This window comes from Eleutherodactylus coqui, chromosome 1 (genome assembly GCF_035609145.1).
Source record: "Eleutherodactylus coqui strain aEleCoq1 chromosome 1, aEleCoq1.hap1, whole genome shotgun sequence".
Lineage (NCBI taxonomy): Eukaryota > Metazoa > Chordata > Amphibia > Anura > Eleutherodactylidae > Eleutherodactylus > Eleutherodactylus coqui.
In genome coordinates, this window is record NC_089837.1 from 288999442 (window position 1) to 289121337 (window position 121896).

Sequence of the window (121896 nt, forward strand, 5' to 3'; positions counted from 1 at the left end):
CCCCTCTGCACTATTTTCAATGAGAGGAGGCGGGACGGGGGCAGGGCTAAGGGCCGTGAATTAGCCCCGCCCCCGCCCCGCCTCTCTCCATTGAAAATAGTGCAGAGAGATGGAGAGGAGGCAGAGAGGGGGCGGGAGCTCAGTTCCTGCTCCTGGCTCTTCCAGCCTCCCCCCCTGCACATGAGGACAACGTATATCGGCTCGGCGTGAAAACCGAGCCGATATACGTTCGTGTGAATGCACCCTGAGGGAACCCCAGACTGGGACATGGTCTGACCATATAAAGGATCCTATGGAGCTGGAGGGGCCTCGGTCTAACAACTCCTGAGACACAAACAGATAAGCTAATCTATGGTAGCTATTATGGGCAGGGGAGAAAAAGCTGTAGTCCCTCTTCCCTGGTTGTAGTGTCCTCCACAAATCTACCAATCAGAGATTTGCTAATTCTGACTTCAGTCTACGTATAGTGGTGGGGGAAATCCCTGACTTACCCCCCGAAGAGTCGCGTGTCGGGTTCCATGCTGACATTAAAGTCCCCTCCAAGTATGATCTTAGACCCATCAGCAAAGGCCGCCAAAGCCCCCAGCATCCGGACCCCAAAACGCTTTTTATCCTGGTTCAGAAAGTAGACATTGGCAACAGTTAAAGTCTCATTAGATATTTGAATTTTTAAGAAAAGATACCATCCCTCGGCATCCTTTTCTGTCGATATTAATTTATGAGGAAGCTGTTTATGTATTGCAATTGATGTACCTCCTGCTTTACTCGTGGCGTGTAGATTATGGTGCCACGTTGTATAATATCTGGACTTACAACTTGGAGGTGCGTTTCTTGGATGAGAGCAATCATGATCTATTGCGATTTAGATGATCCAGTATTTGGCCCCTTTTAGCAGGTTGGTTCAACCCCCTCACGTTAAATGTACCAAACGTCATGTTAGCCATCTGATTTTTGGGGTAAAAAGGCATAGCTGCTGGCCGGTGTGTATGAGGAGAGGGAGATGCGAAGGGAGAGGGAGGCTTGGTGACAGAATAGTAGGAAAGAGAAAGAAAGGATGTAAAGGAAAAGGTTTTGTAAAAAAAAACCTTTAGCAACATTAAGTAGCTGCTTTTATCATCAGAGTGAACTGCTGGCCTGGTTACTGCCAGCGTCTGCATCAAAGTACAGTTGGTCACCCTGCGTGGGGGGAGAAGGGTTCAGACGGAAACCAGTGTAGCCCCTTGCACCCCCTCCCCAGGGTATAAAAAAGTGAACAAAATAGAAATTTACAATAGACCCCCATCCAGGGTCTCATAAAAACTCTTGAGGCACCTATGAATTGAGCTCCCCCGTCTTGGGACTCCTGTCTCCTCATGTCCTGCCGTGGCTGCCTTTGTGGGTCTCTCAGGGGGTACTCGCCTGCTCCCAGCTGCTGAACCGTCCCCTTTCTGCTCAGCTATGCTCTCTGACAGCAGGAAGCCGGAATCAGTATCAGAGCGCTCCTGCTCCCAAACTCTTGCAAGATCGGGCGCCATCTTGGATCCCACAGCTGTCTCTCTGTCAGCTCCGAGAAATCCTTCCAGTGTGCCTTTTACTCTGCGCGGAGCTGGCATTTGTGGTCTCTGGGGCTTCCCCTTCCCTATACCGACTGCAGTGTGTGGTCTCTACGTCTTTCCAGTGCCTCAGAGCTGCTTCATGGGTGAGTGATGCAGGAGCTCCTTCAGCGTGCGACCTGTCCTGCCATCAGCATGGCAATTTTTTTTAACCCTTTCCAATCCTATTTTGGATTCAAGGTTTTCTAAAAGGCTTTCTCTTTTTGCTGTTATACAACAGTGCCATCTGCTGGCTAAAGCCAATGTGTTTGCGCCAGAGAGGCTCCGACAGTGGAGTGGTTAGCAATAGACGGTAAGAATACCCTGTCAGACGTCTTCTGACATTGTAAATGTACAAGCTTGAATCAGAATGTAAGAAGATGTCAGACAGTGGATTGGAAAGGGTTCAAACGCACCATTACCTATTTTTGCGTTTTTGCCTCTGTATTGCTATTTGTTTCTTTTGGGCAAATACGAATTATTATTCGCTCAGTAGAAAATAAAAACAATAACAGCAAATACGAAGGCAAATATAGATCAAACAATGATCAAATATTGATGACATATGGTTGTAATGTCACCTGTAACATGTCTGTAATATGGATCCGTATCATGAACGTGTTAAAATACACTTGCCTGAAAGTAACCCTAACCCCTTCCAATCCACTTTCCCTGCCTCCTGCATCCTCCCCAGCTTTTATTTATTTTGGGTGGGAAAGCGCATTGCGGATTTCTTGGAATTATTCAACAGAAACACATAAAAATGATGTCATGATGACAATTTTTTTTAACTTAAGTGAGTTAATATGTATATTACACAATCTATATATGACAACTTTATCTTCCAAAAGGGAGAAGAGAAAACAAGGGGATCTGCTATCTTGGACCTAATTCTTGCCAACAGGGAGGAAATGGTTGAGGAAGTAAGGGTGGCTGGGACCTTAGGAAGCAGTGATCATGCTATCCTTGAATTTTGGATAATAAGGGTAGGAAGACCTGAGAAAACTCAGACCTCAAGGTTGGATTTTAGAAAGGCAGATTTTATTGGACGGTAGGAAGAATCCAATGGCTGGCTGTTCTTAAGGATAAAAATATTCAAGGAGGTTGGGAAATATTTTGAAATAAGATTTTCAAAGCACAATCATTAACAATTCCTTAAGCAGGAAAAATGGGAAGCATTTAGAAAGACCAGGATGGATGAACACAGAACTTGCACACATGTTAAAGGAAGAAAAATATGTTTAGCAAATGGAAAGAAGGGGGATATCTAAGGAAAAATATCATGCAGTCTGCTGAAACTGTAGGGCAAGTGTCAGGAAAGCTAACGCTTGCAAGAATGACCAAAAGCAATAAAAAAGCAAAAGAAAAGTCAAAGATGCTATAGGACAGTGATGGCGAACCTTTTAGAGACTGAGTGCCCAAACTGCAATCCAAAACCCACTTATTTATCGCAAAGTGCCAACACGTCAGGGTTTGGGGCTTATCACGATGTATGATTTTTACCTCCGTCGTTCTTAATAGCGGTAATAGTGACCCCCCCAGAGTGGCCCCAGCGTTAATAGTGACCCCCCAGAGCGGCCTCAGCAGTAATAGTGATCCCCCCCAGAGCAGCGCCAGCGGTAATAGTGATTCCCCCCCCAGAGCAGCCCCAGTGGTAATAGTGACACCCCCCAGCGGCTTCAGCGGTAATAGTGACCCCCCCCCAGTGGCTTCAGCGGTAATAGTGCCCCCCCACAGTGGCTTCAGCGGTAATAGTGACACCCCCCACAGCGGCTTTAGCGGTAATAGTGACCCCCACAGCAGCTTCAAAGGTAATAGTGACCCCCACAGCGGCCTCAGCAGTAATAGTGACCCTCCAGAGTGGCTCCAGCGGCAGGAGTGCCCCTCATTGCGGCTTCAGCGGTAATAGTGACCTTCCAGAGCGGCTTCAGCAGTATTAGTGGGTATTATTGTATCTTGATGCCACCGGAAGCTATGGATTTGACAGGGGTTCTACAAGCTGCTGGAATGGATGTAGTGCTGAAGTGGAGGGCAATATAAGTAAGCCGTGCTCCCTCTCTCTTACCCAGCGCTCTGCTGCACCCCTGTTAGCCGCCTTGGTGTCACAGTCATGATGCTGTTGGCTTCCTGCTTCAGGCAGTCCCCTGCCGCTGTTGTCATTCCCTGCTGTGCTCCTGGAGTGTGTAGCTGGCGGCTGGGAGTGTCTCTCCCACTGCCCTGCTGTCATCCAACTGGCCAATGGCGCAATCTCATTCCCTGGTGTGTTCCTGGAGTGTGCCGCCGGTGGCTGGGAGTGGCTCTCCCCCTGTCCCTGTGGCCTCCCTGCTAGTGTGGGGCACAATGTATGAGTGAAGGGGGGTGGGGGCAGTGGGCCGCCACTGCCGGAGCAAACTTTTGCCTCTGTGGTTTTCAGCCCGCACTGCGGTACATAGCAGGGAGTGGGGTTCTGCCTTCTGGACCGCTGGCGAGGAAGACCCTTTCAGCTGGAGCTGCGTGCCCTGCAGCGGGGTCCGCTGTATGCCTTTTAATAAATTTTTATTGACCTTCCAGGACCTGCACATCAGGCTGCTGTGCAACCAATCGTGTTCAGGGGCGTCACCCCCTGCAAATATTGGCTCTACCAGGACATCCTGATGGCTTTAAGATACAATAATACCGTATTAGTGACCACCCAGAGTGGCTTTAACGGTATTACTGATCCTCCCGAGCGGCTTCAGCAGTAATAGTGACACCGCACAGCAGCCCCAGCGGTAATAGTGACACCCCACAGTGGCCCCAGTGGTAATAGTGACATCTCACAGTGGCCCAAGTAGTAATAGTGACACCCCACTGCAGCCCCCAATAGTAATAGTGACATCCCACAGTGGCCCCAGTAGTAATAGCACCCTCCCTGAAACCCCTATAATTACCCCTCCTCCTCTGCTCGGTGCTGCTGCTGGCACTGATCCCGCTGGCACTGTGACGTCACAGTGTGTGCTGCCGGATGCCTCCTCAACCTGCTCTTGCGGAATCAAGTAAGAGACGTCAGGGAAGGGGGGAGGAGGATCCCGGCTGCACAATGACATCACAGTGAGTGAATGCTGGCAGAGAAGCCGCGGCCCCTGCCGGTATTCACTAACGTAGTGAGCGCCCGATGACGGCATGTGACAGCACGGAGGGCCCTCCGTGCTGCCTCTGGCACGTGTGCCATAGGTTCACCACCACTGCTATTGGATGCTTACTGAAAATTTGGAATTGGTTAAAAACGATGTTGAGAAGGCTGAACTTTTAAATTTCTATTTTGTATCTGTTTTCTCTCAGAAAGTAAATGGAACATCAGCTAATCTTCCCCATGCTATTGTTGGAATAAAAGAATGCATAATCTATAAGGACAGAGATGGTGTGGGAACACTTAGCTAACTTAAATGAATTCAAGTCTCAAGGTCCAGATGAATTACATTCTAGGATACTAAAGGAAGCAGCGGAGGTAATTACTGAGCCACTCGCCATAATCTTTGAAAATTCCTGGAGAACAGAAGTCCCAGAAGAATGGAGATGGGCAAATGTTGTCATTATTTTCAAAAATCGGAAGGAGGTGGATCAAGAAAATTACAGGCCTGTGATCAGGTAAGATCTTTGAACAAATTATTATTAAACAGCATGTATGCAAGTACTTGGATGAGAATGGAGCAATTAACCAGAGCAAGCATGGGTTTGCCATAAACAAATCATGCCAGACTAATCTAATTTCCTTCTATGACAGAATAACTGACTGGGTTGATCAGGAAAATGCGGTAGATATAGTATGTTTTGACTTTAGTAAAGCATTTGACAAAGTATCTCAAAGCATCTATTGCTCTCCCTGTATCATGTGGCCTTACTTGCACTTTCCTTCAGCACTGTGGGAGTTAATCTTCCCCAGTGCCCCTAACCCAGTTGCAAATTAATGAGCCATAATGCTCCTATTTAACTGGGCCAGAGATGCTCTGCCTTGCCAGAGCTTAAGTGTTCATTTGTGTCTTGCTCCTAGCAAAGACATCCTGTGTTTGATTCCTATGCACCGACCCTTGGATTTGTTATTTGGACTTGCCTGAACTCTGCCTACCTGGACCCTCGGAGTTGTGACCTGGATCTTGTTTAAAAGCCACCAGCCCTGCCATTGGTCCATATCCTGACTGTGCGCTTTGGCCTATCTCATAGTGCATTGCACCAGTGTCGCCAACCCCTGTGGGTCAGCCACCAACTACACTGGGACAATTCTAGGAGGTAGCGGTCTGGTCGGTTCCCAGCAGCGATGGCCAGATGCCTGTACAGGGGTTAAAGGGTGAATACCGGGGAGCTGCCAGGATAACGCTCTCAGGTTTAGCCCAAAGCCAAATAGGTTAGTTGGCACAGTGGGTCCACACCCACTGGTCATAACACCATCCTTATTGAAAAAATGACCAAATATGGTATTGACAAGGTGACTGTTAGGTGGATTCACAACTGGCTGAGTGATCGCACTCAAAGAGTAATTATAAATGGTTGCACATCACAGTACTGTATTTCACTCGTTGATACGCTACTTCTATACGAGGTCCTGCAAGAGTTGTTTGCTTACTTGTTTATTCTTGGAAAATTCTAATAAAAGAAAGATTGAACATAAATGGCTACACATCCAAGTGGAAGAATGTATCAAGTGGGGTACCACAAGGCTCTGTCCTAGGCCCAGTGTTGTTCAACATTTTTATAAATGATCTGGAGGGGGAAATTGAGGGGAAACTGAACAAATTTGCAGATGACACAAAGCTAGTATAGATAGCTGACACAAAGCTAGTATAGATAGCTAACACTAGGGAAGAGAGAGAGAGAGAATTCAAAAAGATCTGTACAAGCTTGAACAGTGGGTGGCGACTAACAGAATAGTACTTAAATGCAAGGTCTTCATCTGGGCAAAAAAAAATGAAAAAGCACATACAGAATGGGAGAAATTAAGCTAAGCAGCATCACATAGACGTGGGTATAGTAAAAGATCACAGACTGAACATGAGTCAACAGTGTGATGCAGCAGCAAAAGAGGCAAACACAATTCTGGGATTTTTTAAGAGAAGCATAGAGTCTGGATCACATCAGGTAATTATTCCCCTCTACTCTTTGTTAGTCAGACCTCATCTGAAATAATATGAGCAGTTCTGGGCACCCCCATTTAAAGACATTGAAAAACTGGAGTAAGTTTAGAGAAGAGCTACAAGGATGGTGAGCAGTCTGCAAATCATGTCCTATGAAGAACTGTTGAAGGCTGAGAGAAGACTTAATAGCTGTCTGCAAATATCGGAAGGGCTGTCACAGTGCAGAAGGATCAGCCCTATTCTCATTTGCACAAGGAAAGACTAACAGCACTGGGATGAAACGGAAAGGGAGGAGACACAGATTAGATATTAGAAAAAACTTTTTGGCAGTGAGGGTGATCAATGAGTGGAACAGGTTGCCACGAGAGGTGGTGAGTTCTCCTTCAATAGAAGTCTTTAAACAAAGGTTGAACAGACACCTGTCTTGGATTATTTAGTGAATCCTGTATTGAACAGGGGATTGGACCCGATGACACTGAAGTCCCTTCCAACTCTACTATTCTATAGTTCTATGATACATATACTACTAGGTAGTAAATCCATGCGTTGCACAGCAATTTTTTAGATAGCAGTCTTGGAATATACAAACCAGAACTGTGGGTTTGTGTACAACACAAACAAACAGATTTTGCATTTTATATATAAAAAGAGGAGGAGGGGCGGTATACAGAAAGTAATATATATACCGCGCCTCCTTCCCTTTATTATCTAGCATTGTCATTATACAACCACCTCCTCTTCTCTATTATATATTGCTATCATTATACCACACCCTCCTATCTCAGAAAGATAGTAATCTTATATATAAGCTCAGCTTTCATTTTTTTTACATAGCTGAGATAAAATGAAAGCTGCGCTGTGATTGGTTGCTACGGGGATCATAGATTTTTTTGGGACAGCTTTCATAACAGTGTGGTGCTGGGCTCATTTCTGTGGCTCACTTTGTATATTCTAGGACTGCTACTCATTAAATTGCCGTGCAATGCACGGATATACTACTTAGTATATAATAATCATTATGCTGCTTCTCCTCTCCATTATATAGTACAGGGTGGGCTACAAATAAGTAGCCCACCTCCGATCCTGGCACCACAGTCGTTTGAAAGCAGTCCAAAAGAAAATGTGCTTTGTTATCCATAGCAACCAATCAGAGCACAGAATTAATTTTACCTTGCAGTATAAGATAAAAGCTGCACTCTGATTGGTTGTTATGGCCAACAAAGACCTATTTTTTTTTTAGACAACTTTCATAAATCTGCCTCATGGTGTTATTTCTGCAGCAGCAAATATTTATTGTGGAAAGCTATGTGCAAAGCGGTTCAATTAGGGAGATCTTCGCCAAGAAATAGCTAGGTACAAAATCACCTGTGTAGTGGGCCAGACCTATAGGCCACTTCAGAATGTCTTTCATGTTTGTCTTGTGCATTTGTATTGTCAGCAACTTCTGTGTGCATGAAGTATGTATGATGCACCTCTGCAGTACTGAAAGGCATGAGCTTTCTCTGTCTGGAAAATGTATCATTTTGTGTTGTGAGTCTGCGGTCACCTGACCATGCTATATATAATTATTTGCACAGTGTGCGTAAGTGTGGTGAGGAGATTAAGGCTGCCTGTCCACGGCCGTGACAGAATATCACTAGCGATATTCTGCCGCAGGGGAGGAGGGGGGAGCACTGACAGGTCTGTGCGATGAGCCTATCTATTTTATTTTTCTGAGGCTTGCTCGCAAAAGCCTTGTCTGCGTCAGCCATCCACCAGAGACACTTTCTGACCCATCTGCTAAGGACACTGCTTTCATTCTGGACTCAAAAACTGCCTGTGAGGACTTTCTACACATGGTGAGAGATCCTGATAGCTCCTTTTCTAATGCTTCTCTTGGCATACAGTCATGGAGTAACATGCCTAACCTTTCTGGCTTCACTACGGAGTCTGAGTCCGAAGAACCTCAGGGTCCGCTCAAAGTTGTCTAGTGCTAACTGAGACTTTTTTGTTTTGCCCTTGTTGGACGTTTGTTTTTTTTTTCGCTTGTTCAAAAGGCCTATAAAGTTATTTTGTTCCCCCAAAATGTTTACTATGCTTAAAGTTTTAGTTCAAGTAAAAATGTTCAAGTTTTGGACAGGAGGGTAAAGTGTTTGTGTTACAGTAAAGCAAGTATTTAAATTGCATTGCCATGGAGTGTCTGTGTTTGCACGTATGAATGAAAGCATTATAGGAGTGATTGGCTATTCAGTTCCATGTGTTCACTTGAGCCGTGTACTAGTGCCTGCCTGTAATTTCACTTGTCCCAGGGAATACTGCCTCATTGCCATTTTTTCTCTCTTTTACTCGGATGGGGGTATAGACGTAAAGCTACCACCCTTCACGAGGTGTCTTGGGAAAGTGATGGTCATTCCACTTATCCCTTAATTTCCTCAAATCCTGCCAGTCGCCCTTCTCTATCTTTTTGTGCTTCACAGTGTGTTTTCTCTAACTTAGTCTTTGGGGATAAATGTTATGTACAGGCCCCATAGCAAATGCTAGTGAAACCTGGATTCCTTCCAGCTTAGCAACTCTTCTTCAAATAGGTATGGCCATTCCACACACACAGTTCCTACATGCAGTCATAAAATAAATGTATTACAGGGGAAGTGACATCTTAGGTAAGTTCTATATGCCAGGATGGGTAAACTCTGAGAAGTAACCGGAGGGGGGAGAAAGTGTTAACGTTTCGCCTTACACGCTCCATGACTGAGTAGATGGTTCTTTACAAATGGTTTAGCGAGTAGTGCACTAGAAGGTGATCAAACGGTAACTCTGTTTTAAGAGATGCCAGGGTCGGCTTATTCTAAGTAGGGGGGACTGTAGTGGCCCAGACCTATAGGCCACTTCAGAATGTCTTTCCTGTTTGTCTTGTGCATTTGTACTATCAGCAATTTCTGTGTGCATGAAGTGTGTATGATGCACCTCTGCAGTACTAAAAGAGTTAAAGTCTGCATGAGCTGTCTGTCTGGAAAATGTATCTTTTTGTGTTGTGAATCTGTGGTCACCTGACCATCCTATGTATTAATGTTTGCACAGTGTGAGTAAAGGTGTATTTGCACTGCAAAGATGATGGCTTTTGAGGGATCATTTTGCATAAACTACGACTTGGTACTAATGCCTGTTAGTACCAAGTAGCAGCATGTGAGCCACTGGGAGCTGTTATCAGGGAACACACCACCCGCTGTTCCCTGAATACTTTCACTTTGTTCTGCGTCAGGGATGACAGCTGAGACAAAGCAATCAGCTGTTATTAGCTCTCCCCAGACAGAACACCTTGTGTGGTCCTGCTAATCAGCTGTTCTGCCAAACAATGGTTTTCAGCCAGAACTGAATTCCATCGTTTGGTCGAAAGGTGAAAGATGAGCACATTTACACAAAACAGCTATCGCTCAAAAGATGGCTTTTGAGCAAATTTTGAGCGATAATTGTTGTGTCTAAATGGGCATTAAGTGTGGTGAGAAGATTAGAGAGATTAGCCTTGAGACAGTCACAGCCTGGTCTAGCAGCAGTCTAGTCTAGCCAGTCTGTCTGCAAATAGTCTGGTCTAAGCTACTAGGAATATCTGTTGGCATGCCTTTGAAACTTGTGGAAGTAAGAATGGAGGAGGCTGAAAGGTATCACCCGTCTCCCTTGGACTTATCTGATCTCAGGAGATTGCAGGATAACTTCCAGCCCCTGTGAGTGAGAGGGGTTTCTAATGCAGCATTGAGAGGCATCTGACAAGTGAGTGTTGACAGGTTGAGAGTCCAGAGAGGAAATAGTGTGCGATTTTCCAGGAGCGGAGCTGCACAGATAACTAGGACTGTGGGTCCGATATTCATCCTGTGTTCTGCCTCCCTGTCTAACTACCAGTTCCACCTATACCCATGCTGTATTGAACTTATGTACTGTTGAACTGTTTTGCTACTGAAATTTAAGTAAAGCAACATTGCTGTCCATTTCCAGCTTTGTTTTCAACTACGCTGTGTGTGGACTATACCTCCATCCTTCAGCTTCACTGCATGCAAAAAAGCAGTGCATTCTTTCTTCTGGTGTTAGTTGCTCATATAGCTGTTCAAGCGTATTCCTGACACTGCGCACCGCCAGTGGCGTTTCCTGTGGCCCCTGGGGCTATGTAACACATACCATCAAAACTATTTTTATGAATAAATAATAAAGTTTTGTTTTTAATGAGGTGCTGGAATTGTCTGCAGCATTTTGGTGGATTTTCAGTAGACTAGTACATCTTATTCTGTGAATTCACGTGACCTGATAAATAAAACCACACTTCATCCCACAGAAATACATCGACGGGTCCAAAAATTCTTTAGCAATCAGTCAGCAACTATGGACAGTAATTCACAGGTTTATCTTTATTGAGCTCTTTCAGTTCCTGCACACAAGTTATTCGGTGTGGTTTTAGGTTTAGAGATTTCAGTATTCGCTGACAGGTTGTTCATTCGCTGATTCTCCAGTATGAGGTTGTGCACAGCATCGACGATCTCCGGAACAACAAGCTCTCTCAGATGTCCAGGACGTTCCTCATCATTGGTGCTGAAGTAACCCGTTTTAAATTTGGCAACCCAGTTCTTAACTGTAGAATATGAAGTGCATTGATCCCCCAATGTCTGCGACATATCACCATGAATATCCTTCGCGGACTTTCCTTGCAGAAACAAGAATTTTATCACTCCTCTGCTCTCATTTGCTGTGAATATTGCCTTAGACCCCGCCATTTTGTTTTCCCACGTGCCGAGATCACTGTTGCCATAAGCTACAAACACAAAATTTTGAAAACATATATTAGACACATAAGGCTTTCATGTGATTTAACATTTATTACCACAGAAACAAAAAAAGAACGCAAAGCCAAAGACTTATCAGCACCCCCTCGTATGTATGTATGTATATATAAATGACTGCGTATCAGAACTGTCCCATTTAAAACTGAGGTTGCTCACAAATGGAACTCAAAGAACAATTCAGACAAATTGTATATATTATGATATATCTGTGCATACAGTTCACTTTTGTAAGTTAATTGTCTATGTATAGATTTTTTACAATTTCCTTTGCAGAAGAAAAAAATCGAGTATCATCTATAAATTGAAAAAAAAAATCAGAATTTATTTTTAGGCCAAATTCCCTACACATAGGAAACATCATATCTATAAAACAAGTTTTTTTTTTTTACACTGCGGGTTCAGCTTTAGTATACTACTAAATAATTCAGTCAGATACCAGCTCTACACAGTGATATTGATTACACTGTATTTACCTCCAGTGATCACAGGTGGCATGTTACTTAAATGAAGTCATTCTTTTTCCCTTTTCTTCTGTATCTTGGCCTATACTACCACAAACACTTCTTTAAGCCATAAGTCATTTCTGAACACTCTCCTCATCTTGTTATTACCATAGTGGTCCCTCTGTGCCTTAACAAAATAATAGAGCCTCTTTGTGCCCAACAAAGTAGTAATGGTCCCTGTAGTAGTGCTTCCTCTGCTCCCTTCAAAATAATAGTGGTGCCTCTGTGCCCTGACAAGGTAATCAAGCCTCCTTTATGCCTCCAAAGTACCTCTGTACCCTAGCACAGAGAGACCACTAAAAAGCTATGTAATAAAACCCCTTCTGTGCCCCCACAAAATAAAAATGCCCCTTTGTGTTCCCATAAAGTAATAATGGTCCATCTGTTCCCCAACAAAGTAAAAGAGCACCTATATCCCTTCACCAAAATAATTGTTCTCTCTTTGTGTCCCCAAATAACAACATAACCTCAGGAACCATTCAAATTAACAGAGATGCCTTAGTGATCCCTCAAAGTAATAGACTATGCCCTATTAATCTCTTAGTGACTAGCCTATTTTTTGCCTTACAGAACAAGCAAATTTCATAATCACATTGCAAGAGCCATAACTCATTGACATAGCTATATGAGGGCTTAGTTTTTTTTGGGACAACTTGTATTTTTTTAATGGCAGTACTCAAGGGTGCATATAATATGTTGTATAGCTTTAGTTAATTTCTTTTTTTTGTATGCTGTGCAGTTCTACAGTCAGCCAATATATGTATATATATGTCATATAAAGAGATTGAGAAAGTGTCCCCCCAGCTGTCCAGTATCAATGAGCTGCCGTTTGGGACAATAGAAAGTTGACATCCTGACATTTTTTCCCCCTTGAATCTACTGTGATGATAGATATATAGGTATTAACTGCTAGATAGATATTGTATATAGAGGTGTTAGTCTGTCAGGCATTTTGTGTGCAAGGCCGTGGGCCTACTTCAGCTTCCATTTTATGTTTGTAAAGCCTCATTTAGACACAACGATTATCGCTCAAAAGCCGTCTTTTGAGCAGTTATCTTTGTGTCTAAATGTGCCCATCTTTCAGTTTTCTGCCGAACAATAGTTTTTAGTTCTGCTTGAAAACCGTCCTTCAGCAGAACAGCTGATAAGCAGGACACATGCTGTGCTCTGCCAGTGGAGATCTGATAACAGCAGATAACATTGGTATAGCTGTTCTCAGTTCTCAGCCCCGCCAGCAGAACAGCTGATTAGCAGGATCGCAAGCTGTGTCGGCTGCCCATGGTGCTGAATTCTCCAAGGGGAGACCATGGGTGAACAATACAGCTAATTACAGACCACTGGCTATTGACAGGTAGATACTAATTCGCTCCCCCTGGTCCGCTGGATGTTGCCTTTAGAGAGATAATTGTATTACCTCACCTTAGCTGTGATGTAAATCAGCCCCATTCTCTTCAGGCCTCCAGACTCCAAAAATCTGCTTAGCAAGAGGAAGTTACATTGTTTGAATCATTTTCCTGTTAATGTAAGTCTCAGGAAATTCGTTAACTGAGACTAAGGCCGGCTGCACACGGCCGTGACGGGCTCCGCTGCGGAATTCCGCGGCGGAGCCCGTCACGGCGCCCCCCAGAGACCCCCAAACTTACCTGCGGATCCGGCATCCTCGCTCCCGCATGACGCCTTGGCGTGACGCGCCGTAGCGTCATGTGACACGCCGGCCGCGTCACATGAAACGCCCACAGCGTCACATGAAGTGCCCATCCCCGTCATATGACGCTGCGGCGATAGACGGGGAAGCGGTTTCACGCTCTCTTCCGCTGTGCTACAGCGGAAGATAGCGTGACGGACGGGCTTCCATTGACTGCAATGGAAGCCGTCCGCACGTACACCCGTGGCAAATAGAGCATGCCGTGGGTGAGGACGGATGATTTCACGGTGCGGAATTCCACGATGGAATTCTGCACCATGAGCATTGAGCTATTAGGTTCAATAGCTGTGGGCAACGCGGCGGATTTTCGCCGCGTATTATGTGGCGGAAATCCATCCGTTTGCAGCCGGCCTAAAGGCCCACTTAGAAACAACGATTATCCCTCAAAATTCGCTCAAAAGCAGTCTTTTGACCGATAATCATTGTGTGTAAATGTTCGCCCATCGTGCAGATTTCATTATGCCGTCGCTCATCGTTGTCTTTCAGCGTGCTGAAAGACGACAATGAGCCTTATCAGGGATTCACAGCGGGATACAGCTGATACTATTGTGTTTAGCTGTATCCTGTCCCTGATAACAGGCTGGGCGTGAAGAACAGAGCGGTCGAGCTGCGTTCTCCATACCTGGCATGGAGCGCTTGGCGCTCCGTGCAGAAAACATCTGGATGCAGAAGACAAGCGGTATCCCGCAGTGGATCTCCGCAGGACACCGCAACGCCCTTGGACAGGCAGACTAAATGATTTCAGCTTGTTTTTCAAAGGAATTGTACAGATAATGGGTCACATTGAACGTGGAAATAAATCTGAAATGATTCATCATTGTTGGAATTTTTAACATGACAAAAACTTGGCATTTTAACAGAGTGTGTAGACTTTTTATACCCAATGTATATGTCATAGATAATTGCAGTTTCTAAATATTCAACTTCCTTTTATTAAAGAGGAACCCAAGAAATGGGGAAGTTTCAGAGAAACATTTTTTAGCGTGTGAAATAGACATGGAGACAGAAATTTACATCTGAAAAGAAGATTAATAAGAAAGCAGGAGAGTTAAAAGTGAAAGGACGGTCCAATATAATAAAGTACTGCAGAAGGAAGCCTATTCTATGAAAGCCATCACACATTAGAAGGTAAGCTGGCACTTGCCATATATGTATGTGCTATAAAATATCAGAGTGACATATGATAGATACTGTTCTAGTGTATGTAGGGGACTGGCACAGCTTTTCCAAGTTGTGGCAGGAGATAATAGAAATACAGAAGATTGAGGGCAGATTCAAACCAGAGAAAAAAAAAATAAAGCAATTTTGAAAGGTAAATAAATCGCTTCACTTCAATTACCATAGCGTAAAAAGTTATCCAAAAATGCAGTGATGACTATGAGTATGATGTGATATCACTGTAAGTTCATTCAATTCTTAAAGAACAGAGCTAAAACAGAGAGCTTCTCTGGTGGACCTGGTCCATCCACACATTACATAGGTGACCATTCATCTAAAATGCATGGGTGGCTGCACCGTCCTCTGGTGATAACAGACACTGGCTCCTTTGAAAAGAGGTTTTCTTAATGACTACCTCTTATAAATCTAAAGCTTAACTCCACTCAAAATCATAAAATGCAAGCATTACACACGTGTTGTGTGTAAGTGGGAAATCTCCAAGCAAACAGAGCTTTGTTAAAAGCCACATGTACAGTACAATAAAGTTAAAGCTGGCATTTATGCTTGTTTTTATTTGTGTCAAATGTACTGCTTATCAAAGCTCAATTTCCTTCTAAGGCTGCTTTCATACGGTAGAGAAAATCGCACGAGATTTGTACTTTGCAGGATGCATTAATAAGAACCCCATTCTGTTGGATGGAGTCATATAAAATCACATAAATTATATAATGAGAGCAGCGCCTCCAGAGGAGGGGATAATAATTCTATGTTCACTAGATAGTGTTTGCAAATAGTGCAGTGGGACACTCACCTGGTGCTAGGCGGATACTCCTGGGTAGGAGGTCCGCTTGCACCCGAAGTCCAAGATTACTTGTAGTAAATGTATCCCAAACCCTGCAATCTGTTCATATAAAGTCACGACATGTCGTATATTTTTGTTGTCCTCGGAACGCATTGCCCATTGTTTTCAATGGGACCAAAAAAACATATTACATGGCTTGCGATGTGCACGTGAGTGCTATGCGGGGTTTGCCATTGGAAATGGGAAACACCTGCCGATCCTCCGACACAGCTGAAAGCAGCGCTGGAGGATCGCTACTTTGTGTTTTTGACAGAAAAACGCCTGCATTCACGGGTAAATTGCACATTGACGAGCGCGATATCGGGCTGTGTTCACAGGCTAATATTGTGCTCACCTGAGTGTTGGAAGTCTTATATGAGTGTAATTTAGTATAGGAACTCCCTGCTGCTTCCATTAAATAAATGAGTGCCTCTTATGAAACTTGACCCACTTTTTCTAAGATCCATCTATTTTGATGATGTGGTTCACATCATTTTTAAGCCCTGCCCCTTTGGTCATGGCCAGCATTATCAGTGACATCATTGAAGGGAGAGGCCAACTCATGTGGTGCATGGCAGTAAAGTATCAGCGTGTGGGAGGAGAGGGGGGCTCCCTTCCTGCAGGGATTGGGTACATTGTGAGACAGCAGGTAATGTCAGGTGAGATATGGTGACTTGTGAGTGACAGCGCAGCAAACCAACAGCAACATTTAACAGTGTCTGCATAGTCCATGGGGAAAGTGCTGCTGCCGCCACACTCTGCCTGCTGTTGGAGGTTCCATATCCTGGCGACTATGACGATAATGTAATGTCAATAACTGCATACATAATAGACACATAATTTGTGGCAACAATGATATACACTTTTAATTTGACACATAAAACTGCAAGAGAAATGATACATAAGAATTCAACTTCTTTTTATAACAGCTCCATAATCTATAAAGTAACCATATGTGAAACTACAAATCTCAATACATTCATTCTGGAAAAAGCATGCTGGTATTGATAGTTGTACAAAATCTGGAACTTCTCTGCTTGTTTAACAGTCAAACTGCAGCACTGAAACAGTTGCGACAACAGGAAGTTACCCCAATTTTCTGGTCGCATGACTTTTCTGAGACTTTATGTTACACGTCACGTGTTACGTGTAGCCCTAGCCTTTAAAAGTGTCCTTCTGCACTCCCTGTCTCCCCTGAGTCAAACAAGAGAATGACTTGAAGACTTGAATGAATCAGAGCGGGATTTGCCCTTCTGAGATTGCGCCTGGCTGAGATTGTGACCATTTGCTGATAGGGTTGACACTTCTGTCATGAAAAAATACCGGCCATGATAAAAATGGGCGTGTCTTGGGGGCGTGGCTTATCACGGGGCCAAAATTTGGATCTGCGCATGCGTGAGACTAGAAACTGTCCATACCCTGAAAATAAGACATAGCATGATTTTACAGAATTTTTGAGGATGCTTCAAATATAAGCCCTACTCCAAAATTAAGCCCTGCTAACAGTTAAAGGAGATGTCCCGCGCCGAAACGGTTTTTTTTTTTTTTAAACCCCCCCCCCCGTTCGGCGCGAGACAACCCCGATGCAGGGGTTAAAAAAACCACCCGCACAGCGCTTACCTGAATCCCGGCGGTCCGGTGACTTCAATACTTACCGCTGAAGATGGCCGCCGGGATCTTCTACCTTCGTGGACCGCAGCTCTTCTGTGCGGTCCACTGCCGATTCCAGCCTCCTGATTGGCTGGAATCGGCACGTGACGGGGCGGAGCTACACGGAGCCGCTCTCTGGCACGAGCGGCTCCATAGAAGACTGCTGAAGACCCGGACTGCGCAAGCGCGGCTAATTTGGCCATCGGAGGCCAAAAATTAGTCGGCTCCATGGGAACGAGGACGCCAGCAACGGAGCAGGTAAGTAAAAAACTTTTTATAACTTCTGTATGGCTCATAATTAATGCACAATGTATATTACAAAGTGCATTATTATGGCCATACAGAAGTGTATAGACCCACTTGCTGCCTCGGGACATCTCCTTTAATTTAAAAAGTCAATTTAAATAATGTCCAGGCAGCTGTACATGTAAAAAAGTTAAACCTTTTTGAACATATAAACACTGTCTTATTTTCGGGGAAGCACAGTAGCACATGCTGGGTTTTTAAAACATGGGCGTGAAAAATACATCCCCCTAAATAGATACATAGATATACATTAGCTTCGTACTATGGTCTGCAAAGCACATACTAAGTGCAGGCTAAATATACACTCGTCTGAAAGTGGCCTAATGCAGAATAAATGGTGTGGTTTTCCAGGCATAAATACTATTGATGACCTATCATCAGGACAGGTCATCAATACTTGATCGGCTGGGGTCCGCCGCGTGGGACGCCGACCGATCAGCTGTGCGGGCACATGCTGTCAGCGCTGCAATAACAGAGGTCGGAGTGGAATCCTCTGTGCCGACCTCCGCATAGTGGCCGGCGCTTGTTATTGCAGGCACGGCTCTCATTGAAATCAATAGCAGTCGTGCCTGCAGTGACAAACGCCGGCCACTACATGGGAGGTCGGGTTAGAGACTTCCGTTCCAATTACTCAGAGGTTGGAGCGGAAACTTCTGCGCCGACCTCCCTTGTAGTGGCCGGCGCTTGTCGCTGCAGGCACAGCTCCCATTGATTTCAATGAGATCTGTACCTGTACTTATAAGCACTGGCTACTACACAAAGGTCGGCGCGGAGGCTTCCCCTCCAACCTCTGTTATTGCAGCGCTGCCAGCATGTCTCCGCACAGCTGATCGGTCGACGTCCCAAGCGGCGAACGCCGGACGATCAACTATTGATGAAAGGTCAGCAATAGTATTTATGCCGGAAAAAACCCTTTAATGGTTGCATATAAAGCGTATGTTATCAGCTGTTCAAACATTAAAACTGCATCTGTCAAGGGGCGAGATATATTAGGCAGCAGGTGAACAGTCAGTTCTTGATGTTGATGTGTTGAAAGCTGAATAAATGGATAAGTGAGCAATTATGACAAGGGCAAAATTCTGATGGGCAAACAATTTGGTCAGAGTATCTCCAAAACGGCAGTCTTGTGAGGAGTTTCTGGTGTGCAGTGCTTTAGTACCTACAAAAAATGGTCAAAGAAAGGACAACCGTTGAACTGGTTTCAGGATCATAAGTGTTTAAGGGTCACTGATGTGCATATAAAGAAGGAAGACTAGCTAGACTGGTCGTCTTCCACAGAAGAGTTATGGCCCTTTGGGCTCATGTCCATGAACGTATGAATAAAAGGCTGCGGGTGTCCCACAGCGAACCCATCTGTGTGATGCCGGCACAGATTATGTATGGGCAGCGTATCTCACGTACGCAGTCATGCACAGCCCACAGTCATTCCCCTCACTATCTCATAGTGGGATTACGTATGAATCGCCGCTCATAAGCAATGTATTGCATATAGACCGCATTACATACGCTGTCCATAGAAAATAATAGGGCTCACGCTGCATGGTACGCCGAGAAATAGAGCATTTTCTTTCACTGACTATGCTCAGCGCGTGTCATGTGGCCGTACATCACATGCGTAATATGAAATGAAAACACGCCCATGGACATGAGTTTTTTACATGGGCTGAGAAGCGCATGATTCTCATTTGTCGATGGAACAAGCCGATGACGTCATCACCAGCTCGTTCGCGCTCAGGCAGCCTATTTAGACTGGAGGATTCTCGTTGACCATCTTGCAGTCTTCGAGCACTTATTCTTCAGTGTGTCACATTCCTATGTTGAATGTTGAACTAGCAGTGCTTAAACGGCACGATAAGTGTCCAAGCCGGCGATGGTTTTTATACCAGTTGAAACTGAATGACAAGCCAGTACCTGACGATGCCTGTGTTTAAACTGAACGACTGTTGTTTAGTTTTGTTTGTTTGAACGATTTTCTGAACAATAATCGCTATGTCTAAATGGGGCAATACTGTAGCACAAATTATTGACAGTTGATGCTGGTTATGATAGAAAGGTGCTTGTTCTATGTGTGGCTGCATAGTCACAGACCTGTCAGACGTCCATAGATCACACCATTCTCTCATTACAACAAATGTGTGACAAACTATGTGGATGAATGCTCTCTTGTGGTCAGCATAAGACCAATTTCACACAAGCATAACATGAGCCCATATATTTGCCCATAATACAGAAGACTGTCCTAGCTGTGGTAGCTTGGCGGTTACTCACTTCTGAACCACCGCCTTTCTCCACAAGAAGGGTAGCAATACATTAAGAACTTCACTTCAAGACCATACCTATAGAAAATATTGTAACAGGCTAGTCATGGGGCCAACTTGTTACATATAAATCCTGTTCGTGACTGCCAGAAACTGCAACGAGCAACCTTCCCGGAGGGAGTTGCTGCAGCAAAGGGAATAGGGCCTGTAGTTCTCAGGATGAGGGGGGTAGTAGTTGTCAGTTCGTGACGCCACCATTCCAAACACCGGCATTCATACAAGGCTGATAAATAACACTGGACAAGTGTATAGTACCTCGGGTCCTCCAGAACGGTGGAGGCCCAGCAAAAACTTTACTAGTGACTCTTCAAACATGATACAACAAAACTTCAGCAGGCAGAGTTTGCAGTGCAGGAAAACTTAGTACGTATTCAGAAATACTTAACATGAAAGTCAATGCCCACAGAATGGCAGTAATGATCACCCCGCTCTCATAGACTTAAGCACGCGTGGGTAAAAATTAAAGGTCTACCATTATACGGGGATCCAGACTTCAGACGGCCGCATAGGAATCATAAAACATACTTAGAATTATCTTCAAAGATTTGGTAGACTTCTGCACCGATCTTGTTGTAGAGAAATATATTGTCACTAGCCGGGGTAGTTACTTACAAAAAGGCTCTCTTGTGATGGGACTTTTGGGGATGGGAATTTAGGCTCACTCTCATGCGCCCCTGTGGTAACAAACTCTCAGATGGTAGATGGGTGCTCCTCAGCCGAGAAGATGGATCTCTCTGGACTCCTATTCCATCCAAACCCTGTGCACTACGGGATGCCGTTCCTCCTCTTCCATTTTTGCCAACATGGGAGCTGATGATTCTCCCATGCGGCTCTGTGTTAGCATTCTGTATTAAGTAAAATGGAACCCTGCTCTAACACAGAAAAAAGAAGACTCTTTCATGCTCTCAAACACTCACATTTATAACCTCACTTGTACCACATGACAGGAAAGATAGATAAATTCAACATGCAGCAAGGCTCACGGACAATGATTTTAATGTAGTTAACCCTTCAAACGCTGCAGCTGTGCAACACACATACAGAAAATAGACATGACAGTTTTGCACAGTGCATATGCATAAGACAGACATGTATGACAATAATGGAGGGGTCCAGAATGTTGTTCTGGGACACTACAATATCTAGATTCACCAGCGTTTTATTTCAGTTTCACACTGGTCACACCAGGCCTCAGGCCTGCAGCCCTTTCGGCTCTATCGAGCTATCCGTTTGCCTTTCCCCCCTTTTTAGTAGTGTGTCTGGAGGTTTTATCTCCTCCAACCACACCCCTACAGCTGTCCCAGCTAATTTAGCATACAGAATGCTTAATTTCATGCCCTCTGCAGGCCATTCTGTGTACTGCCATACCACACAGCCCAACCATAGGTTTACTGACTCAAACTCGTAGCATTATAGGGTCCTATGATCCTATGACTTCAGTTTAGTAGACCCATAGTTAAGACGGGACACTCATCTGTATTATGGACACGTAAATGTGCTCGTAATACACTTGTGTAATACTGGCATCATATGCACTCTCTCAGTATAGAGATCTGGAAATGGTTGGCAGCAATAAATGAAATCATTTTACAATGTATAAACTGAGAGTGTTTCAAATCTATAGCTATGGAAAATCAGAGCAGCCGTACATAGATACATTTATATATTTACTTTGTCGGAAACACTGAGCTCAAAATATGTCCACAGGAAGTGACCATTTCCTGTAAATGCATAATGAGAATGGAGCACATTACACAGGACATACTTAATGTAATATATTTTTCTTCATGTCATTATAAGGCTCTTTGACTTCTCAAAGAAAAATGCTGTGTTTAGAAACTGATATAATACCCTAAATACACTCATTATAAAAAAAACAAGCACCTAGAAGCAGTTGTCGGAACCAAATGAAAACGTTCTCTGTGTGATTGTAACGTTGCTAGAAGTAAGTGATTACAATATCAGAGCAAAAGGATGATTTTTTTGCGGAAAACCGAACACTTGAAGGCAGGCTGTAGCACCCTGTTGGGCTGCCTCTAGCTTACGTGCAAGATATAATAGGGACGAGCATGGATGCATACAGGTTCTGTATTGTATCCTACGGCATGTTGGTCACAGTTGCTGTAATTGAGACTCTAGATTGTGCAAACTTGTTGGGCTGTCGAATTTGGTGTCCTAGACGGTCCCATACATGTTCTTTGGTAATAAATTTGGTGACTGGGCAGGCCAAGAAAGTGTGACAATGTTGTGCAGACATTCCTGTGACCCCCTTGTGTGCGGCTGAGTATTATCCTGCTGGGAAATGCCTCTTGAAAGCTGCCATGAGAGGAACACATGTGGCTGCAGGATGTCATGTACATATCGCTAAGCTGTCATTGTCCCTTGTACCGCGGGTGAATACTGTCACACGTAGTGGCCCCCCAGACCATCACACCAGCAGTGAGGGCAGTGTGATGCTCCACAGCAAAGGCAGGAATTGAGGTGCTCACGCCTAATTCTCCAGACGCAAACATAGCCCAAACTAAACCTGGGTTCTTTACTGAAGACTTCGGGCTCCACTTCGTCATTCACAACACCACTGCAAATGGAGGCAATAGTGCATGTCAAAGACAGTATGGATGCCTCGAGACCAAATGTCCTTCAGCCAAGTGCTTGGAAATGGGTCTGACAGACACAGCAGCCTGTAATGATGATCCCACCTGTCACTGGATGGCAGACAATAAAATAGTTGAAGCTGCTTGTTCTTGTCAGACAATCAGACGATCCTCTCCACTGGTGGTCTGTCGAGGCGGTCGTGAGTCCAGTCGCTTTGTGTGCATGCTCTCTGGTCCCAACACCTCCTAACAGTGTGGTCAGAATAGCCCAGCTAGTGGACAATTTGTCAGTACAACCATCCAGATTCTTGCATTCCAATAATGCGTCCTTCTCAAGCTCTGGTAACTGTGTGAAATCTCTTTGAATGCATCGTAGAGGCGTCTAGTAGCAAACAAGCTCTACACATGCGGAAAAAGAGAACCATTACTCGCAAGTAGCCTCTGAGAGCTTTTTATAGGCCAAAGGTGAAGCAAATTTTAGGGCCTCAGGTGGTAAGACTGTTCATCTAATCATGCCACAGCTCTAATCAATTGCATATATCTGCCTGAGATGTAACTGCATGCTGAGTTTTACAGCAAAAGGACAACTTTTAGCTGCTTGATTTTTTTTGACAATGAGTGTACAAGTATATAATGTCCATGGCTGTATACATTATGTTTTGTAGTTCTCAAATAAATTTGTATGTGCACTATTCTGGTGTGACAGCTTCTATTCGATTATTTGTGACACTTGTAATGATATTTCAGCATTCGTCAGGCAAAACCCTGAACAAAACCATAAATTTCCAAAAAAACCCAAACAATAAGGTTCTGTTTGAACAGCTTTGTGCCAAGCAGAATAATGTGGTTGATCAGTGCTAAAAGCTGGCTGTAGTGACCCAGAACACCATCCTGGTCCCCTCCATAAATGTCATACATGTTTGTCCTATGTAGATGCACTGTGCAAAGCGGGTCCTGTCATATCCAGTGTGTGTGTTGTACAGCTGCAGCGCTTGAGAGGTTAACTGTAATAAAATCATTGCATGCATGTAGATGTATCCGTTTTGCCATGTCATGTGGTACAAGTGAGGTGATAAATGTGAGTGCTTGAGAGCAGGAGAAGAGTTCCATTTTGCTGGCTACAGAGTGCTAACACAGAGCCACATGGAAGCACCTTCAGCTTCCATGTAGGTAAAGATGAAAGAAGAGGAGCGACATCCTGTAGTGTGTGAAATGCAGATGTGAATGGATTGAGTCCCACTATCAGAGAAAGAGAGAGAAAGTACCCTACATTACAGGTACCAGTTCACCCTACAGGCTTTTCCTTGTTTGAACCGGGTTATGAAATTGGGGCCAAAATCTATTGCTAGCAGCACATCCCATAGGAATACCTATTCCACGCTATCAAATTTTTTAGCTGCATCCAGTGAGTGCAATATTCTGTCCCCGCCATTATTTTCAGTTAAGATACAGGCGAGGAATGTTCATTGCTGTGGATCTGGAGGGTATGAAACTAGTTTGATCAGGGTGGACCAGTGCAGAGATTACCGAGGACAACCTGGTAGCCAGCACCTTTGCTATAATTTTAACATTTATTATTAAAAGAGATAACAGCCATAAAGCCATCTTTCCCTGGTTTAATTAAAACTATTATTACTGCTTCTTTCATAGATGTAGGGAGCTCTAGTCTACTGATCGCTGCCTTAAATACCGCTAACAATTTAAAGAGTATAATCTTACAAATTTTATATAATTTTACTGGTAGGCCATCCCTGCCTAGAGCCTTATTATGCAAATAAGAAAGATGGAACAATACCTCTACAGCACAACCTATTTGATGGCAATATTCATGCAAATCAATGTCTGATGCTTTAGATGGGTCTTTATGACCATGACTGGCAATTGAAAACCAAACCAGAATCCATACACAGACTGCTGTTTTGGGCCTTTTGCCCCTTATCAGTGGGGAGTAGGTTTCTGGCTTGGGAGAGTCTTATGATGTGGGACGGGAAGGTTATCTTTTATGCTCAAGGAGAGGAGCTAGAAGGTGTGTGAGGAGACACCTAGTAGATGAGTGAGGAGACTTATAAGGCCATGCATGCTCCTCTGGGAAATATGCAAATAAGGAAGACAGAACAATACCTCTGCAGCGCCACCTATTGGATGGCAGCATTCCTGCAAATCAATGCCTAACCCTTTATACAGGTCTTTATAGCAATGATTGGGCATTGAAAACCAAGTCAGAATTCATACACATAGCTGTTTCGGGGGTTTTGCCCCTCATCAGTGTGCAGTAGGTTTCTGGCTTAGCTAGTGAGAGATAATACCCCTCCCAACCCATGCCAAAGGCCCATGTCGAAGGATCACACCTGTACTGCAGTAATGGGAAGTGTTTTTGACACAAAAACACCTCGGATCCGTGAGTACATCGCATGAGTGCAATATAGGGCTGTGTTTCATGCCCGATATTGAGCTCAGCCGTGTGAAACTAGTCTAAAGGCTGGTTTAGACACAATGATTATCGCTCAAAAGATGGCTTTGAGCAATTTTTGAGCGAAAATCGTTGTGTCTAAAAGCGCCTTAACACAGCAACTGCTGCCACATTATTACACAATAAGTCATTACCCACTGCTAGGTCTATTTGAGATAAAGAATGGTAGGTATTTGAGCGGCAAGTATATTGCCGGACTCCTATGTTTCTAGCTCGCCACAGGTCTTTAAATAACATTTCCTGAAGTAAACGTCCCAAAGGGGTCAGGGAGTTTTCTTATACCATCGGTCCTATGAAAGGTCCATAACAGCGTTAAAGTCTCCCATCATAGGAACAGGAGTATCTGGAACCATCACTACATTATTAAAATGTTAACCTTATGACTACATTATTATAGGGTAGTGGGTTATATAAAGAGATTAGAAGTCAGTCATAATTATAAAGCTTGCAGTGCAGACAAATAAAACATCCCTCCAAATCGAATTTACTGGAGTAGCACTGGAATGGGATTATTTTGTGGATCAAGATACTAACTCCTCGCGAATAGCCTATATGTGTAGCATGATAACTATGGCCCATCCAGGACCTACTACCGTGTTTCCCCGAAAATAGGACCTACTAATACTATGTAAAGTGTCTTGTACAAGACACAGAATCAGATGTTGATATTGTTGGACCGCTTGAAATATTGCATACTGTTAAACAGTATCCTGCATAACACGTACATTCCAGAAAATAATCGTTCTATTACGAGCCATAATCTAGGAACTGAAAATTATAACTTGCAATATACATATACGAGATAGTATATGATCGATTAGCCTCTCTTATAATGCGGAGGACCCACAGGTAGATGTATCACTGCATATTCTTACCTCAGAAATATGACCTTTCCAGGAGCATTCAGGGAGAGAGAACTGACCCTTTAAACCAAACAATAAAACCTGTATCGCTACAAACAGGTTGGAGCACCAGTCCTCTATGTAGCCGAGAAAGGTAGCAAACAAATAATTCAACATGCAAATCATGATGTGTGCGAGACTTCCAAGTTAGCAGTCCAGCTGGCCAGATACCATCGCAGCCAGACCAGTGATAATGTTGTGATCCTGGGCTAGGAAAAAGGCTGATTCAGAGCCCCATCTGAACCATTGCCTATGTTTCATTGACGACCACAGCTTTAGTTCTCTTTGCCTCGCAGATGTCCCTCATTTTGGTCCAGCCACCTGGATGTTTCTTGTGCATTTTCAAAGGAATTTACTGCTTTGCTCTATTTTCCACTACATGCAGTTTGGCAGGTTATAGAACTGAATAGGAAGTATGCAGATCACGTAGTCTGCGTTTCACTGCCTGAAAAGCTGCGCGTTGTTTCTGCACCTCTGCTGAGAAATCTGAAAGAAAAGAAACTGGCACCATCCACTGTCATGTCTTTCATCTCACGAACCCTGCATAATATAATGTCACGGTCTTTAAAGTGCAGAAGTTTGATTAAAATTGGGAGTGATGGAGCCCCAGGTGAACGAGGACGCTTCGGCACCCAGTGCACTTGTTCTACCACATAGCGCTATCATTGCCAAAAAGATTTAGTAACCATGTTTCAAGATAAGCCGAAGGGTTAGAGCCCTGCACTCGCTCAGGAGTCCCACCTCACACATAGTCTTGGTCCATGAGCCATTCTCTAAGTCATCAAGTTTGTTAAATAGATTTGCAGTAGTTTGGTCATAGTGATGCACATCTCTCTGCAAAGGCACCATTTGATCTTCTATCTCACTTATTCGCCCATTCACTTCAGTGGTGCACTCTGAGATTTATGCCTAATGAGGCCAATATCTTCTTTCAAGGAGCCAACTTGTAAATGCAAAGAAGTCAGGGCTGAGTTACATTTATTGACAGCCAAAAATATGTCCTTTAATGTGCGTTGTGGGTGCCATCCTGGATGTCCCAGCTGCATCCCTCACCAGTTTTAGACTGCTCCTTTCTGCCTGTCATGGCAGAAACCGGCAGACCCAGTCCCAACAGCGCCAGAGAGCTCATCCACTCATGTGGTAAGTCTGGAGCAAGTGAAAAATACCCAGGATCAGTATTTCCTCTTGATTTTAGTTTCCTTTAAAAGCAGATCATATATGAGATTTGTTTTCACAGACACTGTCTCTCTCTTTGATTATATCCCCTGAGGCTGGCCATACCTAGAGCGGTCAGATGGCTTATTAATGTACTGAATGACTTGTTTACAGTTGGGGTATATTTATACTGGTATATGTGAACACCCTAAGAGTTTTTGTTCTGGATGACATCACGTGACATAAAATTACAAATTACAGATTTGTCTCTAGCTTGATCTATAACCTGATGTACACTTCTATTGATGGCATGCATATCTGTGGTTTGGCACAAATCTTTTTCCAAAATATTGCCAACAATTGCAGTTGAGAATGAAATGTAGATTGAATTTTACACAGATATCTATATTTGTTTGGTGTGTCACGTGATCTTCTATATGTTGGGAAAAAAAACAGTGACCCATGGCAATAAGTTGTTGAAATCTGTAGTTTCAGATTTGTTACATTTTCCACTGGAAAAGTGGATTGTCAAAGCCATAGTCATTTTAGTGCTCTCTAGACTGGGCTGCAAAGTCTAAAGAATATTCCCATTCTCACTGTTAACTGCTGCAAAGAGGTATTATCTTTTATTAGATCACAGTCCCCAAAATAGTTACTGATTGGCGGCAGATACGTAGCAGAAAAAACTTGTAACATTGTCAGTAATGTAGTCAAACATCATCAAGAGGATTGTGGTCAAGACGCAAGTTGCTACATCCATGCAGAACACAATCCAAATTAGGGCTAGACAGGAAAGAAGAGAGTAATGACAAGAAATGAAAAGATTATGCACTGAATGGACAACAAACATAAACCAAACATGTATATAAACAACCACAAAGAAAACAGATGCCAAAACACTTACCAATAAACAAATACATATAGGCAGATAGCATTGCTAATAAATACGAATGAGGAATTGCTTTGTATTGTGGCCAGAATACATAAGCTTTCAAATCCACATCAAGGGTCCTCATTGTCTTGTAAGTCCCTATTCTAACAAGACAACTAAAACCACAAAAAGGGAACCCTGTCTACAAGCTTGGCGATCATCCCAATATGGACAGCCCTACGATGGAACTTAGGAGCCTGGCTAACCCTAGATGGTAACAGGCAGGAACACCAGACAGGGGAATAAACACAACAGGCGTCTGCTCATCTATAGACACAGACCAAGACGTTGTTCACACCTAATGTCTGAAAACCACTAAACAGACACTGAACAAGTCACTGATCAAATCAACAAACAGAAACAAGGGAATCCCACCCAGAACCTCATGAATGCAAGTTACACTGAAACAGAACATGCATACCTCAAAGCACCAGAGTTCTGAGAGATAAATGGCAAAATGACCAGTAGCCTCTAGTGAGGGGGTCTAGTATTTATGTGCACAAGACAAATGGTGATTGGCTGGCAAAAAGGATGAGACAAAACATAATTCTGAAACAAGGTCAGGATCAAAGTCAATACCAAAGTTAACAAGGTAACAGGAACTGTAGCAAATGTGGGTTGTACCACATCTGCAAGTTATACTGTTTCCACATCTACAATTACAGCGATATTAAATTGAAGTTTATTTTATATAGTAATGCTTAACCCCTGTGTCACTTTAACATAGAATAACTCCGTAAAGATTTTACATATCTAACTGATTCTGACCTCGTTTTTTCGCCACATATTGTACTTCATTTAGGTGGTAAAAATAGACTGATAGAATTTGTGAATGTTTATTAAAAGTGCCAAAATTGGGAAAATATTGGAAAAAAATGTCTTTTTCACATTTTCAACTGTAGTATCTCAAATTTGTGTAAACATATTGTACAAATTTTTGCTAAGATATATATTTCCATCTGTTTACTTTATTCTGCATGCACATTTGATTTTTTTTAGGAGACCATTTAGGGGATGTACAAATTTAACATTACTTATGTTTAATATATCTTTATTGAAATTTAAACATATTTATACATATAGACAAAGAAAAAAAAACAACCTATGGCCGCCTGCAGATGGGCGGGTCGGATCCGTCGGCGAGGATTCTCGCCGCGGGACCCGACCCGAGCGCCTGAAGGGACCAGCGCGTACTCGCCCGCGGCATGCGCAGACCGGAGCCGTCGGCGGGTGAGTGACGTTTCTGTGCATAGAAATAGAACATGCCGCAAATTGTTTGCCACATGGCCAAACCGCGGCCGTCTGCATAGGATTGCGTTTGTTAACGCAATCCTTTGCAGGCTTCCAGCTGCAGAAATTTCGCGGGAAATCCCGCCGTGGAATTTCCGCTCGTGTGCAGGCGCCCTTAGTCAGATCACGCAGGACAGCAACATTGACTCAAAAATTTAGGAAGGACAAATATCTTACTAGGCAGAACAGCTGGAGCCTCTGTCAAGAAATCTTACCACTACATTCTTAACGGCTGTTTGTATAGAATACTATAACACGACTCTAGCACCTCCGAACCCACACTTCCTCCTACTTTCATTTGATTCCACAATTGCAAATAACTGAGATCATAAAGCATAAGCTAAAACTAGAGCCTTCAAAGGAAACTAGGAAAGAGAGAAAAAACACAGACACACCAGAATCCAGCTAAGAAATCTAGGCCCCAGACCTAAATGCGTTAGAGCAAAGCTAACACGGTCAAATGCCTTTTTTGCGTCCATCGAGAGGAGGTAAAACGGCTGCGACAAATGTTGAGTCTGACTAGTTAGCAGGGGGGTCTTATTGGTATTGTCTCTAGCTTCTCTCCCCTTTAAAAATTCAACTTGGTCGTTGTGTATATGGGCCGGCAGAATTGGAGCCAACCTGCCTGCTAGGACAGCTTGACATCCAGATTGAGAAGCGAAATAGGATGATAACTGGCGCACACGCCCGGGTCTTTCCAAGGTTTAAGAAGCACTGTAATGTGGGCCATAAGCGACTGAGGGGGAAGAGGAGCTGTGGGTGATATTTGATTAAACGTCTCCTGCAGGATTGGAGTGAGGATTTCCTGAAATTGTTTAAAAAACCAGGGTGTGAACCCGTCAGGGCCGGGAGCTTTCCCCGACGGTGAGGATTTAATAGCCTCTGCCGTAAACTCCAAGGACTCTCTAGTCTCCCCTGAAATACTCGGGAGGGCCGTCCTCTGTACATAGTCATCAATCCTATCCTTCCGGCTGATAGGCGTCATATCGTCTAATTGCCCATTTATATTATAGAGGCCATGATAGTATACTCTGAATGCTTCTGTGATCTCCCTGGGGTCGTGTCTTATTGGCCTGTACTATCCGCAATGTGAGGTACATATGTTAGGTTAGTCTTATTGCTGAGAAAGCGCGCACGCGTGGGTCGCATTAGTTGGCATGCTCGTATGAGTAGAGTTTCAAGCCATCTCTGAACCGCAGGGACTTTTGTCCAGGAGATGTCTCAATTCCTCCCTAGCATTCAGTAATTCATTTTCAGTGGATGGGGCCACGGTTACAGCATGGTGGAGTCCACCCAAAATGTCAGACAGAGAGGAAAGGACCATAGGGCAGGGCAGACAAACCAGCAAACAAAAGAGGGGAGAGAAAAAAAAAGGGAGAGCAGGATGGACAGGCAACAGCAAGAGTAGGAATAGACCGCTAGATGGGAGGAGCAGGGGCCGCCTTAGAATGTCGTCCACCACCCAGACTCTGCTCTGTACCGAGTAGGCGATGAGAAAAAAACAATAGGCAAACCATGAGAAAAACAGTAGGCAGAACCTAAAATGAGGTTCACTCAACCAATTAAACAATGAGCACACAGAACCAAAATTCGAACAACCATCCCCACAAAGTGGGGGCTGTTATATAGCTGGAGCCCCCCACCCCTCCACCCCACCCTGCAAATGAGGGGGACGCCTGCGCACCAAAAAATGTAAGAAGTTGGGGGATGAAAAAAAAGGTCTAGCAATTGCCCATAGGTCAACCTAAAAGTCAGTCTCGGGCCTCCCGGTCTGGAATACACTTTCCACTAGTGAGAGAGACTGCCCCGAAAGGCGCCTCCCAACCCACCACACGGTAACAACGGCCATTATGTAAACATATGAAAAAACATTTTCAAATAAACATCAGCAACAATACGTTGGCAGCATATGCAATTTGCAATAATAATAATAATGCAGGTGCAACGGCCCATCCATCTGATCTGATCAGCGTGGAGAGCCAGGAGGGTTGCAGGTGCCGCCTTGTCCTTCTCAGCATTGTTGCCTTCTCTGGGGCCTCTGTACGGTTGCTGAAGGTGCTCGTTCAGGGGAAGTGAAAGCAGAGTTGGCCAACCCACAATGTCTGGCATCAGGAGGTCAAGCATCTCGCAAAAGGCAAGGCATCGGGAGGTCAAGCATCTCGCAATTCAATTGCAGACGGGCTGCAGATTCCTCTGGAAAGCAGGAGTTTTTAAAAAAAGAAAACTGCACTGCACATGTGTGGCGGCGCATCGGATTCCACTGCTGGCTCCCGCATGTGGAATCTGATTCGCCGGTGGACATTGGGCCTTAGTCTCTATGTTTTGATTTGCATATTTTTGAAACCTTTTAAGATTGAACAGTAATATTAATACATAGTTTGTCCAGTTCTCTCTAATAATCAGGATAATCTTCAAATTGGGGGTGTAGCTAAAGGGTCATGGGCCCGGGTGAAAACATTTATCTTGGGGCCCCCTAATTTCTCTTAACCCATTAACACAGAGGCGTAATTTGAAGCTCCTGGATCCCAATGCAAAACCTGTAACAGGGCCCCCAACTATAATGTTTTATTCCTAGTACTGGGCTCCCTATGTGTATAAGGCTCCTGAGCCCGGGTGCAACCACGTCCCCTATAGTTATGCCAGTGCTTCAAATATACAATAGAGTTCTCAGAGGCTGGATGCCTGGTCTAAGCTGTTATGCCTGGATGCCTAGTCTAAGCTGTTATGTTGGCCATAACATTTTATGGAAGAAGCAGGGAAAGATTGCTCTTTTTGATCCAGGGCCATAAGGAAATCTAGGTTGCTCTTTCACACCCATGAGAGGTTGATCTCTCCATGCTGGAGAGAGAGATGAAGGGACTCCCTGGGGCTTTCCTTCATCTTCCCTTAATTGTCGGGGAATCTCTTCATCTCAGCGCGGCTGGAGGGGTTGCTCTGCAGGGGAGATGAAGGTATTCCCCAGCCACACTGCTGCGGAATCCTTTCATCTCCCCTACACTGGAACCCCTCCAGCCACACCCCTGGGGAATCACTTTATCTCCCCTGCAGGGGAACACCTCTAGCTGTGCTACAGGGAAATCCCTTCATCTCCCTTTGCCAGCCGGCTTGCATAGTCTCTCATAGGAGTCTATGAAGACTTCTGTGCTTTGCGCACCAAAGATAGGTCAGGAGCAATATTTTCACGCAGCAGGGAATTTCAGTTGCTCAATTTCAGTCGCTGACATCTTATCTTTTTAGATGCGATTTTCTTTTAATTTTTTTTGTACGGCTAAAATTCCTTCATCTGAATGCTTCCATAGGAAACAATTGGTTCTAATAGTCGCATTTTTTGCTCATGTAAGTTAGCTGTGCAAATTCCCTTGTGTGAATGAGCTCTCAATCCCACAAAAGTGAACAAAGCAGTTGAGCATGCACTACTTCATTCACATGGAACATTTGGATTTCACCAATCTTGCGATCGCTGGAGGTCTCAGCTGTCGGATCATGAGCATAGGGATAGGGGATAAATGTTTTTCATGGTAAAACCCCTTTAATATATTGTAAATAGCTATACTATAGATAGAAATCTTGCACAATTAGCCTCAGTTGCCAGTTAGCTCGTGGTCAACATCGTGCTGCTTAGTGTTTTCATTATAAGGTCACTGAGGTTTGTCTGTTGCTAAATACACACAGAAGAGTTTTTCTCTTACTCACTCCCACTCTTCCTTCCTTCACACAGATAGAAGTAGACATAAGAAAGTAGACGTAAGGGCTTAACCCCTTAGTGACGGCCCCATTGCCTTTTTACATCCTAGCTAAGTGGGCTTTAATCCTAGAGGAAATAAAAACATGCATTCTCTTAGAATTAAAGCACTGTTGGCTGAGGACGTGGCAGCCCCATGCTGTTTGTGTCCAGAGGTAGCCGACAGCCTGGGGCTGTCATCCCAGGCTGCGGGAGACCCCCCGGCAATGCGATCAGCGCTATCTGCCCGATCGCAATAAAGTGAAAAAAAAAGGTTAAAAATTCAGCTGCCCTGATGGATCGGATACATCAGGGCAACTAAGCATACTCATCCGCCTTCTCTGTGGTGTCCAACGGTGAACTGGTTCTCCGGGACCTGTCGCCGCTCTTCTGCGCATACGCGCCAGACGTATGACGTCACACGCATGTGCAGAAGGCCAAGAGCCCCAGCAAATTTCAAATCTCCAATGGATAGCTTGAAAAAGTTTGGTTAGTTTGATAGTTTGAAAAAGTAAAAAAAAAGTTTAAAAAGCTTACGTTTCCCTGGATTTATTCGCGGACCTTACCCCAGCTTCTCGCCAAAATGGCGGACGCATGCGCAAAAGCCAAGGATTGCCAGGGTAATTTAAAATCTCCCTGCTCCTGGATACAAAACTTAGCCGAGAGCAGGGGGGCCACGGTGAGTGGTTCCTGGTCATGTGTTCACCGTTATCCAATGGATAATAGCAATCACGTAAAAGTTTTAAAAAAATTTGAAGTTTTATCTCCCCTCACCAATGCGATCGGTGAGAGGAGATAAAACTTTTTACCGGAGGCCTCCGTATTTGAACCTGACGCGATTCTCCTCCGTGAACCTTCCCCCATTCTGCACATGCGACCACCGGCAAAATGCCAGACACATGCGCAGGAGCCGGGGAGCCCAGGAAATTTAAAATCTCCTTGCTCCTGGTGACCAACGGTCGCTGAGAGCCTGAAGCAGTGACCTCGCTAAGTGGTCCCCAGTCACGTGATAAAAAGGTAGCGATCTACCTTACGCCAGTCTCGCATGCGTCTAATCCGCAGTAATACGCAGATCAATCGCATTGGATTACACAATTCCTTTCACATTAGCGGGGCGGAATCACGTAAGCCACCAGCAGAAAATAGAACGCAGCATGTTCTATTTTACTGCGGATATCGGCAACATAGAGCCCATTGTGCTCCATGGTCGCGGATATACCCGCAGCCCATACGTAACAACATTGTGTACGGGCTGCGGGTACCCGGGTCATCGCTAAGCGACTGTGCGGGAAATACAAACAAAAAAAGGTGTACTGGATATGACCGCCTGTGTGAGTACACAGTTATGCGCAGTACATTATGCGGCTGTACGCAGGGCCACGGCTGGGATCACAGCTGGGATCCACTGCGGGCCTCCACAAGCGGATTCCGCATCCGGATGTGTGAACCCGGCATTATTCAGACCGCTACCTGTAATACGTAATTTACAAGAAGCCCCAGGAACGCTGGCCTTTCTGCAGTTCCAGGAGCAGCTTGTTGAGCGCCTTCTGTTTGAGACTGCCGCACCTCAGCAAGATTACGAAGCCTTACAGAGCGCCACTTTTTACACCCCATTCCTGCCGCTGAGGTCATGAAATACCCCCCAAAAAGCATGAGAGGAGGGGGGATACCCGATTTTATTGCCCAATGTACCCATCCCGACCAGCCTCCGTAATTACCCCTGTCTTTGGAAATACTACACAGTTAACATTATAGCTTTTATCTAAGATTTGGGGAACGCCGAAAAGGGCATGGAGGGGGGAGGGGGAGGGGAATTATTTTAAGGAAGTCAATTTTTTTCCGCACAAGTCAGCAATGGGGCCTTTAATTTATTTAGTTGTGCCCTGAAATCCAACGGGTGTTCCCTCCATTATAGGCCTAACCATGTTTCCTCTAAGTAGATTAGGGCTACAATGGGTATATTTCTGAACACGGGACAAACAGTGGTATCCATTTTGGGGTGAACGTCATTTCTATGTACACTGTACAAAAAAAAACTGTTTTAAATTGACACAATTTAAAATGAAAATCGTAATTTTTTCCTTTTGCTTTGCTTACATTCATTCAAATACTGTGGGGTCAAAATACGTAGTACATCCCTAGAGGAATTTTTTAAAGGGTCTAGTTTTCAAAATGGGGTCATTTGTGGGGGTTCTTTATTGTTTTGGCCGCTCAATGGCTTTACAAGTGTGCTATGGGGCCTAGAATTTATTCAGTTGTACCCTGAAATACACCTACACCTACGGGTGTTCCATTATAGGCCTAGCCATGTGTCCTCTAAGTAGATTAGGACCACAATGGGTATGTTTATGAACACGGGACAAACAGGGGTATCCACTCTGGGGTGCAAGTTTTTATTCATATGTGTGCTGTACAAAAAATCCTGTGTAGAAATACACAGTACACCCCTAGATGAATTCGTTAAGGGGTCTAGTTTTCAAAATGGGATCATTTGTGGGGATTCTCTATGGTTTTGGCCGCTCAAGGGCTCTATAAGTGGACAATGGGGCCTAAATCACCTTAATGCAAAATTTCTGTTCTGAAAGCCACCGACTACTCCTATTATTTTGGGCCCCGTTGTGCATCCAGACACAAGATTAGGGCCACAATGGGTACGTCTCTGAGACAACCAGGGGTATCTATTTTGGGGTGCAAGTGTTCATTCATATGTGTGCTGTACAAAAAAAGCTGTTTTTAAAATGACAGAATTGCCAAAAACGAAACTTTTCCTTCTGCTTTGCTTAAATTCATTCAAAAACTGTTGGGTTAAAATGGGCAGTACACCCCTAGATAAATTCATTAGGGGGCTAGTTTTCAAAATGCGGTCATTTGTAGGGATTCTCTATGGTTTGGCTGCTCAGGAGCTCTACAAGTGTGCTATGGGGCCTAAAACACCTTCAAGCAAAATTTCTGTTCTGAAAGCCACCAACTACTCATTTCATTTTCGGCCCTGTTGTGCATCCAGACATAAGATTAGGGCCACAATGGATATGTTTCTGAACACAGGACAAACAGAGATATCCATTTTGGGGTGTCATTCCTCATTTTCATGTGCGCTATAGAAGAAAAATATGTCTTTAAAATGACATATTTGCAAAAATATTAAATTTTACTTTTTCTTCTCTAAAATGCATAATTCCTGAAAAAAAACGTGGGGTCAAAATACTCCCGATACCGCTCAGTGAATAAATTAAGGGATGTAGTTTTTAAAATGGGGTCATTTGTGGCGGTATTTATCATTTTGACACCTATGAGCCTTTGCAATCTTGGCTTGGTGTAGGAGAAAAGTGTTCCTCAAAAAGCTGAAAAGTAATGTTAAATTTGTACGTCTCCTAAATGGTTAAAAAAAACACAAGTTTTTCAAATGTATTTCAAATATGCATTCAGAATAAAGTAAACAGATGGAAATATATATCTTAGCGAAAATTTGTATAGTATGTTTGCACATATTTGAGGTATTACAGTTGAAAATGTGAAAAAATGACAATTTTTTCAAAGTTTTCACAATATTAGCACTTTTAATAAATATACACAAGTTCTATCGGTCTATTTTTACAACCTCAATGAAGTACAATATGTGGCGAAAAAACAATGTCAGAATCACTTGGATATGCAAAGCCTTTACGGAGTTATGATATGTTAAGTGACCAATGTCAGATTTTCAAAATTTGACCTGGTCACTAAGGCACAAACAGGCTTCGTCACTAAGGGGTTAAACATAAGAAAGTAGACATAAGAGCTTAAATATTAAAATCACACCCGCAAAACGTGACAAATAGAACCTATTGATTTCAATGGGTTCGTTCTCATGAGCGTGGATCTTACCTAACTTTCTGCGTTTTATGCAACAAGCTGCCAGTGAACTCTATGACAGAATTAAAAAAGCAAGGGAAAGGTAACCCTCCTTAAGGGCCCTTTCACACGGGCGTTAATGTTTTTACATTCGCATACTGTCGACATAAAAATGCATGGAATAATGAATAAATCTAAAGTTTGTGCACCCTGTCAGACAGCTCGAGCCTGAAGCATATACACCGAGCCCGCAATGCCCTTGGGCTGGCTCTCGGCAAGGGGAGGAGGTGAGATGGGGCGGGAGCTAGTGTGCTAAGCTCCCGCCCCCTCTCCGCCCCTTGTCGGCAACCAGCAATAGGACGGGAGCTTATCAACTAGCTCCCCCCCTGCCCCTCTCCCTTCAAATGCAAACATCGGCAAGACATGAAGAGAAGGAGAGAAAGGGGGGGGGGGAGTTTAGCAGTCACACTGCTAAACTCCCTCCCACCTTCAGCAGCTGTCATAGCCTCCCACAGAAGTCTATGCAGCCTCCGACGTATTCCAGACAGAAAGATAGTTCCAGGACCATCTTTCCTGCCCAGTGCTATATTGGTCAGCCGGGCGCTTTTACGCCGTGATTAATACGCCCATCTGAACTGATGCATTGGAATCCAATGCATCAGATGGTAGCGTGTATCGGCCGGACGTGAAAACGGCGACTGTCAGTCTATTAATAGGCTTGGTTTCTAGAATGTAAACTGCCGGATCTTCATATTCTTTCAAACATACATAGTGATATTATTAAATTTAAAAAAATCAATTAAAGAAAATGTTTATTTTAATAACTTGTCTTAAACAATAGGTAATGTTCTCATGACATTTTCCCTTTAACCCCTTGTGCCCCATAACATACATGCAAGTAGTTAATAGGGTAGTTAAGGCGAAATGCTGAGCCCACGCTATTTGCAACTATCCTCGCACCGCAATAGTGAGGATTGATGAGAACAACAATCCTCACCATTAACCCTAATAACTGTAAGGCGGAATTTACTAAGATAAGTATTTCATTTAATTTGAATGGGTGTGTACTTACTAGCAGAAGAATACAAACTACCTCTTTCATGACCCAAATATAGAAAAGTACAGAGCTTCCTCATATACGATAACTAGGATGACTTAAGCGCGTGTTCCCACATTAGATATGCATAATAATAATCTTCATATGGCACTAACATATTTTGCAACACTTCACAAATCAGAAAGTACATATACAAGCTAAATCAAACATTACATATATTAAAATAATAAACAGTTGGGACAATAGGAGTGAGGGCCCTGCTCACAAGAACTTAGGCTGCCTTCGCACGAGCATCAAAATTGCGCAATTTGTGTATTGAGAGAAGCAAATATGAACCCCATTCAAAATGGGGTCATACACATGAGCGATGTTTTCCTGCATGGCACCAGAAAGCGATGCTATGCAGGAAACAAATCGCAGCATGTTCTATCTTGCTGTACTTTTAGATTGCAGTGCCCATTGGGGCCGGCGGCAGCATCGCACCACGTGCTAGGTGCACGTGCTGTAATGCGAATTCTACCATTGAAACAATGGTAGAAACTCTGTGATCCGCCGGCGCAGCTGACAGCCACGGTGAAGGATTGCTTCTTCCCCAAAGTGACATGAAAACGCCTCGCATTTTTGGGGAATTCACATGGCGGGATTCACGGCCCCATATCGTGCTCACCAGTGCGAAATTAGCCTTATAATCCACGAGAAAATAGGGATGACATAAGTTAAAAATGCTTGTCCTGTACAATACTTTATCTCCAGCCAGGGGTGTCACTATAGGGGATGCCGGGGATGCGGTTGCACCTGGGCCCATGATTCCTCCCTCCTCTATATAGGAAGCGCAGTACGATTGCAGCGTCCAAAGAGCAGGCCCACAGCCGAGGAGATGGTGGGGTAGATAAGGATACCCCTTCATGGTAGCTCGGGAACCGAGCAAGTTACTGCTGCAGGAGGTCACAGAAAAAAGAGTAACTAGCAGTTACCTTAAAGAATGTTGTCACTTATGACGCCATCGTATCATCCTCTGAGGTGAATCCTGAAGTTGTAAGAAATAGTTCACACACAGGGATAAATTTCTGAACAAAACTGGGAACTGTCGGTAATGTTTGTTTACTCAACTTCAACAAAGTTCCAACAAAACAACAGCAATTTGGCACAAGTTACACTTCAAGAAGGTGGTGTGACAGGGAGTCTCTCTCGGGGTAATATGGACAATCTACAGTCCCAGTTATCTGTGTGATCCCGCTCCCGGCGACTCTTTCCCTTCTACTCTCTACCGGTCAAAACTCTCTCTCCCTCGGTGCTTAGTGGTAGCACCAGCACATCCTGGGTAGGGTAGGCCTACGCCAAGCTGAAGGGTATCTCTCAGCCTCTTCCATTCTTCCCCGGACAGACCGACCAGTGACTTGCATAGACTCTCTTGCAAAGACATATATATATATATATATATATATATATATATCTCAATCACATGACATACAACATAATACATTTCTCAGACATAACCCAGGTGTTAACTCATTCAGTGCTGCAAAGGTGCAATAGACATATCAAATGCACACTACACAGAGGACACTGACAATACAATGGCACGAGACTAACACATAACATTATGGAGGGGCCCCGCTAACTCTGGGCCACTACACTATGAATAAAGCATTATAATTGGGTGCCCTGTTATAGATTTTGCATTTGAGCCCAGAAGAGTCCTTTATTGTCACCTGACCTGTAGTCTTTTTTTTCTGGTAAGCCAGTCTCATACGAACGTATTTGAGCAGCGTTCTGCAAAAATTGAGAGCGCAATATACAGTGTATAGACCCCATTCCTTTCAATTGATTAGTTCACAGATATGTATTTTGCGTGCTAATTTTGTTTGTGCAAAACAATACGTGGCATGCTCTATTTTCCTGCGCATTTGCGTTAAAAATGTAAAACAAAATTAAAATATTGTAAAAAAAAAGAATATATTAAGGTCTATGTCCGTGAGATAGACACCAGCATCTTATAAGCTTCTATAAGGCGGCTATCGTCCTCTTTCAATTACTGATACCTCACACCTACTCCAGACTACAAATGAACAAAACGTGCTAACCAGGATTTGACTGTGTCACCTCCTCTCTGGCATCCTGACCCTCTGCCAAACCACTTTTGGAACAATCTCAGACCAAACAATAAGGGATTCCGAAAGAACCTCGGCAACCATTTTAGGTCAGAGTACATCATGTCAACAGCTGTACCACCTTCAGGAAGCACAGGTCATTTTCCACGGCATGTATCATAAGAATAGTTGGGCCTTGAACACTGTGACTGTGACTGTGGCAACGGCTTCCTTAAGAATCTGAGAACACCATAGACCTGTGATTTCTCTACAAGTCACCTCCATACCATTGAATACCAGGTTCTTGCCTCCTAGTTAATACTCTACCACTGAGTCACCAAGAATATGTAGGAGTGGCACAAAAGCAAACAGATGGTTGAAAGTACCCTAAAAAGCAAAAATATTTTAACAGCAATTCCGGTCTGACATAACCTGTGAAGCAAGCGGTGCCATTAACCAATACAGAGCGGTCCAGTTGGCTGGCTGGCATGTTTCTGTTAGCCGCAGGTTTTGCCCAAAATCCACCCCTCTCTTACCCTAAGACATGCATGATAATTGGAGTGCAGCAAAATCTTTCACTTTGCACTGTGATTTAGCTGGTGCGTGTGCAGATCACCTGTCTTTTTTTGTGGGCAGATTTGCTATGTACATGTGTGCATGCATTGGTCAGCTAAATCACAGCGCAAAAGCCAGATTTTGTAGCACTCCGTGGATGATATAGACATCATCTCCATTATATAAAAAGAAAGGGTCAGACTTTTGGGCAAAACTTGCAACTAGCAGATATGGCACAGCCTGCCCACTGGACCACGCTGTGTAATTTATATGCAGACTTTTAAATAGTGATTCCTCAGATATGCTACTCTAAAGAGACATGGCAAAATAAGTTCAGATAACACATGTAGGTCATAATTGTAAACTGTGCTTGATTTACTTAGGTAAAAAGTGAGGAGAGGTTCCTGTTAATCATGTGCCCAGACCCTAATCCATGGCAGAAGAAAACTTAGATACATTTGCCTACAAGTGAGTGGCCTACGTCTGTACTGTGGCGGGAAGAAAGCTAGATATATATGCCTATGAATGATTATACCTTTTGGAGTGAGTGCTTGCTGCAGGAGTAAAGACCGCCCTAGATATCTCAAGTGGTCCAGCCTAGAGACTGTAATGTGGACAGACACAAGCTAGATACTCTCAATTTATTTGGTGACTGGACATTGTGCTCTAGCCAGCTTGCTAAGACCTACAAGCGCCTGCCCTGAGTATACTTTGAGCTGCAGTGTGTACCGAGATCTTGTTACTGTCGGTAACTGCCTGTTGCAAGCTACTTTGCGAGCGGTATACAATGAGTGTTCAATTGCTAATGATACTGCCAAGCTCTATGTCACAACTCTGTGTGTAACAGCAAAACTTTGTGCACAATACTCTGTGTACTCGTCAAGTTTTTGCCCTCTAGGGCCCTGGGCCTTCAGTTGTGCTGCACCATGGTTCCAGTTATGGGGGAGCAGAAGAGAGGAGGAGCAGTGATATCAGAGGCTTGTTGGTTGTGAGGCCTGTCTGTCATTTAACCAAGGTCTGATGACGAGGAGCAAAGAAGCTAGTGGTGCATGTGCGCTTCATGATAACCTTCAGACACAGGCATCTGCGAATGCTACTGCAAATACTTTGCAAAGTGAGGCTGCCTGCGCAACATTCCATACGATTACCCCTTCAATATAGAATATTGAGGGGGTTATCGTATGGAATGCATGAAACGCTTTGACCATTCTGATTGTTTTCCTAAGAAATGCAACGATGCAGCAAACAAGGAATTTGCTTGTTCAACTCCTCCTGCAACACCAGTAAGAAATGCTCTACATCTACAGTTGTATTTGCCTCCTATGATGGGACTTTTAACATGTTATCTCACTGTGTTGAGAAGTGTATGCATGGCACTGTTTATATGTGTCATCTGCCTCTGTGAATACTATTATGCAATCCATTACAGTTTAAGGGCGGCTTCAGACGACCATATATTGGCCGGGTTTTCACGCCCGGCCGATATATGGTGTCCCGCTCTGTAGGGTGAGGAGGCTGGAAGAGCTGGGAGTAGTGCACTGAGCTCCCGCCCCCTCTCCACCCCTCGACACTATTTGCAATAGGAGGGGCGGGGCTAAGTTCCTCCCATTGCAAATAGTGGCAGGGGGCGGGAGCTCAGAGCACTGCTCCTGACTCTTACAACCTCCTCCCCCTGCAGAGAGGGACACCGTATATTGGCTGGGCGTGAAAATCCGGCCGATATACGGTCGTCTAAATAAGCCCTAAGTTAGTGTGGTTATGCAAAATGATACAGAAAATGAAGCTACTCTATGCAATGTTTGTCTAGCTGTGACTAAAAGCAATACTGTTTTGGCTTCCCTCTCTGCTCAGGTTGGTAAACCGAAAGAGGATATTGGATTTATAAGACATGATTTGCAGAAAGCTACTGAGACATTGTCTAAAGCAGAGATACGTATTAATGAAATGGGGGAAAAAATGTTCCTAAACAATGCAAAGCGGATGATCTGTAAACTAGACTTGGGGTGCCTGTCCATGGCCGAGGTGCGGCGGCACAAGGGCGAGAACTGACAGCATACCGTTATTTGAATCCCGCGAGCGGAGATTCTCCGCTCGTGGACGTCGGGCTGCGCTTTCTATAGTTGGCCTATGGAAAGCGTGTAATGCGAGATTCACGGGCGATTTATTGCCGTGGATCTCGCAATTGTAAACTCGCCCATGGACAGGCAGCCTAAAGGAGAAATAATCTGCGACTAGTGGGGGGTTCCAGAAAAGGTGGAAGGATTGCATATGAGAGAATTTTTTGAGAGATGGCTGAAATCAACTTTTGGGGACGATACTTTGTCAGCTTTCTTTGCTGTGGTAGGGCTTATAAAGTTTCTGCTAAATATACTCCACCTGGTGCCATGCGGACACCTGTTTTGAAAAAAACTGCATTGCAAAGATCTGGTCATTATTTTTAAGAAAGCAAGAGAAATGAAAGAGATAATTATGCAATATATGCAATGCAACCGGTGTCTTAAATTATATGGGTAAATTATATGGTAATTATATGGGTAAAACATAAAGAATGAATATAATTTATCATAGTTTGTGGTTACCTAATAACGAGAGCCATCTAGCAAGGTGATTTGCTTGATAGTAGTGGTAAATGCTAGGAAGACTAAGGGTACTGTTATTGGTACTGTATATATAATATTTGGAATAGCTGGTAAGACATATATGAATATCAAGTTTTTCTGTCCCATCCAAGAAAGGAAAGGTATATTTAATTCTTTTTCACATCGAGCTGTCACATCCTCAGCCCACGTGGTTTAATCCTCAGGGAAAGCATGTTTTTAAGTCCTTGAGGATTAAAGCCCACTTAGCTAGGACATAAAAAGGCAATGGGGCTGTCACTAAGGGGTTAAAATGACATATTTGCAAAAATATGAAATGATATTTTTTCATAAATTGCATTAATTTCTGGAAAAAAACATGGGGTCAAAATACTCCTGACCCCCCTCAGTGAATACATTAAGGGGTGTAGTTTTTAAAATGGGGTCATTTGTGGGGGTATCTATCATTCTGACACCCATGATCCTTTGCAATCTTGGCTTGGTGTAGGAAAACAAAGTGTTCCTCAAAATGTTGATAATCAATGTTAAATTTGTATGTCTCCTAAATGGTTAAAAAAAACCTGAAGGTTTTTCAAATGTGCGTCCAAAATAAAGTAAACAGATGGAAATATATATCTTATCAAAAAATTGTACAGTAGATTTGCACATATTTGAAATATTACAATTGAAAATGCAAAAAAAAAATTACAATTTTTTAAATATTTTCCCAATTTTGGCGCTTTTAATAAATATACACAAATGCTATCAGACTATTTTTACCTCCTAAATGAAGTACAACATGTGGTGAAAAAACATTGTCAAAATCACTTGGATATGTAAAACCTTTACGGAGCTATTCTATGTTAAAGTGACACGTCAGATTTCCAAAATTTGGCTTGGTCATTAAGGCGAAAACAGCCGTTCGGCGCAAGACAAACCCGATGCATGTGTTGAAAAAAAAAAACGGATAGTACTTACCCGAATCCCCACGCTCCGGTGACTTCTTACTTACCTTGCGAAGATGGCCGCCGGGATCTTCACCCTCGGTGGACCGCAGGTCTTCTGTGCGGTCCATTGCCGATTCCAGCCTCCTGATTGGCTGGAATCGGCACACGTGACGGGGCGGAGCTACGAGGAGCAGCTCTCCAGCACGAGCAGCCCCATTCAACACGGAGAAGACCGGACTGCGCAAGCGCGTCTAATCGGGCGATTAGACGCTGAAAATTAGACGGCACCATGGAGACGAGGACGCTAGCAACGGAACAGGTAAGTGAATAACTTCTGTATGGCTCATAATTAATGCACAATGTACATTACAAAGTGCATTAATATGGCCATACAGAAGTGTATACCCCCACTTTGTTTCGCGGGACAACCCCTTTAAGGATATAAAAATCGACACCCCTGACCAAGTTGAGACTTTTATATAAAAACGTCCACTCACTTTTCAAGAGAGGCTGGATATCTTTCAATCCACAAAAAAATGTCAAAACCAGTATAACGACATACTTAGAGACCCACTCTGCTATGAAACCCTGGAAACCCTCAGCCAACCCACACCCCTCTAACAAAAACCTGCCAATGTTCATGCTGTCTGATGCTAAACTCCTAATCCTGCTAATGTTGCACAAACCTGAGGCACCTTCTGTGTCCCAATGGGCAGAGAAGATTTCAAAACAATGTCGCTTTGAAGAAATTGCAAACTGGGAAAATGGTATAACCCTGGTACGAATACATCACTACAAACAATATCAGCTTTTGACCATGAACCTCACCTCGCACTATTTACTAAGTCATATATTCCCACATTCTCTAGTCCTCCTCAGGAAATCACTCTAATGTATTTGGAGAATTCAGATAACTATCACATAACAAGGACAGATTCATTTAGATGCAACTGCCTTAATCGGCTACTTTATTACTTTATTTGTTTATGTTTTGTTTATCCTTTTTAAAAAGTACTAGATTGACCCGATATTCGCTACATGAACATGAAATGTTTCAGAAGCGGTGGTTGTGATCTTCGAAATCTACCTGGTTAGGTGATTATTTAGAGTGTCACTTTGTATTTGGAGCAGATATCTACTATAAAAAAAAAGCCTACAGGTCTCTCTCTGTTTGTCTGTCTTTCGCTCTCTGTCTGTCTCTGTCTTTCTCTCTGTCTGTCTCTTTCTCTCTTTTTGTCTCTTTGTCTCTCTGTTTGCCTCTCTTTCTCTGTCTCTTTCGTCGTGTCTCTCTCTCTCTGTCTGTCTATCTCTCTCTGTCTCTCTCTTTCTGTCTCGGTAGTGCTCTGTCTCTTTCATTCTCTTTCTGTCTCTGTCTGTTTGTCCCTTTCTGTTTGTCTCTCACTCTCTCTCTCGCTTTCTCTTTCTGTCTCTATTGCTCTTTCTCTGTCTCTCTATGGCTCTCTCTGTGTCTCTCTATGGCTTTCTCTGTGTCTCTCTATCACTCTGTCTTTCTATTGCTCTCATTCTGTCTGTCTATTGCTCTTTCTTTGTCTGTCTATCGCTCTCTCTCTGTCTTTCTATCGCTCTTTCTGTCTGTTTCTCTCTGTCACTCGATTGTTATCTCTCTATTTTTCTCCCTATCGCTTTGTCTGTCTAACGCTCTCTCTGTCTCTCTATGCTCTCTCTGTCTCTCACTATTTATTTCTCTTTTTCTGTCTATTGCTCTCTCTCTCTCTGTCTCGCTATCGCTGTCTCTTTATCGCTCTTTCTCTCACTGTCTCTCTCTGTATCACTCTCTCCGTCTCTCTAGCTCTCTCAATCTGCCTCTCATTTGCTCTCTGTCTCTCTATCGCTGTCTCTTTCTCATTGTCTCTATCGCTCTGGTTGGGCAGTGTGTGGTGCAGCTTAGCAGTGTATGCTGTGTTACTTAGCAACGCTTCATTCATTCCAGCGCATGCTTGAAGCACAGCAGCGCCACCCATAGACTTAACATTGTAACTTTCAACCCGCCTGACAGGTCCCTGAATGTATTAAACTCACATTTGATGATTTTACAGCAGCGGTGAGCATGTGCGTCATCTAATGACACCAACATCAGCCACCAAAGTTACTGCAAAGGAGTCAAAGTGTGGTGCAAGAAAAAGCATGTAGGCTTATTTATATTAGATTAGGATTGCAGGAAAGTATAGACCTTTTGTATGCTTAAATGATGCAAATATATTTGTAATTTTGTGTTAAATAATTACATTTATAACTTCTGATAGGGACCTTCTTGTCCAATTTTATGTTGCATCTTTTAGGTCTTTCAACCGGAAGTTTTGTAACCCGCATTGCCAATTTAAGATGTACTCAATAAAATAAGGTTGATATCATAAAATAGTTCGAGATTAATATAATTTTGTGGAATGTTTGGGTTTTGGGGGATAAAACTAAAAGATACGTTGTTTCAAGAATTTCAGCCAGCTATTGTCTGTCTATTAGAAACACATTTAACAAAAGATACCGAAGACTTGCTTTCTGTATGGGCACATTCTTTTCATTCTGTGTAATCGAGTTATTCGTGTGGAGTAAGTGTACTGATTCTTAAAAATATCCTTTTTAAGTGTGAGTCATCTTTTATAGATTCTATGTTGAAATTCATTTATCTTAAATGTATTATTGCACAAAAGAAGTATTTTTTAGTGGCAACATATATCCCCCTTCGTATTCTAGCAAATGTATTAACCGCTTAAAGACCGCCGATACGCCTTTTGACAGCCTCCTGAACTGATCCTTTTTCCACACGGCCTATTGTGGAATAGACCCATGGGCCCCAGGGGGTATCACAGCTGCAGGCTCTCACTTAGTCTGGAGTCTGGAGCAGACACTAGGGGCTGTGGATTGCAGTCCCCAGTCATCCAATCACCGATATATAACAGATATTGGTGACCGAATGAAAGTGAATAGCGTCGCGCAAAAAGTGAGCGTTTCAGCTCCCCTCAGCGATTGGATTGCTTGGAGGGCTGAAACAGCTTACCTGGAGGATGCGCAGACCCCCGACGCCTTCTGCCTTCCCCAAGTCTGGTCTCCCTGCGATGCACCTGCACCCATTGGCCAAGAAAAGTGCCGTTTTAGAGAGAGACCCAGGAAATTCTCTGCTCTCCGCTACTAAAGAAAGTGGAGAGCAGAGAAAAGACACCGGGGGTCTGCTGTTTATCAGCGATAATAGCGATCTCATGCAAAGTAAAAAAAAGTTTAAAAAAAAAGTTTCAACTCCCCTCATAGATCGGATCCATGAGGGGAGCTGAAAGTACTCACCCCCCATCCTCTGCGATGTCCCATAGCGTCCTGGTCTTCCAGAATCTGCCGCGAGCTTCTGTGCATGCACACCAGACATCATTGAAAACTCCCTGCTCCCGGCTAGTGTGACTAGCCAAGAGCAGGGGGCTGTTACATGGAACCGCTGTATGCGGTTCCCGGTCACATGATCTCCGTTATCAAAGCGTTAAAAAAGCTGAAAAAATAGTTTGTTTCATCTCTCCTCATGGATCATATCCATGAGAAAATATAAAATTACGTACCTAATCCCCTGGATATATCCGCAGACCTTGCCCTGACTTCTGTGCATGCGCCTGTCACCAAAATGGCAGACGTATGCGCAAATGCCGCGGATTGCCAGGGAATTTAAAATCTCCTTGCTCCTGGCTACTAAAGATAGCCGAGAGCCTGGAGCAATAACCAAAAGCCGTGGTGAGCGCTACCTGGTCGCGTTATGCCCGTTATCCAATAGATAATGGCGATCATGTAAAAGTAAAAAAAACTGTTGAAGTTTAATCTCCCCTCACTGATGCGATCGGTGAGAGGAGATGAAACTTCTCACCTGATGCCTCAGCATTTGAAATTCAGCGCGATTATCCTCCACGGACCTTCCTCGGCTTCTGCTCATGCGCCCAATGGCAAAATGCCGGAACATGCGCAGAAGTCGGGGAGAGCTCCGGAAATTTAAAATCTCCTGAGGTACCTGAGAGCCTGGAGCAATGAGCTCAGTGGTCCCAGGTCATGTGATAAAAAGGATTTTGCATGCTTTTGATCCACAAATCAATCAAATGCATTGGATTACACAATTCCGCTCACATTGGCGGGTTGGAATTATATAATCCACTTGCAGAACACAGAACGCAGCAGGTTCTATTTTCCTGTGGATATCCGCGACATAGAGCCCATTGTGCTCTATGGTCGCAGATATATCTGCAGCCTATACGCAACTACATTGTGTACAGGCTGTAGGTACCCGTGTCATCGCTAAGTAAGGACGCGGGAAATATAAACAAAAAAAAGGTGCACTGAGCATGACCGCCCGTGTGAGTATGCAGTTATGCGCAGCACATAACGTAGCCATATGCAGGGCCATGGCCAGGCTCACAGCTGGGATCCACATATGGCTTCCACATACGGCCAGGTGAGTCCGGCATTATTCAGATCGGTTCCTGTAATACGTAGTTTACAAGATGCCCCTGTAATGCTCACCTTCCTGCAGTTCCAGGAGCAGCTTGTTCAATGCTTTCTGTTTGAGACTGCTGCACCTCAGCAAGCTTACGAAGACTCGCAGAGAGCTACTTTTTACACCCCACCCCTGCCACTGAGGTCATGAAATAGACCCCCAAATAAGCATAGGAGGAGGAGAGATACCAGGTTTTATTGCCGAATGTGCCCATCTAAACCGGGCCTCTGTAATTTTCCATTTTCAGACATACCACACAGTTTACATTGTTCCTTTTATCTAAGATTTAGGGAACGCCAAAAAGGGAGGATGGGGGGAATTATTTTTAGGGAGTCAATTTTGTTTTCTGCACAAGTGAAAATTTGGGCCTGGAATTTTTGCAGTTGTGTCCTGAAATCCAATGGGTGTTCCCTCTATTACAGGCCTAGCCATGTGTCCTATAAGTTGATTTGGGCTATAATGGGTATGTTTCTAAACACAGGGCAAACAGGGGTATCCATTTTGGGGTGAAAGTCTTCATTCATATGTGTGCTGTACAAAAAAAACTTTTTAAAATGACACGATTGCCAAAAAATGAAAATCGCTTTGCTTAGATTCATTAAAAAACTGTGGGGTCAAAAATTTGTTAAGGGTTCTAGTTTTCAAAATGGGAGCATTTGGGGGGATCCACATCATTTTGGCCGCTCAACTTCTCTACAACTGTGCAATAAGGCCTAAAACACCTTCAAGCAAAATGTCTGTTCTAAAAGCCAACGGCTGCTCCTTTCGGTTTGGGCCCCGTTGTGCATACAGGCAGAAGTTAGGGCCACAATGGGTATGTTTCTGAACACAGGACAAATAGGGGTATCCATTTGGGGGTGAAAATCCTCATATTTATGTGCACTCTAGAAAAAAAATGTCTTTAAATTGACATATTTGCAGGAAGATGCAAAAGAAGATATTTGCAGGAAGATTGCATTAAGGCCTTAGTCACACGGGCGTTTTTTCACGCGATTTGCGCATCGCATGACGGATGCGCATGCGCAAATCGCGTGACCGGCGCCGAAAAATCGGCCCAAAAATCGCCCGAAAATCTGCTCCTAGCCGCGTTTCATTAGAAACGGGCCGGAGCTGTCCAGCGCATTGCATTCAATGGAGACGGCAATACAGCGGCTCCATTGAATGCAAGCGCTGCGGGCGAGTGTGGGATGAATTGTCGGGAAGGGGTTAAATATATAACTCCTTTCCTGCAATGCATCCTGAAAAGTGAAAAAATAAAAAAAATGTATGTACTTACCTGCTCCCGGCAGCTGGAGATCCCGGCGGCCGGCCTGCAGTGGGTGTGAAGGGGGTGTGACTCAGGCTTGCCCCTGATTGGCTCAGCGCTGAGCCAATCAGAAGCAAGTCTCAGTCACACCCATTCATGAATTCATGAATGGGTGTGACTGAGATCAGCCTCTGATTGGCTCAGGCTGAGCCAATCAGGGGCAAGCCTGAGTCACACCCCCTTCACACCCACTGCAGGCCGGCCGCCGGGATCTCAGGCTGCCGGGAGCAGGTGAGTACATCCTTTTTTTTTATTTTTTCACTTTTCAGGATGCATTGCAGGAAAGGGGTTATATATTTAACCCCTTCCCGACAATTAACCCCGTGCACGCCGGCAGCCCATTGCTTTCAATGGAGCGGCTGTATTGCCGCTCCATTGAATTCAATGGGCAAACATCGTTCTTCTCTGCCACAGCTGTTCCAGCTGTGGCAGAGAAGAATGATTTGTCTTCTATATGTTCTCATTGGGGTCGGCGCTGCTGCCGCCGGCCCCATTGAGCGCATATAGAGAAGAGAACAGGAATCGCAGATCGCAGATAGGTGCGATCTGCGATTTCTGTTCTCTAATTTATCGGACGAGCGCATAAAAAGCGCTCATGTGTCCGATACCATTGCAAAGCAATGGTTTTAAAAAATCGCCGGACGCATGCGCATGCGCAAATCGCGGCAATAAATGCCCGTGTGACTGAGCCCTAACTCTTGAATAAGAACAGCGGGGTCAAATTACTCCTGCCACCCCTCAGTGAATACATTATGATGTGTATTTTTTTAAATGGGGTAATTTGTGGGGGTGACTATGATTCACAATTTATACAGTATGTTTGCACATATTTGAGATATTGCAGTTGAAAATGTGAAAAAATTAAGATTTTTTTCAAAATGTTCCCAATTTTGGCAATTTAATAAATATACATAAATTCTATCAGTCTATTTTTACGCCCTAAATGAAGTACAATATGTGGTGAAAAAGCAATGTCAGAATCACTTGGATATGCAAAACCTTTACAGAGTTATTATTTACAGGTCATTAAGGCGCAAACAGACTTTGTCACTATGGGGTTAAGAAGGTGATGAAAATTGTGGCTATATCCTCTGTTGTTTCTACGTTAATTGTGGGCGATTGTAATAAATCGCTGGATCCCTATTTGGGTTGATTTATTATTATTATTTCTCCATCCCCAATTACTTTTGCATGCTTATTAATAAAATAGTATGGCAAGAGGGGTTACGCGCCTGCGGATCGCCGACTTTTCCGTCCAAGCATGGGCAGCACATGTTTAGAAATGGCTCTAGACACTTGGATTTCTTTAAATCTCTGGCACCTGCTAGCATTTATTTATCAGCAAAGCAACGTAAATAGCATATCATACAGTCCAGGGTACACAAACCCACAGGGTCCCTGTCACTAATACCGCTCGTTGTGTCTCAAGGGCATCCTCCTCTTTCTAGACTGGCATGATCAGCCCAGACCCCAGACTGGTCTACACTGGATCTCAGGCTCCAAGTCCCTGACATGACACCTTCACCGCCTCTATGGCTAGCAGCCAGTTTTCTATCTCCACTGAACCATAGATTCCCCCTGAGTGTGTCAGGAACTGATCTTTTTATCATACTTCCTGCCATACCCATGATGTTAACCCTCTCTGCAGTACCAGAGGTCTTGTTTGTGGTATGAATGGAGGAGGCAGGTTGCATTGTCAGGAGGGCAGTCAGAGGTCAGTATTAGAAGGTTTCAGTGTTGCAGTACAAATGGAGAAGGCGGGTAGCATCATCATAAAAGAAGCCAGGGGTCAATATCAGAAGGTCTCAGTTGAATAGCACCAGAGCAGGCGGAAGTGCAGCTTGATCAATGGCTAGTGGAGCACAATAATCACGCAGGGAAGGAGCGTCAGGACCAGGCTTCTATAGGAAGTCCCAATTAGAGGCTGGGTGGGGCTAGGACTGAGAGGCAGGAACTAGACTAGCAGGAACATAGAACAAGCCTAGGTTTCAGCAGAGGAACTGCCCAAATCCTGCATGGCCTAATGGAGAGAGCTGCCGACAGGAATGCAGAAGGGCACGGGTTTGAGCCCTCACAAAGCGTATATTTTCTTCCACTAAATAGGAAGTGGAAGGACTTTTAGGAAGGGGAAGCAGGGGCTTAGCTTTTGGATTCTAAAATTTGGGCACGGGAATTATCATCTTATGTTGCAGAATTGAGAAGGCCTGATAATTCTTTGCTTATAAAGGTGGATGAAACTTTGGAGAAACTGTTTTTCTATTTTATAAACCTGTATGCTTCTACGTTAAGTGAGGATTGTGAGATCTTTATGAATATTTGGCTTGGGTGCAATAGCCAATTTTGTCTGATTATCAGAGAGCAATGTTAGAGAAGCTTGTGGGACACTCAATTAGTTGCGGAATGCAGTAGCAACACTTCCTAATGAAAAGTCATCTCGGTTTCATGGTCTTCCAAATTAATTTTTTAAGCTCTACCAGGATATTGTTACGTTCATGCAAGCTGTGAACAGCGACCTGCATGATTGTAATTTATATAGGGCTAAGGGAAGGAATATGCGTACAAAACGAGACACAGAGATCAAAAAGACCAAGCATGAAACAGAGTAAGGGAACAAGGAAGTGAGACTTTACATCACACCAAGTGGCCAAATACGTACCAATGAACTAATACAAAAAGGCAGATAGAAATACCAATAAATATAGTTAGTGGTTCATTTTTTTTCCAAAATACTCAAGTTAACAAGCCTACGTCAAGGGTCCGCGTAATCTTGTGAGTTCCTATACTAACATAACTAAAAACCACAGAAGCAGAAATCTTGTCAAAAAGAGGACGTTCGTCTGGATAAAGACAGCCCCACACAGAAACCTAGGGAACCTCACTCGCCCTAGAAGGAAACACAAGACAGGTTCAGAGCAAATACAATATAGCAACCACAAATAGGACACAGTTTACACCAGTTGTCTGTACACATTCCAGCGGATGGACAGACAAGACAAGGCCATAGAGCCCACCTACTAACAGACAAAAGGGAATGAACAGGACAAGGCTCAGGCGTCTGCCTACCAATGGAAGGGTTGGAAAAACAAACATGGAATGGGAGTTTGACTACCAATCGGACAGGTGGATCACACACAGTCATCCGCACACCTATGGACAGAGAAGCATTCACACACGAACATCCACGCACCTACAGACAGAGGGAAAATCAGGAGCCCTATCACCTAAGAACAGAAGGGGTAAACCAAACATAACATACTTCACATCAGGTGTCTACACACCTACAGATGGAGGGAACATCAGACAAAAAACAAACAAAACCGCATACATGCAGCTCCTGGAAGTACATAATATACAAACCCAAGGACATGAAAGATATGCTTCTGAAACATTTATTTACCTTGTTTAATAAATTATTGCATGAAGGCAGACTTTCTGTTACGTCCAAGCAGAACGCACTGAATCCGTAAACCTGAAATGCTATGCAACTGCACACCAAACTGTAGTAAACAATAGAGAAAACCACCACAAGGAAAACACTGTCCCTAAAGACTCTTACCCAGGGAAAGAATCTGCCTTTGTGCAGATAACCCACCCTGACAAGGGCAAATCTGATCACGTATGTAAGCATCCTAGCTGGCCCTAAAACAAGATAAAAATGAATAATAACCGCTCTACTGAGCCTCAGAAAGAAAGCTAAGAAACGAGAGCTCCAGCACCAAGTTCTGACTTTCATCACAGACAGAGGAAGACTGAAATTAAACAGCACTGAGCAAAGAAGAAGGCCAGGTTAAATAGTCATGACAAATTACCTAGAGGTGAGACCAAGTATGACTCAAGTAATACCACTCCCCTCAGAACTAGAAGATGGAGAAAGACATACAAAACCTGTAAAAGAATACTAGAAAGGAAGCAATCCCAGAACTGCCGCAACACTTTTACCATCAATGAGAGATGCTATAATGACTCATTTAAAACATGAGGATCAGCCTGGCTTTATGCCAAACAAATTGACTGCTATTAATTTAAGGAAATTATATCTGAATTTTCAGGCAGATCATTGAGTTTGTGGGGGCAGGGCTGTTTTTTCAATCAATGCTGCCAAAGCTTTTGACAGTATTTAATGGAATTATTTTTGGTCTATTCCTTACAGGATGGGTTTGGGTGAGAAATTCAATGCCAGTGGCAAGAGTCAAGGTACATGGTCGTATTTCAGGATGGAGGGTGTTTAAGAGGAACAAGGCAGGGGTGTTCCCGGTCCCACCTTCTCTTTGCTTTGGTAATCAAACCCTTGGCTGTTTTGATAAGACAATCACCCGATATAGTGGGATTGCAGTATGGAGAAATTGTGGAATGTATTGTCCTCGCGTTGTTGTATATGGGGGTTGTGACCAGGTCAATGAGTCTTTTATGTCCATTTTTTATATATTTTGTAAGATGTCAGGTCTCACTGTTAACTGGGGAGAAATCTGTAATTCTTTCTTTAGATCACTTGCCGGTGGACTATTCAATGGAACATAAGCAATTACAAATAGGGAAGGAATAAAAAATTTGGGAGTTGTGGTATCTTCTAAGCCTTAAGACTATATTTCTGCCAATTTGCTTCCATTGGTACAAAGGAGAATATCAATGTCTGGAATCCTCTTCCATTGTCAATAGTTGTCAGGAGAAATCTTATTAAAATGATTTTGATGCCACAACTGCTTTATATACTTCAAAACTGTCTGGTTTGGATTATGATAGAATAAGAAATCCGCTATAATTAAATTGGAAATCTTTCAAAAGGGATGAACTGTCTGGAGCCGTTCTCAGAGCCCTCTCTGTGTGCATGCGTGTCAACGGCTGGTCACCATGTTGGTGACTACCAGTCAGGGTGCCTTGGCTCCCCGGCTGGTAATCACTCAGTAGCGCTGTTACAGTTGCACATACTGACGACAGTGTGTGCATCGAGGATCCTCCTCCCCTGACCTCTCCTCCTTGGTTCTGCAGAAGAAGAGGAGAATGGAGGAGAAGTCTAGGCACACACACTTCTGAAAGCAGCAGCATCAAGAAGAGGTTCAGCAGTGCTTAGACTACAAGGAGGAGGTAAATATATGGCTTTCAGGGGTCACTATTACTGCTGGGGCTGATTTAGGGGGCACTACTAGTAATAGTGTCACCTATTTGGTCCCAATAGTAATATTATTACTACTACAGCTAATATAGGGGACACTATTATACTGAGGCCAAAAATAGCACATTGGCGACTGTTTTCGGTCGCAGATTTTATGCGCTGCGTCAAAAGATAGGTCTTGCCTTATCTTTTACTGAGATACAGAGGAAACTCTCATAGACTTCTATAGAAGTTGGAAAAATGGAGGGGAAGGGAGTTTAGCTGCGTACAACTCTGGAAAAAGAAGACAGCTAGCTCTCTTTAAGCATTAGCATTCATTCCCAGGATTTCTGTCTATACATGGATTTCCGCGTTGCAGTGTATTTTATTGCCGATACGCAGTAGCCATCCCTGTGAATAGCAGCAAATGCGTGGCTAAAGTTCGGGACTCGATCGTGGCAATTCTTCATTCATGTGATTTTAGGGCATGTACAGGTGACTGTAAAAATGCATACGGCCATGTGAAAGAGCCCTAAGGCTGTATTTACATGGACGAGTGGATGAGGGGAATCCCTTCGCTGGCTATTCAAACTCCGGGCCAAAAGCAGGAATTTGAATAACTGTGGGAAGATAGGTGCCACCCAATCTTTCCCACACGTGGTATTAACTTCAAATAATGGGTGAAAATCCCAATAGTGAAAACGTAACCACTGAAATCCATTGGTGTTTGCACGCTAATGTGAACAAATCAATGAAAGTCTGTTTACTTTCATTGACTCCATTCACTGCATGTCACACAGCTGTAATATGTGTTGAAATCATGGTTGTATGAATGAGCCCAAATACAGAGCTAAAATACGCTTGTCTAAGGCAGTCTAAGACATACTCTTTATTTCCCCCCATATGTACAGTTGTCAGTTTTGAATGTAGGGTGACCACCCTCCCACCACTTCTAGCAATTCCTGTCACTGTCAGCACTGATTGGAGAGTGTCAGTATGTAGGGACACGCTCCACTGACATGGGGAATACTGATGCTAAGTTGTGAGCTTATTCCTACATTTCCAGGACAATCACATTTTACTTCATGTGCAATAAGAGTATTTCCCAAAACAGACACCTACAGGTCCTTTGTAAAAGTAAGGCCTCATGTCCACGGGCGGGTCGAATTCCACATGCGGGGAACCGCAGTGGAATCCAACTCTGACTGCAGCTGAGGACACTGCTTATCTTCACTGTGGATGTGTGCGGAAGCGCTGGCCGCCACACCGGCGCAGTAGAGTTTGTTTTTTTTTAAATCTCCTGCTTTCCCACGGAATCTGCGGCCTGCGCGCAATTCCATTGCGGACGAATAGTGGATTGGACGGGTTCCATTGATTTCAATGGAAGCCGTCCGTGCGGGAACTGCAGCAAAATGGAGCATTCTGCGATTTGTTTTCTAGACCAAAAGGTCCGCAAAACAAATCTGCATGATTTAATTGAGCTGCGGATGCCCATGTCTTACTATGGGCGGCTTGAACCGCGGATCGTCCGTGTTGATTTGCCTGTGGACATTGGGACTTATACTGGTAAGAAAAATTTTGTGTATGAGGGTTTCTGTATGCTCCATCACAGGCTTACTGGGGGTTTCTGGGACAAAAAAATCTCCCCAGTCTCAGAATTGTATGAAATAAAGAAAACAAGCATACCTGCCCCAGCGGCTCCCCATCCTGCACTGGAGTCCAGGTACCTGCTGTTCGGAACCTGGAAGAAGCAGGCTGGTGGACAAGTGCTTCAGGGGTGCTTCTTCCATGGCCACTGAAGCCTGTGATTGGCTGAGCAGCCACCTTCTTACCGGTAGTAGTACATTAAATGCACAAATAGTTTAATAATAAATGCACAAATTGCACTTTTCTGAATAGAGGTGACATACTCATTCCAAATAAATGACATTTATGTTCTCATGAAGTGATCTCCACCCTCTTCTTGTCAATCAGGAAATGACTGACCACCTGAATCTAAACAGGAAGGAAGAGGTGAAGCAATTTTAGAAGCAAATAATTACAGTTGTACATTTTATGATATATCTTACACAACATTAGAGGATCAAATAGAAGTCTTAGCATGGAATGGACGCAAAAGAATAGTAGCGATAATTGCCCAGTGCATACATGAGAAGAACAGGACCCAATATGTGAGGAATTAGGACTCAGGCCTTTTATATGGAGAACAAAGTCAATGTTTTGCAATATCAGAAGCCTGAAAGGATATAGACTCATCACTGTCATTCTGTATTACAGACTCTTTCTGTCAGGTGATGTCTCTCTTCTGATGCCCGTTTTCATCAGTAAGTGTAATTTTATTAGTGCGTCAGTTACATTGTCTTATATTAAAAACGTGTGTAAGAGGCTGTTCACATCATACCATCCGTTAAGTACATATATTTTTATATAAAACATGTATAAAAACGTATTGCTTGATTAGACTGTAATTGGTCAAAAAAAAGTTAAAAATTCACATTTTTTCAAATATTGTATGTTGAAACCAGAACTTTATGGAAAATTGGTAATTGGTTCCAAAAGCCACAAACTGTCACCCAAAAGTAATGCAAAATGAAGAGTAAGAAACATTAAGTAGATAACTAACAAAACAAATCCTTACATATAACAGTCAGAAAGAGCTGCTGAAAGCTGTTATTTAAGTTTTCAGTTATGATAACCCGAGAAAGACAATTGTATGCTGAAAATTTTGTACTCTGAGAACTCCTGCACACTGGCGAGGGTGATAGCGGGCCGTGATTCACAGCCTGATACCGCCCTTGCAATCCTTTTGAAAACCCGTCGATGCAAGTTTTTTTTCACAGTCTCTCATTACTATGGGGGTTCCCTTCATCCCCACCGCAGCTGTCACAGCTGCAGCAGGAGATCGCAATGTTCTCCCACTGTTTTCGATGGGGTCGGTGCTGGCCCCATTGAAAACAAAGTGCAATATTGCAAAAAAAAAAGGGACATGCTGCGATGTGTTTCCTGCATAGCATCCCAATGCAGTGCCATGCAGGAAAACATTGCAAATGTGAAATTTTGTACAAATTTTACACAATTTTACACAGATTTTGCACGATTTTCTCGCCAGTGTGAAGGCTTCCTGAGTCCGCTGTAACTTGAGGCATCACTGCACTTTATTATGTAAAAAGAGACATAAACATTTGGCTATATATTTAACATATACGCTCTAAAATTGTACAGGTATGTTTAAAATTACATGCATTTGTATACTTTTTTCTTGTATGTTTAAAAATGTGATGTGAACAGCCCCTAATACTGGATTTTCCATTTGTGCAGTTTATAACCTCCATCTGTTACTTCTTCAGTTTTTGTTATATCGGTGTGAGCTACTTTGCTGGGGGTGTTAGTTCTCTGTGCACTTGTGTTCTGGATTACTGATGGAATGGGTTTCCTCTGTGTTGCTGGTTAAGTGTACCTGGGGGTTAATTGCGAGGGTTCTTAATCCCTCCAAACACTGGGATCTGTGCTATTCAATCTGTAGAATCTGCTACCACGTGCGTGCGGTAAAGGCTATTTCCTGGGATAAACACACAGGGACTGTTCATGCCACAGAATCCAGAAAGAAAACAGAAAGTGGAGAATGAGAGACAAAAGTAAATGGGAATTATCCCTATAAGACTCTAAAAGGTGAAAAGTCCTTACCTAAATAATGAGTGGATCGTCCAGATAAGGACGCACTCACGCTGGAACCTGGGGTACTCCCTCACCCTGACCTAGCGATACCTGCTGAAAGCTGTTTTCCTGCATGTCCAACAGAAGACTGCAGAAACAATTGTATAGCACAGATCCCAGGATGAGGAAGCTTAAGAACCCCCCCCCCCCCCCCAATCAACCCCCAGGTTCACTTAACAGACAAAACATATTCCATCAGTAATCCAGAACTCATCATTGGCTGGTTCAAATGAGAATCGTTAAGAATCATTTAGTCCCTGTAAAAGCGAATACAAAGATGGAATGACTGCTATTTAAACCAAACAATAAGCAAATTAGCCAACAATATTTGTTATGCCTGCAGAAACTAAATGACAAACAAGAAGAGAATGATCCTCATTTATTGTTCAGTTGTTGGCTGGTGTTTAGACTGAATGATTTTGTAAAACCCCGGTACACTTACTATGGCTGGAGGCCTAGTCCTTGTCACGGTGATACCACACTCTAATTAGACTCTCTGAATAATATTCCGCAGAAATAATAGAGACGAGTCCAGTAATTTAGTAATCCGAGAGTGAGCAGATTTACTAACTGGAGTGATTTGCAATGAACACAGTGGATTACAGTACCTGGTGAAAATGCAGTTGATCACAATACAGGTGCAGCAGCAGGCAAAGTACAATTGTAAAGATGACACTTGAACTTCAACGCTCTCTTTATTATATTTGCTGTGGATGGAAGAACTAGACAGTTCCCCTACTATAAAACTTGACTGATGAAATGGTTTAGATAAACTGTGCTGTGGAATGCCAAGGGAACGGGTGTTAACCGTGTTCGACCTTGGGGCAAAACGTGCTACACTGCTCGCTCTCTCTGTCTAATGTCCTCCTTCTTCCTGACTCTGATGACGACTGACTAACTGCTCTCTCTTCTATTTATAACCTCTCTCTTTCCTTCTCGCACTTTCTCAACTCCTCCTCCTCCTGCATAGGGACTAATAGAGCAGCTTCCTTGCCCTTGGGCTCTGCACCAGTAAGATTAAACCTGACTGTTAGCCAATTAGAGGTCAGCTGACATCAGGGAGCTCATTGCTTAGAGCAGAAGGGGGAGACACAGGATCTCTCCCACAAACAGCACCTTCTGTATCCAAGGATGGCATGCAGACAAGTAAGGCAGGACAGTGTGCTTTGTGTGTTTTGTAGTGCCTGCTGGGACACTACAATATCGTTCCCTTTTGCTTGTTTAAGCGATTTTTAGAATGATAATTGTTCCATCCAAATGCAGCATATGGATGCATTCACACAGATTTTGTCGCAAATTTTGGTGCAGATCTGCTGATTTCACTTTTTCAATTACTTCAAATTAAAGTAACACCTAATTACAGATGAGCGAGCACACTTGGATAAATCAGTTACTCGGGGCGAGCCTCGCTCTTCTCGAGTAACTGCATTCTTGTCCGAGCGTGCACGGGGGGGGGGGGGGGGGGCGGGGGATAGAGTGAGAGGGATCTCTTTCTCTCCGCCCCCCCCGCCCCGCCCCCCCGAGCATGCTCGGACAAGAATGCAGTTGCTCGAGTAACTGACTTATCCGAGTGTGCTCGCTCATCTCTACACTTAATCTATAATACTGTAGTTCAGTTCAGTAGACCTGCAATTCAGCCTGGTTGCTCATCTTTATTGTGGGCATAAAAATGTCCCTAATACTTTAGTGTGAAAATAGCCTAACACAGCTCTGTTCATTCAAATGAGGGTGTGTTACAATGTCCTGAACTTGTTCTCTATAGGGTTCTTCTGGAAGGTTGCTGATTGTGGTCTCTGCAGGTAATGGGCTGTGCACAGTGCAAAAAGAAAGAAGAAAAGGCAGGGACTTTAAGTGTGGATGACGGTCAACGCTATCATCCGGATCCTGTAAGAACATTCCACAACCAAGACATTGGCATTTCTGCCAGCAAGTCAATATGCATAGTCGGAGGACCTTTCTTGGGTGGTGGACAGAGAGGCATGGGTGTCACTGGATCTTCAGGTAAGGAGATAGAAGGATAGTCCGTTTTAGCTAAAAGGATCATACAATGAACCCTTAAAGGGGGATTCCAGGGAAATACTATTGATGACCCCGAACGATCAGCTGAGCGTGCATGCTGTCAGCACCACAAATACACAGAGGTTGTTGCTGCCACCAGCCCCATTGAAAACAATGGGCTTTCTGCGATGCGAGATCACACAGCTAGATAGAACATGCTGTGGTTTGTTTCCTGTATAGCATCGTGGTGACATGCAAGAAAACATTGCTCATGTGCATGACCACATTCAAAAGAATTGGGTTCATATTTGTGCAAGTTTTGTGTGTCTTCTGCGATTTTCTCGCCCCTGTGAAGCCAGCTTAAGAAGAAAGGGTTTCCCCATTTTTTTTCACCCATAGTTTAAAATAATAGGTGGTATCCGATACACATATCGAGGAAAAAACAAACAATTGTTACAATGGTTCCCTAAAGAACTAGAACATAGGAAAAGACATGGACAAACACAAGAGGGATGGGTAGAGAAAAAAAGGGATGAATGAAAAATGAACAAGGGAAAAAATGGGAATAGGCCAGAAAACAGGTTTATAAGCTACTGAGAATTTACAAGCTACTGAGATCTCAATTAAAGCAAGGGAGGAGAATAACGTGTGGATTTTGATGCAGAATTGAAAATCACTTAATTCTGCTGGCAATTCAGCATCAAAATATACTATAGGCCTCTTTCACATGAGCGTCATTTCTCCTCAAAGTGAGCTGCGCAAAAAAAATCACGACTATCAGAACCAATGGTTTCCTATGGATTCATTCAGACAAAGGAATTTTTTGACAAGCAAAACAAAATTAAACTGAAAAATGTAGCAAATAACCACGATTTCAGAGACCGAAATTCAACGCTGCCGAAAAATATAGGTCTTGCCCTATCTTTAGATGGAACAATGAAGGAGGCTCCATAGACTCCTATGGAAGCCATTAGAAAAAGGGAGGGGGAATGAATTTAGCAGCAGCTAGCACTGCTAAACACCGACAGGTGCCTCTAGTTGAGGCATTTAGAAGTCATTAAAGTAGTTTTGCTGCCGTATTCCCACCCCCAGGCTGACGGTATCCTGGGGCTGCGGCGTATATGTGCCGCAGCCTCAGCCATCTGAATGGGCATTAAAATGGTAGTCGCGGTTGCGACTTGGTCATGGATACCTCTCGTTCACGTGATTTTCGACAGCTCTGTGGCCATGACACGGCCGGGCGAAAATCATCTCACCCATGTGAATGAAGCCTAAGGATGGTGCCTGATAAGCATCAGATAGGGAGAGACTGGAATACACTGAGGAGTCCTCCAAAGTGTGACAGGCAATCAGGTGAGGGGGCAGACATGGAAAAATGTGTTTTCGCCAGATTGACAACATACAGCGCACCACAAATTAGAGGGAAGGAAAACAGACTCTAAGACTGGGTTTACACAGGGCGGATATGTTGCGGTTTTGCTGCGTTTTTTCAGCTGCAGTTTTGCCGCAGAAGATCTGCTTCTGCGGCAAAACCGCTTCAAAGGTTATTTTTGTCTTGCGGATTTTCTTGCGGCTGTGCGGAAAAAATCCGTCCTGTGAGAATAGATTTTTGCCCAAACACTTTTGTACTGCATTGCACTGCAAATGCAGCGGTTTTGCCGCAGTGCGGATATGCAATGGCAAACCGCCGCAAAACCACAGCAAATCCGCCCTATGTGAACCCAGCCTTAGTGGTCAACACTTGAGAGCCAATCATAAGTTGTTTAAAAAGTTAGATGAATTAAGAACAACAGAACATACATTTGTAAACATCAAAATACTGAAGACAAGAGGGTAAGACGGCTTTCACAGAGTTAATTTCTTTTACAGTGCCATTTTGCTGTTATCGTTTTGAAACATAGCAATTATTTTGCTTTACTTCCTTTTCTTTGGAATCAAAACCATTATAGTCTCTATGCCCTAAAGTAATCTCTTTTCTCCCTCTCTCCTTAGGAGCAACAACCTTCATTGCGCTGTATGATTATGAAGCTCGGACAGAAGATGACCTACCTTTTGTGAAGGGAGATAAATTCCACATTATAAACAGCTCGTATGTAAACTAAACATCCTCTCAGTAACATAAGGGCTCATTTACATGAGCGTATGTATGCTGCGTATTTACTCACATTTTTTTCACATGCGTAATACCGCAAATAGAACTTACTGATTTCAATGGGTTCATTGACATTTGCATATTTTTGCGGCATTTCGATTGCGTAAAAAAAACTGCTGCATATTCTATTTTTGTACATATTAACGGACCAAAATACTATATTAAGGGCTCATTCAGACGAGCGTGTTTATGTCCGCACAAAACCGCGTGTGTATTAGAACCATTGGTTTGCTATGGTGTGTTCACATGTCTGTGTTTTACAGTTGTGCAAATGCGCGCACTTGTAAAAGATAGGACATGTGTGCACCATAAGTCCGTGGTGCGTGTCAATATTCCCCACGAGGAGTCCCCTTGTAACTAAACACTGTGAAAGCACTGTCACAGTGTTCAGTGACAAGGGGTCTCCCCGCGGGCAGTAAAGAATCCCCTGCCACAGCTATGACAGCTGTGGCAGAGGATCAGGAAGTTCTCTCATTGCTTTCAATGGGGATGCCGCTGCCAGTGGGCCAATTGAAAGCAATAGGATGCTGGCACCCCCACAGTGATTTTCGGGGAAGGACTTTAAATATGTTGCAGTAAAAAATAAAAAAAAACATCTATACTTACCTCTCTGCCGCTGCCGGGGCTCGGGCGCATCTAGCTGCTTGGGTCCCGTCACTGTAATGAAGTTCTTTCAGCAGGCGGGGATTTAAAATTCCCGCCTGCTGAAAGTGCTGCGTCTGATTGGCTGAATGTTCAGCCAATCACAGGCAGCGCTCAGCCATTCATTGAATGACTGCTCAGAATGCCGCTCGTGCTGGACCGAACAGATGGGAGAAGACCCTTCTGCGCAAGCGCGTCTAATCGGGAGATTAGACGCTGAAATTAGACGGAGCCATGGAGACGGGGACGCCAGCGCAGGGAAGGTAAGTGAATAACTTCTGTATGGCTCATATTTAATGCACGATGTATATTACAAAGTGCATTAATATGGCCATACAGAAGTACTTAACCCCACTTGCTTTCGCTAGACAACCCCTTTAAGGACCAAAACACCATGGTCCTTAAGGGGTTAAGACATATACTGATCAGCCATAACATTGAAACCATTGACTTGTGATGACAATAACATTCATTATCTTATCATATGGGCAAATGTCTCAGGTTTGGACCTGTTAGGCAGCAAGTGAACAGCCAGTTCTTGAAGCTGATGTGTTGAAAGCAGGAAAAAGTATCAAAAGTAAGGATCTGAGCAACTTTGATTGTGGCCAAATCTGGAGCTAACTGGCAAATTTTAGTCTGTACAGACACATAGCACTGGTCCAAGAATAGCGATTAATCCTTCTCCTATTTACCTCCACCTGTTGTAACATAAACACGGCACCAGAACTAGGCTCATAATATAAATACAGCACTAGAACAAACCTTATATACAGCACTAGAATAAAGCACATGCATACAGTGGTGCTTGAAAGTTTATGAACTCATCAAAATTTTCCATATTTCTGCTTATATTTGACCTAAAACGACATCAAATTTTTACACGAGTCTTAAAAGTAGATAAAGAGAACCAAGTTAAACAAATGAGTCAAAAATATTTGACTTGGTTATTTATTCATTGCGGAAAATGATCCAAGATCACATGTCTGTGAGTGACAAAAGTATGTGAACTTTTTAGCAGATAATTTGAAGGCAACATTACAGTAAGGTGTTTTGAATCAAAGTGATGACAATCAGGTGTTAGTTTGTGAACTGTTTTATTTAAATAGAAGAAATCTATCAGGGCTCATGTCCACGGGCAAAATGACATTTAAAATCCGCAGCGGATCTCCCGCGCGCGGATCCGCACCCCATAGGGATGCATTGACCACCCGCGGGTACATAAATACCCGCGGATCGTCAATAAAAGTGATTTAAAAAAAAATGGAGCATGAAAAAATCTGGACCATGCTCCATTTTCATGCGGGTCTCCCGCGGGGACGGCTCCTTCTATTGAAGCCTATGGAAGCCGTCCGGATCCGCGGGAGACCTAAAATAGGAATTTAAAGCATTTACTCACCCGCAGCGGGCCGCGAAGCTCTGCTCTTCCTCACGGCTGCATCTCCCTTGCTTCGGCTCGGCGGATGTGCCCGGCGCATGCGCGTGGCACGTCGACGACGTGCCGGCGATGTGCCGCCGGCGTCAGGAAATCATCCGCCGGCCGAAAATGAAGATCCGGCCGTGAGGAACAGCTGATCTTCGCCGTCCGCTACGGAAAGGTAAATGCTTTTAAATTGCTATTTTCAGCGCTCATGTCCGCGGGGCAGGAGGGACCCGCTGCAGATTCTACATGGAGAATCTGCAGCGGATCTGATTTTCCCCGTGGACATGAGGCCTCAGTCTGATGTTCACAACACTTTTGTGGAAGTACATCATGAGACAAACAAAGGAGATTTCGTGGACCCCCAATGAAAAGCTGTTGATACTTAAGCTAAAAAACGTTGCAGAACCATCTCTAAAGCGTTTGACCTTCACCATACCACAATCAGATAGGTTGTGTACAAATGGAGGAAATTCAAGGCCATTATTACCCTCCCCAGGAGTGATCATCCAACAAAGATCATGCCTGGAGCAAGGTGTATAATAGTCTGCAACATCACAAGGGAACCCAAGATAACCTCTAAACAACTAAAGGCTAATCTAAGCTAATGTTAATGGTCATGAGTTCACTGTGAATAGGACACTGAACAACAATGGTGTGCATCGCATGATTGCAAAGAAAAAGCCACTGCTCTCCAAAAAATAACATTGTTACTTATCTGCAGTTTGCTAAAGACTACCTGGACAAGCCAAAAGCCTATTGGAACAATGTTTTTTGCATGTAAGAGGCCAAAATAGATCGTCATCATCTTTGAGCTCCATAAACACAGGCAGCTGTGTTTCATACTTACTGGATGCCCCTTTCCAGCACTGTGTGTCTGTGAAGTCAGCTTGTTGCTTTTTTGCCTGCACATCTCCCATCTCCTGGTGAGTACGAAAAAACACAGCTCCCCAGACACCCCCTCTCGTTTTTGCACATTTAAGCCCCATTGAGCTTATGGGGCTCAAAGGTGATGAAAACGTCCTTTTAAATGAGAAGCGGTATGTTTGGAGAAAGAAAAACACTGTATTACAGCATGAAAACCTCATACCTCTTGTAAAACATGATGGTGGTAGTACCATGGGCCTATTTTGTTGCATGTGGACCAGGATGGCTTGCCGATTGGAACAATGAATTCTGATTTATACCAGCAAATTCTAAGTAAAATAGCAGGACATCTGTTCATGAGCTGAAGCTCAAGAGAACATGGGTCATGCAGCAAGACAACAACACAAAGCATACAAGTCGTTGCACATAAGAATGGTTAAGGAACAATTAAGTTAAAGTTTTCAGTTCAAGTTAAAATCCTGATCTTCATTCTATAGAAATGTTGTGGAAGGTCTTGAAGTGAGCAGTTCACGGGACAAAACCCACCAACATAGCTGTCATGATTCGAACTGGGGACCTCCTGTACTGCAGCCGGCAGCTCTCCCTGTTGAGTTATCCAGTCTTTGCATGAGTATCAGCCTTGTTCCCTGATCTCAGCTATTCAGTCCCTGCCTCCTAGTCCTGACCCTGCCTCTATTCTTGATTGCACTTGCTATATAAACATGGCCCTGATCCCAACTTCCTTGCAAGATTATTGTGCTCTATTGCCTTGATCAAGCGTCATCTCCTAAACCTGTGCCTCTCTTGCAAACCCATTACCAACTTCTGAGTTTGCTCCTGCCTACGTTATTCGCCTCATCCCATGTACTGCATACCGAGACTTTCTGTTGCTAATTCCTGGCTTTCCATCTACTATTACTACTCCGCAGACCTGCAGCTGCTAAGCTTGAAGCTTTACCCTAGTGTCTAAACCGCTAAAACAGCAAAGTTAAAGCCATTTTGTACTAAGGAATGGGCAAAAATTCCTCCAAGCTAATGTGCAGGACAATTACCGGAAACATGTATATGCAGTTATTGCTGCACACATCAGATACTGAAAGCAAAGGTTCATGTGCTTTTTCCACTCACAGACATGTGATCTTGGATCATTTTTCTCAATAAATAAATGACCAAATCTAATCTTTTTGACTCATTGATTTCACTTGGTTCTCCTTATCTATTTTTAGGACTTGTGTGAAAATCTGATGTAATTTTAGTTCAAATGTAAGCAGAACTATGAAAAACTCTCAATGGTTTACAAACTTGGAAGCACCACTGTAAAACCCCTTTTATATGGCATGATTATCATGTAAATTGCTCTTTTGATCGAGCAGTACATCTATTTCTGGCCCCCTTCATTATGTCATACATGTCATGTGTTTTGTAGGTGCGCTGTGCAAATTGTCTAGTCATTTTGTTATGTGTATTGCAGAGCTGCAGCAAGTGAGAGGTTAAGCGTTGCATGGGCCTAGGAGATGCTTGCAATATATCATTTATGTCCTGTCATATGGTATGAGTGAGAATATAAATAGGAGTGTATGAAAGCAGAGACGGCGATTCTTCTCGGTTCCTGAGAAAGAGTGCCAGCCACATGGTGGTACCTTCAATTCCCATTTGGTGAAGAATGAAGGAAGAAGAGCAGTTCCTGATCATCTGTATGCCAGTGACCGTGAGAGAGTGAGCCCCAAAAGAGAGAGAACGTGAGCGTGTTTGTAGTGAGGTCAAAGTCCCCGTGCAGAGGTTCCCCCGTACTACTGTTCCTACGCGGCCGTCCTGTGCCTGGGATCATCGCGTAGAGGTACTATCCTATTGTTTGGCTTCCTGCAGGTCACCTTTGTGTAATTCGTGCCTTCCACCCAGTGTTTATTCTAAGTAACGTTTTGCCAGGCCCTGACCGTTCCCAGGGACCTGAGGTACATGATACAAGTCTGAGGCTCATTTATTTACCGCCGACGGTATTTCCGGTGGGTAACGGAACTGTGGCGTCACCCGTGTCAATCTCTATGCCTGTTCGCAAGTTTTTTGGGCATCCCTCATATAGGGGTACCTGGAAGAGGCCCAGCGCTGCCCTGGCCGAGGCTATGTGCATCCCTCCGGGAGGGAGCATGGTAAGTGCCACCATGACAAGCAACCATCTTACCCTCCCAGCTCCTCAACATAAGTCCTGTGTCCAGGGTCACCCTACAGGATGCTGCAAATGCATGCATTGAAAGAATGATCAGTGATAAATTGCTGACTTGATATTTCAGTCAGACCATAAAATCATTGTTGGTCTGCTGCTCCGCCACATTGTTCGGTGGAAACGGGCAATCATTCATCTATGAACGATAGCCTGTTTACTGTGCATGGAAGCGAGCGAGCCAAAGCAATCTCCAGCCCACTCTGCCACCATTCACTAAGCAATGATCGCTCCTGTGTAAAAAAACAGGAGCGATCGTTGCTGGGACAGCTGTCGGACACTGAAATGCCTGAGGCCTCATGCCCACGACCGGGTCAGATTCCGCCTGCGAAATATCACAGTGGAATTAGACCTGGTGCCCCCCAGAGAAGCCATACTCACCTCTCCGGATCCGCGGTGAGAGTTTCTTCCGGCGAGCCGGTGCACATGCGCAGTGTAGCACAAAACGCGCTGAGGGGTGACACGATTTGCCATAATACTTCCACTGTGCTCACATTAACTGCAATGGAAGCCGTCCGCAGGATTTTCCGTGATGAATAGGACATGCTGCGATTCTCCTCCGGGAGTGGAAAATCGCAGTTGATTTCCACTCGTGGGCAGGGAAGAATCATTTATCCATCTGTCGGCATTAGCCCTAACAGTTGTCCAGTGTAGAAGAGGCTTAACATAATTACAGTGCATGAACTCAGCTAATAACATAAATAAAACACTAGAAAAAAGCTCAAAAGCCAAGCAAATAAAATATATACAGCACCAGAATCAAGCTCATAACATAAATACAGTACACAACGTAAGCCCATAAAATAAGTACAGCACCAGAACCCAATAACGAAATAAATTGCAAAGTCAGTTTAACCCCTCCATATGAGTTTATATCAGGTGAAACTATACTTCCCAGTGTAAGCTTAACAATAGTAAAAGTTACATTTATTGATACATAGGTGATATCCTTTCTGATTGTAAATGTTTCTTTTTTTTTCTGTGTCTGGATCAGATCGCCATGATGGCTTTTCCTGGCCATAACTTGCAGAGTCTCTGCAGAGTTTCCATCTAGGTGTCTCCTGCTCTTTGCTTTACAGCACATCCTCATACTATGCCCCTTAAAATAACAGTGTCACATATAATGCTCCTTGGATAAAGTATGTCCCACATCGTGCCCCCTGAATAAAAATATGCTCCACATCTAAATGACAAGTGCCCCACACCCTATCGCTAGAATGAAACTATATGCCAGATTGTGCCCCTGAAGAAAAATATGTGCAATATTGCACCCCTGAAGAAAAAAAATGTCCATTAGATGCTGCTGAATTAAATGTGCTCCACAATGTGTCAGAAGTGCTGAAACCCAGGATTGGTGAGTATAGGCAGTTTAATTGTATTGGAATATAGGCAGCTGAATTAAAAAAAACAAAACACCAAAACCCATTTAACCCCTTAAGGACATGGCCTATTTTGGGCGTAAGGATGCAACGATTTTTGGCGGATTTTCATCTCCGTTTTTCAAAAGTCATAACTTTTTTATTTTTCCGTCGACGCGGCCGTATAAGGGCTTGTTTTTTGCGTGGCGAACTGTAGTTTTTGATGGTGCAATTTTTGGGTACATAGACTATATTGTAAAACTTTTAGTATTTTTTTATGATCGGAGGGAGAGAAAACGCATCAATTCTGCCAATGTTTTTTTTTTTTTACAACGTTAATCATGCAGCATAAATGACACAATCCTTTTTTTCTGTGGGCTGGTACGATTACAATGATACCAAAATTCTAACATTTTTTTTAGGTTTTTCCACTTTTCTGCAATAAAACCCCTTTTTTGGAAAAAAATTTTTCTTCTAAATCTCTGCATTCAAAGTCCTGTAACTTTTTTTTTCCCATGGACAAAGCTCTGTAAGGGCTTATTTTTTGCGAGACGAGCTGTATTTTTTATTGGTACCACTTTGCGGAACATACGGCTTTTTTGATCACTTTAATTGCGTATTTAGGCAGGCAAAGCGCTAAAAATTAGCATTTTGCTTCAGTTTTCTAGCATTTTTTTACCTTTTTTTATCCTAATATGACAAAAAGCACAAAAAAGGGTTTTTTTAACCTTTTTTTTTTTTTTTACATTTTTCTTATTTGTACATTTTTATTATTTTTTTACACTGTTTGTGTCCGTCTGAGGGACTTAAGGCACAGCACTGATGATCGCTGTGATAAGGCATAGCAGGACTTCTTATACAGTGATCACAGGCTATGGCAATACAGGACGCCGGTATCTGGCATCCTGTTGCCATAGCAACCAGCTGGGCTCTCTGCAATTATATCGCGCGAGCCCGGCAACTTCACAGAGGCAGGGAAAGGGTTAACAGCGGGGGGCGCATCTTCGATGCACCCCCGCTGTTGCAGCAGGAGGGCAGCTATCACTGACAGCCGGCTCCCGCTGCGGGATAGCGCGAGATCTGCTATGATCTCGCGCTATCCCTATGACGTTAGGATACGTCATTTTGCGGGAAGAACCCTGCTCCCATGACGTAACCTTACATCATGGGGAGGGAAGGGGTTAAGGCTCAGTATTAATGCCGTAACAAGTGGACTGAATTATTTTAAGATTCTCATAGAACCGTATGGTGATCTCAGTTTCTATAATATCAAAGTCATGTTAAAACAAAAACATATTCTGCAATATTTACAAATCCATGTTTTAAAATTGTGAACTTCTATTTTGAGCATTTGTGTATCTTTTGTGCAACTGTATATTAGGAAAACAAGATTACATATGTTTTCCTTACTGTATTTTTTCTGTCTCTACAGTGAGGGCGACTGGTGGGAGGCCCGATTACTGCGTTCTGGAAGAACAGGATACATCCCTAGTAACTATGTGGCCCCTATAGATTCTATCCAAGCAGAAGAGTGAGTAGAGTAGATCATGTTGATAGGACATACAACTATAAGAATTGGTTCACATTTAGGAAAACTATGTAAGAGCAACGGTTGTCAATACTCTAGTCAATGGGAAAGAGGTATCTTTGGGATGTCTGGTTCTACTCAGCAGCCTTAATAGGTGGTGCTCAGTGATTAAGGCACTTTCATAACACACACAATACTGGAGATGAAAAAAAATGGCTCTCACGCCAGTCTTTCATTAAAATAGTTTTGTACAAGTATTACACAGGAGATAGACAAAATTATCTAAACATTGCCGTATACTAGTATGCCGGTCTTTACTGTCTGGTCATCTGAACATATAGTCTAACTAAAATAGACTAACATGGAGTAGACTAAAACTTCAAAACTGATGGCAAATAGTTCCAAATGATTTCTTCTGTAGTTTCAGAGAGACATATCTGAAAAATCTGTGTAAATTAGAGGGGTATTTCCATGTAATAATGTTATGGCATATCGCTAGGACTTGTCATTGTACAGGACTGGAGCACAGCTGGTGGCTAGGTGTCAGATAAGCTTCATGTACATGCAATCTGAAGGCCCAATGTCCACAGGCGGATCAGATTCTGCATGCTGGAGCCCGCTGCAGAATGCGACACTGCTTACACGTACGGGTCTTCTGCGTGCCTGTCCAGGTCTTCTATTTCCTTCACTGAGAATGCGTGTGGAAGCGATGGCCAGCGCGCCGCTGCATATGCGCAGTATTGTTTTTTAAACTTCTGCTTTCCGGCAGAATCCACAGCCCGTCTTGCAATTCAATTTACTTCAATGAAAGCTGTCCGTGCGGGAACCACACTGAAATGGAAAAGATCCACAAAACAAATGTGCATGCTTTAATACATGTGCGGACGCCCATACTTCTCTATGGGCAGCTTGATTTGCGGGTCACCCGCACAGATCTCACAAATCAGATTCGTCCAGTGGACATTAGGCCTTAGAGAAGTAGCAGTAATCAGGATTCTTTGAGTTTGGCTGCTGGGACCACCAAAGATCATGTCATGCTAGTAATATGCCATCATTTACAGTGTGAGAAAACTTCTTTAATGTGATGTTGGTGTTATTGTAATGAAGGGTTTATACATCATTTATACACTTGCAAATTATGTGGCTCCTGTGATAGGGGCATAGTTAAGAATGGCTCTTATCACTTTCCATGGTCAGTATGAATTTGAAGACTAATATTCTCATAACGTGCAACACTAAAAAGAAGGGAATGATACACAGTTTGTTCCTACCAGCTCCTGTCTAGACATGGGGGTTGCAGTGGTCTAAAATGCCATGAATAGGGCCCCATATGGATTTTTTCCCAGGGGTCCCGACAGGGTTGCCAATTTGAATTTTTATGGACAACTAATCCAAAAATTATGGACAGCCAACACTTTTCACTGACGAATCAGAAAACTATAAGGCTGTCTTCATACACAGTGCATCTGCTGCAGGTGCTCCAAAGTAGAAAACCAGCAGCATATATGGTAAAAATCCTCAGTGGCCAAGTCTGCACTGAAATGGTGTGGATTTGACCATGGTTTTTATTGCGGATCTGCTGCAGATATTAACCTTTGTATTTCAAGGGTTGAATTCCGCAGTACAAATAGATAAGCTGCGGATTTAAAATCTACAGCATTTTTGAAAAATGATGTGGATTTACTATGGAAAATGTCTGTCCCATGTGCAGCAGATTTTCTCACACCAAATAATCTTTTTCTCACTCATGGATTAGTACTCTGTACTTTATAATCATTCTTCCCTTGCTGTAACCAGGTCTCCTTGCACTGATTTCTTGATCAGCCTGTGATTGACTTGTGTTTCTACACAGTAGGTAGAGGGGGCAGAGCTGCAGGTGCAGGGAGAGAACATCAGCCTCAACCAATGAGTAGACAGGAGGAGTGTTGCCCTGAAGCAATGATAGCACAGGGGGTGTGTCTAAGACTACCTCTGACTCCCTGTAGACAATGTAGATAAACTGCAGTCACAGCTCTGTCCTAGTAGAGACAAGCTAAAAAGCAACAAGATCTGAGGAAAATAAATACAGTAGCAAGTAATAATCCCCTGTTGGTACTGACTCACATATCAAGCTCATGGCTGGAAAGTCATTTAAGAACCATTAGCCTCAGCAAAATGATGGCTACATCAATTTTTTTTTCACGAATACTGGAAAAATGTCCTCTATATTTTGGCCTTCTAGGAATTTATGGGTGCTTCATAACCCAAGGCCCCAACTGTATATTGTGTTGTAAACAGTATGAAAAGTCTACAAATCCCCCAATGTTTTATAAAACTGTGTTCTGATCCTGCTGAAAGGACTATAATCCGCCTAATGACGGCATCATTTCGCTGCTGTGTACATCACAACAACTTTTCTCACATCTGATGTACAGTAAACTGGTGGTATAATTGATATGTTATTTTTTTTCCATCAGTCTTTAGGAAGTGTTACAGTGTGTCTACGTGGAACGTAATAGATTGAATTATTTTCATATCTTCATTCCTACAGGTGGTATTTTGGTAAGCTTGGCAGAAAGGATGCAGAGAGGCAACTGCTGAGTCAGGGAAATATTGAAGGAAGTTTCTTGATCAGAGAAAGTGAAACTACAAAAGGTGAGAGATGGACTCCACTACATGGGATGGATAGGAGAAATACAAACACCAGAATGTGCCATGAAAATATAATGGAGTGTGAACTTCTTACAAGATGTTACATGGACAACCGTCCTGTAGGACCGCAGTGAAGGAAGGCCCTATTTTAATTACTTTATTTTAGTTAACTTGCATGATGCATCATTTTTATCTATGATATTTTTTTAAGGATTCCATCCCTGCAAGCAGTTTCCCTCACATGGCTGTGTGCACAAGACCCCCAGGACCTCTGTAGGGAAAAGTAATTAACATAAAGCTGATCTATTCCCTGTGTCATGAATGAGCTTCTGCGCTTTGCAAAGCATACTGTAAAATCCTGTTTACACATAGCATTTGTTGTTAGGACTCAAACCATTCTGAGTGTCCACAATGATAATTTTAAATAAATGAAGAAAATGAGAGTGTTAAAGGGTATGTCCACACGGGACATATTATCCACACGAGAAAATCTGAAATGAGTCAGCTGCAAAATCCACAAGTGCTACATGTAGATTTGTCACACATTTTGGTGTGAATTTGCGGCGGAGTGAAGTGGTAAAATCTGAAGTATAACCTGACAGGTGGATTTTTCATATACACATTGTGTGAACATACCCTTACGCTCTTGTTTATCTTGGCTGAAAATTGATAGTTCGTATAAACAAGTTAGTTGTTCTTTATTGAATTGTTATCCTCTGAACGTATGGCCCAGGGGTATTTAACTGTATGTCAATAGTATTGTAGTACTGCATACATCTTCCATTGACTACCATGTCGATATCTATACCCTCATGGTATTTCTTTTATTTTGTACAGTTTTAATGAAAAGCTTCATTAACTGCACTTGTCATAACTTGTATACCGATATATACAGACCAAGTAAATACTAAAGGAACACTCCATCGGTCAGGCTAATGGTATCTATGTACACTAGGGTGGCCCTTGGCTATAGGTAATTTTCTGAAAGATAAACTTTTGCTGCTCCCACCTACTAATCATGCTCCAACCTACAAAAAAAATGGGCTGTACAAAATGTCAGCTCAATAGGATAACTGCTAGGCGACCCCCAAACGTCTTGAAGTTGAAACCTAGTATATGCATTACATAATGATTAATTTCATTCAAAAGCGCTATACTCTTCCCTATTCCGACCTTTTTTTTCTTCTTCTTACAGAAATGTATGTGGACACATCCAGGCAACCCCAGCAAGTGTTCAAAAACATACTGAATAAAATTTCCTAAAATGTAATTCCAAAAGGTTCCTGAAATAACATGAAAAATGTAAAATATTTTAGGTTTTTTTAATTACGCACACAGCTGCTATAAGAGAAATGCATTTTTATTTACAACAATTATTTCTATAGAATCAAAACATAATGTGAGCGAACGAACATTGAACATAATTTTTTCCTAAGAGAGAGTTAATAGTAGCAGTTGTGTATTTTTTAGGTCTCCGGCAACGATCTGTAAAACAAATTGTTTCTCAGTTTCATCTTTTGTGGGAATGTTGTTGTAATCCGGAATGAGTTTGACATCATTCTGCAACATCATTCACGACAACGGTCTTCTCAAGTTTTCCAATTACACTTTTGTAACCAGGATTATCCTTCCATTAAGTGCAGTAATAAAGCCTGATGATGCTCCCTATGACCAAAGGTGCAGAGCAGTATACATAGGGAACCATGTTAAAAGTAATGCCGCCGTTAATAGCGACGTGAATTTTAAGGCAGCAAAAGTGCTGCATGCAATATTATTGTGCAATGTGCAAATCGCATAACCTAATTCACGCATAACATAATTGTATGTTAAAGCAATTGTAGCACTGGCTTAACTTAGCAATGGTAATTAAATTAGTGAAAACTCTCAGATTCCATTACTAGTGCATATAAGGGATTATAAGTAGAGATGAGCGAGCAAACTCGTAAGGCGATTTTCTCGAGAAAGCATCGCCTTTTTCAAGTAACTGCTGGCTCATCCCTGAAGATTCGGGGGGGGGGGGAGGGCCGCGGGGGGTGAGCTGGGGTGATCTCTCTCACTCTCCCCCCTGCTCCCACCCGCGGCCCCCCGTGGCTTCCCCTGAATCTTTAGGGACGAGCCAGCAGTTGCTCGAAGAAGGTGATACTCTCTCTAGTAAATCGCCTTACTGAGTATGCTCGCTCATCTCTAATTATAAGTAAAATAACTTTAAAAAAAAATGTATCTGAAAAAATGAATTTTCAGGCGAAAATTTCAAAACTTCATGATCGATGAGGGTCGCCTTGCATTTCTCTGATTGAGCTAAAATTTGGCAAAGATCATTTTTTTGTTTATTGGAACAGGATAGGGGGGGGGGAGCTAAACTTGTAGAAAGTTGAAAAATAAGGGCCACTAATGTACATGCTAGGCCTCTATGTTGGGGAAATCCTGTAGTATATATGGCAGACATAATTCTTAAACATTTTCTTAAATGTAGACTAAAAATTTATGCAGCATTGACTTCCATTACAAAAAGGATTTGCCTGAATTTTTAAAAGGACAAAAATACATGAGCTGCACTCTTTTCTATCCTATTGAGACATAATGGAAGTCCATGGCAATAGGAAAAAAGGTTTTGTGCTTCCTTTTCACATATGTTATTGTTTTTAAACAGTTACTTAAACACAATGGCTAGATATAATGTAATCACTGCCTTATATGACTTCCACATAGATATCCTGATATTAGAAGCTCCTTTTATTTCCTTTCCCTTGCCCATCATATTCTATTGCCTCTTTATTTAGGTGCATTCTCACTCTCTATTCGTGACTGGGATAATACAAAAGGAGATCACATCAAACATTATAAGATCCGCAAGATCGACAATGGAGGCTTTTACATCACAACGCGGGTTCAGTTTGACAGTGTGCAGGAGCTGGTACAGCATTACACAGGTATGAGAAGCTGGAAGCAGATAGCTTACATACGACAACATAGGTGGTAAGCTCTTCAGCATTTGTGTCATATTGAAGGAAAGTTGCAGTTTTAGCTGCTCCAATGCTTAAAGGGGTTTTCCAGGGAAAGACTGTTGATGACCTAACCTTAGGATAAGTCATCAATAGTTAATCAGCTGGGGTTCAACGCTCGAGACCTCAGACGAACAGCTGATCGGGCGCCTGCTGTCAGCGCCAGAACACACAGGGGTATGGAGTGGAAGCTGCTGCTCTGACGCCTGTGTAGTGGCCAGTAGAGATGAGCGAGCGTACTCGCTCAGGCAAACTACTCGAGCGAATAGTGCCTTATGCGAGTACCTGCCCGCTCGTCTCTAAAGATTCGGGTGCCAACGAGGGACGGAGAGCTGCGGGGGAGAGCGGGGAGGAACGGGGGGGGGGGGGGGGGGGGGGGGAGATCTCTCTGTCACTCTCTCCCCCCCGCACCTCCCTGCTCACTCCCGCAACTCACCGCTCTCCCCCGCCGGCACCCAAATCTTTAGAGACGAGCGGGCAGGTACTCACATAAGGCACTACTCGCTCGGGTAGTTTGCCTTAGCCAGTACGCTCGCTCATCTCTAGTGGTCAGCACTTTAAATTGCAGGCACAGCTCTCATTAAAATCAATGGGAACTGCACCTGCAGTTAGTTATATATGCTGACCAATACACAGGAGCCAGAGCAGCAGCTTCCACTCCATATCCCTGTGTGTTCTGGCGCTGACAGCAGGCGCTTGATCTCCTGATCGTCTGGAGTCCTGAACGGCGGACACTATCCAATCAACTGTTGATGACCTACGCTGAGGAAAGGTCATCAATAGTATTTCCCTGGAAAACCCCTTTAATTTGGCAAGTAAAATATTTGACTGTTTATATATAGTTTAAATTATAAGCAAATTGGTGTATATATTTAGTCAGTGGTACAATGTGGAATCTGCTATGCCCATGTCTACTGGTACTGTTTTTCTTTGCAATGCAGTATGCATTAATTAACCCTTTCCAATCCACTGTCTGACGTCTAAAGACATTATGATTTAAGGCTGTACAGCTCCAATGTTGGAAGACAATCGCCGGGGTTCTCTTACTGCATATTGCCAGCCTCTCTGCTGTTGCAGCCTATCTAATGTGTCACCTCATGCAGTACTGGCTTTAGCCAGCAGATAGCACCGTTTTATAACAGCAGGAAGAGTAAGTACCCTAGGAAAACCAGGATACAAATTGGATTGGAAAGGGTTAAATGTCTGACATTTGGGTATTCATAACTTTATTTCCAATCAGAATACCTGCAATTGTTAACTTTTGGACTGTCTGGAAAGCAATATTATCAAAAACAGTGGTGAAACCCCAGGTGCTAACACATCTTCTAGCCAAGAAGAGAAGATAAAAGAACGAATTATAGATCCTTGTTCAATTATTGGCCATGTTTACACCAAACAATTATCATTCAGCTTTGCATGATCCATTGATTAACTGAACAATAACCATTCCGAGTAAAACTTCCCTAAGGCAAAGCCCAGTAGACATATACATATGAAAGTCATGGAGCGCTTCATAGGCCCCTGGTTACTATATTAAGGCTCAAAATCAGAGTTACCTTTGAACTTGGCCCTCGCTGCAGTAGGCCAGCTGTCAATCATAGCCATCTTTGCACTAGTGATAGTGTGAGCACAGTTTTTATGCCTTCACCATCACTATACTTCACATAGGAGTAGAGATGAGCGAGCACCAAAATGCTCGGGTGCTCGTTACTCGGGACGAAAATTTCGCGATGCTCGAGGGTTCGTTTCGAATAACGAACCCCATTGAAGTCAATGGGCGACCCGAGCATTTTTGTATATCGCCGATGCTCGCTAAGGTTTCCATTTGTGAAAATCTGGGCAATTCAAGAAAGTGATGGGAACGACACAGCAACGGATAGGGCAGGCGAGGGGCTACATGTTGGGCTGCATCTCAAGTTCCCAGGTCCCACTATTAAGCCACAATAGCGGCAAGAGTGGGCCACCCCCCTCCCAACAATTTTTACTTCTGAAAAGCCCTCATTAGCAATGCATACCTTAGCTAAGCACCACACTACCTCCAACAAAGCACAATCACTTCCTGCATGACACTCCGCTGCCACTTCTCCTGGGTTACATGCTGCCCAAACCCCCCCCCCCCCCGCGCACGACCCAGTGTCCACAGCACACACCAAAGTGTCCCTGCGCAGCCTTCAGCTGCCCTCATGCCACGCCACCCTCATGTCTATTTAGAAGTGCGTCTGCCATGAGGAGGAACTGCAGGCACACACTGCAGAGGGTTGGCACGGCTAGGCAGCGACCCTCTTTAAAATGGGCAGGACGATAGCCCACAATGCTGTACAGAAGCAATGAGAAATATAATCCTGTGCCACCGCAATCAAGGTTAATTCTTAAACATTTTCTTAAATGTAGACTAAAAATTTATGCAGCATTGACTTCCATTACAAAAAGGATTTGCACACGTGGGCATAGCAATGGGGAACCTATGTGCCACACACTATTCATTCTGTCAAGGTGTCTGCATGCCCCAGTCAGACCGGGGTTTTTTATAAATAGTCACAGGCAGGTACAACTCCGCAATGGGAATTCCGTGTGCACCCACAGCATGGGTGGCTCCCTGGAACCCACCAGCTGTACATAAATGTATCCCATTGCAGTGCCCTGGACAGCAGAGCTAACGTCAGATTAAATGCAGGTGGGCTTCGGCCCACACTGCATGCCCCAGTCAGACTGGGGTTTTTTATAAGTAGACACAGGCAGGTACAACTCCCTATTGTGAAGTCCATGTGGACGAACAGCATGGGTGGCTCCCTGGAACCCACCGGCGGTACATAAATATATCCCATTGCATTGCCCATCACAGCTGAGGTAATGTCATGTTTAATGCAGGTGGGCTTGGGCCCACACTGCATGCCCCAGTCAGACTGGGGTTCTTTAGAAGTGGACACATGCAGTTACAACTCCGTGTGGACCGACAGCATTTGTGGGTGCCAGGAAGCCACCGGCGGTACATAAATATATCCCATTGCAGTGCCCAGCACAGCTGAGGTAATGTCATGTTTAACCCCTTCCCGCTGCAGGGTGTAAGTTTACGTCCTGGCAGCCTGGTACTTCCCGCAACAGGACGTAAACTTACATCCTGGAGATAGCGCGGGATCACATATGATCGCGCGCTATCCCGCAGCGGGAGCCGGCTGTCAGTCACAGCCGGCGTCCCGCTGCAACAGCGGGGGGACATCGGAGATGCGCCCCCCGCTGTTAACCCCTTCCCTGCCGCGATCTAAGTAGATCGCGGCAGGGAAAGAGTTCACAGAGGGAGCGCGGCTCCCTCTGTGTCTCCGGCCGGAACTCGCGATGTCATCGCGAGAGCCCGACCTGTCACCATGGCAACAGGACGCTAGACATCAGCGTCCTGTATTGCCTATGCCTATGATCGCTGTATAAGCAATAAGGCATGGCAGAGCAGTAGCTCTGCCATGCGTTATGACAGCGATCATAGGCACAGTGCTGCAAGTCCTTCAGAGGGACTCAAATAGTGTAAAAAAAAAGAAAAATGTAAAAAAAAGACAAATGTAAAAAAAAAATGTAAAAAAACCCCTTTTTATGCTTTTTTTCAGATTAGCATAAAAAAAGGTAAAAAAAAAATTAAACCCCACATATTTGGTATTGTCGCGTCCATAACGATGCGTACAATAAGTTGCACATGCTTTTGACTGTGCACGCAAAAAAACGCTAAAAAAAACGCTAAAAAACTGAGGCAAAATGCTAATTTTTAGCATTTTGCCTCACTAAAAACGCAATAAAAGTGATCAAAAAAGCCGTATGTACCCCAAAATGGTATCAGTAAAAACTACAGCTCGTCTCGCAAAAAATAAGCCCTCATAGAGCTCCATACATCGAAAAATAAAAAAGTTATAGGACTTTGAATGCAGCAATTTAGAATAGAAAAAAGATTTCCAAAAAAAGGGTTTTTATTACAGAAAAGTGGGAAAACCTAAAAAAAATGTAAGAATTTTGGTATCGTTGTAACCGTACCGACCCGCAGAAAAAATGGAATGTCTCATTTATGCTGCATGATTAACGCTGTAAAAAAAAAAATTAAAAAAATCTATGGCAGAATTGATGCGTTTTCTCTCCCTGCTATCATAAAAAAAAAATAAAAGTTTTACAATATAGTCTATGTACCCAAAAGTGGCACCGATAAAAACTACAGTTCGCCACGCAAAAAACAAGCCCTCATACGGCTGCGTCGACGGAAAAAGAAAAAAGTTATGACTTTTGATAAATGGAGAAGAAAATCCGCCAAAAATTGTTGCGTCCTTAAGCCCAAAATAGGCCATGTCATGAAGGGGTTAATGCAGGTGGTCTTCGGCCCACACTGCATGCCCCAATCAGACTGGGGTTCTTTAGAAGTGGACACATGCAGTTACAACTTCGTGTGGACCGACAGCATGGGTGGGTCCCAGGAAGCCACCGGCGGTACATAAATATATCCCATCACAACTGAGGTAATGTCATGTTTAACCCCTTAACGACGGCCCCATCGGGAAACTACGTCCTCAGAAAGTGGGCCTTAATCCTAGAGGACGTAGTTTTATGCATCCTCTTTGGATTGATGCCCACTGCCCTGTATAAAATGAATAGCGCCGATCGCAAAAAAGTAAATAAAACAGTGTAAAAAAGTAGTAATTCAGCTGCTATGATGGATCGGATCCATCACGGCAGCTGAAAATACTCACACGGCTTGTCGGCGGTGTCCCCCGGAGATCTGGTCCTCCCGGACCCGCCGGCGGCCTTCTGCTCATGCGCGCCTGACGATGACGTCACGCGCACGCGCAGAAGCCCGGGTGTCCCCGGCAAATTTAAAATCTCCTGGCTCCCGGCTCCTGAAGGTAGCCGGGAACCAGGAGGTGTTACCGGGGACCACTGTGAGTGGTCCCCGGGCCCGCGATCACCGCTATCCATTGCGATAGCGGTGATCGCGAAAAAGTTTAAAAAGTAAAACAAAAGTAAAGTTTCACCTCCCCTCATGGATCGGATCCATGAGGGGAGGTGAAGATACTCACCCCCGGTCCTCTGCGATGTCCCGATGTCCCGGGACCCGAAATCCCCGTCTGCGCATGCGCGCCCGATGATTGACATCGGGCGCGTGCACAGAGGGGCTCGAGCCCCGGGAAATTCAAAATTGCTCTGCTCCTGGCTGCCATGTGTAGCCAAGAGCAGAGGGATGTCACCAGGGACATGATCACTGTCATCCAATGGATGACAGTGATCATGTAAAGTAAAAAAAAAAGTGCAAAAAGTAAAAAAAAAAAAAAAAAAAAAAAAAGGGGTAAAAGGTAAAAAAAAAAAAGTGCAAAAAGTAAAAAAAAAGTTTTAAAAAGTTAAAAAAAGCTTGCGTTTCATCTCCCCCCACGGATCATATCCGTGAGGGAGTATGAAATGACGTACCTAAGGCCTGCGGATTTATCCGCGGACCTCACCCCAGCGTCTGCGCACGCGCCCGTCGCCAATGTGGCAGGCGCATGCGCAAAAGCCGTGGTTTTTTAAAATCTCCCTGCTCCTGGCTACAAAACTTAGCCGAGAGCCTGGAGATTTCACGGAGGGCCGCGGTGAGCGGTTCCTGATCACGTGTTCGCCGTTATCCAAAGAATAATGGCGATCACGTAAAAGTTAAAAAAAGGTGAAGCTTCATCTCCCCTCACTGATGCGATCGGTGAGAGGAGATAAAATTTTTTACCGGAGGCCTCCATATTTGCACCCTGACGCAATCTTCTTCCGTGAACTTTCCCGTATTCTGCGCATGCGACCGCTGGCAAAACACCGGACACATGTGCAGGAGTCGGGGCGCACAGGAAACTTAATATCTCCTTGCTCTCGGCGACCAACGGTCACCGAGAGCCTGGAGCAGTGACGGGTGGCCTCGTTGAGCGGTCCCCGGTCACGTGAAAAAATGGTAGCGATCTACCTTTGGCCGGTCTCACATGACCGGATAGGAATTACGGATTCCGCATGCGTTTGATTAGCGGTAATACGCAGATCAATCGCATTGGATTACACAATTCCGCTCACATTAGCGGGTTGGAATTGCGTAATCCACTCGCAGAAAAGAGAATGCAGCAGGTTCTATTTTACCGCGGATATCCGCAACATAGAGCCCATTGTGCTCCATGGTCGCGGATATACCCGCAGCCCATACGCAACTACGTTGTATACGGGCTGCGGGTACCCGCGTCATCGCTAAGCGACGGTGCGGGAAATACAAACAACAAAAAAAAAAAGTGTACTGCGCATGACCGCCCGTGTAAGTACACAGTTATGCGCAGTACATTGCGCGGCCGTACGCAGGGTCACAGCCGGGATCCACCTACGGCTGTGTGAGCCCGGCGTTATTCAGACCGCTACCTGTAATACGCAATTTACAAGAAGCCCCGAGAACGCTCGCCTTCCTGCAGTTCCAGGAGCAGCTTGTTGAGCGCCTTCTGTGTGAGACCGCCGCACCTCATCAAGCTTACGGAGACTCACAGAGCGCCACTTTTTACACCCCATCCCCGCCACTGAGGTCAAAAAATGACTCCCAAAAAGCATGAGAGGAGGGGGGATACCCGGTTTTATTGCCCCATGTGCCCATCCCAACCAGCCTCCATAATTACCCGTCTTTGGAAATACTACACAGTTCACATTATTACTTTTATCTAAGATTTGGGGAACGCCGAAAAGGGCGTGGAGGGGGGGGGGGATTTTAGGGAGTCAATTTTTATTCCGTACAAATGAGCAATGGGGCCTGGAATTTATTCAGTTATGCCCTGCAATCCAACTGGTGTTCCCTCCATTACAGGCCTTGCCATGTTTCCTGTAAGTAGATTAGGGCCACAATGGGTATGTTTTTGAACACGGGACAAGCGGGGGTATCCATTTGGGGGTGAACGTCTTCATTCCTATGTAAACTGTACAAAAAAAAAAGTTTTTAAATTGACAAAATTGCCAAAAAAATGAAAATTGTAATTTTTTTCTTCTGCTTTGCTGAAATTTATTTAAATACTGTGTGGTCAAAATACGCAGTACACCCCTAGATGAATTCGTTAAGGGGTCTAGTTTTTAAAATGGGAATATTTGTGGGGGTCTTTATAGTTTTGGACGCTCAATGACTCTATAAGTGGGCAATGGGACCTGGAATTTATTCCGTTGTTCCCTAAAATCCAACGGGTGCTCCTTCCATTATAGGCCTAGCCATGCGTCCTTTAAGTAGATTAGGGCCACAAGGGGTATGGTTTTGAACACGGGACAAACAGGGGTATCCATTTTGGGGTGAAAGTCTTCATTCCTATGTGTGCTGTACAAAAAAAACAGTTTTTAAATTGATACAACTGCCAAAAAAATGAAAATTGTAATTTTTTTCCTACTGCTTTGCTTAGATTTATTCAAAAATTGTAGGGTAAAAATACACAGTACACCCCTAGATAAATTCGTTAGGGGGTCTAGTTTTCAAAATGGGATCATTTGTGGGGGTTCTCTGTCGTTTTGGCCGCTCAAGGGCTCTACAAGTGTGCAATGGGGTCTAAATCACCTTCATGCTAAATTTCTGTTCTGAAAGCCACCGACTACTCCTTTCATTTTGGGCCCCGTTGTGCATCCAGACAAAAGATTAGGGCCACAATGGGTAGGTCTCTGAATAGGGACAAACAGGGGTATCCACTTTGGGGTGCAAGTCTTCATTCATGTGTGTGCTGTACCAAAAAAGCAGTTTTTAAAATGACAGAATTGCCAAAAAAACGAAAATCACAATTTTTTCCTTTTGCTTTGCTTCAATTCATTCAAAAACTGTGGGCTCAAAATGGGCAGTACACCCCTAGATAAATTCATTAAGGGGTCTAGTTTTCAAAATGGGGTCACTTGTGGGGGTTCTCTTTGATTTTGGCCGCTCAAGAGCTCTACAAAAGTGCTATGGGCCTAAAACTCCTTCAAGGAAAATCTATGTTCTTAAAGCCACCGACTACTCCTTTCGTTTTGGGCCCCATTGTGCATCCAGACATAAGATTAGGGCCACAATGGGTATGTCTCTGAACACGGGAGAAACAGGGGTATCCATTTTGGGATGAAAGGCTTCATTCATGCGTGTGCTGTACAAAAAAAGCTGTTTTTAAAATGACAGAATTGACAAAAAAATGAAAATCACAATTTTTTCCTTTTGCTTGGCTTGAATTCATTCAAAAACTGTGGGGTCAAAATGGTCAGTACACCCCTAGATAAATTCGTTAAGGGGTCTAGTTTTCAAAATGGGGTCACTTGTGGGGGTTCTCTTTGGTTTTGGCCACTCAAGAGCTCTACAAAAGTGCTATGGGGCCTAAAACGCCTTCAAGCAAAATTTATGTTCTGAAAGACACCGACTACTCCTTTCATTTTGGCTCCCGTTATGCATCCAGACATAAGATTAGGCCCACAATGGGTATGTTTCTGAACACGGGAGAAACAGGGGTATCCATTTTGGTGTGTAAATCCTCATTTTCATGGGCTCTATAGGAAAAAAATATGTCTTTAAAATGACATATTTGCAAAAATATGAAATTTTATTTTTTGTCCCCTAAATTGAACTAATTCCTGAAAAGAACTGGTGGGGTCAAAATACTCATGACACCCCTCAGTGAATACACTAAGGGGTGTAGTTTTTAAAATGGGGTCATTTGTGGGTGTATCTATTATTCTGACACTTATGAGCCTCTGCAAACTTGGCTTGGTGCAGGAAAACAAAGTGCTCCTCAAAATGCTGAAAAGTAATGTTAAATTTGTACGTCCTCTAAATGGTTAAAAAAAACACAAAAGTTTTTCAAGTGTGCATTCAGAATAAAGTAAACAGATGGAAATACATATCTTATCAAAAATTTGTACAGTATGTTTGGACATATTTGAGATATTACGGCTGAAAATGTGAAAAAATGACAATTTTTTCAAAATTTTTCCAATATTGGTACTTTTTATAAATATACGCAAATTATATCGGTCTCTTTTTACAATCTAAATGAAGTACAACATGTGGCGAAAAAACAATGTCAGAATCACTGGGATATGTAAAGCCTTTACGGAGTTATGCCACGTTGAACGACACATGTCAGATTTCCAAAATTTGGCTCCGTCACTAAGGCGCAAACAGGCTTCGTCACTAAGGGGTTAATGCAGGTGGGCTTCGGCCCACACTGCATGCCCCAGTCAGACTGGGGTTCTTTAGAAGTGGACACATGCAGTTACAACTCCGTGTGGACCGACAGCATGGGTGGCTCCCTGGAACCCACCGGCGGTACATAAATATATCCCATTGCAGTGCCCAACACAGCTGATGTAATGTCAGCTTTAATGCAGGTGGGCTAAAAATTAATTGGATTACACTGTAGGCGAGGGCCCCAAAAAATTGGTGTACCAACAGTACTAATGTACCTGAGAAAAATTGCCCATGCCCAACCAAGAGGGCAGGTGAAACCCATTAATCGCTTTGGTTAATGTGGCTTAATTTGTAACTAGGCCTGGAGGCAGCCCAGTTAAAATAAAAATTGGTTCAGGTGCAAGTTTCAACGCTTTAATGAGCATTGAAACATTTAAAAATTGTTTACAAAAATTATATGACTGAGCCTTGTGGGCCTAAGAAAAATTGCCCGTTCGGCGTGATTACGTCAGGTTTCAGGAGGAGGAGCAGGAGGAGGAAGATGAATAGAATACACAGATTGATGAAGCTAAAAGGTCCCCATTTTTGATGGTGATAGAGAACGATGCTTCCATCCGCAGGTGCAGCCTACGTATTGCTTAGGTATCGCTGCTGTCCGCTGGTGGAGAAGAGAAGTCTGGGGAAATCCAGGCTTTGTTCATCTTGATGAGTGTAAGCCTATCGGCACTGTCGGTTGACAGGCGGGTACGCTTATCCGTGATGATTCTCCCAGCTGCACTAAACACCCTCTCTGACAAGACGCTAGCTGCAGGACAAGCAAGCACCTCCAGGGCATACAGCGCGAGTTCAGGCCACGTGTCCAGCTTCGACACCCAGTAGTTGTAGGGGGCAGAGGCGTCACGGAGGACGGTCGTGCGATCGGCTACGTACTCCCTCACCATCCTTTTACAGTGCTCCCGCCGACTCAGCCTTGACTGGGGAGCGGTGACACAGTCTTGCTGGGGAGCCAGAAATCTGTCAAAGGCCTTAGAGAGTGTTCCCCTGCCTGTGCTGTACATGCTGCCTGATCTCCGCGCCTCCCCTGCTACCTGGCCCTCGGAACTGCGCCTTCGGCCACTAGCGCTGTCGGATGGGAATTTTACCATCAGTTTGTCCGCCAGGGTCCTGTGGTATAGCATCACTCTCGAACCCCTTTCCTCTTCGGGTATGAGAGTGCAAAGGTTCTCCTTATACCATGGGTCGAGCAGTGTCTGCACCCAGTAATCCGTAGTGGCCAGAATGCGTGTAACGCGAGGGTCACGAGAAAGGCATTCTAACATGAAGTCAGCATGTGTGCCAGGGTACCTGTACACAACACATGGCTGTCCTCACTAGGAAGATCACTTTCAGGATCCTCCTCCTCCTCCTCAGGCCATACACGCTGAAAGGATGACAGGCAAGCAGCATGGGTACCCTCAGCAGTAGGCCAAGCTGTCTCTTCCCCCTCCTCCTCATGCTCCTCCACCTCCTCCTCCTCAACGCACTGAGATATAGACAGGAGGGTGCTCTGACTATCCAGCGACATACTGTCTTCCCCCGCCTCCGTTTCTGAGCGCAAAGCGTCTGCCTTTATGCTTTGCAGGGAACTTCTCAAGAGGCATAGCAGAGGAATGGTGATGCTAATGATTGCAGCTTCCCTGCTCCCTATCTGGATAGACTCCTCAAAGTTTCCAAGGACCTGGCAGATGTCTGCCAACCAGGCCCACTCTTCTGTAAAGAATTGAGGAGGCTGACTCCCACTGCGCCGCCCATGTTGGAGTTGGTATTCCACTATAGCTCTACGCTGCTCATAGAGCCTGGCCAACATGTGGAGCGTAGAGTTCCACCGTGTGGGCATGTCGCACAGCAGTTGGTGCACTGGCAGATTAAACCAATGTTGCAGGGTGCGCAGGGTGGCAACGTCCGTGTGGGACTTGCGGAAATGTGCGCAGAGCCGGCGCACCTTTACGAGCAGGTCTGACAAGCGTGGGTAGCTTTTCAGAAAGCGCTGAACCACCAAATTAAAGACGTGGGCCAGGCATGGCACGTGCGTGAGGCTGCCGAGCTGCAGAGCCGCCACCAGGTTACGGCCATTGTCACACACGACCATGCCCGGTTGGAGGCTCAGCGGCGCAAGCCAGCGGTCGGTCTGCTCTGTCAGACCCTGCAGCAGTTCGTGGGCCGTGTGCCTCTTCTCTCCTAAGCTAGTAGTTTCAGCACGGCCTGCTGACGCTTGCCCACCGCTGTGCTGCCACGCCGCGCGACACCGACTGCTGGCGACGTGCTGCTGCTGACACATCTTGATTGCGAGACAGAGGTTGCGGAGGAGGAGGAGGGTGGTTTAGTGGAGGAAGCATACACCGCCACAGATACCACCACCGAGCTGGGGCCCGCAATTCTGGGGGTGGGTAGGACGTGAGCGGTCCCAGGCTCTGACTCTGTCCCAGCCTCCACTAAATTCACCCAATGTGCCGTCAGGGAGATATAGTGGCCCTGCCCGCCTGTGCTTGTCCACGTGTCCGTTGTTAAGTGGACCTTGGCAGTAACCGCGTTGGTGAGGGCGCGTACAATTTTGCGGGAGACGTGGTCGTGCAGGGCTGGGACGGAACATCGGGAAAAGTAGTGGCGACTGGGAACTGAGTAGCGCGGGGCCGCCGCCGCCATCATACCTTTGAAAGCCTCCGTTTCCACAACCCTATACGGCAGCATCTCCAGGCTGATAAATTTGGCTATGTGCACATTTAACGCTTGAGCGTGCGGGTGCGTGGCGGCGTACTTGCGCTTGCGCTCCAACACTTGCGCTAGCGACGGCTGGACGGTGCGCTGAGAGACATTGGTGGATGGGGCCGAGGACAGCGGAGGTGAGGGTGTGGGTGCAGGCCAGGAGACGGTAGTGCCTGTGTCCTGAGAGGGGGGTTGGATCTCAGTGGCAGGTTGGGGCACAGGGGGAGAGGCAGGGGTGCAAACCGGAGGCGGTGAACGGCCTTCGTCCCACCTTGTGGGGTGCTTGGCCATCATATGTCTGCGCATGCTGGTGGTGGTGAGGCTGGTGGTGGTGGCTCCCCGGCTGATCTTGGCGCGACAAAGGTTGCACACCACTGTTCGTCGGTCGTCTGCACTCTCAGTGAAAAACTGCCAGACCTTTGAGCACCTCACCCTCTGCAGGGTGGCATGGCACGAGGGGGCGCTTTGGGAAACAGTTGGTGGATTATTCGGTCTGGCCCTGCCTCTACCCCTGGCCACCGCACTGCCTCTTCCAACCTGCCCTGCTGCTGCACTTGCCTCCCCCTCTGAAGACCTGTCCTCAGTAGGCGTAGCAAACCAGGTTGGGTCAGTCACCTCATCGTCCTGCTGCTCTTCCTCCGAATCCTCTGTGCGCTCCTCCCTCGGACTTACTCCAATTACTACTACCTGAGTGATAGACAACTGTGTCTCATCGTCATCTTCCTCCTCACCCACTGAAAGCTCTTGAGACAGTTGCCGGAAGTCCCCAGCCTCATCTCCCGGACCCCGGGAACTTTCCAAAGGTTGGGCATCGGTCACGACAAACTCCTCCAGTGGGAGAGGATTCGGAACCATTGCTGCCCATTCTGGGCAGGGGCCCGAGAACAGTTCCTGGGAGTCTGCCTGCTCCTCAGAATGTGTCATTGTAATGGAGTGAGGAGGCTGGGAGGAAGGAGGAGCAGCAGCCAGAGGATTCAGAGTTGCAGCAGTGGACGGCGCAGAATTCTTGGTGGTCGATAGATTGCTGGATGCACTTTCTGCCATCCACGACAGGACCTGCTCACACTGCTCATTTTCTAATAAAGGTCTACCGCGTGGACCCATTAATTGTGAGATGAATGTGGGGACGCCAGAAACGTGCCTCTCTCCTAATCCTGCAGCAGTCGGCAGCGATACACCTGGATCAGGAGCTCGGCCTGTGCCCACACCCTGACTTGGGCCTCCGCGTCCTCGCCCGCGTCCACGTCCTCTAGGCCTACCCCTACCCCTCAGCATGCTGTATTACCAGTAGTGCAGAAACAGAACGCTGTAATTAAATGTGCCGCTTATTGGCCTGTGGTTGGAGGCTGACTTCGCTTACGGAACGCACAGCAGAGCCAGGAAAGAATTTTGCGCAAGCCTGCTGTAACACTTAGCTGGCTGCGTATTAATTAGAACTACTACCCCCAGCAGAGACGCAGTACACTCAGGACGGTCACAGGCAGCCCAAATAGAATGTTTTTTCCCAAATTTTTTTGGAAAAGCCCACTGCCTATATACACAGTATATCTCTTTCACTGTCCCTGGCTCACCACTACTGGCCCTGGACTATGTAAAATTACTGCAGACTGTTTCCCTCTGGACAGGATGACAGCGGTGATGTGTAACGCACAGCAGAGCCAGGAAAGAATTTTGCACAAGCCTGCTGTAACACTTAGCTGGCTGCGTATTAATTAGGACTACTACCCCCAGTAGAGACGCAGTACACTCAAGACGGTCACAGGCAGCCCAAATAGAATGTTTTATCCCAAATTTTTTTGGAAAAGCCCACTGCCTATATACACAGTATATCTCTTCCACTGTCCCTGCCTCACCACTACTGGCCCTGGACTATGTAAAATTACTGCAGACTGAGGACGCAATGCTCTGCACGGCCGATATACAAAAAAAAAAAAAAGTGCAACACTGCAAAAAGCAGCCTCAACTGTACTGCATACAGTCAGATGTGGCCCTAAGAAGGACCGTTGGGGTTCCTGAAGCCTAAAATACTCCTAACGCTCTCCCTATAGCAGCTCCACCAAGACAGCACTTTCCCTCCTCTATGTCAGAACGCATCTGTGGCGAGCCGCGGAAGGGGCCGATTTTTATACTCGGGTGACACCTGATCTCACAAGCCACTCACTGCAGGGGGGTGGTATAGGGCTTGAACGTCGCAGGGGGAAGTTGTAATGCCTTCCCTGTCTTTGTATTGGCCAGAAAAGCGCGCTAACGTCTCAGAGATGAAAGTGAAAGTAACTCGAACATCGCGTGGTGCTCGTCTCTAGTAACGAGCATCTCGAACACGCTAATACTCGAACGAGTATCAAGCTCGGACGAGTACGTTCGCTCATCTCTACATAGGAGACAAAATGGTTAGTCATTCAAAAATGGACAAAGTTTTATAATTCAGTAACCAAAAGAAATGTAAAGGACATTTAGATTTACTAGTTTATCTTGCAGTAGTTCTATCAAATCTATTGTTAACCCCTTAGTGACCACCCCATAGGCTTTTCAACGTTCTGGCTTTGTGAGATTTAGTCCTCAGGGCCATCAAAACACGCTCACTCTGGGGATTAAAGCCAATGGCGGACAAATGCGCAAAAGCCAGGGTAATTTAAAATCTCCCTTCTCCTTTAGCCTGGAGATTCCACAAGGTGGGGGGGGGGGGAGTGGGGGGGGGGTGTAGTGAGGGGACGCGGTACACGGTTCTTGGTTACGTGATCGCCGTTATGGATAACGGCAATCACGTAAAAGTAAAAAAGAGCTAAAGCGCAGAATCTGAGGAGGGCCCAGGAAATATAAAATCTCCTTGCTCCTGGCTACTAAGGGTAGCCGAGAGCCTGGAGCAGTGACCGAGTTGAAGTGTAATGCTCGTTTCGGTTTGGGCCCGTTGTGCAGCCAGATATAATATTAGGGCCACAATGGGTATGTTTCTGAACACAGGACAAATAGGGGGATCCATTTTGGGATGAAAGTCTTCATTCATATGTGTGCTGTACAAAACAATTGTTTTTAAAATGACACAATTGCCAAATAAACATAATTTTTTCCTTCTACTTTGCTTAGATTCATTCAAAAACTGTGGGGTCAAAATACGCAGCACACATCTAAATGAATGTATCAAAGTGTCTGGTTTTTAAAATGTGGGCCATTTGTGGGGGTTCCCTGTCGTTTTGGGAGTTCAAGGGCTCTACAAGTGAGCAATGGGGCCTAAGGCCGCCTGCAGACGGCCGGGTCGGATCCCGCTGCGAGAATTCTAACTACATTTGGTAAGATTATCAGAAAATGTTGTTGAAATAAACTAATAAGCTTTAGACAAATATCTCATGTCTATGGCCCTACACAGAGCATTGCCTAGGCTGGTTACAATTGTATCCTCCTCAGGTAAAAGCGGCACTAGCTATGTACATGTTAGCAGCCTGTGAATATAAACACAAGTGTTTTTATTCATTGACAGCACAATAGCATCTGTGAAGGTGTAAGTTTCACTTTACGTCTGTATCACTTTATCTTCTATAACTAAGGCCTCATGTCCACCAGCGGTTTGGATTCCACATGCGGAAAACCGCAGCAGAATCTGACCGTGTCTGCAGCTGAGGACACTGCGGGTCTTCTAGTTACCCGTCCAAGTCTTCAGTGCGGATGTGTGCAGAAGCACATGCACAGTGGAATTGAATTGCGGGCGGGCCGCGGATCGGACGGCTTCCATTGACTTCAATGGAAGCCGTCTGTGCGGGATCTGCACTGAAATGGAGCATGCTGCAATTTTTTTCCCCAGAACCAAAAGGTCTGCAAATCAAATCTGCATGCTCTATTTCATTTGCGGACACCCATGTTTCCCTATGGGCGGCTTGATTTGCGGATTTTCCTCGTGGATACTATAAATCAAACCTGCCTGTGGACATTGGGCCTAAATTAGTGATAACCTCTTAAGGGTGCCTACCCACTACAGTTCTTTTTTAACTGCGAAATTCGCTGCGTTTTTTTTCTCCATGGGTCTATGGGACTTGTTAATGTTAAAATCGCAATTTACCACGAAATCGCGATTTTACGCATCGCGATTTCAACATTAACAAGTCCCATAGACACCTGGAGAAAAAAAACGCTGTGAATTTCGCAGTGAAAAAGAACTGTACTGGGTAGGCACCCTAAAACTGCAAGCAAGAAAGTTTACATTTTATATTAGAAATAGTATTTTATCTTATTATTGCAACTTGCATAACACAGGGCGATGTCGCCATCATGTGATATTAATTGGTATTGCAGCTTCATTGGATAATTCTTTTTCTTTTAGGCAGCAGGATGATGATGTTATAGTGTTTGTCTTTTTTCCCTAGCTATTATTGCTATATTGTCACACTACTGTGTCACTGTGATGATATAACAGTAGTATGTATCATCATTCCTAACTGGAGTTCCATTATGTTGTCACAACACTGTATGTATTCATTGGCTGTGTTACACTGTGATGATGTCACACTATTCTCTCTCTATTTCCTTGCCTGTGTTCACTTAGAATGATGTCACAATAGTCTCTGGATTTATTTAGATTTTGTTTTTTGTTGTGATGATATGACAATAGTGTATTTTTTATTCCTAGGCTACGTTATATTGTGGTCTATTAGCATGATATCACAATATCTTCTATATTCATTTAAAGTTTTTGTGTTATATTGTGATAATGTCACAATATGTCTTATGTTTGTTTCCTGGGCATAGTTTAATGGTGATGATGTTACAATGGTAAATGTTTTAATTTTTATGTTGTGCTGTATTGTTATGATGTCACATTAGTGCTTGTATTTTTCCATAGCTGTACTCCACTTTGATGATGTCAAAATAGCCACTATATGTTGTGTTCTTTTGCCCTGATGACAAAATAGTAATTGTCTTTTGTTAGACTGTGTTCCAATTTGATGATGTCATAATAGTCACTGTATTAATTTACTGGTGGTGTTGTAATAATGTCACAATAGAGTTTGTCATCTTCCAGTGTTCTTTTGTTATCATGTCACAATAGCCTTATGTATTCTTTTACATATTGTATTCTTTGTACTCATGTAACAATGTTTGACATTTTGCATTGTGTTAAATTGTGATCATGTTACAGTAGACTTTGATTTCATTTATAGGCTGTATTCTATTGTGACAACGCTATCATAGTTTATGTATTCAATTGTCTACTAATGTTGTGATGTCATAATAATGTTTACTTTTATTCCCGGACTGTGCTCAGTTTTCATTGGTGTTGCAATAATGTTTGTCCTATTTTGATTGTCATAATAAGGGTTGTATCCTTGGATATATTCCTTAGTGATGATATTGCAGTTGATGATGGCACAATAATGTTGGTATATTTCCCTAGGCATAGTTCTCTTGTGTTTGTATTTATTCCAAGGTTCTACTGTGTTCAGTTGTGATGATGTCATGACAGCAATTGTCATTTTTCCTAGGCAGAGAATTGTAGGCATGTTTATTTCAAACAGACGAGCAGAAGTATTACAGATAAGTGCTATAAAGCAAACAGAAGTGAGTGTGCGTACTGTTTCCTATAGTCTGCTGTTTCTTAAGGCTTCATTAACAAGAGTGTATATCGACCCTGTTCTCATGGCCAGCCGATATACGCTACCCATGTGAGGCATTGGTTCCAATGCCTTAGTTCAGATGGACGTGTTTTCGGGGAGTAAAAACTCCCATCTGGCAAAGATAGCACATATGGTGCGCATTCCGGTCAGAATACAGCAACCGGTCCCATAGACTCCTATGGGAGCTGCCGAAAAAGGGAGGTGGGAAGGGGTTTAGCATCGTCTCTGATAAACTCCCTCTCCTCCTCTCCACCCCTTGTCGACTGTAGGCAAGACGGGGTGGTAGATTAGCATGCTAGCTAAACTCTCTCCCCCCACCTGACGGTATCCCGGGCTCGGCGTATACTCACTAGACCCAGGCCGTCTGAATGGGCGCATAAACAAGAGATGCAGCCATGATTTGGTCATGGCTGCCTCTCGTTCGTGTCATTTTCTGTCCCGCTGTGGCCGTGACATGGCTAGCTGAAAATTGCAGCCCTTAGTGTGTGACTTGTGATTCGTGACTCTGGAATCAGGGTCTTTGGAGGAGTCACTAGTATTTAATTATTCCAATTTGAATTTTTGCACATATTAGTTTTATCTAATCTATCTGTACGATCACCATTTTAATGTGCTCAATGATTGACAATGCTGTCCAGTGCACACCTTGTGCCATGTACGTAGTCCTTGAAGTCCTTGAACAGCTGTTTAATGGGATCTATGCTTCCAATTACAAGTACAGCTCCCATAGATTTAAATGAGAGCTGTGCCTGCAATTACGAGCGCTGGCCACTACACAGGGGTCGGAGCAGCTCTTTCGCTCTGACCCTGGTGTATTCCAGCAGGTGCTGCTTGGAAACCCCTTTATATGCCAAAAATGACTGATCGATGGAGATACCCTTGCTTAAACCCTCACAATCCTGAAAACAGGGATGTTTTGTTGTTAAGGTCGCGATCCAGTCAGTGATTACATCAAGACAGTACTGGTAAAGGCTTTTCACAATCAGTAAAAATTGTCTGTTTTGCATGCAGTGCCTGCTCCTAATACATTGTCTGGTGAAATTGTACAGCAGACAGAGGAAGGAACACAAGCAATGCTCTTGTCTGCTGCTCCACTAATCTGTACCGCCTGTGTAGGCTGCAGACACTACCAAGTTAAGTTGGGTTCTCAAAGAGCGGATATGCCACAGAATTTCGGTGTGGAGGGTATTTACAGTCGCAACAAAGTGGATGAGATTTTGAATACCTCGTCCACAAGTTGCAGAAAAAATACACCCAAAAGCCGTGTACAAATTGACATAGAGTGCAGAATTAAATTCTGCAGCATGTCAATTTTATCGCCATTTCCAGTGTGGAATTCGCTTCTTCTCAATGAGGGGGTGAAGTGTACACACAACTACGCGATAAAACCTGCAACACATTGTGCGGGTTTTGAGGTAGACTTTCCGCTGCTGATCTGCTGCAGAATGCCCGCTGTAGACATTCCGCAGCAAATCAGCCCTGTGTGGACCCAGCCTTAGGGTATGTTTACATGTGGTGCAAATGCTGCCAATTTTCTGCAGCCAAAAGTTCTGCTGCAAAATCCGCAGCATTTCTGAAAGTCACAGAGTCAAAATATGCAGCATCGCTGTGGATTTTGAATAAAAGTCAACTGCACTTCCACAGCTGATTTCAGAAGATACTGTGTTCCCTTTCACCTCCAAGTCTTCACAATCTCGGTGTCTCCTTCACCGGGCGCTGCAATCACGAAAGGCCACCGAGTGCCCTGAATATTGGAGGTAAAATCATACGCCGTGATAAGTCATGCCACTATTTATGCCCCCTAAACACACTCCATTTTTGGTAGGGGTGCCCCAAGGTAAACATTTTTTTCCAGGGGTGTCCCAAGGCTGACAAGGTTGAAAAACGCTGACTTAATGGAATGAATGAATAAGAGTAAAGCAATGTGGCTCAATAAAGATGTAAAGGGGTCAATAAACAGCAGAAATAAAGCATTTAAACTACTAAAACATGAAGGCAGCAAAGAAGCACTAAAAGACCTATATTAACCCCTTGAGTGGCGGATTTCCTACCACCCTGTCGTGCCCACCAGGGCAGGTTTTTTAAAATGGTCTAATCATTGAATTTCAACTAATTTTGCAGTTGCGTCTCAAGAGCCATAACTTTTTCATTTTTCCATTGACATGGCCATATAAGGGCTTGTTTTTTGCGGGACAAGTTGTGATTTTTTAAACAGGGGGGAGGAAAAAAAGAAATGGGGAAAAAAGAAAAAAAGGGGCCATGTCATTAAGGGGTTAAATAATGTATTAACTTCCTTCTCTGGGTCATTACGACGCATGGATACCACATGTGTGATTTTATTTTTGATTTTTTACAAAGTAAAGGGAGACAAGTGTTTTTATTTTTTTTTTAAATTTTTTTTTTAATTTTTTTTTTTTTGTCCCTTTAGGGGACTTCCACAGGGACCCATCAGGACCCCTGATCACATTCCGGGGGTCCGATGGTGACAGCCCTTTACATGCTGCAGAGACAGCCCTTTATATGCTGCAGTCACATAGACTGCAGCATGTAAAGGGTTAACACAGCAGAGATCGGAGGTTTCTCTGATCTCTGCTGTAAGAGCTGGTACCTAGCTGTCCTCTGACAGCTAACAACCAGCTCTCCCTGCCACAGAGACAGTCGGCTTGCTTCTGACAAGCCGATGGTCTCTATGGCAACCTGTAAACAAACCAGTGCAGGAGATTGCCGAGATATCTGCAATATCTTCTGCTGGTTTTTCAAAGCCCTTGCTTTGTTCTCTGTGGGTCTGTGCAGGCAGAGCACAATGTCACAGCTTGTGGCATTGTGCTCTGCAGCTCCCATAGAGATACATAGCCCGGAAATCTTCCGGGCTGTATCGCTATGAGCAGTGGAGCTCGTCCCGGAAAATTTCCGGGCGTGCCACTCAAGGGGTTAAAGGGGGTTTCTGTGGATACTATTGATGACCTATCCTCACCAATGAAAGCCGTGCCTGCAGTTACAAGTGCCGGCCACTACATGGAGGTCAGCGTGGAGGCTTCAGCTCCGACATCTTTTATTGCGGTGCTGACAGCATGCGCTTGCACAGCTGATCGGTCAGGGTCCTGAGCGGCGGGCCCCAGCTGATCAACTATTGATGACCTATCCTATCCATGGAAAACCACTTTAAGTCTATGTTAGTTCCAGCGGCGCTGTTGTTCGTCAGCAGACAGCCCCACTAGGAAGAATCAGGCTCCTTCACACTGGTGAGGGCAATATTTGGCTGTGAATCACAGCCTGATATCGCTCTCGCAATCCATGTGGAAACCCCTTAAAGTGAGGTGTTCTCACATGGAAAGAGCTTCGCATCCCTGCAGGGCTGAAGGAATTCCCCAGTGTGGAATTCACAAAAAGAAAGGACACGTTGCAATTGTCTCCCTGCATAGCATCGCAACGTGGTGCCATGTAGGGAAACATTGCAAATGTGAATCAACCTATTTTATGTTCATGTAGCAAACATCGCATCAATCTAGTTATATAAATAGTAAAATATTAATACTGATTTTTTTTTCCTTTAATAAATAATGTAGGAAAAATTGTAGAAGCTGATGAGGAGAAAGCAATTCTATTAAATAGCTATTTCTTCAGTGTACTTACAGAGAAAAATGAAATGTCAGATGAAATGCAGAGTGATAAAGTAAACTCTGCACTAAATGTCACCAGTCTCACCCAGGAATTAGTGAAGAGCTGTCTTAAAAAGATTAAAATAGTCAAATCCCTGAGTCCCAATGGCGTACACCCCTGGGTTTTAAGGAAATTAAGTAATGTAATAGACAGACCCTTGTTTCTTATATTTAAGGACTACAGGCTGACGTTTTTCCTGAGCGCTGACAGCATTTCTTTCTCGTAGTGAGGCTGGAATACCCCACCTCCTGCAAGCTAATGATCTGATTGGTTAATTGAGCACAGCGTCAGCCACTCAGAGCCAGCTCTCGATTAACCAATCATAGCCATTCATTGAATTACATCATTAAATGGCTGTAATTGGTTAATCGAGCACTGGCTCCGACGCGGCGCTTGTTTAACCAATCAGAGCATTAGCTTGCTGGAGGCGGGGTATTCAAACCCCGCAACCAGGAAGAAATGCTCTGTCAGTGTTCTGGAGAACACAGCAGCCTGCAGCAGTGACGGAGACCAGTGCGAGGGACCCGAACGCCGGCTCCTAGGTGAGTATTATAAGACACCCCCCGAAAATAAGACATTGTGCGTCTTTTGGGGCAAAAAATAATATAAGACAGTGTCCTATTTTCTGGGAAACGTTGTATAAGTAACAGATTACAATATCAGAGCAAAAGGAAAATTTATTGCAGATAACTGAACACTTGAAGGGAGTCTTTAGTACTCTGTTATACTGCCTCTAGCTTGGATGCAACTTGTGATATGGGTGGGTACGGAGGCTCTAGTACCCTATTATACAACCTTTAGCTTGGATGCAAGATGTGATACGGCGGGCATGGAGACATACAGGTTCCGTATGGTATCCTGCAGCATACTGGTCCACATTTGCTGTAACTAAGCCTCTAGATCACACATCAAAAGCAAGGCCCGTGGGCTTAATCCGGCCCCCGCCTCATTTTAGCCCGCAGACCATGCATAAAACCTTAAGGAGGTTGTCCAGGCAGTGCTTGTTGGGAGACAATGGCGTCAGAGTGGAAACAATGCTCTGCTGCTTGTGTGGCGGTCCAGCACTCGTAATCGCAGGCACAGCTTTCATTGAAACCAGTGGGACCCTAACCTACAGTTACAAGTGCAGTTCCCATTGATTTCAATGAGAGCTGCACTTGCAATCCTGAGCATTGGCCCTTCTGCTCCAACCCCGGTGAATTACAGCAGGCACTGCCTGGATAACCCCTTTAAAGTAATTCTACTCACCCTGCCTGCCACTCTAGTCCAGTGACGTAGATTATGTGACCACTAACGTCTGCGTCAAGGTGAGATGTCAGTGGTCACAGACTCAGCAGCAGCTGTCAACAGACCGGAGCAGCAGGCAGGATCAGTGTAAAGCCTGTATGGATGCTTCCCGGCCACAGGCCTATAGGCGTTTTGCTATTGGCCTCTGGGCAACATTCCTGGGACTACTATGGGGGTCACTATTACTACTAGGGTCACTATAAGGGCGCTGTTAGTACTGCAGCCAGTTTGGGGGTCATTATTGCTACTGTAGTCACTATGGGGTCCATAAATAAATAATGTAGAAAAAGTTGTAAAGGCTAATAAGAAGGCAAATCTATTAAATAGTTTTTTCTCCATTGTATTCACAGAGTAAAATAAAAAGTCATAGGAGATGCAGAGTGACAAAGTAAACTCTCTATTAAATGTCACCAGTTTAATCCAGGAAGGAGTTCAGAAAAACCTTAAAAAGATTAAAATAGAGAAATTACCTGGTTTCTGATGATTCTAAGGAAATTAAGTAATGTGTTAGGCAGATGATTGTTTCTTATATTTAAGGGCTCTATAGTGACGAGGTCTGTTCTACTGGATTGGCGCATGGCCAATGTGGTGCCAGTATTCAAATAGGGGTCAAAAAGTGTGCCTGGAAACAACAGGCCAGTAAGTCTTACTTCTATTTGGGTAAAATGTTTGAACGGTTTCTAAGAGATGTTAGCATAGAGTAGCTCAAATAAAATATCTGTAGAACCCAGTATCAGCATGGATTTATGAGAGATCGCTCCTGTCAAACCCATCTGATCAGCTTCTATGAGAAGGTAAGTGCTAGCAACTGGACTGTAGAGAGTCACTGCATCTTGTGTATCTGAAATTTTCCAAAGTGTTTGATACTGTGCCACATAAAAGGTTGGTATATAAAATGAAAATGCTTGTTTTGGACAAGAATGTGTATAAAAGCGTAAGTAACTGGATCAGTGATAGAAAGCAGAGGGTGGGTAAAAAATGGTATATACGCTGATAGGGTCCCTGTTACCAGTGGGGTACCACAAGGGCTGGTTTTAGACCCTATAGTAACAGGGTCTGTTCTACTGCATTGGTGCATAGCCAATGTGGTGCCAATAATCAAAAAGTGGTCGAAAAGTAAACCTGGAAACTACAGGCTGGTAAGTCTTACTTCTATTGTGGATAAAATGTTTGAAGGGTTTCTAAGAGATGCTGGCCTGGAGTGCCTCAAGGGAAATAGCTGTATAACTCCTCTATGTCTAGAGGAAAGAAAGTTTCTACACCCGCATAGGAGGGTGTTCTTTACTTTAAGAGCTGTGAGATTATGGAAGTCTCTATGCCTGAGTACAGGATGATGGCGAATTTGATAAAAGAGTTTAACCCCTTCCCGCTCCAGGACGTACCGGTACGTCCTGGGAGCCTGGTACTTCCCGCAACAGGACGTAGCGGTACGTCCTGGGGATAGCGCGAGATCACATAAGATCTCGCGCTATCCCACAGCGGGAGCCGGCTGTCAGTCACAGAGATGCGCCCCCCGCTGTTAACCCCTTCCCTGCCGCGATCTAAGTAGATCGCGGCAGGGAAAGGGTTCACAGAGGGAGCGCGCTCCCTCTGTGTCTCCGGCCGGCTATCGCGATATCATCGCGGGAGCCCGGACTGTCACCATGGCAACAGACACTGGCGTCCTGTATTGCCTGTGCCTATAATCGCTGTACAAGCGATAAGGCATGGCAGGGCAGTAGCTCTGCCATGCCTTATGACAGCGATCATAGGCACAGTGCTGCAAGTCCCTCAGAGGGACTCGAATAGTGTAAAAAAATGAAAATAAAAACGTAAAAAAAAGATAAATGTAAAAAAAATGTAAAAAAACCCCTTTTTTTATGCTTTTTCTAATATTAGCATAAAAAAAGGTAAAAAAAAATTTAAACCCCACATATTGGGTATTGACACGTCCGTAACAACGTGTACAAAAAGTTGAACATGCTTTTTATTTTGTACGACAAAAAGCGTTAAAAAAAACGCTAAAAAACAGGCAAAATGCTAATTTTTTGCATTTTGCCTCCCAAAAAATGCAATAAAAGTGATCAAAAAAGCCGTACATTCCCCAAAATGGTACCAATAAAAACTACAGATCATCTCGCAAAAAATAAGTGCCTTATAGAGCTCCGTACATAGAAAAATAAAACAGTTACAGGACTTTGAATGCAGCTAGAAAAAAAAAGATTTCCAAAAAAAAGGGGGTTTTATTGCAAAAAAGTGTAAAAACCTAAAAAAAATATAACAATTTTGGTATCGTTGTAATCGTACTGACCCGCAGAAAAAATTAAGTGTGTCATTTATGCTGCATGATTAACGCTGTAAAAAAAAGAAAAAAAAATCTATGGCAGAATTGATGCGTTTTCTCTCCCTGTTATCATAAAAAAAATAATAAAAGTTTTACGATATAGCCTATGTACCCAAAAGTGGCACCGATAAAAACTACAGCTCGCCACGCAAAAAACAAGCCCTTATAAGGCCGCGTCAACGGAAAAATAAAAAAGTTATGGCTTTTGAAAAATGGAGATGGAAAAATACCAAAAAATCGCTTGGTCCTCAACGCCAAAATAGGCCATGTCATTAAGGGGTTAAGAGAGGCCTGGACGCCTATTTTTTGAGCGTTACAATATTACATGTTATAGTCACTAATTACTTCAGAAGGGTTGATGACCCAAGGATTATTCTGATTACCAGACTAGGAGTCAGGTAGAAATGTTTTTCCCTTAAGGCCTCCCTCACACAGATGTTTTTTCAGCGTTTAGCACTGTTAGAGGTTGTCATTGTTTTCAATGGAGCCTTTCACACAGCCTCAGACAACCGCTCCGATTTTCTAGCGGAGTCTGTTCTATTTTAGGGTGTTTAGCGCACCTTATCAATGATGAGGAGTGCTAAAATCCGGCATCGGCCGAGCATCGCAGGAGCCAAAAACTAAAGTAAAATGCAGTGCTTTCAGCAACGCCTGTGTGAGTCAGGCCTAAATGAGGAAATTAGCTTTGACCTCACTGGGGTTTTTTTGGCCTTCCTCTGGATCAACATTGGGGGATAATTGGTTGAACTGGACGGACATATGTCTTTTTTTCCTGCCTCTCTTACTATGTAATATATAACTGTTTCAAGCCTGTATTTCATTGTGATAATGTCACAATAGTCATTGCATTCATTTTAGATTGTGTCTTATTTAGATTGTTACAATTGTGTTTTCCTCTATTCCTTTGCTGTGTTTCATTGTGATGTGATTGTCTTTTCATGCCTTTACATTTTGTGTTCTATTGTGATGATATCATATTAATATTCATTGTCATGCCTTGGATGTGTTATATTGTAAAAATGTCACAATAGTCTTTGTATCATTCTTATGCTATGTTCCATTGTGGTGATATTGCAATAGTATCTGTTATTTACAGGTTTGTTCTGTTGTGATGATGTCACAGTAGTGCTCCATCTTCATTCCAAGGTTGTACTCAGCTGTGACAGTGCTACAATAAGCTCTGTATACAATTGTGAGGAACTCATTTTAACAATTTATTTTAATGTGAACTTGCAAAATGTAAAAAATAAAGAATGATAAATATAAAAAAGTATCATTTCCACCTAACAAAACTAAAAAGGAAAAACACATATTACTATAAAAACAGCCCTTTGTGTCATAAAAAGCAACGTGAACATTATTTTGTGAACCTCAAAGATGAAAAAGGGCTGTTAAACCACCACATGAGTAAAAATTGGTTATTTTGGACCAAAAATTCTTATTGTTAAGGGGTTTAAAGGGCAGCATAGTCTCTTAACAGGTTTACTTTAATGTACATTTTTTTATTGCTTGTGTTTGCTATAAGGCTTTGCCATAATTCTTTTCTCTTATGTGTTTTTTCTTCATCTCTGCAGAATTCAATGATGGTCTTTGCCAACTGTTAACAAAGCCTTGTGTCAACCTAAAACCTCAAACAATGGGTCTTTCAAAAGATGCTTGGGAAATAGAAAGAGAGTCTATTACTCTAGATAAAAAGCTGGGACAGGGTTGCTTTGGAGATGTCTGGAAAGGTAGGACTCTTTTCTGTTTATCATCCAGCACTACCTGCAAAACCATAATAAATTAGAATAGGACTATGAATCTTTGGTGTTCAATATCCATGTAAAGGTACTTTTACACAGGCCTAGAATTGGCCCACTGTAATGAGCACTATCGAAAAAGCATGTTGTCTGGTTCTCGTTTACTGCCATTTACACATAGCAGAGGATCACTGGTATGGGGGCAAACAATTGTTAATACAATTGTTTGTCCCATACAAGTATTACTGGTCGACTGCACATCCCCCCATCTAGGAAGATGTACAGTTGACCAGCAAGCATTTTTATGTTCGCCCTAAAAACAAAATCAGCTGATAGACCAGCATTCTGAACCCTTTATAGCATCATATCATCCTATAGTCCCCATAGACCAGAAACTGCTCCAATTCTCACACATACACCACGCATTTTGAGAGCAGCACAAGTGCAATTGTTTTTTTTCCTGCTAAGGCAGACACATTTGCTTTAACTGTCTGCTCTGCTCCTAAGATGCATAGTGCAAGTACAAAATTTGTAGTAGCTTGTGGATGAGGTGGGAACATCATCCAGATCCATTAAAGGAAAAGAGAGATGTTTACAGAGAATATCTCGGAAGGCCGGAACGATCTAGGTATGTCCACTGGACCATTCAGGCCTAATTAACATATAACGCAGGAGTTTTAAAAAAAAAAATACTCTTTTCCACAGCTATACTGGACTTATGGGCAGTAGATGAAACATGTTTAGGGTCCCTTCACAAAAAGTGAATCTGCTGCGGGCTGGTGTAACTTTGCGCTATAATTTAAGCTAGTTTCTAATGTAAATTAAAGTTAATTTGTCAGGCTGTGGAATGCCATACCCTACTAAGTCCTGCACTATTTTTCAAAACTATTAAGTAGGGTGAAAAAAACGATTAAAAAAGTAGCACATTGTGTTTTTTCTATAATTGCTATGGTTCAAGAACCTTTTTTTTAAGTTAAGTTTAGGTGGAATGATTATTGTTCACAACACGGATCGTTCAGTGTTTCACGTAGGGGTATGAAGCACTGAACAATAAGTGAACGACAACTGCATGATTCTCAATGACAATCATGCAGTTACCAGCTGGTACGTTTGATCATGAGATTCTCATTCCACCTAAAAGGGCCGTAAAGACCCAGTTACATGTAACGATTATCACTCAAAATTCGTTCAAATCAATGAATTTAAGCGATATTCGTTCAGTGTGAATGCAAAAAAATTGCTCACTTGTCATTTGTGGTTGTTTATGCTGACTTTACAGTTAGCTTAAAAAACCTTGTTGACTCGCTGGCTTCTCGCCCTGTGTAAATGCTCGCCACTCAGCGCTTCACATAGGAGATAAAGCATTGAGTGAGAAGCTGAAAAAAAGTTCATGAGCCAGCGGCAAGTCTTTCTGTGTAAACGCTCTGCGGGAGCGCTGACGACCTTAGCAGTGACATCAGCACTCGTCAGTCCATGTAAAAGAGCCTTTACTCTTATGTTATTTGATCTACCTATTGTGGGAGGAATACATGGGAATATCTGGAATTTGCTGTTTTTCACACAGTTCCTTCTCTTTCCACACTTACAAGGCACATGGAATAGTACAATTGAAGTTGCTGTAAAAACTCTCAAACCAAGCACTATGTCCCCAGAAGCATTTTTGGAAGAGGCTCAAATCATGAAGAAGCTTCGCCATGACAAACTGGTTCAGTTATATGCAGTGGTTTCTGAGGATCCCATATACATTGTTACTGAATATATGTCACAGGGTGAGTTTATACAACGGTCAGCAAACCCACATTGCTCAGTTTGATAAGATAGTAGACTAGCGACCATTACTGCCTCACACAACACATTCCTTCTATGAACCACTAAAATGCTTTACTAGTATGCACTGTCTTCACAGCATGGCTCTAATAAGTAGTTTTTGGGGGATATTAATCTTAACCCACTGTAAAATGTGGCTGCTAAGGCTGGTCCATCTCAATCTGTTCTGTTCCCCAGGAAGCTTGCTAGGATACCTGAAAGAAAAGGAAGGCCAATTTCTGAAGTTACCGGAGTTAGTGGATATGTCAGCACAGGTAATGGCGTCAACACTATTTCCTTAATATGTACAATGTAGAGGTATTAGTGTATCTGTTCCCGCTCATCACTTTAATAAAAGAAAGTGCGACTTACAAAATACTTTGTTTAGCATTAATGTACTAATTTTACAAATAAAGAGCTATAAAAACTTTTTGTTCAAATTATGTCTAATGAAAAACAATTCTGTCAATAACCCTATTAAAAACAGCCCTATATGTCCCTATACAAAAACATAGCAAAATAAGTTTTGTAGCCCAAAAGAAAAATAGGGCCCTAAAAGCATGTGGTATGCATAGAATTGGTATAAAGCATCTGATCCTCGAGGACCAAAACACTCTGGTCATTAAGGGGCTAAATACATATTATATAAATGGGTACTGTACATATAGAATAGAATAGAGTAATATATGATTTTTCTACTACGTGACCAAAATGGATTATAGCTTTATAATGTTGTTTAATACTTGTCTACTATTAAATATAAAGTTGCAACCAAGAATATGTAAAGTATAGTCCCCCGAGGAAGTGTGATTGTTGTCGTGTGAATCATTATCTTGGATGAAAGCTGCAGAAAGGCATTGTCATATATGTTGTTTTCCAAGGTGGTGGCATTATTGTTCTCGCTATCCTGTTTGCTTGTTGACATGCTCCATTTTGGAAAAGAAATGTAGTGCTAAGCGTTAAAGGATCAATTTTATGGTGTCATCAAGCCAATACTTAGGCCCAATGCACACGGACGGATTTGCATTGCGAAATCCGGAACAGTGTCCACCTCCGGATTCCGCAGCAAATACCTGCCATGAGTATGCAATGTAAAAGCTGGTTTTCATTACCCCCGAGCAGAAATCAATTGTGATTTTCCGCTCGCGGAGGGAAAATCGCAGCATGCTCTATTTTGATATGGATTCCGTGCGGACGGCTTCCATTGAAGTTAATGGAAGCCGTCTGACCTGTGGCCCTTCCACAATCATCAATGCGAAAAGGCCGCGGGATCCACGTCATCACCTAGCAACGGTGTGCCGGCCGGCATATGCGCAGCACAGATAACAAGAATCTGGACAGGTATGCAGGAGTTCCTTGCTGGGCACAGGGCCGGATTCTGCTGCGGGATCCCACATGCAGAACCCGACCCGGCCGTGTGCATTTGGCCTTAGATATTTGATCACTAAATTGTTTCAGTGCCTGAGCAATGACCTTTGCCTTTAGGTCGCATCCACATGAGGGACACGATAGCGACGCAAGAAAATCACAGCGATATTGCAGAGGTGGTCCATGCGATAATGCTGTGTTTTCTCGCGGCGATAACACAATTTTGTGGCGGTACAGAGTCGCAAGACTTTATAGCACCACCTGCGATGATTCATTGAATGGCTGTGATTTGGGCATCGAGCACTGGTTCATGAGCCACTATGCTCATGAACCAATCACAGCTAGCCCTTCCTGGAGGCGGGGATTTTGATCCTCCAATCCAGAAAGGGCTGGCAGCAGACTAAAGACGAGTGCCGGATGTAAAGAAAGGGCCCGTGCTGGAGATGACAGCGCTTCTTAGGTGATGTATTATTATTTTTGGCTTTTACTGCAGCTAGGGCTTTTACAGTAGGATTTCCTACTGTAAAAGTTGCATTGCACCACACAAAAACGTGGTGCAACAAAAAGGAAGGCTCCATAGGGAAAACATGGGCTAGAAAGAAATTGCAGATCGCAGCTGTATAGAGCATGTCGCGATTTTGTATTCTCGCAATGTTGCAGGCTACAAAACATTGCTCGTGTGGAAGAACCCATGGGAAAGCATGCGCTCTGCATACATGCAATTTGTAGCAGTGTCGCATTGTGACAAAATCACCCGTGTGGATGCGGCCTTATACCCATCCAACTCATACAAGGCCTGTGTATCAAGTTGTATGAATTTCTGACTGTCTTAACTGCTGGTACAACCATGACATTGCATAGATTTTTTTTTTGCATATATTCGTTTTCTATTTGGTCTGTATAAGCACCATTCTGAGGCAGTTTGAATGAAATCTGGTGACACTGGTTGCTAATCATTGCATATTATGCTGCTCTGATTTTTATGTGCCAGGTGTCAATTAAGCATATCCTGCTAAAAGTATCCATTGCACCTTTGAAACAGTATCCACAATTTTAGACTCTTCAGAAACCTTCCTTTTAGTGCGGGACCTAACAAGTACCAGGAAGACTATCCGTACGCCATGACATAAGAACAAAAGCATGCAATGTTTATGACATAAGGTCCATAGAATTCTGCCCTTCCATCACCATGATGCAGAAGCAACTATTTTCCACTGTCTTGAGTGGTCTAATTCTGCTTTCTTGATAATGCTGAACTGTTACCAGTTTCCCCTGTTCCCTGATATCAACAATCCATATAAAAGCTTGCTGCAGCACAAAACTAGGCCCTTTTTCACATATTTTGTTCTAGCCTTGCAACTGTTGTGCATGAAAAGCCCAGAAGATTTGATGGTTTTGCTAATACTAGATGCTGCATTTGTCGAATTCATGGTCAAGTCACGTTCAGTCACTCAGGTCATATGTTCCGGTTATTATGATGTGGCATTCCACAAAACCTGACGCTCTATGTCAGGCTGCCTTATCTTTGGCACATGATACAGCGGGGGTTATTTTGGAGCTACCTGTTTAGTTAAGCTCTCGGTAACATTCTCTCTCGATATATAAATGCATATTTTTTTAAACAAGATTTAACATTAAGCCCTTGCTAACCTTTTCATCAATTTACTGAGGATGAGGGTTTAAGACATCTCGAATATACAGATGTTCATTATGCTGGCAGCATGCGTCCCTGTACACGCTAACAACTACCAGGCTGCTAATTACAGGGTTCCAGGGACACAGCCAGGAAACATTTTACGCTGTTGCTAGCCAGTCGATCAGTGCTGTTGTACATGCAGGCTGTTGGACTTCCGCATCTGGATAAACCTCAGTTATGATTCTCCAGGGATTCTTCATGCAGACATGAGAGCTTCTTAGTCCAAAGAAACTGAAATTCACTGAACCTAGTTTAAATATTTTTGTTTAGCTCAGTTGCTGATATTTTAGCTCATATTCTAGAGTCAATTTACTAAAAATCTATGGGAGTAGAAAAACATTGCTGTATTTCCAGTGAGGGAATATAAATGTGAACACAAAAAAAATATGTGTTCAGTCTGCAATATCATGCATAATACAGAACCATATTACACACTGGTTTTTGGTAGTGTGGGTAAATACTGGATGTCATATATACTATATGCCCCTCAAGAACAACTACAACAATGCTTTTACTGGGGAACATGATCCGATATACATTATTGCTTTTAGATTTCTGCAGCCTCTGCTATAAAAACACACATATAGCGCAGCTTGAGATTGTGGTCGTGTGCACAAGCCCATTGAGATGCACTACATTCACTCTCCAGTGCATATGGCTTCTATGAGGCTGGATTCACACGAACGTATGTGCACACTAAAAATACGCGCACAGTACGCAGAAAATAAAACCCATTTATTTTAATGGATTCGTTCACATGCGCATATTTGGTGTACGCAATTCCATCACGAAAAAAATATGCAGCAGGCTCTATTCTGCATGTTTGCGCAAGGAAAGAACTAGAGATGAGCGAACACCAAAATGCTCGGGTGCTCGTTACTCGGCACGAAATTTTCGCAATGCTCGAGGGTTCGTTTCGAGTAACGAACCCCATTGAAGTCAATGGGCGACCGGAGCATTTTTGTATTTCGCCGATGCTCGCTAAGGTTTTCATGTGTGAAAATCTGGGCAATTCAAGAAAGTGATGGGAACGACATAGCAACGGATAGGGCAGGCGAGGGGCTACATGTTGGGCTGCATCTCAAGTTCACAGGTCCCACTATTAAGCCACAATAGCGGCAAGAGTGGCCCCCCCCCCCGCACTGTCAGCGTAAAGATCGTTCTCCTCTGGCACAGCTGTAACAGCTGTAGCAGAGAAGAATGATGTTAGCCCATTGAATTCAATGGAACCAGCAATACAGCAGGTTCCACTGAATGCAATGGGCTGCCGGCGATCGCAGGATGAATGGTCGGGAAGGGGTTAAATATATAACCCCTTCCCTGCAATTCATCCAGAAATGTGATACACTAAAAATATATACCGGCGTATAAGGCGACGGGGCGTATAAGACGACCCCCCAACTGTCACCTTATACGCCGGCAATACAGTGGAGCAAAGAATAAAAAGCATTACTTACTTCTTCAGACGATCTGCGCCGCTCCTGCAGACTGTCACTCCTTCCTGGTCCACGGACTAAAGCTTTCTCTATGAAAGGCTTGAAATCCCCGCCTCCAGAAACACAGCCAATCACAGCAATTCAATGACATCACTGTCATTGGCTGTGATTGGCTGAAGGCACGTGTGTTTCTGGAGGCGTGGATTTAAAGCCTTTCGTAGAGAAAGCAATGCTCTGCCGGGAACCAGGAGGGAGCGACAGCCTGCAGGAGCACCGCAGAACACCAGGAAGGAGTGACAGTCTACAGGAGCGGCGCAGATCGTCTGAAGAAGTGAGTAATGCATTTTATTCTTTGCTCCACTGTATTGCCGGCGTATAAGGTGACAGTTGGGGGGTCGTCTTATACGCCCCGTCGCCTTATACGCCGGTATATATTTTTAGTGTATCACATTTCTGGATGAATTGCAGGGAAGGGGTTATATATTTAACCCCTTCCCGACCATTCATCCTGCGATCGCCGGCAGCCCATTGCATTCAGTGGAACCTGCTGTATTGCTGGTTCCATTGAATTCAATGGGCAAACATCGTTCTTCTCTGCCACAGCTGTTACAGCTGTGGCAGAAAAGAAGGATTTGTCTTCTATATGTTCTCAATGGGGTCGGCGCTGCTGCCGCCGGCCCCACTGAGCGCATATAGAGACGATTTATGGCCTTTAGAAGGACCGTTGGGGTTCTTGAAGCCTACAATACACCTAACACTCTCCCTATAGCAGCTCCAACACGATACCACTTTCCCTGAACTAATGTCAGAATACATCCGTAGCGAGCCGCGGGAAGGGCAGATTTCAATACTCGGGTGACACCTTATCTCCCCAGCCACTCACAGCAGGGGGGTGGTATAGGGCTTAAACGTTGCAGGGGGAAGTTGTAATGCCTTCCCTGTCTTTCAATTGGCCAGAAAAGCGCGCTAACGTCTCACAGAGGAAAGTGAAAGTAACCCGAACACCGCGTGGTGCTCGTTACGAGTAACGAGCATCCCGAACACCCTAATATTCGCACGAATATCAAGCTCGGACGAGTACGTTCGCTCATCTCTAGAAAGAACACATCCTGTGCTCGTTAAACTAATTGGCCATTTCAATGAGAGCATCAGTATGTGTTTTTTTGCACGTGCAATTGCGCATAATTTGTGCATGCAAAATGTACAGTTGTGTGTGTAAATGTGCAATATCCATTCCGCAAAAACGCTCCACAAATGTGCAATTGCTCTTGTGAATCCGGTCTAATTGTTTGAATCTATCTGAAAACACTTGGATTTGAAGACAACGCACTTCCCTAGGTGCTTGCAATGGACAATATGCAATGTATCAAAGAAGGATTTAAAAGTTGCCCATATATGGGCAAATAATTGGAAATCTACTTTGTGTACGGGCAGGTAATCTAAATGTTTATGGCAATATTCAGTATAGCTATCTGATATTACATACAAGACCAGTGTATCAACCTACAAAAATTTGCAATTGCCCTAACTGATGTTGCATGTCAAAAAAGTGGCATCTGCAATTGTTGTGTCCCAGTGTTGCTTTAGGGCTCTCACGCATGTGTATTTTGCAGCACGCAGGAACATGCAGCAAGTATGCAATGACATGCGTACTTGCTGCGTGCTGCCAACCTCCATACACTATCTGGGCGTGTATGATAGTGCATGCTGCGATCTTTTATGCACGTGCATTTTGTGCTGTTTGTGAGAGGCACAATTGAGAGTCAATGTAAAATTGGTACTGTATAGAGATGAGCGAGTATACTCGCTAAGGCACTTTACTCGAGCCAGTAGTGCCTTAGCCGAGTATCTCCCCACTCGCCTCTAAAGATTCAGGGGCCGGCGGGGGGCGGCGTGGGAGAGCGGGGAGGAACGGAGGGGAGATCTCTCTCTCCCTCTCCCGCCCCCCCCCCCCCCCCTGCTCCCCACCGCAACTCACCTGTCACCCGCGGCTAAGGCACTACTCGCTCAAGTAAAGTGCCTTAGCGAATATATTCGCTCATCTCTAGTACTGTATATTATGCGCACACAAACGGCAGGCATAATACGCAATAGCATACGCTCATGAGGGAGAGCCCTAAAGATTGTTTCACACATATAGGTTTTTTGTGGCAGTTTTTGGACCCAGAAGTGGATCCAACAAGAAGTAATAGACCTTGCTTTATATTTTCCATATCTTCTGGCTTTGGCTCAAAAACTGCTCCAAAAACTCCCATAAAACAAGTGTATGAAACCACCCTTACACATATCTGATTACTGTTTTGGACTGTATATGCTGAGCACTACTCTGAGATAGTTTGTAACAGGACTGATGACACAAATTACTATTTGTGTGATTGTACATCTCCTGAAATTGCCCAGTGTAAAAAGTCCTTAGAGGGATGGTCCTTTTATAGGATAACATACCCTGTTTAGCACCCACTATATACTAATATGTAAGAGAAAGAATATCAAGAAAAGCACTAGAACATTCCTATTTCCTGCTGCCATTATCTAGTGCTGCAATGATTATGTGGTCCCAGTGTTTGTTGTGATAGATGATTTCACCAGAAGTCATGTGACCACAGCAGGCAATCACAGACTGCACTGTCACATTTCTGAACTTCTGGCATTAAGGCACTCAGGATGTGAATGCTGATGCCAGGAGAACAAGTGGTGATGCTTCAGCCTCTGATTGGCTGCAGTGGTCACCTGACATTTGGTGACATCAGATGTCACAAGAAACAGTGGGACCACAGCAGGGCTGCATCACTGGACTGCTGTAGCAGGGAACAGATAAATACTCTTCTTTTTTTATTTTAATTCAGGGGGCACTAAACAAGGTATGCTGTCCTGTAACTGGACAACCCCTTTAAGAATCTTTTACACTAAGTAATTGCAGGAGCTAAAAAACCACACAAATAGCAATTTGAGTCATTAGTTCTGTTACAAGTGAGGATTAAATGCGGTATGCTGCCCGGTAACCAAACAACCCCTCCAATCAATTTGTTGTATGGTTGCTCAATGCTCATGATGTGCAAATGATTTGATCATGTAAAAGAACCTTTCTGCTGGCATGCTTTTTGCTGGTTGGTATAGGTATCTGATATTTCATGTCTCAGATCTGCAGGCAGCCCAGAGCGTCTTACACAATAGAATATTTCTTAAATTCTTTTCTGGCTTTCTTCCATATTGCTGGGTTTGCCTCACTTATTTTATCTTTGAAGGGAATGTGTCATCAGAAAAGAAAACCTTTTGTTTAAACCAAGTTTTTATGTTAAACATTTTTTCTCTTTTGTATTGAACTTTATAAGAATGTGTTCTAGGCATGCAGAATGCTCTTCAGCCTGTGCAGAAGTCATTGTACAGGGATGGGGAAGAGGTGAGCTGTGATAATTACCTATTGTAAATGGTTGATCTAGAATTATCTTTATACAGGTGTCACCTCTCATTTAAATCCTGCCTGTCGGGGGCTGACGTCTGTACCAGCGATGATCGCTCCTGAGCTTTCCAAATAGTGAATAGAAGTGACGTGGGATGGAGATCATTCCAGCCCGCCCTACTCCATTCACACTAAATGAGCAGTCGTTTATAGATGAACGGTTGCCTGTTTATACAGGCTGATGCAGTGGCAGACCAACAGTGATTTTATGGTCTGCATTTAAGATCCAGTCAGCAAATTATTGCTGATCATGCTTTCCCTGCATGCATTTACACTGCACAATTATCATGCAAATCACTTGATCTAACAAGCAGTTTGCACTATAATCGTTCTGTGTAAAATATGCTTTTGACTTAAGGCCTATTTACATGCAAAGACAATCTTTCAAATGATTGAAAGTTTTATCAATTGTTTTGCATAAAGTGTTAATTGACACTGATGTCCATTAACACTTTTTCAGATTCATTTGTGTGCAAAAGAGCCTCCAGGAGCTGTTTGCAGAGCACAGCATGTGGTCTGAGCACTGCACACAGCTCCATTGTTCTCATCAGGGCTGCCAGCAGAATACAATGTAATCTCCTGGCTCCTGCTGAGAACAGAGCATACCATCTATTGAGAGATACTTTATCTCTCTGCAGTTTAAGGATGGATTTTAAGATCACCTTAACTCCTTAGTGACCACCCCATTGCCTTTTTATATCCTGCTTTAGTGGGCTTTAATCCCCAGGGATGTAAAAACATGCTTCCTCTGGGGAGTAAAGCCACGTGGGATATGGAAATGACAGCTCCATGATGTTGGTGCCCGGAGGTAGCTGACAACCCGGAGCTATCATGGGGGAGGTCACAGGAAGCCCCCACCTCCCCGGTCACGTGATCGGCGCTATCCAATGGAGTGTAAAAAAGTTTTTAAAAAGTTAAAGATTCAGCTGCCCTCAAGGATCCTGTACTCACCCCTGTCCTCCGCAATGTTCCACGGCGATTTGGTCCTCCAGCACCTGACGCCAGTCTTCTGCGCATGCACGCCAGACGTCGTCACTTTAGCCGCATCCGCAGAAGGCTGAAAGGCCTGGGAAATATGAAGTCCCCTGGCTCAAAAATGTGTACAGTATGTTTGCACATATTTGAGATATTGCAATTGAAAATGTGAAAAAAATGTTCCCAATTTTGGCGTTTTAAATATATCTAAACAAATTATATGGGACTATTTTTACCACCTAAATGAAGTACAATATGTGGTGAAAAAACAATGTCAGAATCAGTTACATATGCAAAACCTTAACAGAGTTATTCTATGTTAAAGTGACACATGTCAGATTTCCAAAATTTGGCCTGGTCATTACGGTGCAAACAGCATTGGTCACTAAGGGGTTAAATCATTGTTCAGCCGAATAGTGAACAATGGCAGCATGTGAATGGGCCTTTGGTGGTCAGTATGAAAGATAGAATGATTTCGTTAAATATAGATAATGACATGGAAAATAAAAAAACAAGGATTTTTAATAATATGTTTAGCGTAAAAACTTCATTAAATCAATAGGTCATTCATTTTGTGATGACACATTCCCTTTAAGCACTCACTATGTCCTACAAACTTTTTTTTTCAGCCATAATTTCTCATTGAAAAAACTCCTGACTTAATGTACCTACATTACTTTCACTTATCATTTCAGGAAGCCATGCTATTCATATAGACTCATATTAACACTGTATCTGTACTCTTTTAGATAGCTTCTGGTATGGCATATATTGAAAGAATGAATTATATTCATCGTGACCTTAGAGCTGCTAATATTCTGGTGGGTAACAACATGATCTGTAAGATTGCAGACTTTGGCCTTGCACGGCTCATCGAAGACAATGAGTACACAGCGCGACAAGGTAACTGTGCTTAAAGGGACATTAAATACTGTATAAGATTATTGTATGTAGTAGTGTATACTTGCACAAGTAACCTATGGTTGCTATTTTTTTTAATGGATACTAGTTCTAGACATTCTAAGTTGGTATAGTTGGTTGGTTAGAATAGTATGGTTGTATAGTAATGTGCTAACAACTCTAGATGGTAGTACTGTTGTGTTTGAACTACTATGAAGGTAGCTATATGTGTGAGTCCAACTATGTGGCCTTTAAATATGGTCTACTATGGATTTACTGCGTACGTTTTATTATATGAGAGTACTGTGCATGAAGGCATCCGGCTATGTGGCACTTGTCTTTCGGGTAGCACTCTTGTGCCTCTCTAACTTGGCAATAGGTTAACAGTGGTTTAGTCTAATGTGAGCAGCAAGTGTATTTGGGGTGGGGGAGGCATTTTTAGAATTAATTTCCTATGCTATTCTTCTTTTTTTCTAGTCCAAACAGCAACACATATGGGGATAATCCTCCTACCTCATGTTTTGAATGAGTGACACAGAGAGTTGAATTAAACAAAGATAACCCTATAAAAGTGCACTTAGCTCCTCTCCCACTGTGAGTTTTTACAGATCACACCAAGAAACATAATTTCAAACACAGAAACTTTATAGGGAGGGTAGTTATGTGCTGCTGTTTGGACTAAGAAGCATGGTATAGGAAATTCATTCCTGGATAGACTGGACAGCAGCACGTACATATGGTGATGTAACATGATCCTTTAAGGGTGACCTATACCAGAACTTAATACAGAGTACAGAAAGTAAGACTCAGTTGCTGAATCTAGTCTGCAATGGCATATGAAGGTGTTAAGGGTGTTTGTTCCATGATGTTGTCCAGCAGATGTTCTTAATTAGAACCTTAGCCTGCTCTGCCCAAATATTGCTGTTGCTCTGTTAGAATGAGTACCTTCCTGGGGAGATTTCCCTTCGTTTCTAAAGGAGGCCGTGGGTCATTTTGGCTGTCACATGTGTACCTCATCATTATCCTGTAATGGATGCATCTGTGGTGAGGACCACTCACTGAGGGGGAAATCATGCTCCTGCCATACCGCAGGTCTAACCACCAAAAAAGTGAGTTTTTGGTTCGCTGAGAAACTATGAACATCTGGCCCAGGAAATCCAACAGGTGATCCCATTTCTCTTGAGATTTAATCAGTAGAGGCCTGAGGTGCCAACCGGCCCATGGAATCGCCTTATCGCTGCTGACATGAGACCCATTTGGTGAAAGGAAATCAACCCTCATACCAACAGAGTTGGGAGTTAGGATGCTTCAAGGATGCAATAGCACACACAGCCTGTGGACAGGTGTGGCACTGTTTTCGAAATAAAGCAGCCATGTTCTGTCCAATCTTAGACAACCCCTTTAACTCTTGTCGAGAAGGACAAAACAATCGGGCTAGCAATTCTGAAAAAGCAATCGAATGTGAATTTCAGCATGCACACTCTGAATTCTGGACTGCCATCATGTATCTGCAGGATAGTTTTCTTTAGACAATAGCAAACTTTAAATTTATTGCAATTTGTTTATTTAAATGTTATTTGTTTAAAACTTTGTCATCTGCCCAATAGTAAAAATGGAAGAAAAAACATTGCTGTTAAAAAAACAAACAAAAAACAAATTTGCTATGTCCTCTTTCTGCATGACACAAGCTTCCGAACTGTTAATGACTCAATCTACTTTACCACTGTGCCTCTAAACAGGTGCCAAATTTCCCATCAAATGGACCGCTCCTGAGGCTGCAATGTATGGAAAATTCACCATTAAATCCGACGTCTGGTCATTTGGAATCCTAGTGTGCGAGCTCGTGACGAAGGGAAGAATTCCGTATCCAGGTGCAAAAAATCTGCTAGGCAACAGAATCTGGGGAGATTGTTGAGCTACAACACATACAGCTGTACGGAGAGCACACATTTATATATAGAAATGTACATATACATTTATATGTATCTACATGCAGTGTTACAAAATATGGAATACATACTCCCTTAATAAGTACCAATTTTCTAATCTTTATTTTCTATTTTTTTAAATAAAATCCTATATCCCATTGTTTTTTTCTCTAGGCATGAGCAATAGAGAAGTATTGGAACAAGTAGAAAGGGGGTACCGCATGCCTTGTCCTTCATCTTGTCCCCCATCTCTCCATGACCTTATGCTACACTGCTGGAAGGGTGATCCTGAGGAACGTCCAACATTTGAGTACTTGCAGTCCTTTTTGGAAGATTACTTTACAGCTACTGAGCCACAGTATCAGCCTGGGGACTGTATTTAAAGCTTGATTGCAGTGGTAACAAGAATATGGAGTAAAATCTGTCACTGAAAAGATGATAAACACAGAAGATACAGAGCTGAAAAGATATTGAGTGAAATAACAGCGTGGCCTTGAGTTTCTTGCAGACCACCTTGTGGGTCTTAATCTTTACAGTCAACCTACAGAACATGTTTTTGAAGTGTGTAGTATTTCCAGAAAAATAGCAACAATGACAGTGACTGAATCTAGCAGTACTTAACTTTGAAAGTTATATAAAAACTGGGAAACTTTAACTATAATAATTAATAAATGTGTTTTGAACATGCTATATTACATACAATGATACCTTGGAATCTCTTAATGTCGTGTCTGTTTGACTTATTCTATGTTCTGCAAGTCTTTTTAGTTTTAAAACTTCTTAAGATACATCTTAAGATAGTGTTGCACATCCATTTCTGTACCATTATAAGCATTTAAGTACCCTTTTAATATCGAAAGGTATAAAATATCTTATCATATGCATTAAAATATATCCGAATCGAATGCTTCTCGTTGGCTAGATTTTGCCTGGTTTAATCCTACAAGTTTGTAGCCACGTAAAATGTTGGCGGCACCCCGTTTGATCCTGTGGTCAAGCAGAATGCCTCTATCTGACTACAAGTCACAGCATGTTGGGAAATCAGACAGAACAGTCAGTTGACATATATCTCCAGTGTGAAGGTACTGTAACTAGGCTAAAGTGATAGTGAATTGCATTATTCGCACATCCTTAAAATGCTGTCATTAGTTGAATCTCTTCCGCAGCAAGAGCAGGACAGCCAGAGGGAATTAAAATTCCCCATGGTCGCCTAAGAGCTGGTCACAAAACTATACGCCGATGTTTACTGCAATCTATAGTCTACCTATATGAAGCATCGAAGCAGGCCCTATACTGCCATATAAAACCATTCAGTGCTTGTTGACAGGCTGCAGGGATGCCTCGGGGATTCGGTTACCATGTGGTTTCTCTATACTATTATCTGAATTGACTAATATATGTATAATAAGAAAATGGTAATAATGTAGTTTACTAAGCCAGGTGTCTCTGCACAGATATATGTTGGCCACAATGGCAATAAGGCTTTACTAGAATAGCATGCTCAATAATGAAATAAACACATTATAATCAGACCTTGTTTAGAATCGGATATATACATTGATCTGTTGACGTGCCTGTTCCTTCATTTATATCCCGAATCAATCTTTCCAGTACTTTTTATGCTAACAAGCCTATCGGTTTTCTTTTGCATACTGAATCATTCTTTCTTTACCATCCCTATCTTTTCTCTGTATCTCTTTCTGTCATTTTCTCCCTCTCTCGGGGTTATATTACAGACACCTCTCAGCTGATTCAGATGTTTTCACACCTCCCTCCTTGTGTAAAGTCCTCTCTCCCTCCCCCCTTTAACTCCCAGACTGGATTTTTCTGCTGTGTGTGCAGAGACAGATTGGCATTAAACCAGCCCTTTCCCTGTGCAAACAGAATGCCAGCCCCTTGCCGCCCTTTCCACCTCTGGGAGCTGTAAAGGGATAGAAAACAGGAGAAAGGAGAGAAGTAGTGGAAGGGCAGATGGTGTCATGTGCTTAAAAAAGGGTAGGCAAGATGTGAGTAGCATGGAGTGTGGAATGGAATCAGTAATAGGAGATGTGATGAGAGAAAGTGGTGAGAAGCAGCAGGGTGGTGATTAAGAGTTAGTAGGGGTGACTAAAAGTAATTGAAAGCTCTGTAGAGAAGGGAGAAAATGCAGGGTAATGAGGTGGTAGGAGGTCACAAGCAGAATGAGTGGTTGGAAACAAGGAAGTGGTTGAAAGGAATTCTTGTTAGATGGAATTTGTGAAAAGAATGCCTAAAGATGTGTCAGGTGGGAGTGCGTTGATGGAGTAACATGGAATCATTGCAAAAACACTTTCAAATCATGCTTGTTTATAGTGGGCACATTCAAGTGAAATGTACTCTAATGCATGCAGTGCCCAGGCTCTAAACACTGTGACAAGTGTAAGGCAAAAAAAACCTTCCACTAGAGAATGAATTTAATTAACCCATTAGATGTTAGGTGCCCAGCTGAGCATACATATGAGATTTTGTATAGCTGTGCCAACAATCTCATGTCTTTGGGACAGCCCAATTAGATTTCAGTCCATCCATTCCTATTATTTTCCCCCAGATAAGAAGGGTGTCCCTCCATGTATACCCTAAGCTATAATTTTATCATAAAATGCAGCGTTGGAATTATACATCAACATTTTCAGAACTTCTATGCAGGGAGAAGCTGAATTCACAGCTTCCTTTGTAATTATGTACTTCATTTTCTAGGTAACCAGTGGAGCTACTATCTATGACAGTGGTAAATTTCACCCTTTGTGTAACATACACTAGTTTTTTGTAACCCAGTTTTTCAGTTTTATAAAAAAAAAAAATGTTCATATCTGTGTTAGGCTGGCTGCATGTGGGAGACCGTAGCGGCATCTGACCCTGTGCCCAGCTGGCATTCGCGCGTACCTCACTTTCTTCTTCTTTACTGCAGATGGTCCGCACAGCGAGCCGTTGGACATGTGCAGTACAGCTTTTTTTTAAAAAAAATTCTTGCTTTTCCTACGTCGTCGCTAGGTGATGACGCAGGTACCCACGACCTTTACACAATGTCATTGTAGAAAACTGCAGGTTGGACGTCTTCCTTTGACTTCAATGGAACCTGTCTATGCGGGATCTGCACTGAAATAGAGCATGCTGCGATTTTTTCTCCGCAAGCGGAAATGGCAATTGATTTCCTCTCGTGTAAAGGGGGGAAATTTGCTTTCGGCGGTATTTGCTGTGGAATCCAGAGACAGACATCCACTCCAGATTCTGCAATGCAAATCTGGCCCCGTGTACCCGGCCTTAACGTCATTAAACGTGAATTTCACAAGCTGAAGGTGACCAGACTGTGGTTTTACAACCCTTGTAGTATGTGGGGCAATTCATAAACACCCATACACTGTAAATTGGCATTTCTGTTTCCTAAAACTAGGATAAGATTTATTATACATTTTGTCCTTTTTGGATTTGCACATGCACTGCACGATGGGCCTCATGCATGCTGGCTTATTGAAATACAGTATTAAATACCAGCACTAGAGATGAGCGAGCGTACTCGGAAAAGCACTACTCGCTCGAGTAATTTGCTTTATCCAAGTATCGCTGTGCTCGTCCCTGAAGATTTGGGTGCCGCTGCGGCTGACAGGTGAGTCGCAGCGGGGAGCAGGGGAGAGCGGGCGGGAGAGAGGGAGAGAAAGATCTCCCCTCCGTTCCTCCCCGCTCTCCCCTGCAGCTCCCCGCTCCGTGCCGGCACCCGAATCTTCAGGGACGAGCACAGCGATACTCGGATAAAGCAAATTACTCGAGCGAGTAGTGCTTTTCCGAGTACGCTCGCTCATCTCTAACCAGCACATATCATTTTCTCTACCTGTAAGTTTGGGCTGTGGCAACATTAAAAAATACAGAATGTGTGTAGAAATACAGAAAAAAAAGGAACGTAAATATGTAAACAGCTTAATAGAAAAACATTGGATCTGTATTCAGACCGTAAGACTCCATAGTTCCATATATTTGACCCAAAAATGGTAATAAAATTCGTCATGTCTCTTCAGTTAAGCCTATCCCAAAAGAAAGCTTTCTGGCTCCAACTATGTGCTGCTTTATTGTGGATCTATATAACTGCTTAGTGAATGCAACCTAAGGCTATACACCTCTTAAGAAATTGCAGGTAATGGCTATATACACTAAACATAAATGTCTGCTAAAATTGTGACATCTATCCAGCAGATGTCAGCACTCTGCCTCATAATCAAACCATTCTTCACAGTGGAGAAGTCAATGGGATAGAGAAGAGGTGGGCTTAAAAGAACCAACAAAGGGTCCTCTCATAACTACATACTGTATAAAGATACTTTCATGGCCTTTATAAAAAGATTTTTCCATTGGAAGAAAGCAATACAAAAACAGTATATTAATAGTTCCTTTTTACATAACAGAAATAAAAATAGAACAAAATGTAATGTGTCCCTTTAAATTGGTAAAACAATTGACTACTGGAAAAAAAAACAATCCCGAATATCACAAAAGTGCCTTTGATATCACTAACATTGCCAGGTGTAATTTATCAAACTACTAATGACGACCTGTCCGTCCATGCGTGAGTGAGCAGGTTTGTGAGTGACTTACATGCTCTGCCACTGATCACATGACGGTAACATAAAAGTTCCCTCGTCCCCAGTGAGGGAGTTACATGCGCCACCCCTAATCACATGACTGTGACATCATCAGGCCTGCACGCACACGGCTGCTGCCCGGCTAGGTGTTCATTAGTATTCCATAGCAACTGAGGCCACTGGGTTTTTGTAGTCTACCCGTAATCTGCACAAGGATGCAGGACCTTTGATGACATCACCACCATGTGATCAGGGGCGGAGTATGTAAGTAATTCACTCAGGATGTAAAATGTGTGTGTGACATGTATGTAGCACAGCTGGGTGGCGCATTGCGCCACCACAAACACTGGTGCTATAATTTCCTAATAATTACTACTTTCCTTTTACTGATAATAGACCCTGGGTGTTATCTAAGATACAAGCGTAGACAAACACAATTTAACTAAACTAGTAACACACAAACAGTTGTACCGTTCATGTCTTTTAGTGAGCACATTGCATAAACATCAGTAGGGCAGGGAGAAAAAGTAAGTGAACCTCTGTGTTAATGACTTCTCTGAAAGTTAATTGGCAAAAGGAGATACGTGGATGAGTTTGGCACTTTGGGTTTTACAGGTGCTTTGCCATTAAATAAAGACACACAAAGCCTGGCTTCTGCCAAATTCGAACTTCTCACGAAAGACTGCTTGGAGTGAACTATGCCTACAAGTCATCAGAAGATGTTTGTAGAGAAGCATGAAACTAAAAAAGTCTTCAAAACTATTGCTAAAGCCTGGATGAATGTCG

The 121896-nt window shown here is 43.6% G+C and overlaps 1 protein-coding gene across 2 annotated transcripts; it reads left to right on the top strand.

The window, feature by feature from the left end:
- Positions 1–14662: 14662 nt before the first annotated feature.
- On the top strand, positions 14663–117975 carry FGR (FGR proto-oncogene, Src family tyrosine kinase). 2 transcript variants are annotated; one of them, XM_066572717.1, is made up of 13 exons: positions 14663–14799; positions 57216–57262; positions 60415–60653; positions 62643–62739; positions 70737–70835; positions 73363–73466; positions 76244–76393; positions 102788–102943; positions 104542–104721; positions 104957–105033; positions 114443–114596; positions 116333–116464; positions 116696–117975. In XM_066572717.1, exons 3-13 carry the CDS (start codon positions 60455–60457, stop codon positions 116902–116904), a joined length of 1557 nt encoding a protein of 518 aa, XP_066428814.1. In that variant the 5' UTR covers positions 14663–14799; positions 57216–57262; positions 60415–60454; the 3' UTR covers positions 116905–117975. The 2 variants fall into 2 exon arrangements, with proteins under 2 accessions (XP_066428814.1, XP_066428815.1); XM_066572718.1 differs by lacking the exon at positions 14663–14799 and adding an exon at positions 57013–57109.
- The last annotated feature ends 3921 nt before the right edge of the window (positions 117976–121896 follow it).

What these genes read in the sequence shown, in the direction of transcription:
- FGR (XM_066572717.1), top strand. Translation starts at nt 60,455, where the DNA reads ATGGGCTGTGCACAGTGCAAAAAGAAAGAAGAAAAGGCAGGGACTTTA. An exon ending in GGGTGTCACTGGATCTTCAG is followed by an intron (nt 60,654 to 62,642) that starts GTAAGGAGATAG and finishes CTCTCTCCTTAG; the next exon opens with GAGCAACAACCTTCATTGCG. An exon ending in GGGAAGAATTCCGTATCCAG is followed by an intron (nt 116,465 to 116,695) that starts GTGCAAAAAATC and finishes TTTTTTCTCTAG; the next exon opens with GCATGAGCAATAGAGAAGTA.